This window comes from Pseudochaenichthys georgianus, chromosome 11 (assembly GCF_902827115.2).
Source record: "Pseudochaenichthys georgianus chromosome 11, fPseGeo1.2, whole genome shotgun sequence".
In the NCBI taxonomy this organism is placed as follows: domain Eukaryota; kingdom Metazoa; phylum Chordata; class Actinopteri; order Perciformes; family Channichthyidae; genus Pseudochaenichthys; species Pseudochaenichthys georgianus.
The window spans coordinates 1,036,160-1,159,064 of NC_047513.1; the positions used below are offsets into that span (position 1 = coordinate 1,036,160).

The following is a 122,905-nucleotide window of genomic DNA, read 5'->3' on the forward strand; positions in this document are numbered from 1 at the left end:
AATGCGACACACCGCCCGGCTCATTCAAGTCTGTAGGTTCGCCTCGTTGATTTGGCTTTAATCCAAAATATTCCCACACCGGAGATGTGGTATTGCAACCAATTCCATTTAACTTCAAATTCCCCTCGAGAAAGTCACACGTTGTCTCCTGCTTGTCTCTATATTATTAATTTGGCTGCTACACTGCTGCACGCGGAGTGTCCTGACCTGGCTGTGTCATGGGCTGTGTGTGAGCCCCTCACAGCGCGCAGGGCCGGCAGACACAGTGGCTGGCTAAAATGCTGGTCACATTTTATGTAAACAAACACGCATGTAAACGGCAATTTATCGAGCTCAGAAAAGTTATCGAGTCCATTTTTATTTATCGTACGATAAGTCAATTTATTGATTATCGCGACAGGCCTACCTACAATATATTTTTCAAATATAGCATGATAGGTCCACTCTAACAAAACCATGAATCCAAAGAGTAGGTAACACGAGGTAATCCAAAGAGTAGGTAACACGAGTCAGCAGGACCCCCGACGGTAAAGGAGCTTGAGTCGGCGGGACCCCCGATGAAGAAGGGACTTGAGTCGGTCGGTACGCCGACAGGGCACGGGGGGTTGGCGTCGGCCGGAGAGCCAACAGGAGACAAGGAGCTGGAGTCGGCCGGTACGCCGACAGGACACGGGGAGCTGGCGTCGGCCGAAGAGCCAGTATTGGAGCCGAAACTGGAACCGGGAACCTTGGCTGCTGGGGCCGGTACTGGAGCCGGAACCATAGCTGCGTGTACCGGAACTGGAGCCGGGACCATGGCTGCGTGGGCCTAGTTGTAAAAGTTTGTAGCCACTCAGGAAACAAGCTCCTGAGCCGGGGCTTGCGAGCAACCTCCTGGCGTGCCTCCTTCAAAGCAGCTTCTCTACCCTGTCTAGATGAAGCGACGTACCAAGTGTACAAAATGTACTCCAGAGAGTACCCAAGACGTTCCGCCTGTAGAGCCAACAAAACATAATCTGCTGGGTCCAAATTTGGTTGGTTCATTCTGTTACGATTCGGGAAAAGGTAGGACCCAAATGCAATTTAAAAAGCGAAGCGGGTTTCAAAATGTAACAAAAAGCAAGCTTTATTACAAAAAACAAGCCGTTGACAATGAAAAGAACTTAACAAAACTATGAATCCAAAGAGTAGGTAACACGAGGTAATCCAAAGAGTAGGTAACACGAGGTAGCATCCAGACAAAACTGACCGTGACAACATGAAGGGTGACAGGAAAGACAATGAACCGACATGGAACACAGGGGAAGAGAAGACTAAATACAAATAAGGGTAATCACAGAACAAGACACAGCTGGGCAGGGGAGGCAGACACACAAGGGCAACAGGTGAACACAATCAGACAATAAGACACATGAGGGAAAACACAGGAAGGAAGACAAGACACAGGGAGAACAGAATTTCAACATAAAATCACGACAAGACAGACAACTAAGATTGTGACAGAAAACTAGGATTGTGACACCGCAGGCTTCTGCAGCGTGCTCTGCTGGCTACTAACCGACAGGTTAATAATAATAATAATATATTTTATTTATAAGCGCACTTTTCATTTGCGTAAACAAAACTCAAAGTGCTCAAGGTTAGTGGCGGCCGGCTTAGTTAGCGAGCTCTGCAGTTTATTAACCTGTTGTTTGCTGCTGCAGACGCCTGGAAGGCACACTGGTGCATCCGGTCGGACGACAACCTGGTCCCCGAAGGAAAGCAAGGGACGCCGTGCGGCGACCGTGCTGGATTGCTTCACCCCGAACAATGCCGCCAGGTTCGGCTCCAGGGGAGGCGCGGTCGGAAAACCAACATCCGTCAACCCCCTTACGTATGACGTATGAGGACACGTATGAGGACACCGGAGCCTTCAGGCTCCTAGGGGCCGCCGCCGCTCCCTCCTGGCACTTCCGGATGGCCGGGAAGCGCGGTCAGACCGGGTCACTCCTGACGGTCTGTACCCGGGAGAAACACCCCTGCCACCGGCAAGAGAGGTCTCCTGGGAACGAGGAGACCTCTCCAGGCGGCTGCCTTTTCAATGATCTCCGGCAGTTCCCGCAGGATCCCGCCTCTCGACGGCAGAGCCGTGATGGCGAAAAGAGGGACCGCGGGTCCAGCAGCCGGGCCAGGCCGGCCCCGGGCTCCATCTCTGTCTTTTCCGTCCGGGGGAGAAACGGGATGGGGGAACCACATGGTGATCCGTGGATGGAGGTGGGGTAGTACCCAGTACTCGGATCCAGGAACTCAAGGGCTTGGTCCACGGAGTAGGACTCCTGGACTGGCCAATCATCCTCCTCGGCCACAGTAGCGAGAGCATCCGCTCTTCGCTGTCTGTCGGCCAGAGGGAGACAGGCACAATTAGCACATGACACCTGCTGGGCGAAATCTGCGTGCGCATGCTCCGACCCCAGGCAGGATTCGCATCCTGAGTGCCGGTCATAACTCATTATGAACCCCGTCTGGCATGAGGAGCAAATTCTAACACAACCCTGTGTACACATGTTTAAGGAACTTTTTCGAGGTGGGTCTTAAAAGAACCTTTACTCTTTAGTGCTTCAGTACCGGGGTGCAGAAGAAAAGAGGGAGCAGATTGTCAGGCCTCCTTCCTATTTGTACCGGAAGTGAGGCCGAAGGTGGGGCCCACCTCGCAGATGGGCGTGGACCACAAGTGTTTTCAGTGCTGCGCGGGTGCACAGGGGATTACCCAATAGCAATAGCCTTAAAGGGTGAAGCCTATACGAAATAGAACTCGGAGTCCCGTTGCCCCAATTACGTGTAAGGTGGGAGAAGTACTCAGATCAAGAAGCCTACTTAAGTAAAAGTAGTATACTGCAGGGTAGCTTGTGAATTTACTCAAGGTTCAAGGTTCTTTATTGTCAAACTAACATAGCTACAGAGTAATTATGTCGTTGAAAATCTTAGGTCACAGGCTTCTCCAACAATGCAACACAATAATACAGATAAGCAGACAATATTAAAGCAATATTAAAGTATATTATATTAAAAGTAATACAAAAGAAAAATAGTTCTAAAAAGAAGAAGAAAATAAAGTGGAATAGTGCAATACGAGTCTATAAATACAAGTTATTGGAATTATATATTAGATAATAGATAAATAATTACTAAGTAGCAGATGAATGTTATGAAATTGTTTCCGCAGTTCAGTTGTTTAACCTGTTAAGACCCCGGTACCAGGGCCCTCCCTCAACATCTTGCAGGAAACAGTGTCTGAAGGCATCTTAACATTTAATAAACTATGAATGTTTTATATCCATGTAACGGGAAGAAACTCATCTAACTGATCATTTTAATTTTTCTTTCAAAAAAAACCCCACAATGCTAACGCTGAGCCTCTGAATTAGCAACGAGCAAAAAATGCTGACAGATTACTGCACCGAAACTCACTCATAAAACCTTATTATTTATCCTTTCTGCACATCCAACACATCGATTTGCATCGTGAGGTGACACAGAATCGATGGGTACAGACATTATCACTCCATGATTAGAACTCACGACTTTATAAACAAAAACAGACATCAAAACATGTGGCGTTAGGTAGCTAAAAACGCTAACATGGTTTACCTGTGTCGTTGTCTGGTCAAAAGTGGTCTTCAATGGCATTACAACGATAAAAACACTGCTGAAGTTAATCCATAGGTTAATCCAATGTGTCTGTGTCCCTTTGAAATGATTTCTGATAATCCATAAGCAATAAACCTGCTTTTCCGTTTCCAGATATCAGAGCGAGAGATAGGTTCACTCTGATGCAAACCTGCATGCGCAAAGCCCCCACTTTTTTTTTACCATGTGTGTGTGTGGGGAAATTCTCCTTCGATTCAATTGGCTCTACCGGTTATAAAGAGATTTAATTCGTCAAAATCGACCAAGGGGGGCCAGAGATATGGAAAATCCACCCAAATGACCCCAGAAGTGGGTTTTTTCTCTCTAAAAAGGTCAAATGTCACTTGTTTTGCATCAATCTTCATACAGGGTACTTATTATATGTTGTACTTTGGATTCCATCATCATCATCCATTCACTATAGGTGAAAAAGAATTTTTGGACGGACACTATAATTTACAGTTTTTTACTATGTTCAATCTAAATTTTCTTTAAAATAAAAACATCTATATTGATTCTGACTTTTCTACATCCAACTCACAGGTTTATCATTACTTTGAGAAAAAAGATTATTAATTTAACCCTTTTAGAAGATATGGTCATTTGTTCTGGGAATGTCATTTTCGAGCCTGAGACCTGAAAAACAGGCTCAGGGCTGAACAGGTTAAAGAACCGGATCGATAAGCAGTACTTGTAATTGTTTCAATTAGGCCTCATTATTTCACAGTGGCAAAGTACATCTGCCAATACAAGCACTTTTGTTCATGTTCAATCCATAATAAAATATAAAATTATAGTTGGATCTTTTTGTCTTATTATTAGCAGAGAAAATGTAATGTTTGTACAACTATATACAATTAATTCTACCAATCTCTGTGGGAACCGGATTGGGGGGGCTCGAAAATATTTCCAATTACACAAGGGGGGCCTGACTGAAAAAGGTTGGGAACCACTGAATCATGTTATGTTGATCACATTAAAGCAGACACTTGATGTATCATGTGTTGTCTCACCTGCGCTCTAGAGTCCCGCTCCATGGAGTCCCGCTCCATGGAGTCCCGCTCCATGGAGTCCTCTGAACACCCCCACCTGTTAAGAGAAAACGGCTCATAGATAAAAGTGTTTATCTGACGCTCCTACCTCTGTTTTTCAGGCACTAAGTGTAAAATGCAGCTGTCTGTTGGTCATAATTATCATTATCTGTCCCCAGAGTCAGAACTAAACATGGTAAAGCAGCGTTCAGTTATTATGCTCCAAATATCTGGAACAAACTCCCAGAAACCTGCAGGTCCGCTGCAACTCTGACTACTTTTAAATCCAGGCTGAAGACTTGTCTCTTTGTCGCTGCTTTTAATTGAACTATTCATATCTTAAACTGCACTGTAACTTTTATCCATGTACTTTTTCTTGTAATGTTTAATTGAACTATTCATATTTTAGACTGCACTGTAACTTTTATCCATGTATTTTTCCTTAATGTTTATTTTATTAGCTTTTCTTTTTTAATGCTTAATGTCTTTCATTTTTTTTGTAAAGCACTTTGAATTGCCTTGCGTTGAAAAGTGCTATATAAATAAACTTTCCTTGCCTTGCCTTGCCTTATCTCTGATTCACTATATTCAAATGATGCATAGCTCAAACTAAACCTGTGCTTTACTAAGTCTACTGCTGAATATGGAGAATTAACTCTTTTTGACTCATTTGGATAATACGCTTCAATAAAACGCCACATATATACAAACTGAAGATATTTTTAAAAGTGAAATGACCTTACCAGCATGCATTGTTGCTGCCAAAGACAGCTGAACAATTAAAACAGAAAATCCACAGGGTTCCAGCATGGTTCCTCTGCAGAGCTGAAGGACAGTGTGAAGTCAGCAGGCTCAGCTGCAGCTCTTATCTGCACACATTTGGTTAGATAGGAATGAGAATGACAAAATAACATTCATGCCTGCACAGTTTATCAGTTAAACATAAGCAAAGTGCAGGCTGTGAACCCTTTAGGACTTCACTGTGTGTAGCCTACAGCAATATATTCACATATCCCAGGCCCTTTCTCATTTCTCTAACTCCCCTCCTCGACTCCCCTCCTCGACTCCTATCCTCGATACTTAGTCCCGCCCACAGGAGATGCGAGCGGAGGAGCCGAGGAGGGGAACCGAGGAGAGAGGAGGGGAAGCAGCAGGCGGTTAGAGAAATGAGAACTCCTCTCCTCTGAGCGGTCATTTTAAAGAGACGTCCATTAATGATGACAGAAGGCACACAGCCCTCTGTCTGATGGACACATGTGTTCATGACCACTTCTATATTTACTTTGATTCATTCACAGTGCGGTATAATGAGACAATAACAGGCTACAGATGCGGACACGCACACACACATATGTATATATTTATATAAATATATACAATTTCAGAATCAAACAGAGCACTCTCATAATAACGTAACACTATCAGAGACTGGATATATCCCCCCCCCCTCTCTGGTCGCTACAATGAGGAAAATAAATTACCGGCCAAAAGTTTTATTTACAAGTATTAAAAGTAAGCAGAGGACACCAAACCAAATAAAGAGAGTAGGCCTGTTATACTGAGTGATATATATTATACACACTGCTCTGCTTTCTGCACGGACCTCACAGCTGTTCTCTCTGGAAACATCGCGTCGCGATGAAAGCAGTTAATAAAATAATATCCAGGGGATGCATGCAGAGCTGTCATTGGCTGAGATAAGTCCGGCCGTGCGTCACGACTCTTTGAAACATCTCTGTTGCCGGAAATGCATCCACGAAGGAGCCGTGGAGGACCGTGGAGGACCCATCAGTGTATCCTCGGTTATAGCTCCTCCAGAGAGCCTCCTCGACGCTCGGTCCTCGGTCCTCGAAGTGCATTTAGAGAAATGAGATGTCCTTCAACATGGCGCGCTACAATTCATTCTGGTAAGGCAATGTCCAAATGTGGATTTGGAATTACACTTACCAGTTCTGAAGATTTGTTGGTATCCTGCCGACAACGCCAATTTGTAAGGGAAACCTCTGCAGCAATGGAGACTCAGGAGTCAGAGAGACACGAGGAGAGTTGGAGCTTTGATGTCAACAGTGTTGGGACTAACGCGTTAACGCGTTACTGTAACGCCGTTATTTTTGGCAGTAACTAGTACTCTAACGCATTACTTTTTAAATTCAGTAACTCAGTTACAGTTACTACATGGTGCGTTACTCCGTTACTGCGTTAGTTTTTTTATATAGTCAACAGCCAGGTGAACAGAGATGAGTACTTGAGTAAATGTACTTAGATACTTCCTGTGTCACATGCGGAGACGGGCTGTGGGCGTGTTTGTGTTGTTTACTAACAAGACTATCATGGCGGCGGCGGAGCTCAAGTCTAGTTTCTCCACCTGGAGATATTCTCACTATTTCACTTTTGTCGAGCACAAAGAAAAGAACGTTTTGGTTAAATGTAAGTTGTGTCCTGGCGGGTCAAAGATCCTATCTACTGCCCAAACCAGTCATTCAAATCTCTTAAAACATCTGCAGAAACAACATGCTGGGACGAAGCTAGTAGCTAAGACCACAGAGACTCAGCCGACGCCACTCCACCTGCACCGAAGCCACAGCGGCTGGATTTTAACCAAGGGACTGCTGGCCAGGGAAAAGTCCATAAAGCCATTGCACGGTATGTTGTAGAACACATGCAGGCTATTGCTACAGTGGAGTCACCCGCTTTCAGGGAGCTAGTTAGCATGATAGCATGTCCGGGCGGCACACGGCATATGGGACGGAACACTTTTTCCAACTACCTGGAGAAAGAATATAGAAAAATGTAAAGCCAGCTAATATCGATGCTATCCAGATTGCATATAATGCATGTCAAGTTGATCAACAGATTGTATTATTCTCCAATGCAATAACAGTACTGAAATGAAGGCTATAAGGGCATTAATATAATGGGAGCCCTTTTTTAAGTAACTAAAATGTTACTTTTCACAGTAACGCATTACTTTTTGGTGTAAGTAATCAGTAAAGTAACTGAGTTACTTTTGAAATGAAGTAACTAGTAATGGTAACTAGTTACTGGTCTTCAGTAACTAGCACAACACTGGATGTCAAACACTGATGGTTTATTACAAGTATCGACCGGAGAATTTCACATCACAAGTCACAGCAGCCAGAGGTTCTGACTGCCCGGGTGGGTTGCCACATCAATTCTGACCAGCCTCTCTCTCGATAGACATTTTTAACTAGTTTACAGAGAGTTAATCAACATATTGGGGAGATAATGTAAACATCTGGGAACACTGGAGATAGCCCCAACATCTGGAGACACTGAATCACTTGCCTGACTCTTAGTGTTGACAGAGTCACATGTATAGCAATAAACTGGTCATGACGACGAGGTCTTCTTTAGCCTTAACTGGCGTGGTTTATTTTCATATGTGCATTGCACCACTTGACCTGCTCTCCATGAGAGCTAGAGAGAGAGAGATGGAAGGGGAGGGAACAATCCCTTATACCTGATACCTGACGTCAGCTACAATAGCTGCGCCTCCTTACGACTATAGCGCCCTCTTACTGTGGAACAGTTATAGTGCAGTTACAGGCAGACATATTAATACTTACACTTAACACTCCCACTTATGAATGACGTGTATACTGTACAACTTTTCCAAGAAAAACAACAGTTCAAAACATCAAAAAAACATGGCAGTCAATATTACATAATAGGCAATATTTTACACACCGAACATGACCCCTGCAACATTTTTCAATTTCAGTTTGGACTGGAGACAGGCTTGGTCATAGCGTCTGCAACCATGTCATCTGTAGGACAGTAAACCAGTGTCATCTTGTCTTCTCTGATGACAGATCTAATGAAGTGATATTTTATATCCACATGTTTACACCTCTGTCTGCACACAGGGTTTCTGGCAAGTGCAATGGTTCCCTGGTTGTCTTCATAAACAACAGTTTTCTTATATACATAGGTATCCATTCCTTCGAGCAGTTGTTCCAGATACATACATTCCTGTATTGTCAAGGCGATTCAGGATCTTTTCCACATATCTCTTCTGGGATATTTTTACACAACTGGGAGACTGTTCGAAGTCCATGCCTAGAAAATGTTTTAACCTGCCCAGGTCCTTCATCTTGAATCTGGTGGAGAGCATACCTTTCACCTGCTCTAGGTTTCTAGTGTTGTCTGCTGCGATGATCAAATCATCCACCCAAATCACAATTATCACTTTTCCTGACTCTTTTGACGCCTTTGTGTAAACACAGGGGTCTACTGGGTTCTGTATGAAGTGGTCTTCAATTAGACATGTATGAAGCATCTCGTTCCAATTTCGCCCAGACTGTTTCAGGCCGTAAATGGATTTTTCTAGCTTGCACACTAGCTTCTCTCCTTTCTTCTCGTAACCTTCAGGTTGTTCCATATATGTCCCTATCAATGGGTGCGTGCAGGTAGGCTGTCTTCACATCCATCTGGTGTAAAATCAAGTCGTCTTCGGCTGCCTTCTGCATAACTACCCGTACACTGGTCAGATTAGCTGTAGGGGAGAATGTCTCACCGTAGTCTATTCCTTCCCTCTGACTGTAGCCTTTAGCTACAAACCTGGCCTGATACCTGTCGTGCCCTTCAATACCCTCCTTGATTGAGTACACCCACTTGCCTCCCACTGTCTGTCTACCCTCGGGTAACTTTGTTAGAGTAAAAGTATGATTGTCCTCCAGAGACCTCATCTCCTCATCCATCGCTCTCTCCCATGTTCCTGACTCAGGGGATATCATGGCCTCTTTAAAGGTCTGGTACACCACTCACTACTCTGTAGCAGTAATCTATGCTGGTAAGTGTACTGCCATCCTCGTCACTTTCTCTCTGGGCATAGTCTTTCAGATACTTTGGGGGTTTATGTTCCCGGGGGGGATATCTCCCACTGCATGAGGCACGTGACGTCACCCTAGGGTGCTTCTCGCCATCATCCTCCGGTGGCTGTTGACCGTCTGTCTGCATGTCTGTGCTCAGTACACTAGGCTGTGGCGTCTCTCTTTTCTCACACCCTACTCTGGAGTCCAGCTCTGGCTCCTGTGTCTGTGTCTCGTTCTCACATGTTGTCTTTGTGACAAACTTTACTAACCTGTGCTTTTGCACTTTCCCCTTAATAGACTAGAAAAGCGGGGCTGCCCTTGTCATGCCCTACAAAAAGTCCTTTCTCACACCTGGACTCGAGTTTTCCTCTGTCCTGTTGGTAAGCATAACGCACTGACCCAAACTTGTGCATCCTGGCTAGATCACACCTTGTTCCTGTCAGTGCTGTATATGGGGTTGTGCCCGTGTGCTTGTTAAAACACCGATTTCTGGTGTAAGCTGCTTCTTGGACCGCATAATGCCATAGACTCTTAGGTAAGTTACCGTCTATTAGCTTACACCTAGCCATTTCGAAAAGAGTGCGCCCTTCCCTCTCAGCTATCCCGTTCTGGTACGGGGAGTAAGGACAGGACGTCTCGTGTCTGATCTTGTTCCTTCTCAGCAGTGACTGAAACTCTATTTGTAAACTCTGTTCCGTTGTCGGACCTCAGGCATTGTACGCTGCCATACGGAGCTACATCTGCAAGGATTTCTCTGTGGCCTGAAGTGCGTCACTCTTTGCTTTGAGAAAGTAAACAAACACTGCCCCTGTATACACATCTGTGAAAGACTGCATATATGTAAAGCCACCTATGGACTCATTATTTACTGGACCGGCTAGATCTGTGTTAACTAGCTCAAGTGGTGTCTTTACTTTTTCTGTGGGACCTCTGTTCCTTGTTTGAGTGAACTTTCCCTTTATACACACACATCACATTCTTTGTTAGGTCTATGCTTTTCACCGTTAATGTGCATGCCTACTGTTACCGCCTGCAGCTTCAGTATATCCTCGTAATTACAATGACCCATGATCTCATGCCGTGTCTGAATATCATGACTGACATTACACACATCATTTTCATTACATTCTGTTTGTAGATAATACATTCTCTTGTACACCTCAATGTTACATCTCGTACCGTCAGGCTCCACAAGAACATCGTTACCTTCATTGAAGAACACCTTGGCACTATTTGCAGTAGCAGATTTTACAGAAAATAGTTCTTGGGGGAACGAGGGTATGTAGAGGGCGTTCTTCAACGTCACTGTACACCGGCGCCCCTCACTGTCTATGAGGCATACCTGTGCGTCTCCTCTCCCGTGCGCCAACCCGAAAGTGCTCTTCCCGTCTGCCAGCTCCATGCTGTGTCTCTCCGGCTCGAAGGTGCTGTCAAAGTTCTTGAATCGGTTCCTGTCGTTGATAATGTGGGACGACGCACCTGTGTCCACGATCAGTCCCTTCCTTTGGGCCTGCTGCTGCTGCGCTGACCGGCTGGCGTATGCTGTCTGCGCCCCGAAGGTGAAGTCCTCTCTTCCCGCTGCTCTCCGGGCGTCGCCTCGACTCGCCTCACGTCCACCGCTGCCGCCATCTTGTCCACAGCCGCCATCTTGCACGGCGCTCTGTTCGCGCTTCTTTCTACACACTCTGTCTGCATGTCCCGAAGTTTTACAGAAACTACACCAAACAGTTTTTGTGCAATTATCTTTTCGGTGACCCTTTTCTCCACATCGCCATCTCCGTCGGGGGTCCGGTCTTTTTCTTTGGCGCTGCCCGGGCCTTCATTACCCTTTCTCCCGCCTCCTCTGCGACCGGATCTGAGTCTTCAGAGGCCTCGAAGTTCCGCAACTTGGCCTTGAACTCCCCCAGCGACATGTCCGCTGAACCGTGCATCACCAACAGTGTGAACGGTTTATACATCTCCGGTAGTCCCCTCATAACCATCGCCATCATTAGTCCATCGCTCGGTGCTTCTCCTGCACTTGGAGCGCCGTGAAGATCTGCTCCGCCCTGATGACGTATTCAGTCACAGTCTCTGTGTTAGCTTTCTTCAGCGCGGTCAATGTTATATACAGGGATACAATCCGGGGCCTACCTCTGCCAATGTAGTGTTCTCTTAACACTTTTAGACTCTCTCGGCCTTTGTCCTTTGTGTCCCGGAATATCAGCCCCAAGCTTGTGTTGTCTAGGAGTGGTGCTAGTTCGCAGTATGCGTCGGCGTTCAGCTTAGTATCCAGGGCTGGCGCGGCCTCCGTTATTTCTCCCGTGAGGCCCGTCAACATTGTCTTTTTCAGCCCCACTCCGTGCATACAGCACAACATCCGCTCTTCCCAGAGCTTGTATTCTTCTGCCACTTGCTTCTGCCTCTGGTCGCCATCTTTTGATTGTAGCTTAGCTTAGCTGCCCGTTAGCTTAGCTTTAGCGTCCCGCGGTTTTCCCGCCGCTAAACTAGCCTAAACTTTTCAGCTAACTAGCTATCGTTATTTCGCTCTTCCGTGATCTGGGCCCATAACCTGTTGACAGAGTCACATGTAACCAGGGTTGGGAGGGTTACTTTGTAAATGTAATCAATTACTGATTACTGATTACATGGCTCTGAAAGTAATCCGAATACAGTTACAGTTACGTGTCTTTAAAAAGTAACGTAATCAGATTACTTTTAGATTATTTTCTTTTTCCATCACAGATGGTATGTTTTGTTGAACAGGAGACACACAAAGCAAAAGGAAACTGAACGTGTTTTTACTGTTTTAATGGCTTATCAAGAGCACAACTGAAACATCACATCTGAAACAATGTAACAACATAATACTCTTTTTGGGGATGCAGCTTGGGATGTGAGGAGTGAGGGACACGGCTTAGAACGGGCGTGTCGCCTTCTGTCCTGCCAGTGTTGGCAGGACATTAATTAAAATGTCGAACTCGGACTTCATTTTAAGGATATTTCGGCCAGGGGTGTAGAGCTATAGTTTAAGCACCGGATTGGCAAAACAGGAGAGTGTGTGCACCAGTCTGTCTTGATCTATGTATTCATGTCCTTGACTCTCACAGTATCTGCTGCCCACAGCTGTTTTATAGAAGGAACACCTCCTTCACTTCATGACATCTCTGCAGCACCAGGAGGCAGCGGGAGGCTTAACTCAGCCTCTGAGAAGAGGAGCGCGCAGTGCCTTTCACGCACCGCCTTTCACGCACCGCCTTTCACGCACCACCTTCACTGTGTTTACCTTCAGAAATAATCATTAGTAAGGCTAAAGAGCGACCGCAGGCTGATGTGTTTTAACCACACACACACGATTTAAACGCAGACTTTTGTTCCTCCATGTTTCGTTGTTATTGTTTCACTGAGCGATCAAGCGGACCCGCACATTTTTCAAACGCTTTTTTGGCCCATCTGCGGCAGTAATAGGTTTTGTGCACTGTGATGATTCGGCTATACCTTTAGTAATGAATATTAAATGTTGTGAGGAAATCTTTCCACCAATAATTCCAATAAGTAATCCAAAATGTATTCACTTCAGGTTTACGAAAGTAACTGTAATCAGATTACTCGTTTTTCAAATGTAACGCGAGCTGAATACAGTTACTTGATTTTTGTATTCTGATTACGTAACGCCGTTACATGTATTCCGTTACAACCCAACCCTGCATGTATAGCAATAAACTGGTCATGACGACGAGGTCTTCTTTAGCCTTAACTGGCGTGGTTTATTTTCATATGTGCATTGCACCACTTGACCTGCTCTCCATGAGAGCTAGAGAGAGAGAGATGGAAGGGGAGGGAACAATCCCTTATACCTGATACCTGACGTCAGCTACAATAGCTGCGCCTCCTTACGCATATAGCGCCCTCTTACTGTGGAACAGTTATAGTGCAGTTACATGCAGACATATTAATACTTACACTTAACACTTAGGCTGTGTGACCGAGAGTTGACCGGACACTGAGTTGACACTGAGAATATCCACATATAAGTGCAGCAGCACATTCCTTAAAGGAGATAACAGAGTCAGGGTTGGTTATAAACGATAACATAACAATAAGGTTAAATATCTTAGGAGTAAGGAAGAATTATTCTCTAACAAGTTGGAGTTATGACATCATCGTGTTCCATGACACATGTGTTTATGTTTGAGCTAACGAGGTGTGCAGAGATCACAGGTTTCCATTGTTCTGAATGAGAGATAAACCTCTTACATGTGAACGTTTTGTGGAAGACCCGTAACAGATATCGGTGAAATTTCAAAGCGTGAAGCATGTCAAGGTCAAGGACCTTGAGTATCTGAAGTGTTCTTTTTGTGTACTTTCGGGTTAATAATGTGGCCTTTTTGGCAGATTAACTAAAGGTGTGCGGCTGCTGCTGTGAGGAAATATCAGCCTGAAATTACAATGGGCTTTAATGGAGACATGTTGAAAGTTTTTGTCACTTCATGCCCGCAAGAGGCATTTTGTTTAATTATTTTTGAGTAATTATTTGTCATTTTTCAAGCTACGAGATGTTTTCCTACGTTTGTCATGAACAATTATGTGTCAGGAATGTAGGGTTTGGGAATTATGGAAGTTTTAAAAAAGAATATGAAGGCACATTTCAAGATTTCCTACATTCTAGCTGTGACATCACGCACTCTAGTTAAAATGTGAAGAAAGCCTCTTTACCAAGGTCTGAACAATGTTTAATATCTCTAAAAGTAAGAATCAGATTTAAAAGTTCTGTTACACGAATAATGTCAGAAAGATGTGTAACGTTTTAAAGTTGGAATGAGGTTTCTGAGTGAAAGTATGAAGGAACAGTTTGCAGTTGAAGTCGCATGAAGATTGTTCAAGTCTGAAGATGTTCTCCATTGACTTCAATGGTTAAAATGTGATGTATTATGGGATATATCTCTGGAATTATGAAAGTTATGAATGATAAAAGTAATAGCACTCAATTCCCGACCGAGCTGAACGTTTTGATGTTTTTTGAACGGGCGGAATAAAATTAAAGAATTTCGTGCGTAGAAGAGCAGATAGTGGGAATGCTGTTAACAGCATGCCGTGCCGTACATGTGATGACTTTCAAAGAGAAAAGCAAAAACACTCGGAATAAACTATTATTTTCTTTAAAAAAATAAGTTTTTCGGATTTGATATGGCATGAACTGATGCTACGTCTGTTTCCGGTTATTTTTATTTTGAAATTCAGTTCCTGACGGACGCCAAAAAAGCCCGAGATTATGGAATTAAACAAATAAACAAAAACAAGGATAATTGTGTGTTATTGGTGAGTAAATAACAGTGTGTTATTTAGAAAAGTATAACAAATTAGAAGGAAAAAAATATTTAAAAAAATACAGATTTCAGTATTCTGAGGCTCTGAGCCATTTATTTACAAAAAAAGTCCGACATTATACGATTTAAAATAAAAAACAATAAGTGTGGCTTGATATTGAGTAAGAACATGTTTTTATGAACCACACAGCTTCCGGTCTTCCAAGACCCGAACGGACAAAAAGACGTGCTGCAGGCACGAAACATACTACCAATAGAAATACATTGTTTTTAAAATCATTCTGTGTGACACGGAAAAAAGGGGGAAATGGTGTTGGTGAAGACGAATCAATAGATTAAATGTCGTGACTATAACACGAAATGTCGTGAGACTGGGTTGCAACAACCCCAGAGCCACCACTTGAGCCAGGTAAACAAGGTATGTAAATGTCAGTAAACTTCCAAGTTATGCGAACATGTAAGCAAAGCATAAATTACAGCTACGTTGACGTTACTTTGAATCACGGGGTAAGCTAACCCGTTAGCAAGTAGCTATAGCTAGCCAGATATATTAAATAAACACTTTGTCATACAATCTAAATGTAATGTTTTTTAGCGTTATCTGGTGATTTCAAAGAAATCTCTCAGGGAAATGTTGACTTACTGTTCGACATGAAGCTAGAAGCTGCCTTGCAAGGCAAGGCAAGGCAAGGCAAGTTTATTTATATAACACCTTTCAGCACCAGGCAATTCAAGGTGCTTTACAAAAATGAAAGACATTCAGACAAAGGCATTTAAAAACAGTAAAAGATAATAAAAGAAACATTAAAAGAAAAACAAAAAATGAAAGACATTAAGAAAATGGCATTTAAAATCAGTCATTAAAAAGAAAAGCTAATAAAATAAACATTAAAAGATCAAAGTTACAGTGCAGTCTAAGATATGAATAGTTCAATTATTTCGGTTCTTGATTTTTAATTTATTCACAGAACCTCCCTTTGGAAATCCGAACATTTCCGTCCCGATTGTTAATTTAGACTGATTGTTTTCACTATGTTATGCTCGCATGACATCCACAATCGGACCCTCAGGAGGGTGTACTAGCCCCCTACTCTGCTTTGCGTTACATAACAAAGTCTTACCTGAACACCCCGTGTTACCAAAACACTATTTTTCACCCGTCGGTGATGTGATACTTGTTCCTCAGTACAACTCACCCAAAAACTGATCGTAAACCCTGGCTACGATGGATATCCCAAATATCCTACTGTCGAGCAGTCCCTCTCATAAATGTCATGTAGTTTCAGACGGTTTTCACCATGTTTTGCTCGCATGACATCCACAATCTGACCCTCAGGAGGATGTACTAGACCCCTACTCTGCTTTGCGTTCCATAACAAAGTCTTTAAGCGTTACCTGAACACCCCGTGTTACCAAAACACTATTTTTCACCCGTCGGTGCTGTGATACTTGTTCCTCAGTACAACTCACCTAAAAACTGATCGTAAACCCTGGCTACGATGGATATCCCAAATATCCTACTTTCGAGCAGTCCCTCTCATAAATATCATGGAGAAATTAATTACGTTTAAATTTAAAACATTAAAAGAAAAAATACATGGATAAAAGTTACAGTGCAGTTTAAGATATGAATAGTTCAATTAAAAGCAGCGACAAAAAGAAAAGTCTTCAGCCTGGATTTAAAAGTAGTCAGAGTTGCAGCGGACCTGCAGGTTTCTGGGAGTTTGTTCCAGATGTTTGGAGCATAATAACTGAACGCTGCTTCTCCATGTTTAGTTCTGACTCTGGGGACAGGAAGCTGACCAGTCCCTGAAGACCTGAGAGATCTGGATGGTTCATCATTTAGCAGGAGGTCAGAAATGTATTTTGGGCCTAAACCATTCAGTGCTTTATAAACCAGCAGCAGTATTTTGAAATCTATTCTTTGACACACAGGAAGCCAGTGTGAAGACTTCAGAACAGGAGTGATGTGATCCACTTTCTTAGTGTTAGTGAGGACTCGAGCAGCGGCGTTCTGAATCAGCTGCAGCTTCCTAATAGATGTGTTAGTGAGACCTGTGAAGACACCATTGCAGTAGTCCAGTCTACTGAAGATAAAAGCATGGACACATTTTTCCAAATCCTGCTGTGACATTAGTCTTTTAATCCTAGATATGTTCTTTAGGTGATAGTAGGCTGATTTAGTAACTGTTTTAATGTGACTGTTGAAACTCAGGTCAGAGTCCATGACTACACCTAGATTTCTGGCTTTATCTGTTGTTTTGAACATTGCACACTGAAGCTCAGCGCTCACTTTTATACGTTCTGCCTTGGCTCCAAAAACCATTACCTCAGTTTTATCTTTGTTTAATTGGAGAAAGTTCTGACACATGCAGTCATTGATTTGTTCAATGCACTTACTCAGTGTTTGAATTGGAGCATAGTCTCCTGGTGAAATGGTTACGTACATTTGTGTGTCATCCGCATAGCTATGGTAACTTATTTTGTTGTTTTTCATTATCTGAGCCAGTAGTAGCATGTAGATGTTAAAAAGAAGAGGCCCCAAGTTGGAGCTTTGAGGTACCCCACATGTCATATTTGTCAACTCAGATGTGTATGTACCTACAGAAACAAAGTTGTTTCTGTCCTTTAAGTAGGATTCAAACCAATTTAGAACTGTTTCCGAAAGTCCCACCCAGTTTTCCAGTCGGTCTAGTAATATGCTGTGGTCAACAGTGTCAAACGCAGCACTGAGATCTAATAATACTAACACTGAAGTTCTGCCACTGTCTGTGTTTAAGTGGATGTCGTTAAAGACCTTTACAAGAGCAGTCTCAGTGCTGTGGTTTGGACGAAAGCCTGACTGGAACACATCGAAACAGTTATTTAAATGCAAGAAACTACTCAACTGTTGAAAAACAACTTTTTCAATGATCTTACCTAGAAATGGCAGGTTTGATATGGGCCTGTAATTGTTCATTACTGAAGCATCTAGATTGTTCTTTTTTAAGAGCGGTTTAATGACTGCAGTTTTCAGGGCCTGTGGAAAAACATGCTGCCAGCCCTGCGTATCGACTTAGTTTGGTCTTTGAACTCCAGGAAGGAATCGGTGCCAACCCTCTGTATCTCCTTCATGTGTCTCCAGGAGGGTGGGCGAGGGTGATCCTCAAAGGCGTTGACAGGGGGGGGGGGGGGGCAGTGGAGACTCCTCCATGTGTCTCATAGGTCTCCCATAATCAGAACATTAACGTTATCCAGGTCATCAGAAAGAGATCTCCGGTTCTCGGTCAGCGGAGCGTATCTGTTCTGGATTGGCACACTTGGTGGTTTAGGAGGATTGTTTGTAGTTCTCCCTTTAGCAGCTGTCCACGCCTGTTTCCTAGTGTGAATAGGGGTTGAAGAGGCGCTCTTCCTGGGTGATAACAATGCAGGCCAGCAGTGATAGTTATGTTTCAGTGATAGTTAATGTTTCAGTGATAGTTATGTTTCAGAATAACATTTATTGGAAATTGTTAGAACAATATCACTGGTCCCCGGCTTGAGCTTCAACCTCAGGACCCATGTGTTTCTGATCCTCTCCAGAAGGGAAGGAGTCATCACATACAGAGCATCAACTAGTTCCTGAGCAGTGTCCTTCACATGCTGATATCCAAGAGAGGGAGTCACACAGTCACAAGATGGAGGAACAGAAAGCAGTATTCAATGTTTACTTCAGATTAGCTCCATGTCAGAAATGAGCATGCTTGATGTCTCTCTCCATAGAGGCTGAGTCATCATGTTCACCACATAGCTATCATCTGCCTCAAACAGTCCTGATGCTCTTCTGGGTCATCTCACATCCTGTCATGCTCTCACGTTGGAAGAGGACATTCAGGATTTTGCCAACAGAAATAATAAACTGTGTGTGTGTGTGTGTGTGTGTGTGTGTGTGTGTGTGTGTGTGTGTGTGTGTGTGTGTGTGTGTGTGTGTGTGTGTGTGTGTGTGTGTGTGTGTGTGTGTGTGTGTGTGTGTGTGTGTGTGTGTGTGTGTGTGTGTGTGTGTGTGTGTGTGTGTGTGTGTGTGTGTGTGTGTGTGTGTGTGTGTGTGTGTGTGTGTGTGTGTGTGTGTAAGAAGTGCAGCCTTTACACTGCCTTTACACTGGGTGCACTATGTGGTACCACATAGTGCACCCAGTGCACTCGATCTTAAAATAAACAGAAAAAAGACATGTTAGAATATTGACAAACATTTTACATCACTCGTCCAGAGTAAGCAGTAATGAAGTTGTTTACATTTCATTAAGCAAGCAATGTATAGTTTTAGATCTTAGCTGTTTTCCTTTCTGTTCAGAGTCCATGCTCAGAAGTTTCTTCAACGGCTCCAGTGTCCTCCCAAAGTGCAAAGACATGCACGTTTGGTGAATTAAAGTAAACATTTATAATATCTGTTATAGAGAGTGTTCACCCAGTGATGTAGAGGTAACCAATCCAGGGTGTATCCCAGTCTTCCAGCCAGGAAATAAATACAACTTCTTACCCATTCATTCCCATGCATCAAGGTTATTTTCATGTATGTAATTGTTTTTCCTGCACAGAGTAGAGTCTTGTTGTGATGAGAGGGGTACAGGTATTTCAAAACGTGCTCCCTGGAGAATAGGTAGGCTACAGCATTGATATCACAATTTAATCGGAGCTGATCACAACCTGTCATGAGTGATCCAGTCATCTCGATGAGCGTTCGGGCTGTGAATAAACGACTTGTGTTTTACTTTTAGGCTGTCTGAAGGTATGGACAGCTATCAACGCTACTATACTTTCACATTAGGAACGATGTACAAATGAAAGTCGGACACAAATATATAATTTAAATGATTTATTCAAGTTTGCAATATTTTGAACAGGCATCCACACATTCACCTACTTTGTAATGTTCGATACCTCCCTGTAAGCGTCACGATATCCACCTCTCCCCCACAACCTCACATACAAGTACTGAATGTGCATCAAAGTGATCTTAGGAAGGCAGATATAGCAAAAGATGAACGTAAACGACAAACGAGGCGATCGACATGGTAAGTCAACAATGGGTCCTCAATGTTCACGCCCCGGATTCCTATGACGAAAATAATAGAATGTCGCCAGTTGTCATGCCTCAACTTATACTGCAACACCGGCACGGTAGACTGCTCCTTCTTGCCTGATTTCTGTTGTTTGGAAGCCATATACCAGCACCAGAGTGTTCAGAATGGAATAATTATCCACCTGGCGATGGCCAAAGGCAAAACTATGAGGATTTAAATAGTAAATGCATAAAAGTTACGCGAGCTAGATTCGACACTGCGTGCTCCATCTTGCCCCACCGGAAGTCCGCCGTAATAATGGATTTTGACGGAAATGTTGCGAACCTGTCCGTCAAAATGACGGACAGGTTCGCAACCTCTGGGCCCTTTCTCATTTCTCTAACTCCCCTCCTCGACTCCCCTCCTCGACTCCTATCCTCGAGACTTAGTCCCGCCCACAGGAGATGCGAGCGGAGGACCGAGGAGAGAGGAGAGGAGCCGAGGAGAGAGGAGGGGAAGCAGCAGGCGGTTAGAGAAATGAGAACTCCTCTCCTCTGAGCGGTCATCTTAAAGAGACGTCCATTAATGATGACAGAAGGCACAGCAGCCTCTGTCTGATGGACAGATGTGTTCATGACCACTTCTATATTTACTTTGATTCATTCACCGTGCGGTATAATGAGACAATAACAGGCTACAGACACGCGGACACACACACACACACACACACACACACTTATATATATATATTTATATATCTATATAAATATTTCAGAATATTTCAAGCTGTCGACGCTGTAGTGTGGACGGGCCGTTCAGCCTGCTGCTTCCCCTCCTCTCTCCTCGGTTCCCCTCCTCGGCTCCTCCGCTCGCATCTCCTGCGGGCGGGACTAAGTCTCGAGGATAGGAGTCGAGGAGGGGAGTCGACGAGGGGAGTTAGAGAAATGAGAAAGGGCCATGGAATATACACGGGAATAATAAGAATAAAAGTAAACAATAAAATAAAAATAAGAATAAACATGTATTAACAGTATTAGAAACAACCAAAAAATAATGTGAATCAGTTGAATCAGCTAAATGAAATGTGAGTGACAACAGTGAGCGTCACATGGTGACATCACCTGTGTGCGCAGCCTCATGTTTGACGTTGTGGCTTCAGCCTGTTACCACACGTCTGTTTCCAGGTCACCGCTAATCCCCTCCAATCTTCTTTCCTCCTCATTAGCCATCTTACCTTCTCCTTTCCCTGCTGCGCTCACAATGAAGCCCGTCTATGAATAATTCTGTTCAAATCTAATTTAACACACCGTAGTTTGAACCTTAATTTGTTTCTGGAATTGCAGCTGATCTGTAATGGTGTGTCAAGACAGGTAAAACAGACATTTAGATCAACAGAGGAACTGGAAACTGGGTGGAGAGCGCTTTAAGAAGAGTCAAGAGTGGAGCGTCTGCAAGAGGGGAATCCTGAGTGTGCATAAAGCCTTTGTGTTTGTCGTGGCCTGACTCTGCTGCAGCAGCTTGTTTCATCTCAAGGAGCAGATGAGATAACCTGAAGACTAGAAGACTCTTCAGGAACATACCAAGACGGGAATCAAGAGAAGCAACAGGTACAAACACATATCAGTGGAGATCATATATCCGACTAACTTTATGTCTTTCAAAACACTTTACCTGCCATGTGATACATGTATTGATTTTTTGTGAGTGCATTTTTTTAGATGTGCTGTTCCAATGATATTTGACATGTCTTAAAAATATTGTGATCTTTGAGTTTGTGTCCACTCAAAATGAATGTGTAATACGGACTATTATTGAGACAGTGGTATTGAGGAGAACCACAAGATAAGATGTATAGATCTTTATTAGCTTTACTAATGTATGATTCTTAAAGGACTACTCCTGAAACGTAAAGTGCACTTTGTGGATGTGCAAAAGACATAAAACTGATTTAGTAGTAAAATGGTCAGGATCTGTGCAGACATTGAGGGACTGACAGACCTTTAGTACCTGGTGTGTATACATCTCCAAAACAATGTGCACCCATAATGCAATCAGCATCGGAATCAGAATTGCTATATTCCTATACATTTACATTGTTACAGCAGAAGTAACAGGTATCAGGTAAAAAAGGCAAGAAATAATTGGAAAGCATCTTTGCTTCCCGATGCAGTGAACATGGAGCATGGATTGGAACAGGATGTGAGGGCTGTCGCCTGACGTCAGATCAGTGGGTTAGCCGTTTTCTGTGTCAAAAAGGTGGCTCTTTTAACCTGGCTGGATCTATAACGCCTGCTGCAAACATTCCCTGGTCCGGATTCTGTACTTTAGGATTTAAATGGTCTTAACCCTTGTATGGTATTCGGATCTGTGGGACCCGTTTTCATAATTTAGCTAAAGAAAAATGATATGATCAATTGTTTTTTCAAACCCACACTTAATGGCCTTGGCTCATTTTCTGTGAAGAACATATATCAGGACACATTTTCAAAGACCACCCACTGTACACACTGATAATCCATCAGCAATAAACCTACTTTTACATTTTCAGATTTCAGAGCCTGAGACAGGTTTCGATTTGGGGAAACTGCGTGCACATAGCACCCACTTCACAATGGTAACGTTGGTGTGTATGTGGAAATTCCCCTTTGATTCTATTGGCTCTAACGGTTAAAAAGAGATGTCAATCATCAAAATCGACCAATGGGTTCCAGAGAGACGGCAACAACCCCATTTCCATACAAATGATCCCAGAGGTGGTCTCTAAAAAGGTCAAATGTCACATGTTTTGCATCAATCTTGATACAGGGTACTTATTATATGTTGTACTTTGGATTCCTAAAGCTTTTAGTCTACCTTACCATCATCCAAGGGTAGTTTTCACTATAAGTAAAAAATAATCTTTTGACGGACACTATAATTTACAGTTTTTTACTATGTTCAATCTGAATTTTCTTTAAAATATATTGATTCTGACTTTTCTACATCCAACTCACACGTTTATCATTACTTTGAGAAAAAAGATTATTAATTTAACCCTTTTAGAAGGGAATATATGGTCATTTGTTCTGGGAATGTCATTTTCGAGCCAAAATTAAATAAATAATTAAATAAATACATATATATATATAAATATGCCTATGAAATCAATTCTGAAATAAATAAATGAGGCAATAAATATGTATACATGTACATTTAAATACACATTTATTTATTTCATGGGACTTTTATTTCATAATGACACATTTATTTATTTCAAGAGACTCGTATTTCATAATGACATATTTATTTATTTCAGGTGACTTGTATTTCATGATGAGACATTTCCATTCCTTATATGCAAATGAACGGGGCGTGGTTAGCTCACAGATCCAGACCAAAGCAACAGCACCACAACACTGACTCAATGGCTTTTGTTTCACACTCCAGTACTCTTAAGTGGTTTGCAAACTGCCAATAAACCAAACCGGTTCAAGAACCATTCTTGTGCTTTTCTAGTGCTTAACTGGTTCTTCTCTGGTCTTATCTGGTCCGCCCAATGCTGCTCTTCTGAGAGCAACCGCTCTGACAGCTCTCTCTAGTCTCTACTGGGAAACAGCTAAAAGTCCTTCTGGAGGTAAGCAACGCTACACAATTACACCCAGTCTGAGAGTAAAATATGTCTCGAAGGTTCGTTTTGCTTTCTTACAACGTTAAGTTAATGTTAACGTAACCTTAAGTTTGCTAGGAGGCTATTGTTACGAGCTAGCTGTCTTAGCTAACAGCAGTTAGCAGCTAACGTTTTCTGCAGTTTGTGTTGCCCCTGAAAAACGTGATGTAGTTATTTAAGGGTATGTTAAATTAACGTTATTTTACAAGTTGAGAGTTAAGTTGTGTTTAAAATCGTCAATGTAATGCACGTTAGAGGTTTTTAGTTGGACATGAAGTTAGCTAACGTTAGCTAACTCTACCAGGTTAGCATGTTAAGCTGTACTTTCTGTGGCAGCTAGCTTAATACAAAGAGGGGTTTTGTGCTTCATTGCAAACTTTTCTTTATTAATCTACCTGAAACTGCAGGGACAGTTTGTTTCTACTCAACTATACAGACCATTGTTGAGGAGATGCAAAACATACTGTACATGAGTTGGGTCCAACATATACCTTGAGTAATGTTACTTTGCTGCTAAAAATGAAACATCATTATCAGATGAGGACATCACCAAAGTGTGTGAGCCTGTCAGGGGATTTGATCTGTTCTCTGCATGTCCTAAACACTGCTCTGGTATTACTTATCTTGTAAAATGTAAGTCTCGCTCTTGTCATCGTTCAGGCTTTGCATTTGAACTCCTATGACTGGTTGCGGACTTGAAGGGAACGCCTTCCTGACATCCAGGAACAAGGTGAGATTCTAATACATTTGAATGCCAAAAGCAAGTTATTGTTTTTAACTTTTTTAATATGATTGTTTTGGGGCATTTCAGTTGTATTGGACAGAGGCAGTAGATATCTACTGGAAACAGTGGAGAGGGAGGAGATGATATGCAGCAAAAGGCCCAGCCGGATGGTTGCTGCTCCGTGTGGAACGTGTTCTATCAGGTAAAGCACTTTGGAACCCAGTTTTATGGTATTGAGTTTGAATTTAGCCTTTGGAATGTAATTTCCAACTGTGCATTGTAAAGACTGAAAGATGTAAAGCTTGACATGATTTAGTCTTTTACTTAAGAAGGTGTTTGTCCTCCTGTGTTGTCTTATTTCCTTATCTTTCTTTCAGGTGTAACAACTACTAATGGTTGTACATGACAGAGACCTCCTCCGCCTCTTTGCTGTCTTACTAGTCAATCCTTCTGATCAGGTCCTTTCCTAAATAGTGGTAAGTTTTACAGTTCAGTGTACATTAATTTAGCAACGTAATGCTTTACCGCTGTTGAATAAACCCTATATTGCTAGTCATTTTATTAAAACTACGATTTGTAAACTTTTTGATTCCAATTACAATAATCTTTTTGTTATAATTGTAAAACATATCTTAACATCCATCAGCAATCAATACAACAAATCATCCAACACTAAATAGAAGAAATCTGGACATATGTCTTTTGATACAGCAGCATGTTTTGGGACTGCTCATTGATGTCATCAAGAGCCATCGAGTCTACCTTTTGTAGTCGGCCTCTCAGAATGTTTAGCATTTATTTGTCTCTTAACATTCCTATAATCATTAGTTTTTTTATTTTTGTTGTGAGAATCACTTTGCAATTATTGTGTAAGTGCTATATAAATAGTTATACTAATATTATTGTTGTTACCATCATTACTATTATTAATAATGTCTTCTTTGTTTTCTTTATTCATCGCTGCAGAAAGGATCATGCCAGCCCACATCAACCACCTGATCAAGAGCTTGTGAACCTCACTGCTGCGGATGCCTGTGTGATATTCCACTCTGACTGGAACCCTCAAAATGACCTGCAGGTACGATATATATATCTGCTCTGTCTGTCTAAAGATAGTTCAATAGGGCTACCAAAAGACTGAAGTGCAAACCCAACTCCCACTAGCATGTAAGCCTCCACCACTCGCAGAAAGTTCAGACCGAGCCAAAGCTATTACAAACGGCAAATATCCTTATGTTGCCATGTTAGCAAAGCGCTACCTGGCTGTATCTGCTACTACCTCTGTCCCTAGCGAGAGGGTGTTCTCCAAAGCAGGAGACATTGCTAGTGCCAGCAGATCTGCCCTTTCGGCAAGCAATGTGGACAAGTACATTTTTCTTTAAAAAAACATGAAAATACAAGCAAGTCCTAATGTCAAACTGGCTGCTTAGGTGCTAGCACAGTACAGTTCAAATACAGATTATTTCAGTTAATCGAAATGCTGCACCTTAATGTTTATTTTGTATTTATTTGAGTGAATATATTATTCACAGTTTAATAATAATAAAAAGATATATATATATATGTTTTGTGAAAAAAATTCTGCTGTACCGAAAACGTACCGAACCGAACCGTGACCAAAAAACCGAGGTACGTACTGAACCGAAATGTTTGTGAACCGTTACACCCCTAATATTTTCCCATTTAATGCTTAAAAACGTTGAACAGCAGCTGCACATGATGCTCTTTTGACCCCTCTTTTCATTTTTTATGTCAGGCTCAAGCTCAGTGTCATCATTTTGGCCAGTCTAAGGCGGTGAAGGTGTACCGTCTGATCACTAGAAACTATGAGAGGGAAATGCTGGATAAAGCTAGTCTGAAGCTCGGGCTGGACCGTGCCGCAGAGCGTGAGTGGGAACAAAGAAGGCAACAACAACGGGGTGAGAAAAAGGAAATCTGTCATATTTCTAGATGCCAAGTCATGTTTGGGTCAGTCGCTGTTGCAGTACGCTTAGTTTATTTTCAAAAATAGTTTTCTAAATCCACTTGTGTGAATGTCTCTCTGCGTCGCCTTTAGCCGGTCCAGCAGTTCTCCAAGAAGGAGATCGAGGACCTGCTGAGGAAAGGAGCCTACGCCGCCATCATGGACGAGAACGACGAAGGCAATCGCTTCTGCTAGGAGGACATGGACCAGATCCTGCAGCGAAGAGCCACCATCATCATCATCATCATCATCATCATCATCATCATCATCATCATCATCATCATCATCATCATCACCACCATCACCATCACCAGGTATGATCTTAGCAGCACGAGCCACTTGCTCTTTGTGAGACACCAAGTACTTGGTTATTTGAAATGTAATATTGATGATGTAATAATTAAAACTAGGGATGTGTACCGAGCCCCAGTATTAACGGGCCCCGGGGCTGAATTATTAAAGACCGTGGTACCGTTAAGGTCCAACGTTATCGATCTTTTTATCGGTACTGGAGACATTTAAAAAATAGATGTCATATGTATTATATCTACATAAACATTATATCGCAGTCTTACTGTCGCCAACTCCCTTTCTAATATGCAATAAGACTACAAAGTGCGTCTATGATTTATTTTCGATCTTTCCAATCCAGACGAGAGATCTCTCTCGTGTGTGCGAGGGGGTGGGGCAGTTTACACACAGAACCTGCTACATGCAGCAACACACACACACACACACACACACACACACACACACACACACACACACACACACACACACACACACACACACACACACACACACACACACACACACACACACACACACACACACACACACACACACACACACACACGTGCACACACAAACACATGGCGGAGAGAACTAAGCGCCCCGAGGGTAGTTATGTTACCCGTCTTGAGCATGGATGTATAATAAGAACTGGATACAGCGTCGGAGGAGGGGCCTCGTTCTTTCCTATGAGAGCTGCTCATTGGCGCATGAAGTCAAAATGGCCCAAGAGAGCGAAACGTCACAGATTACCCAGCATACCTGGCTGTCAGAGCAGAAGAACCCGCGCTCACAGAGCATGCGCCCCTTAAGCCCCGCCCCCGAGCACACACTCTCGGCTCACTAGAAAGAATGGAGAGAGAGAATACATCTAGATTCGGCTTTTAGTGCATTTTACAGCTTTAAGGACTTAATGATTCTAGGGCTATACAATAGTTCATACTGGGTAGTTTATTTAGTTTCAAAGAAATTATCCACCGATTTACAGACGTCTCATTCCCCATGTTAGTCAATGGGAAAAAGTATTTCTGGGCCGGTCGACGTGACAGACTGATAAGGAAATTGTAGTACCGCCGTTTGGACACAACGAATATTTTCCTCAGAGTCCGGCATACTTCCTGGGGGCTTGGTCTTGAGGTGGAAAATGCTTGTTGCCAAAAGTGCAATAAGAGTTTAGCATGTAAGGGCGGTAACACGAGCTATTTGTCTAAACATTTAGCAAAAGTGCTCCACATCCAGACGGAGGAATGCACCGGGTTCGACTGTCTTTCTAGTAGCTCTGTAGCCCCATCCACGAGTAACGTTTCCACGTCAGGTGTTATGTATGCTAGCAGCATCACACAGAGTTAACTCAATGATACAAACATGGGTTATGATTAGAGGTAACTGAGTTATTTATTTTGTTAAAGTTACAGCTATTCTGTTTGCAGTTCTATCATCACATAATTGAATATGATTTGTTAAAACATTGTTCTTTCTTATTTTCAGTTTGCTTCAAGCAGTGGCTGTACGAGAAAGACGTGGAGGACCAAGAAATGCTGGCCAGATTGGCAAAGACCGGAAGATACATAACAGAGAAGATAATGGATATTAACAAGAAAAAGAAAAAAAATGTTTATAATTTCTTTTATTTCTTTGTAATATTATTGTATTAAGTATAATTTATTAAATAAAAATACTGTTATGAACACTATACAATGTCTTTATTTTGATAGTTACCAGAATACATTGTATATTTAATACTAACATAACTGGTGATAGATAAATGCTGGTCTGCTGGTCTGCCAGCAGACAAATATTTATAAAGAAAGAAACAGAAGGGAGGAAATGATGATAGCTAGACTCAGAATAAATCACACAGCATTGAATGGTACGCTGCATGTCATGGGGAAAAGTAACAGTGACAAGTGTAGGAACTGTGGAGTTAAAGAAAATGTGGAACATCTATAAAGCTGAAAGAGAAAAACTAAAGGATAACGTTTTAGAGGCAGAGAGGGAATGGAGTGTGGTTGGTATTTTGGGAACAAAAGGAGAGGGAGAAAGAGCTACCAGAAAGGCACTGTTTACCTTTAGCGAAACTGGGCTAGGTAAAATGATCTAACATTAGGTCAGGAAAGATCATAGGTTGTTGTTTTGTTTTATTTATTATGTTTATTATTTATTTATTTTTGGATTAGATCATAGATACGTCCATGAGTTAAGAGATGGAATGATATGATGATTCACACTCATGTACAGTAGGTGGCGGTATGCACCGTAAAGTTGTTTGCAATCCGCCAAAAAACCGAGAGAAGCAGAAGTCAACTGGTTTGCCAACGGACAATTTACACCGAAGAAGAAGAAGCGGGTGACATTTAGAATATCAGATTACATGCGATGTCTGACTCTGAGAATTTAGTAGTTTGCCTTATAGTCCTTCTCCATTTTCTTCCTCTTCTCGAGTAGTCAGTGTGGTGCTGTTGCTTTGGTCTGTGTCTCTGGATCTGTGAGCTAACCACGCCCGTTCATTTGCATATAAGGAATGGAAATGTCTCATCATGAAATACAAGTCACCTGAAATAAATACATGCGTCATTATGAAATACGAGTCTCTTGAAATAAATAAATGTGTCGTTATGAAATACAAGTCTCTTGAAATAAATAAATGTGTCATTATGAAATAAAAGTCTCTTGAAATAAATGAATGCATCATTATGAAATACGAGTCTCTTGAAATAAATAAATGTCTCATCATGAAATACAAGTCACCTGAAATAAATAAATACGTCATTATGAAATACGAGTCTCTTGAAATAAATAAATGTGTCATTATGAAATAAAAGTCCCATGAAATAAATAAATGTGTATTTAAATGTACATGTATACATATTTATTGCCTCATTTATTTATTTCAGAATTGATTTCATAGGCATATTTATATATATATATGTATTTATTTAATTATTTATTTATTTAATTTTGGCTTAAATGGCATTCCATACATTTTACGTTGCTTCAGTTTATAATCGTAACAGATCGAAAAATTCAGATTCATTTTTCAACAAATGATTCCACAAACAACATAATTTTTACATTCAAACAAACTACTTGTAGTAGATCAAGTACATTATTCAAAAGTTTACATTAACTTTGGATAATATAACCTAAGAACATGGGAGAAACGGATCCTCTCTTTTCCCCTCTCCCACTCCCTCTCTCTCCTGACAGCTAGTGATGTGTCGGTCGCGAACGAGCCGGCTCAAAGAGCCGGCTCTTTTAAGTGAAGGACGGGAGCCGGCTCTCGCCCGCGAACGAGCAATTTTTGCGGAGAGATCGGCATGAAGGCACATTATGCAATGTACAATGTGCACATTATCCCGCTTATTACATGGCCACATTCTCAACAAAGTAACGACATGACTCCCAATATTAATGGAAATGCTTTTATGGATTTAGAAAATGATTTTATTGATTAAGAAAAGTAGTCCGTTGTTACTGTTTGAACTAACGTAGCAACGGCAGGAACTGCTTCGATAAGTGTTTTTGAGGAGATTTTTGATTACAGATTTGAAAACATCGTTGCTTGCTTTAAAAGTAGCAAACCTTGGAAAGTATCTAGATATCCCTGCCCTTATGCCAAAGTAACTGGCAACTGAATATGTGTCGCCGTTTGATGTCTATGTCTGGACCGCTGCGTAAAAAGGAGGGTTTCTGCCCCGTTACTTCTCTTCTTACTTCTATAAGAATAAAACACGGAGGACGGAGATCTCTTTTTCTCCCCCTCTTCTGACAGCCCAGCAGCTGATCTCACTCAGAGCATGCTCCCCTCTCCTGCAGGGGGGCGTGGTCAGCTGCAGGGGGGCGTGGTCAGCTGCAGCTCACAGAATCAGCCCCCTGCAAAAACAGCGCTGGAAAGAGCAAATAGAGCGAAATGAGGCATGGCTAAAATGCAGGATCTTTTTGGTATTTTGAAAAAAAAACTATATTTATATACTTTATATAGGTGGATACAGTAGCCACTTTTTTTTAAATAGTTTTTATAAGTGTTGCTATCTGTTTTGTGTGGCGTGGTTCTACAAGCAAGGCAATGCATGCATTGGGTGGTATCAGAGAGTTACACGGGTCTGTAAATGCAATGAAAACAATTGGCCACAGCAAATCATTTATATTAAACATGTAATTTTTACTTTTGAATACTTCAGTACAAAGGTTATATTGAATAATTTAAGTGATATATATGTACACATATAATTAGTCAAAACAGGGTTACATTTGATTTAATTAAAAGGTATAATATGTGGTAAACTGAAGAGCCGTTTGGGAGCCGAAAGAGCCGGCTCTTCTTGGTGAGCCAAATGATCCGGCTCACCAAGAAGAGCCGGAATTCCCATCACTACTGACAGCCCGTCAGTTTCTCATGCAGCTCGCTAAACAGTGGGCGGGACTTCAGTTGATTATGCAGAGCTGCGTGTCTCCGTCAGACTCAGCAGCTGATCTGATCTCTCTCTCGCGTCCGGTTACACTTCACTCGCGTTTATGTCCATATCGATCAGATCCAGCTCTCCTGATCGGCCTTTATAGAGAGCACCGATCAAACTATTAAGAGTGAATATCGGCCGATCGATCGGAACATCCCTAATATTACCGGACATTTTGACTGGCAGGTTTTGAATTGACCGGTTTTTAATACATGTTACCAGCTAAAACCGGTAATTACCGGCTAACGGAAACCCCGGTGTGTGTGTGTGTGTGTGTGTGTGTGTGTGTGTGTGTGTGTGTGTGTGTGTGTGTGTGTGTGTGTGTGTGTGTTTATATTTATTAAGGATCCCTATTAGCTTTTGCTCTTGACAAAAGCTACTCTTCCTGGGGTCCGACACTTAAAACAATACAACAATAACACAACAATAATACAACAACATTCAAGACATAATTCCTGACATCATTAACAACATCACCAATATCGTCAACAATTTCCAACATCATCAACAATCTCATCCACTCATCACATTCCCGCATTATGTCTTGCTGGTTCCAATCTTTATTTTTTTTCACACTCTATCCAAGCTGCAAATAATAAATAAAGCTTCGGCAGTTTGGGTCCTTATCACAACTGATCAAGATGGCCAAAAGATTCTCTGCTCAGAGGGCCTTGCAAATGATTCTGGAAGAGAGAGAACCATTTGATGATGATGTAGAGGAAGAGAAAGAGGTTTCAGAATGTGAGGATCACATTTCTGAGAATTCTGAGTCTGACAGTGACTTTGAAGAAGAGGATGAGATTGAGCATCAGCTAGTTACAAAAAAAAAGACGAGCCACAGGACCAGCCGGTCAGCGGGCACAAAAACGAGTAGCACTTTAATTCATTAATGTGATCTAACAAATGTAAAAGGGCAAATATTAACCATATGCTGCTGTTTATATTGCTTGTAATTGAGATGAAGTAAACATCTGCTGAGTATTTTAACATCAAATAGTTTGATTGTGTTGAATTGAAGCCCAAAAAGGCAGCGACCAGACCCACGAACACTGGCTGAGTAACAAAAATATGAACACAAGGGTTAATTGTGCCTTTCACAAACAATCTCCTTTAAGTCCGCCTATGAGGGACACAAATTCAGAGCAGAGGTAAAACATTTTATTTGCACAGCTGTTGAGCCATAACTTTATATTAATAATGTCACTAAACAAGCCCAGGAGTTAGCACTATGGCTCTGTTGACCAAATACCTCAATGTCTGTATTGCAACATTGTAGGCTTGACTGTTGACGTCTCCGACACAGACTGGTCTAATGATAATCTGTCAGCATCTCAAATGCTACATGCAAAAGTAGCATCTATGGAATTCAAAGTCTTCTGGATTCCAATCCAGTTGATCGGTGACTCAAGGGGGTTTCAAGTCCCTGTTCAGGCAAAAAGTCTATTGTCTAAAGAGACTGAAGTCTTCATTGAAATCCTCACTGCACCAAAGGCTAACGGTGGTCTGCAGGAGATCCACAGTGTCATTCTGGCCTTAATAAACTAGGCATTTGGCGAAGCCTCTTTGTAATTAGACTCCCTGTGAACATCCACATTACTTTAAATGTTATTGAGTCCCCATTAACTCTCTGAGCCACAGATATCTTTGTCACAAACTGGTCAAATTATGTTTTGTCAGTATCACAAATGCTACATGCAAATCAGGGTCTTCCGAACACAGCTATATCCCTCAGCCTTGACTCCCGGTCTGCCCCTTGGTTCACCAATGAACTCCGCACCCTGAAGACTTCTGGTCGTCGGCTAGAGAGACTCCAAAAAAGAACTGGCCTCACCGTCCACCGTGAAGCCTATCAGGACCATGTGAAGTCCTACAAAGAAGCTCTCTCCCGGACTAGGTCTTCATACTACTCCACCCTCGGTTATGTTGGCAACCAACAGTGCCAACCGAGAATGCCGTTCTCCACCATAAAACGGCTTCTGCCCCATCATAGTAGACAAAGTGAACTTGTCAATGTCATCTAGCATAGTCTCCCTGCCTCAAAACTGCCTCAGTCACTCCTATCCTCAAGAAGCCTGGCTTGGACCGGGAGGACCTGAACAACCACCGGCCGATCTCCAACCTTCCTTTCGTCAGCAAAATCCTGGAAAGAGTCGTTGCCGCACAACTCCAACACCACATGTCCAACCATGAGCTCTATGAACCCCTTCAGTCTGGCTTCAGACCCCACCACAGCACAGAGACTGCCCTCATTAAAATCATGAATGACCTCCTCATTGCTTCTGATTCCGGCCTCATCAGCATTCTCATCCTCCTGGACCTTTCTGCAGCCTTCGATACCACATCCCACACTATCCTCTTCAGCCGCCAGCCGACACAGCTCTTGCCTGGTTTGAGTCCTACCTCTCGAACCGGAAACACTTTGTCTGCAGTTCCCCATCAGCCCCAGTCAACCAAAGTGTACCTCAAGGCTCTGTGCTTGGACCCCTCTTCACCATTTACATGCTCCCACTTGGTCAAATCATCCGCCACCATGGTTTCAACTTTTGTTCATATGCTGATGACACACAGCTCTATCTTTGCACAAAACTGTCCACTCAGCTCCCCCCTCAATCTCTTGTCAACTGCCTACAGGACATACAAAACTGGATGTCATCAAACCCGCTCAAACTAAACAGCAATAAAACAGAGCTCATGATTGTGGCTTCCAAGGGGCAGCTCCGGAAGGTTGTGAGGTACTGAGTTTAGGCTAGTTAGCTAGCAGGGTTATTGTTTTGGGTGCAGTCAATTTGCCTCTACTTGCTGTTCAAATAAATGTTGAAAGAAAAAGTGAATCTGGTTTCATATGTTTCATATGGGTGTTCAGAGAAGTATCCATAGATTTAGTCCCTAATTTTGCTCTCAAAATGGACCAGATTGATGCATTTAACTTCAACATTTAAAAAAAAAAAAAATCTTCCCGGGGGAGCATGCCCCCGGACCCCCCTAGAGGAGTTGAGGTCCACCACCTGCCCACACCCCATGTTAAATGGTCTCACCCACATTGAGGATGCTTCCTACGCCCATGTTGTATTCCATGTGTCAAGTCAGGCAAATTGGGTCCAAATGTTATTGCATCAATGATCTGTTAACATTAAAATCACTAAATATATGCTGTAACTATTTTTGCTCTAGGCAACTCAAGGGCTGCTCAGGTAATGTGATTACTATATGAATAATGGTCCAAAATAACATTAAATGCATAGGGTTTTTTGTTCATCGCCAGCCGGCCGATACTTGCCGCGCATTACGTGGGCCTGTCGGTCAATTGATCACCGGGCCACTTTTATTAAGTTATTAATTGGAGGTGGATATCTAAAATACCGAAACTCTTCTGATCAAGAACAAATGTCACCATTGTGTGTCCACATAAAGACGAACTGAAGGCTCTCCTGTGGTGCTGTGTGTCAGGGTGTCAAACTAAATGTAATCTTTTTAAAATCATATGGAATTGTACTGGAACACGCAGGCTGCCATACCTGAACTCACCAGAGGGGGCGCTGGTCCAGGTCTAACGGCTGTGTGTGTGCTCTGGAGCCGCGGAGGGGAGGGGGCTCCGTGGCTTTGTTGTGATAGTAAAGGCTCCACCGGTCAGCGCTTTCTCCGGGGCACGGTGCTGCACGGTGCGGGGACTGAAGCAGAGGAGAGCGGCTGTTCCTCAAGAGACACACCGGACACATGTAAGGTACCTCGGCCACATTTCTTCAGTTGTGTTTGTCTCTCAGGTTTGAACAGCTTCAGTTTACGGCATCCTGTTGCACAGATAAGAGAAAAGAGTCGAACCCCAGCAGGGCGAAGCGACCGGAACGGTACCGCACAGCTCTTAAACATCACACAATGGACGGGAATGTGTTGTGTAAGGGTTGTGTAAGTGTTCTAATGTACACAACCTTTCCTTCAGCAGCAGGATATGGAGCCAACTCACACCACGTGTTTTGATAACTCTCTGATACATTTTAGCTAATTTCTGCTACATGTGTCGTGTGCAGAAACAAGGTAGTCTGAGCACGGGAATGAGCCACAGCTAAAGCTAAGATGTGGAACACACACACACACACACACACACACACACACACACACACACACACACACACACACACACACACACACACACACACACACACACACACACACACACACACACACACAGTGACATGCTGCCTATGAGCATGCATGTGTTGTTTATCCATTTTTCTCTTTTAAATTGACTTAAGGTCAGGATAGCTCATGGGCCTTTTTAAACTATTAGAAATATTATACTTGTTACCTAAGTATGCTTGTACTTCTACCCCACATCAATGTAGATGTAAATGGTGTACTTTTACTCCAAATGTTACTTAAGTAAAGTAGAAAAGTGTTAGCATCAAAATCTACTTCAAGTACCAAACGTAGTGATTGTTTGATTGGTCCATGTCAGAATAATATATATGATATGTTTTATAATGATTGATCATGAAAGTGTTCTCAAAGCTGGTGGAGGTGCAGCTAGTCTGAAGTACTTTGTAGACTGCAGGGTAGCTGGTGAAGGTGCAGCTAGTCTGAAGTACTTTGTAGACTGCAGGGTAGCTGGTGGATTCACAGGTGGAACTAAAGTCTGATTCAACACTTGATTATATTTCACATCATTCATCCACATCTGTGAAGTCACTAGAGGTATTAAATACATGCAGTGGAGGAGAAGTACACACTTTACTTCTGAATTGTTGTGGGGTAGCAACACTTGGACTTTGTCCGCCTCTCATTGATTTGCATGGACAGTTCAGGCCTCTGCAGAATGCTGAGCTTCACACGGATCCCATGAGCAACACAGAGCCGTGGGATCAGGATCAATACATCACAAGAAAAGAAGAAGGAGGAGACATGGATCCCTGAGGGTGGATTCAGTGTTCTCTCTGTTGTTGTGTACACATCAGTGTAGAACATGTTCAGGGCCCAGGAGGGGAACCGGCACCGCTCCAGCTACAGCCCACACTACGTTTATTTTTGGGTCCACAAGGACTTCAGTCAGTGACCGTCAGTGGCCCAAGCCCCTACGGATTAAGCCCCTGCCGCCCCCAAAGCACATGTAGCGCGTACTGTATATCTGTTGCATTGTTTCCAGTCTTTCCGTACACGTTGGCCTGTTGGAAGTGTTCTGCTAGACAGCTACATGACTTCTTATCCCCCGGACTCATTATAGTTTCATCCACATATCCAGTATGTTATGATTAGGATGATTGGATGTCTTTGTTGCGAACACACTTTGAGCCCCTGTGTTCGCCCTCAGATGCAGTGATGGAGTGCTGCAGAAGGCGGAGAACGTCTCCAGCTGCAACACGCCTCTGACCCTCTGGGTGGACATCAGATGTAATACAGCTGACTGCTGATATGGAGAACCGCAGCCTGCTGTCCCTCTCTGTGGCCCTGCTGAGCTTCCTCAGCCCCTGTCTGACGGCCCTGACTCCCAGGGTCTCCTTCCATATGGGTGAGTGATGGTTCCCTTTGAACCGTGCATTGTGTTTTGTGAAGACAATATCGTTATGCTATGTTGGTGTAGCCGTTCCAACACAGCTCAGCAGTTACCGCACCTATGAAGGAAGGATTTGCGGCCAGAAGAGTTTTATGGCCCGTTGCGGGGAATCAGTTCATGTGGGCCGGAGAGAGCTGTGGGCCAATTGTCTATTTTGACAGGGTCCCGGGGCAGAGCAGACTAAAGACAGCATATTGGGACTGAAGGGCTCTCACATCTGGTGGAAAGCCTGACATCAGAAGAGTCTGAGCAGCTGATTAATACTCAAAGTTTAGAAAGACAACAAACATGATGCTGCCATGTTCACATGTCCCAAAGATACACACTGATGAGCCATGCTGCACTCCAGTACTAGGGCTAAATATGGACTTGACCACTTAGTATAATGTTAGAAGATTGTTAGCATACAGATAGCATAGTTCTCTGTTGCCCAACCCTAGTTTACTTTTAAAAAAATCACTTCAAACTTTCAATATTAAAGAAAGGGACCTATAGCTTCTGTTCTAACACAATCCCAACGCCACCATTAAAAAAATCTATCGCACAGATTCAATAGAGTGTGTCAGCCGATGGCAGTTGAGCTAATTAGCGTTGGTTTCCACTGCTCTCCGTGGGACCAGGTCATTATCGTGGGATGGTTTGATGTGTGGGAGGAAAGCTCACTGAACTCTACTACAACCTGTCCTAACTGGTCCACTAATGGGGCTTTCACACCATTCCCGCTAGAGCTCTTCTGGTTCCGAGCCGGCTTTTCTTTTCAGCCCCCAGTTCTTGCTTCTAGACCGACAATTTGTTGGTGCTTGAAACGAACCGGATTCCGGGAATGGCGTTGGTGTGAAAGCCCTATAACTGCCCTGAAGTCTCAGACCTGCCCTTCCTATGGTGCGTCACGTTTCACACAACAGATGTATCTGATGAGCTGTCAGCCATGAAAGGCTGCAGGGGTTGTTTGTGTTGTAGATTTAATAAGGGGTTTTGGTTGGATAAACGTTGTATTGGTCTTTGTTTATATTATTATTTTGTGATCTATTAGGAATGGATCAGTTGGCTCTGATTGAATATTGGGGGCACTCATAGTAAATATAAATACCTGTCCAGCTGTGTGAGGTGTGTGTGGAAGAGAGGGTGAGAGGGTCGCTGTGGACAGCTGGATTACACGGACTGTGCTTGTCCATATCGGAATAAGCCAACCGTTTTCATTAAATTAACATTTTATTCAAACCATTTTCGGATCTCAGCAAATCATTATTCAAAGCGACCAGGCCGACCTCAGCCTCTCAGCGACTTATTGGTTCCTTTTTACATTTACAGTTTACAAAAATACACATCCAGGTGGACAACAACAAGTACCACTTGTAGTATTTCCAATGAGTTTAGCATTTATAAAGTAGTGATAGTATTAAAGGTGAAGTATATATTGCCCCGGTTATTTACAGATGTATTACCGTAGTTGAATTGGCTAGCTAAGAGATAGTTGATAATGATTACTAGCGTGTATGGACAGTAAATGCTTATGTGTTGTATTCAGGGTGTGTTTACATAAATGCTCTTTGCAAATGAGCAGACAGCAACCTGTGAACATCTGGATGCTTCTAATTGTCCGTGGTAAATGTGTGAAGTTTCCTAATCCCAGTGTTACCTACTGTGAACCAACAGGGAGTCCTGGGAGACATGTGACCCGCTTCAGCAGCCCTGAGGTCAGCAACACCAGCACCCTGCTGCTCAGTGAGGACGGAGACATGCTGTATGTGGGGGCGCGGGATGCTGTGCTAGCTCTGGACGTTAGCCACCAGGACGCTATCACACTGAGGAGTCAGGTGAGACGCCACCACTGATAACAGTCACACGACTGCCGTTACTCATCACTTTCCTTATGTTACATTCATGGAGCGAGAGCTCTCAAAGAATATCACAAGTTCATCATATGTTTAATGCCGCTTTTATGTTAGTACGGTGCCAATAATCTGGCTAAACTAAGCATGCGATGAAACTTGGGTTTGACACCCCTGCTCAAAGCCATCCAGGCGCCTAAACAGACGACCCGGTATCTTTCTATGTATTATTGGTACCCACAGTTGACTTTCCTGGCTTCTGGTGATGGCTCAATGCTTTGTGACTCGTGGTTAATCAAGTAAAATAAATGAATTTCTACACGCATTCAAAATTGAAAATAGTCAATGTGTATGGGCTCAGAGCAGTCTCATAACACACACGTGCACACAGAAGGATGCACACTTGTGTTTTTCAATGCACACACAAATGTGTTCCGTTTCATATTCATGTAAATACAATCCAAACACAGAAAAAAGTTTTACAGATGTATTTTTGATCCTCACTTATTTGTTTTCCGTTTAAAACCTGCACCTGCAACACAACCCGCTCTCTGTGCATTCGTGTGTGGGGTTTTTTGAGACTCCCCTGACGGTCACCCGATTTGTACCTGTAATTTCTCTCATCTATAGCCAATCAGATGTCTCCTCCAGTCTAAGCTAATCACATGAGCGCGCCCCCACGAGGGTATGATTTATTGCGTTCATGACGTAGCACTTCATGTACGCATTTTGCACTGTCCGGTCAGCTCGCTAAACAGAGGGCGGAGCATCAGGTGATCATGCAGAGCTGCGTGTCTCCGTCAGACTCAGCAGCTGATCTGATCTCTCTCTCACGTCCGGTTACACTTCACTCGCGTTCATGTCCATATCGATCAGATCCAGCTCTCCTGATCGGCCTTTATAGAGAGCAGAGAGGGGGGGCTCCCCCCCCCCGTTGACAGTTCACCACTGGCTTCGTAGTGCACTGATCGATTAGGCTAAGCTAACGTGTAGCTGCTCCCTCCACACTCACAACAACTTCATACAGACATAAATAAAGCAGCTCTATTCGCCACACAGGAAACACACATTTAAAACGGTTTTGCCTGCCGTTTTTGTGTACACAAGCATTCATCAATGGTTCGGAAAGTTGCGCTGTACCTTAATAATATAAAGGCTTGTATTTGCGTGCATTTCCTGTTCGGAAAGTGGCGCTGTACTGAGAGTGGAGGTGTCCTGAGTTTAGCGCCTGCAGGCAGGCTCCATGGACCTGTCAGCTCCAGACTGCGCAAAATGCGTACATGAAGCGCTACGTCATGAACGCAAGAAATCTACCCTCGTGGAGGCGCGCTCATGTGATTGGCTTAGAATGGAGGAGACATCTGATTGGCTATAGATAGAAAAAAATACAAATACAAATCGGGTGACCGTCAGGGGAGTCTCGAAAAACCCACACACGAATGCCCAGCGATCCGTGCACAGAAAGCGGGTTGTGTTTGCAGGTTCAGGATTTAAACGGAAAACTAATATGTGAGGATCAAAAATACACATGTAAAACTTTTTTCTGTATTTGAATTGTATTCATTCACATGTATATGAAACGGAACACATTTGTGTGCATTGAAAAACACAAGTGTGCATCCTTCTGTGTGCACGTGTGTGTTATGAGACTGTCTGAGCCCATAGGAGTGCAATAGTCTAACAAATCAAAACCAAAAGAGGCACATCTCAAATAAAAGGGTTAGCAAATTAGATTGTCTTTTTTTCTATGACGTAAACTTGTTTATGATTTAAAAGCTGGAAAGCCTCTTCCCCATAGGTTGCCCATATCTGTGCCTCTTAAAGTCTGGCGCTGTAGGAATTGTAGTCTTTTATATATCCTGTCTACAGAGGAGGCCACGAGGAGAACAAACTGTTTCACCTTTCTACACAAAACAAACTGAAGTAACTGGCTCTAACATTTCCAATGACTCTTCTGCTTGTATGACAATCATGTGATCAAGGGATCCTGTCAGTGTTACAAAGATACAACGGGTAGAATTCCTTCAATAGGATTCACCATTTGAAAACATAGATGAACCAAATCAAGACCAGTTACATTAGCTGCTGTTGTCACGTGAATGGACCCCCGAAGATGTGATGAGTGCAATGAGTGTTTCATGGTTATCTGCAGCTCCTCTCCTCTCCTCTCCTCTCCTCTCCTCTCCTCTCCTCTCCTCTCCTCTCCTCTCCTCTCCTCTCCTTGCAGCTGGACTGGAGCCCTTCAGACAAAGACCTGGAGCAGTGTTCCATGAAAGGAAAGGAAATGGCAAGTTTGAGAGTTTGATCACTGTGTTTAGATAAGTAGGAAAATCAAAGTCAATAAAAAATGTCTCCTCCTGACCTTTTTAGTACTAATAAAACAAAACCACTTTTCATAAAATACACCTTTCACATCGGGCTGTTAATGTTAAAGAGCGCCGTGTAGAGTGGTGTGTAGTCTTCAATGAAATGTGAATTGTTAGTTTGAGAGCGTGCTTTGCCAAGATATTAACGTCCCTTAGGAACCAGGAGGCACGCGCTGCTCGCTGTACATCTTGGTGGACTCAAACATCTAACTTTGTCTCTTGTCTTTCTCTAGGCCGACTGTCCTAATTTCATCCGTGTGCTGCAGTTCTTGAACACTACTCACATATACGCCTGCGGAACCTTTGCCTACAGCCCCCGCTGCTCCTACATTGTGAGTTTACACAGACGTTCAACTGATTGGTTGGTTTTTACTTTTTGACGGTTTAAGATGTTCATGGATTCCAAGCAATATAACCATGTTTACTTCAATCAATCAATCAATCAATGTTTATTTATACAGCCCAATATCACAAATGTTACATTTGTCTCAGTGGTCTTCACAGTGTGTACAGAATATCAGTATGACAATACGACACCCTCTGTCCTTAGACCCTCTGTCCTTAGACCCTCTGTCCTTAGACCCTCACATCGTACAAGGAAAAACTTCCAAAGAAAACCCAGTTTAAAGGGAACATGGGAGAAACCTCAGGGAGAGCAGCAGAGGAGGGATCCCTCTCCCAGGACGGACAGACGTGCAATAGATGCCGTGTGTAAATTGAAAAGATAATACATTTGCAACATAGGTAGTCCAAATGTTTGGAAATGCATGTGTGTATAATAGGAAGATGAATCCACGAGGATATCCATCCAGGACCTATGATCCAGGACCACAGCCACGACTCAAGATCCAGCGCTCGCGATCCAGGACACAGGACCGCAGGATCATCCATGACTCCGGATCCCAGCGTATATAGACACCAAAAAGAAAGACATTTGGGGAAGCTGGGTTAATCGGAACATGAGTGTACACGGGTATAGACAGAGAGAAGGAACTTCAACAGCCACATTTGGTTTCTCTGTGGATCTCTATCTAATTCTATATCTTTCTATATTTTCTGTCCAGACCTCTGAGACGTTGATGATGAGCATGAAGCCCGATGAAGGCCGGGGTCGCTGCCCCTACGATCCCTACCAACGCAACACCGCCATCATCGTAGGTCAGTGCGGCCACGATGTGACCACCAATGTTCACTCTATAGCTGTTGGTGGCCCAGCAATCATTTCTAGAGAATCTGTTCCCTCTTTAACAACTTATTAGCTGTGATTCAACACTTCGACATGTTTTAACAGATTATCTATAGACTATATGTGACATTTCTCCAACATACCTACATATAAAGTGGTGCAGGAATAAGTCCTAAACCCAGAAATACGTTTTCATTATTGGCATTTTAGCATTTAGGGCTCCATTGCCTCCAAGTCGACTTTTTTCTTTTACATGTTTGTGGTTCGAAACCTGAAGTAAGGTCTGTGGTTAACACAAACTGAAGATAATTTAATGTTTTGTTATAAACATAAAATATGTCTGTAAATACCCCACTGGTAGGGGTGTAACGGTTCACAGAAGTCACGGTTCGGTTCGTACCTCGGTTTGGGGGTCACGGTTCGGTACGGGTTCGGTACAATAAGAAAAAGCAAAAAAAAGTCCCAAATGCATAATTCCAGGTTTGCTGTTATTTATTTTGAACAGTAGTGCAAGTTTCTGTTTAAAAATAAGGAACTATGACATTTTGAATAATTAACTGTAATAAACAGTTAAAAACAAACCACAAACAGATGGCAGTATTATCTATAATGGCTGATGTCAAACAAAAAGGTTTCATCAAGCTGTAAAACTAAAAAGAATGTCTTGAAAATATTACAAAATAAATAATAAGAAAGTGTGTCCAGAGCGCAAAGTCGTTGAAAAACATATGCCAAAAGCTTCCGTTATTTATTTTGGGCTCTCATGTCTCTTGGCTTCTTAAAAACAGCGGGGATCAGCTGTTGGACAGCTGTTGTATTTTTCCGGGCTCCGGTGATTGGCAAATCTGGGTGATGCCTTCTGATGTGATTTAGCATGTTTGAGTTGTGTTTCCATTAGCATACCGCACCGCTGTCGAACAACGCCGACACACCGTCCTCGTCCGATCCACCACTCGTGCACTTCATCATTATTGTAGTCCACAGGGAACCCGAAATGTTCCCACACAGCTGATTTAAAAGAAGCAGGTGGGTTCTAGCTCCTGTGTGTTATCTGAAATTGCAAAACTAACTTTTCTTCTTCTGGTATTTAGTTCGTTTTGTTGTTGTTTCTTCTTGTTCTTCATTTGTTGTTTAAGGGCGGCTGGCAAACAGCGTTTAGGCGCAATGCCTCCCCCTGGATTATAAATAGTGTAGTGGATACTGCCCTGAATGACAGACTTTTTTCCCACTCGTAAAAAAAAGGCGTATTTGTCGTGTGACTGCATGCGCCGAACCGTAACCGCCGAACCGTGACGGTACGGGACGAATACGGATACCGTTACACCAGTGGCGGTTCTACAGGGTGGCACGGGGTGGCAGCTGCCACCTCAGAAAAAGGCCTTGCCACCCCAGTTGGCAGCTTTGTTTAGAAAAAAGAGTTGTGGCTCATCGGACATTTGAGAGAAAATCTCTAATGTCCGAGTGCAAGTGAATGCAGCACAAGACGTGAGCCTTGTAACCCCTCCCCCGGCCCTGGAACGAGCGTGGAAATATGATTGGTGGCGATTTCATTTGAACGGGGGACAGCGCAAAACGAGAAGCATTTCGGATCCAAGTAGACGGAAGGAATGAGGTATTTGCGGTCAGTGGCGGCGCCAGGGTATGGCTGGGGTAGGCTACAGCCATACCAAGAAATGGCTTAGGCCCACCATGAACAATGATGTTAAGGTAAGCAAAATAAAGTCCGCCAACTCGCGCGGAGTAAATTGCACAGACAGCAGTTAGTAAGATTGATTTCGGTAGCCACTTGCCTGGAAATACCGAAGACCAGAAACGGTTTTGAAAACTTTTGTCACGTAGTGATCGTCTTCTCAATAGAACATGTGGGGAAGTTGCAGGATTGGCTCCAGGTCACCCTTTTTATTTACTACAAGACAAATGTGCCTTTTTTATTTCATACAGCTCAATTTGGATTGAGACAGGGGAATAATCTAAACCTCACGCGTGGCGTTTCACTGTCAAGGGGAGCGTGTATGTAATCACATTGCAAATACTGACTTCACCCCACCACTGTAGGGTTAGCCCTACCAGAGATTACCCAACACAAACACTCTGGAGCCGCCACCGTTTGTGGTCTACAATGACAGAGAAGAGCCTGTCAAGTTTGGCTGTACTTGAATCAAAACGCACCATAGCTTTAAATCTTAATCAGTTTGTGAGGCGTTTTGCTGAACAAGATGGTAATCGCCACGTTCAGCTGTTATAGGCAACTTGATGCTCTGCTCACGGATGAGTCGATGAGAACAATAAACTGTTAAGATGATGACCTTACGTGTGTATAATATTGTTCTTCTTTGTGGGGTCTGCCCCCAAAAAACAGTTTGAAGTCCTGAGAAAGTCAAATCAGACGGTGTGTAAAACTACACTGCCCAGCCAACAGAAAGTAACCTCTTTGATTTAACTAGGCCAGCAGGTAAGGACTCTCCACTGGATCATAGCTGCAGCGATGTTTGTGTTTTAGCTGAATACACGTTTTCTAACCCTAACTGATGCAGTTAGTCACTTCTTTAATGTTTGTTCTTTCTGATGTAAAGTCCAGGTTGTAACTGTTTGCAATGAAGTTGTGGGGCGCTGAACTGTTCTTTTGATTCTTTTGATTTATGATAGTAATTACTTGTCTTTCAAATTTGAAGGAGGGTGAGCAAGCATCTTGAGGAACGTTCATCATTAACTCCTCCAAAAATATAGTTTATTTAATAATAACACTGAATATGTGAATCATAACAGTGATTGGCAGCTGATAGGAATAAAATGATTGTTAATATTATCATATTCATACAGACAAACATCGATGAGACAGTTAATGAATGTACTTATTGCAGCAGTCTGCATAGATTTGGTTCCCCTGCTGGTCTAAGAGTGAGACAAACTCATTCAGTTATTGTTCAGTTAAAATTCATTAAATGATGTCTGCCACCTTATATATTTATATTTAAGGCTTTACTGATGTGCCACAATAATGTCACTGTTACGTTCCCACTTGGCTAGGGTACAAACGGGAAACGACACGACCAGATTGGGTTTGGTATATTTGTTACCGGTGGTTTTATTGTTACTGAAACCAAGTAAAATGATGGACACACAGATTGGCCCCACAACGGGTCAATCTGTCACTATAACACAACACAAAGGGTCTCCAAAAGAGAGTTGCCCTGCTATACAAAGAAAAGAAAATCTCACTACTAAAGTGGAAACAAACAATAAACAAAACGGGACTGTGGAAACACACACAGCTGGTGCGGGTCTACAGGTGCTAATCAACCTGGCTCTAAGCAGTATACACACACACAAAACCCTATGCTAACACAGAACCCTACTAAAGACACTGCTAATCAGTGGAGCTAATACTAAATACACACTGCTAGTCAGTCTACAGAATCCTCAGAAGTCACAGAAGGAAGGCGTTGTCACAAGGAGTGGTTTGAGGCGTCTGTCACAAAATACAGACCCTCCAGAGTGTTGTCCGTGCTCAGCCTTTATACTCCTCCCCCGGATGACGTGGCAGACGGGAGCAGGGATTGGATGACGTCTGGCCAATGACAGCAGGGGAACTGCACAGCTCATTTACATACCCAACCATACTTAAGGACACAAGGTAGCAGCGGCTGTAACAACCCCCCCCCCTTAAAACACAAACCCCACAGGGTTTTTGTGAACCATAACACCTCACAACACACAGGGCATCTGCGAACACATTTTCTGAACCTTTCTTGTGGCAGATTTGCAGGTTGTAGTCCTGGACGATCAGAGCCCACCGCATGAGACACTGATTGTGGTTGTACATGCGGGACAAAAAGACAATGGGGTTATGATCGGTAAACACTGCAACCGGCAAAGAACTAGACCCGACATAAACCTCAAAGTGCTGGAGAGCTAACAACAAAGCAAGGGTCTCCTTTTCAATGGTAGAGTAGCGTACCTGATGTTTGTTGAACTTACGGGAGAAATAGCAGACAGGATGATCAACTCCATCCGCATCCTCCTGCAGTAAAACAGCACCGGCCCCCACTGCACTAGCATCCACCTCGAGTTTAAAGGGCTTCACAAGATCGGGAGCAGCGAGCACAGGAGCGTGACTCAAAAGTGTCTTTATACACTCAAAGGCATGCTGGCACTCAGGGGTCCAAACATAATCCACCTTGGGACTTATCAACCTAGTGAGGGGTTGGGCTACAGTGAAGAAGTTGCGGCAGAAACTGCGGTAGTAGCCTGCCATGCCGAGGAAACGGCGGAGATCACTCCTGGTGCCGGGCACCGCACATTCAGCCACCGCAGTAACCTTAGCCTCCACTGGTCTGACTTGGCCTTGCCCAACCTGCTTTCCTAAATATGTGACAGTAGCTTTACCAAATTCACATTTGGCCAGATTCAAAGTAAGAGACGCCTGTGCGAGCCGGGTGAATACCTGCCCCAGGATCTTCATGTGCATCTCCCAGGTGGGCGTGTACACAATGAGATCATCCAAATATGCGTTACAATTGCTTATTCCGGAGAGGACAGTATTCACCAATCTTTGAAATGTAGCGGGAGCGTTACACATCCCAAACGCCATGACTGTATATTGCAGAAAACAGTCAGGCGTAGCGAAAGCGGAAATGTGTGAGGCACGGTCCGTTAAAGGTACCTGCCAGTAACCTTTAAGTAGGTCCAATTTACTGACAAATTTAGCGGAACCTAAATTGTCGATGCAATCCTCCATTCTCGGCAATGGGTAGCAATCTGTCACCGTAACAGCGTTCACCTTACGGTAGTCCGTAATAAAGCGCGGGGAACCATCAGATTTCGCCTCTACCAGACACGGCGAACACCATGGGCTAGAGCTCTGTGTCGCCAGGCCATTTGCTACAAGATAGTCAGCCTCCTGTTTCATAGGTGCGCGTTTGGTCGGGTTGGCACGGTATGGATGCTGTTTAATCGGCCTCGCGCCCTTTACATCGATGTCATGCGTTATCACATTAGTTTGTGTTGGGACATCATGGAAAAGGCTCGGGAATCGATCCACCAACTGGGTTATGTCATGCTGCTGGGCCTCCTGCAGATGACCTAACACAGTGGGCAATGTCTTTACCATCTCCGAGTTGCACAACCGAGCACCCGGCTGGTGATGTGAGCGCATTACCAAACCGTCGTCAGACGGGCCGGAACTATCTACCACTATTAACGCCAAAACAGCTACTCTTTGATTCTCCGAGCCGGCAGGCTGGCTATCAGCAGCGGCGCGGGAATGGTAGCGTTTCAACATATTAATATAACAGACGCGCGTTTTGCGCCGTCTCTCCGGAGTACGAATAACATAATCCGTGTCACTAAGACAATCGTGGATTTCATATGGACCGAGGAATTTGGCTGAGAGCGCAGAGCCGGGGATAGGTAATAGTGCGAGGACCTTGTCACCTATTTCAAAGTGCCTAGGGACAGCGGCACGGTCATAATTACGCTTCATGACAGCTTGTGAAGCGGAGAGCGACTCTCTAGGGAGTGAATTTGCTCGGTGCAAACGCTCACGGAACTGACTAACGTAATCTAATACGTTTTTATCAGGAGGACTATCAGCCGAAAGAAACTCATCGTGTAGGATTTTAAGTGGACCGCGGGGCGTATGGCCGAAGACGAGCTCCGCGGGACTGAATCCTAATGACTCCTGAACAGCTTCACGGGCTGCGAACAAAACGAAAGGAATTCCCTCATCCCAATTTTTTTCTGTCTCCATACAGTACTTTCGCAGCATGCTTTTTAAGGTCTGATGCCACCGTTCTAATGCCCCCTGCGACTCGGGATGATACGCACTAGATATCACATGTTTAACCTGCAGTGTTTGGAGGACCTGTTTGAACAATTTAGATTTACAATTTGTCCCTTGGTCACTCTGGATTGCTCGCGGAATTCCAAATGTAGAAAAGAACTTCGTCAAGGCCTTAACTACAGATGTTGAAGTAATGCTACGCAGCGGAATCGCTTCCGGAAAACGAGTCGACGTACACATTATCGTGAGTAAATACTGTTGACCTGTTTTCGTACGTGGTAAAGGACCAACACAGTCTATCAACACCCGGTCAAAGGGCTCACCTATAGCAGGTATGGGATGTAAGGGAGCCTGCGGAATTTTTTTATTAGGCTTACCGACAACCTGGCACACATGACATTAGCGGCAGAAGCTAGAGACATCCTTCTTCAAACCTGGCCAAAAGAAATGCTTCAGGATTATTTGGTAGGTTTTTGTCACGCCCAAGTGTCCCGACCATTGACTTTCATGCGCTACAGATAGCACATGTTGACGGTATGGCACCGGCACGACTACTTGATGCACTACACCCCAGTCAGCTTCAGCAGTAGCAGTGAGGGACCATTGGCGCACTAGTATCTCCTTATCCAACACATAAGCCACCTTCTCACCCCTTGCCTTGTCGTTACTCACCACCTGCTCGAAACACTTCGCAAGCGTCGGATCCGCCCTCTGCGCGGCGAGTAACCGCTCTCGGGTTACCGCTCTCGGGTTACCGGGAGTGTGGAACCGTCAACGGCTGGGCTGGCAGGTTGCGCTGACGCAGCGGTCATGGCAGGGAGAACGGAATTCGCCACTACTGGCTTTTCCTCCGGCATTTTTTCATCTGTAAACAGGGTCCCAAACATAGTATCATTTAGCGACACCTCCGAGTCACTCTTACGCGCCTGCGCGCGGGTGACAGCACAAATGGGGAAAATGTGAGCATTTGTGGCCTCAGACAACACAGTCTGAGGAGAATCCAATATTTCAAGTGCAGGAGTTACCTTACCTCCTGCGATGTCGTTTCCCATTAAAAGGACTATACCCCGTATGGGTAATGCTGGGCACACAGCAACAGGGAAAAATCCAGTAATTAATTTTGACTGTATGTGTACATTGTGTACGGGACGGGGCACGTAACCCATTTCAATGCCACATAATAGTGATCCATACCCACACGCTGACTTGTCTGAGAATGGCAGAGCCGAGGCAACAATCACTGACTGTGAGCCTCCAGTGTCTCGTAGAATGCGGACGGGTCTCTGATCGTCTGACTCACCTGTTAGTGATATCAATCCCTCGAACACAAAAGGCTTAAAACAGGGATCTATTTCTTCCTCAGTGTCAGGTGTGGAAGTACTGAGTGAGCTGGTATTGATTAAGCCGATGCCTTTCGGCCTAGTCATGTTTGGTGGCTGCTCCTTCCGCTTCAGAAGCATACAATTACCAATTAGATGCCCAGGCTGATGACAATAGTGACATTCTCTCTCCTCTCTATTCCTCGTGAATACTCTCGCTGGCTGACCAACAGGTGCACCCGGCATGCGGCGAGAGTTCTCAGCAATAGCCGGAGAAAACACCGTTTTATGCATTAGCACATATTCGTCCGCCAGTACAGCAGCTGCGGAGAGAGATTGCACTTTCTGATCATTTATATGCCCCACAATACGGTCAGGCAATCCTCTCTTGAATTCCTCCATCAGGATTAATTCTTTAAAGGCAGAATACTCTGCAGCTTCACATGAATCAATCCATTTATGGAGCAACATCCCCTTCTCCCTGGCATACTCGACATGTGTTTGATTCGCCCCCTTTCTGTGATTCCTGAACTTCTGCCGATAAGCCTCGGGAACTAACTCGTACACCCTAAGTATGGCACGCTTGACCAGGTCATAATTTAGGCTGTCCTCTATTGAAAGCGCAGCAACCGCCTCCTGAGCTCTTCCGTGGAGTTCACACTGGATTAACAGAGCCCAGGCATCCTCCGGCCATTGTAACGCTGCTGCAATGCGCTCAAACGCACCGAAATATGCATCCACTTCATTCTCCCGGAAAATCGGCAACAGCAAAATGTTTGTCCCTACATTGAAGGCAGGTGGGTGAGAATTACCTGGAGAGCTTTCTCTGGCACGGCCAAAAGCACCGGATGCGCGCAGCTCGGAGTCTAGCTCCAGCTGACGCATCCGCACTTCCTTGTCAATTTCTAATTTACGGACTTCCTTGTCCATTTCCAACTTGCGTAACTCCAGCTGTAACTGCCTGGCTTTCTCCCTGTCGTTAGCTTCCCACTGACGCTGCCTGTCCTTGGCTTCCAACTGGAGCCGGGCGAGACGGACCTTGAGTTTAGCCCCCTCCCGGGAATCCGTACTACCAACAGGAGAGGGTGGACATCTGCGAGGCGGCGTGAGCGGTGCCTCACACGGCTCGCCCCCCCCGCTGTCACTACCCCTTCCTTCAGCAAACGTAAACTCTGCATCAGTCCCCGGACGCAACAGGCCCTCAGTGGGAACATCGGACACTGGTACAGCCGGTACAAGTACCTCTCTTCGCACCATCTCATCCACCACCAATGCCTTCAACTCTTTCTTTAAAGGAATGGTCCACTCATTAGATAATTAATCAAAACTTCAGTATTTAGTGAAACGTTATGTTTAAACCATACCCTGAAGAAATCAGCGATATTCCCCGGTAAATAATGATTTTATAGCTCTTTTTTATCAAAACCTGTATATTCCGTCTGGCCGCCGCCATTTTTGCCATTTTCAGTAGTCACGTGATGGTCGTGACGTCATCCATGCGTTCACTTTGTCAACACACGGAAACATGGCGGGGTATTTGAGTTCGGACTCGTCAGCAGAGGAACAAGTTTTGACCAATGTGAAGAGATTGGATGGGGGAATTCATCCATACATATCAGTATGACAATACGACACCCTCTGTCCGTAGACCCTCACATCGTACAAGGAAAACCTTCCGAAGAAAACCCCCAGTTTAAAGGGAACATGGGAGAAACCTCAGGGAGAGCAGCAGAGGAGGGATCCCTCTCCCAGGACGGACAGACGTGCAATAGATGCCGTGTGTAAATTGAAGAGATAATACATTTGCAACATAGGTAGTCCAAATGTTTGGAAATGCATGTGTGTATAATGGGAAGATGATATAAGATACTATATGTATGCATGTAGTACCACCCTTGCTAGCGATTCCCTCTCTAGTTTAGCATACTCAGCTTCGTTGTCCCTGCCATAGAATCACGATTTTATGGGGCCGGAAAAACTGGGGGGAAATACACACTAGCCGGTACTACGCTATATGGAAAGGCCACCAAAAACTGTCCTGGCCTGGACGTTAAAACGGGGCTAGCCGCTGCAATGGAAATGCGCTATAACATACCTTATTCTTACTCCGAGCACTACTTCTGCTCCTCCGTCGCTTCACACTTGCAGAGGGCGATTTCTCAACTGGCCGAACTGGTGTCCTGGTCGGTGATGACACCAGAAAGACCGATGGTACTGCATCTCCATTGAGTAATGGTTGTTCTTTAAATCCCATGTTATGTTTGATCATACTCTCAGAGTAGTCGTCCGGAAATGTGAAATGTTCGCTGCATACATGAGCCTGTGAATCTCTCGGTTCGGGCCGGCCACATTTCGCTAGCCACTGCCTCCGAATGTACTTCTTATGCTTACCTTTTGGCAACAGATGGAACCGAGCATTCCGTGGATTGTTCCTATCCGAATTGTGGCAATATTTCGCAGTACAGTGAGGCATATTTGAAGAGAGAAACTACAGTAAATAACATGGAGATCAACGTGTCTTCGAAAACCAAACGCATGGATTACGTCACGTCCGGGAAATGGCGGCGCCCACAGGGTTGATGTTATTTCGGTATATAATCAGTTTAAAATCACTGATAATGTCATCGGATTAAAAAAAAAAAGAGAGAAACTGGCAGAGACTGGTCTGTTTTATCGGATGATAATTTTTAAAAAATGAGTGTCATGAGCATACCATTCCTTTAACATTTGCCGACTTACCACAAGACTGAAGTGCCGCGCTATCTCCAGTAAGTCGTCCTTTTTACACCGGTCTAGCTCCTCATAGGACGGCCAAACCAAGAACTCTTCCAAAGTGAAGGATGCCATTTTCGGGTGTACCTCCCACACGTTTTACCAAGTTTTTAGCCACAACACAACCACCTATAGGAATTGATTTAAAGATCCCGGACGAGAGCCCCCACGTGTTACGTTCCCACTTGGCTAGGGTACAAACGGGAAACGACACGACCAGATTGGGTTTGGTATATTTGTTACCGGTGGTTTTATTGTTACTGAAACCAAGTAAAATGATGGACACACAGATTGGCCCCACAACGGGTCAATCTGTCACTATAACACAACACAAAGGGTCTCCAAAAGAGAGTTGCCCTGCTATACAAAGAAAAGAAAATCTCACTTCTAAAGTGGAAACAAACAATAAACAAAACGGGACTGTGGAAACACACACAGCTGGTGCGGGTCTACAGGTGCTAATCAACCTGGCTCTAAGCAGTATACACACACACAAAACCCTATGCTAACACAGAACCCTACTAAAGACACTGCTAATCAGTGGAGCTAATACTAAATACACACTGCTAGTCAGTCTACAGAATCCTCAGAAGTCACAGAAGGAAGGCGTTGTCACAAGGAGTGGTTTGAGGCGTCTGTCACAAAATACAGACCCTCCAGAGTGTTGTCCGTGCTCAGCCTTTATACTCCTCCCCCGGATGACGTGGCAGACGGGAGCAGGGATTGGATGACGTCTGGCCAATGACAGCAGGGGAACTGCACAGCTCATTTACATACCCAACCATACTTAAGGACACAAGGTAGCAGCGGCTGTAACACCCCCCCCCCCTTAAAACACAAACCCCACAGGGTTTTTGTGAACCATAACACCTCACAACACACAGGGCATCTGCGAACACATTTTCTGAACCTTTCTTGTGGCAGATTTGCAGGTTGTAGTCCTGGACGATCAGAGCCCACCGCATGAGACACTGATTGTGGTTGTACATGCGGGACAAAAAGACAATGGGGTTATGATCGGTAAACACTGCAACCGGCAAAGAACTAGACCCGACATAAACCTCAAAGTGCTGGAGAGCTAACAACAAAGCAAGGGTCTCCTTTTCAATGGTAGAGTAGCGTACCTGATGTTTGTTGAACTTACGGGAGAAATAGCAGACAGGATGATCAACTCCATCCGCATCCTCCTGCAGTAAAACAGCACCGGCCCCCACTGCACTAGCATCCACCTCGAGTTTAAAGGGCTTCACAAGATCGGGAGCAGCGAGCACAGGAGCGTGACTCAAAAGTGTCTTTATACACTCAAAGGCATGCTGGCACTCAGGGGTCCAAACATAATCCACCTTGGGACTTATCAACCTAGTGAGGGGTTGGGCTACAGTGAAGAAGTTGCGGCAGAAACTGCGGTAGTAGCCTGCCATGCCGAGGAAACGGCGGAGATCACTCCTGGTGCCGGGCACCGCACATTCAGCCACCGCAGTAACCTTAGCCTCCACTGGTCTGACTTGGCCTTGCCCAACCTGCTTTCCTAAATATGTGACAGTAGCTTTACCAAATTCACATTTGGCCAGATTCAAAGTAAGAGACGCCTGTGCGAGCCGGGTGAATACCTGCCCCAGGATCTTCATGTGCATCTCCCAGGTGGGCGTGTACACAATGAGATCATCCAAATATGCGTTACAATTGCTTATTCCGGAGAGGACAGTATTCACCAATCTTTGAAATGTAGCGGGAGCGTTACACATCCCAAACGCCATGACTGTATATTGCAGAAAACAGTCAGGCGTAGCGAAAGCGGAAATGTGTGAGGCACGGTCCGTTAAAGGTACCTGCCAGTAACCTTTAAGTAGGTCCAATTTACTGACAAATTTAGCGGAACCTAAATTGTCGATGCAATCCTCCATTCTCGGCAATGGGTAGCAATCTGTCACCGTAACAGCGTTCACCTTACGGTAGTCCGTAATAAAGCGCGGGGAACCATCAGATTTCGCCTCTACCAGACACGGCGAACACCATGGGCTAGAGCTCTGTGTCGCCAGGCCATTTGCTACAAGATAGTCAGCCTCCTGTTTCATAGGTGCGCGTTTGGTCGGGTTGGCACGGTATGGATGCTGTTTAATCGGCCTCGCGCCCTTTACATCGATGTCATGCGTTATCACATTAGTTTGTGTTGGGACATCATGGAAAAGGCTCGGGAATCGATCCACCAACTGGGTTATGTCATGCTGCTGGGCCTCCTGCAGATGACCTAACACAGTGGGCAATGTCTTTACCATCTCCGAGTTGCACAACCGAGCACCCGGCTGGTGATGTGAGCGCATTACCAAACCGTCGTCAGACGGGCCGGAACTATCTACCACTATTAACGCCAAAACAGCTACTCTTTGATTCTCCGAGCCGGCAGGCTGGCTATCAGCGGCGGCGCGGGAATGGTAGCGTTTCAACATATTAATATAACAGACGCGCGTTTTGCGCCGTCTCTCCGGAGTACGAATAACATAATCCGTGTCACTAAGACAATCGTGGATTTCATATGGACCGAGGAATTTGGCTGAGAGCGCAGAGCCGGGGATAGGTAATAGTGCGAGGACCTTGTCACCTATTTCAAAGTGCCTAGGGACAGCGGCACGGTCATAATTACGCTTCATGACAGCTTGTGAAGCGGAGAGCGACTCTCTAGGGAGTGAATTTGCTCGGTGCAAACGCTCACGGAACTGACTAACGTAATCTAATACGTTTTTATCAGGAGGACTATCAGCCGAAAGAAACTCATCGTGTAGGATTTTAAGTGGACCGCGGGGCGTATGGCCGAAGACGAGCTCCGCGGGACTGAATCCTAATGACTCCTGAACAGCTTCACGGGCTGCGAACAAAACGAAAGGAATTCCCTCATCCCAATTTTTTTCTGTCTCCATACAGTACTTTCGCAGCATGCTTTTTAAGGTCTGATGCCACCGTTCTAATGCCCCCTGCGACTCGGGATGATACGCACTAGATATCACATGTTTAACCTGCAGTGTTTGGAGGACCTGTTTGAACAATTTAGATTTACAATTTGTCCCTTGGTCACTCTGGATTGCTCGCGGAATTCCAAATGTAGAAAAGAACTTCGTCAAGGCCTTAACTACAGATGTTGAAGTAATGCTACGCAGCGGAATCGCTTCCGGAAAACGAGTCGACGTACACATTATCGTGAGTAAATACTGTTGACCTGTTTTCGTACGTGGTAAAGGACCAACACAGTCTATCAACACCCGGTCAAAGGGCTCACCTATAGCAGGTATGGGATGTAAGGGAGCCTGCGGAATTTTTTTATTAGGCTTACCGACAACCTGGCACACATGACATTAGCGGCAGAAGCTAGAGACATCCTTCTTCAAACCTGGCCAAAAGAAATGCTTCAGGATTATTTGGTAGGTTTTTGTCACGCCCAAGTGTCCCGACCATTGACTTTCATGCGCTACAGATAGCACATGTTGACGGTATGGCACCGGCACGACTACTTGATGCACTACACCCCAGTCAGCTTCAGCAGTAGCAGTGAGGGACCATTGGCGCACTAGTATCTCCTTATCCAACACATAAGCCACCTTCTCACCCCTTGCCTTGTCGTTACTCACCACCTGCTCGAAACACTTCGCAAGCGTCGGATCCGCCCTCTGCGCGGCGAGTAACCGCTCTCGGGTTACCGCTCTCGGGTTACCGCTCTCGGGTTACCGGGAGTGTGGAACCGTCAACGGCTGGGCTGGCAGGTTGCGCTGACGCAGCGGTCATGGCAGGGAGAACGGAATTCGCCACTACTGGCTTTTCCTCCGGCATTTTTTCATCTGTAAACAGGGTCCCAAACATAGTATCATTTAGCGACACCTCCGAGTCACTCTTACGCGCCTGCGCGCGGGTGACAGCACAAATGGGGAAAATGTGAGCATTTGTGGCCTCAGACAACACAGTCTGAGGAGAATCCAATATTTCAAGTGCAGGAGTTACCTTACCTCCTGCGATGTCGTTTCCCATTAAAAGGACTATACCCCGTATGGGTAATGCTGGGCACACAGCAACAGGGAAAAATCCAGTAATTAATTTTGACTGTATGTGTACATTGTGTACGGGACGGGGCACGTAACCCATTTCAATGCCACATAATAGTGATCCATACCCACACGCTGACTTGTCTGAGAATGGCAGAGCCGAGGCAACAATCACTGACTGTGAGCCTCCAGTGTCTCGTAGAATGCGGACGGGTCTCTGATCGTCTGACTCACCTGTTAGTGATATCAATCCCTCGAACACAAAAGGCTTAAAACAGGGATCTATTTCTTCCTCAGTGTCAGGTGTGGAAGTACTGAGTGAGCTGGTATTGATTAAGCCGATGCCTTTCGGCCTAGTCATGTTTGGTGGCTGCTCCTTCCGCTTCAGAAGCATACAATTACCAATTAGATGCCCAGGCTGATGACAATAGTGACATTCTCTCTCCTCTCTATTCCTCGTGAATACTCTCGCTGGCTGACCAACAGGTGCACCCGGCATGCGGCGAGAGTTCTCAGCAATAGCCGGAGAAAACACCGTTTTATGCATTAGCACATATTCGTCCGCCAGTACAGCAGCTGCGGAGAGAGATTGCACTTTCTGATCATTTATATGCCCCACAATACGGTCAGGCAATCCTCTCTTGAATTCCTCCATCAGGATTAATTCTTTAAAGGCAGAATACTCTGCAGCTTCACATGAATCAATCCATTTATGGAGCAACATCCCCTTCTCCCTGGCATACTCGACATGTGTTTGATTCGCCCCCTTTCTGTGATTCCTGAACTTCTGCCGATAAGCCTCGGGAACTAACTCGTACACCCTAAGTATGGCACGCTTGACCAGGTCATAATTTAGGCTGTCCTCTATTGAAAGCGCAGCAACCGCCTCCTGAGCTCTTCCGTGGAGTTCACACTGGATTAACAGAGCCCAGGCATCCTCCGGCCATTGTAACGCTGCTGCAATGCGCTCAAACGCACCGAAATATGCATCCACTTCATTCTCCCGGAAAATCGGCAACAGCAAAATGTTTGTCCCTACATTGAAGGCAGGTGGGTGAGAATTACCTGGAGAGCTTTCTCTGGCACGGCCAAAAGCACCGGATGCGCGCAGCTCGGAGTCTAGCTCCAGCTGACGCATCCGCACTTCCTTGTCAATTTCTAATTTACGGACTTCCTTGTCCATTTCCAACTTGCGTAACTCCAGCTGTAACTGCCTGGCTTTCTCCCTGTCGTTAGCTTCCCACTGACGCTGCCTGTCCTTGGCTTCCAACTGGAGCCGGGCGAGACGGACCTTGAGTTTAGCCCCCTCCCGGGAATCCGTACTACCAACAGGAGAGGGTGGACATCTGCGAGGCGGCGTGAGCGGTGCCTCACACGGCTCGCCCCCCCCGCTGTCACTACCCCTTCCTTCAGCAAACGTAAACTCTGCATCAGTCCCCGGACGCAACAGGCCCTCAGTGGGAACATCGGACACTGGTACAGCCGGTACAAGTACCTCTCTTCGCACCATCTCATCCACCACCAATGCCTTCAACTCTTTCTTTAAAGGAATGGTCCACTCATTAGATAATTAATCAAAACTTCAGTATTTAGTGAAACGTTATGTTTAAACCATACCCTGAAGAAATCAGCGATATTCCCCGGTAAATAATGATTTTATAGCTCTTTTTTATCAAAACCTGTATATTCCGTCTGGCCGCCGCCATTTTTGCCATTTTCAGTAGTCACGTGATGGTCGTGACGTCATCCATGCGTTCACTTTGTCAACACACGGAAACATGGCGGGGTATTTGAGTTCGGACTCGTCAGCAGAGGAACAAGTTTTGACCAATGTGAAGAGATTGGATGGGGGAATTCATCCATACATATCAGTATGACAATACGACACCCTCTGTCCGTAGACCCTCACATCGTACAAGGAAAACCTTCCGAAGAAAACCCCCAGTTTAAAGGGAACATGGGAGAAACCTCAGGGAGAGCAGCAGAGGAGGGATCCCTCTCCCAGGACGGACAGACGTGCAATAGATGCCGTGTGTAAATTGAAGAGATAATACATTTGCAACATAGGTAGTCCAAATGTTTGGAAATGCATGTGTGTATAATGGGAAGATGATATAAGATACTATATGTATGCATGTAGTACCACCCTTGCTAGCGATTCCCTCTCTAGTTTAGCATACTCAGCTTCGTTGTCCCTGCCATAGAATCACGATTTTATGGGGCCGGAAAAACTGGGGGGAAATACACACTAGCCGGTACTACGCTATATGGAAAGGCCACCAAAAACTGTCCTGGCCTGGACGCTAAAGGACGTTAAAACGGGGCTAGCCGCTGCAATGGAAATGCGCTATAACATACCTTATTCTTACTCCGAGCACTACTTCTGCTCCTCCGTCGCTTCACACTTGCAGAGGGCGATTTCTCTACTGGCCGAACTGGTGTCCTGGTCGGTGATGACACCAGAAAGACCGATGGTACTGCATCTCCATTGAGTAATGGTTGTTCTTTAAATCCCATGTTATGTTTGATCATACTCTCAGAGTAGTCGTCCGGAAATGTGAAATGTTCGCTGCATACATGAGCCTGTGAATCTCTCGGTTCGGGCCGGCCACATTTCGCTAGCCACTGCCTCCGAATGTACTTCTTATGCTTACCTTTTGGCAACAGATGGAACCGAGCATTCCGTGGATTGTTCCTATCCGAATTGTGGCAATATTTCGCAGTACAGTGAGGCATATTTGAAGAGAGAAACTACAGTAAATAACATGGAGATCAACGTGTCTTCGAAAACCAAACGCATGGATTACGTCACGTCCGGGAAATGGCGGCGCCCACAGTGTTGATGTTATTTCGGTATATAATCAGTTTAAAATCACTGATAATGTCATCGGATTAAAAAAAAAAAGAGAGAAACTGGCAGAGACTGGTCTGTTTTATCGGATGATAATTTTTAAAAAATGAGTGTCATGAGCATACCATTCCTTTAACATTTGCCGACTTACCACAAGACTGAAGTGCCGCGCTATCTCCAGTAAGTCGTCCTTTTTACACCGGTCTAGCTCCTCATAGGACGGCCAAACCAAGAACTCTTCCAAAGTGAAGGATGCCATTTTCGGGTGTACCTCCCACACGTTTTACCAAGTTTTTAGCCACAACACAACCACCTATAGGAATTGATTTAAAGATCCCGGACGAGAGCCCCCACGTGTTACGTTCCCACTTGGCTAGGGTACAAACGGGAAACGACACGACCAGATTGGGTTTGGTATATTTGTTACCGGTGGTTTTATTGTTACTGAAACCAAGTAAAATGATGGACACACAGATTGGCCCCACAACGGGTCAATCTGTCACTATAACACAACACAAAGGGTCTCCAAAAGAGAGTTGCCCTGCTATACAAAGAAAAGAAAATCTCACTTCTAAAGTGGAAACAAACAATAAACAAAACGGGACTGTGGAAACACACACAGCTGGTGCGGGTCTACAGGTGCTAATCAACCTGGCTCTAAGCAGTATACACACACACAAAACCCTATGCTAACACAGAACCCTACTAAAGACACTGCTAATCAGTGGAGCTAATACTAAATACACACTGCTAGTCAGTCTACAGAATCCTCAGAAGTCACAGAAGGAAGGCGTTGTCACAAGGAGTGGTTTGAGGCGTCTGTCACAAAATACAGACCCTCCAGAGTGTTGTCCGTGCTCAGCCTTTATACTCCTCCCCCGGATGACGTGGCAGACGCGAGCAGGGATTGGATGACGTCTGGCCAATGACAGCAGGGGAACTGCACAGCTCATTTACATACCCAACCATACTTAAGGACACAAGGTAGCAGCGGCTGTAACAGTCACTAAATGTTATTGAGTTAAAATATCAATATTGTGGCTTTCCAAGTTAACATTGATATTAACATATGACTGCGATTAAATCAGCATATACTTCTGCCAGGGGATGCCACCCCTGAAATTCTCCTGCCACCCCATGAATATTTTTCTAGATCCGCCCCTGCGTTACACCCCTACCCACTGGTGAACGTCTAAAACTTCAATGTATCAGAAAAACAACGGTTGCTAACAAGTGACTAAATCACACTGCTAACCGTCTTCACTCCTAAGCCTCCTTTAGCTTAGCCGTGTTGAGATGGAGTGGTGTTAATATGCGGAGATGATCCTTCTGAACAAAAGCACAACAGTTCTAAATGGACTGCGTTCATATAGAGTGCTGTTGTTCTGCGTCCACTCGGAGCACTTTAAAGTGCATTACAACAAAGACCGTGTTAACTGTGGTTTCTGCGCGCACATGACTGGGTCCTTGAGAGCTGCAAATGAGACCTGGACCCCACAGGCTTTCAGTTTCTTTATTTACACCATATATTCACTCTAATTTCAGGCACCATGTCAGTAAGCTGGAAAACAAAAGGTTGTCTCTCAATAACTAATATTTCTGATTATCAAATGTGATTTGAGGAACACAGGATAATTATCAGGCAACAACTTCCTTCCTTTAACCTAAGGTTTGTCTGCAAAGAACACTATATTAAATATGTATTATTATATACCTATATTAAAGTGCCTGGCAGGGTGATAAAGCTGTCCAAATGTAATATACAGACAAGGTAATGCTGAACTAAATGGTAACACAAAAACATGAAGCAAACTGATTGTTCAGAGTATTAGGGGAACGTCCTGTGTAGCAGTAGCTAACATTTGAGTTTAGTACACTTCAGAGGTCCTTTGATGATGATGTCATACTGCGGTGTTGAAACAGTGCTCAGTTTGAAGGCTCCTCAGGATTGTGCTGTGCCCCTCAGACGGAGAGCTGTACACCGGCACCGTGGCAGACTACAGGGGGAACCGGCCCCTCATCTCCAGACACCTGAGTGAGGGCCGGAGGGTGGACCTGAAGCTGGACGACACGCTGGGCTGGCTGGAGGGTGAGGGTCACCTGAAACATCAACTCAAATACTTCCGTGTACTCATACTAGTTAAAGTACAGGTACTTTAAAATGGTACTTAAGTACCATACTTGAGGATATGTGAACTACTAAAACTAAAAAGAGAACAACAACAAACAGAGACGATGTTGACATACCCCCACAAACGTTGCCCTCTGTTGTAGACCCGACCTTCATCAGCTCCAGCTTCATCCCTGAAGAGGAGAAGATCTACTTCTTCTTCAGCGAGGTGGGCAGAGAGTACGACTTCATCGACAAGTTCATCGTTTCTCGCGTGTCTCAGATCTGCACGGTAAGAACCAGCAATCTGATGTTATTTTCACTCTTGCACACATTTTTATAATCATTCACATCCACTCCATTCACACACTCACACGTGTGTGTTCTCACATACTGGCCATGCATTCTGTGAATACATTTCATATTTAATGAGCAATAACCACGGTGTCTCCTTTATTGGGTACACCTTTACAAACTAAAGTCATCGTGGAAAACGATGATGATGCCTGTCGTGTTCAGGAGTTGATATGTTCTAGCGTGGAGCTCATTGTTAGTTTATTTCATGACTCTTTTGGTGGGTGTTTCCAATATGCTGCCAGGGAACACACCGGAAACACTTCTATACTAATGTAGGGCAGTGCCACTGTGACCGCATCACACACAGCACTACATTCCCAGCGTCATTATGGGCAACGATGTGATGGCAGCGCTCCTCTAACAGGACCGCTGGAGTCTGCTCTCTGATTTGCAACAGCCACTTGAGCTCACCGTTGTGGAAGTCTTTATGCTCACGAACAGCCTCATGCAGATAAGGTCAATAGCTCTTCAGGCTCTTGGCCCACTTTTTAACAAGAACGCTTAAATAAACAATGTCTGAAATGTTGTAAAGGACTAAAGTCTGTCTCAAACAACAGTCATGTTTCCATGTTCTGCGAGCTGCAATGTTCAGACTGGCCATTAAAGAGGCCCGTGTGTGTGTGTGTGTGTGTGTGTGTGTGTGTGTGTGTGTGTGTGTGTGTGTGTGTGTGTGTGTGTGTGTGTGTGTGTGTGTGTGTGTGTGTGTGTGTGTGTGTGTGTGTGTGTGTGTGTGTGTGTGTGTGTGTGTGTGTGTGTGTGTGTGTGTGTGTGTGTGTGTGTGTGTGTGTGTGTGTGTGTGTGTGTGTGTGTGTGTGTGTGTGTGTGTGTGTGTGTGTGTGTGTGTGTGTGTGTGTGTGTGTGTGTGTGTGTGTGTGTGTGGTTGGCTTTCCCATAGTGTGTTATATATTGGTTTTGGTGCATGTAAATGGTCTGCAGAGGCTAAAATCTATTGGACAACTTTGTTTACTTTTGTTACATAAGGACATCGCGATGTAACCCTAAACTACTATTGGCTAGTGCTCCAACATATTGTACGTGATAGGCTAAGAAGCAGGACATCTCTAAGTGGTTGACCAATCACAACATCGCCGGCCAGCTAACCAATCGGAGCAGACTGGGCTCTGGTTTCAGACAGAGGGTGAAAAGAGGTGCTGCAGCACATGAGAAAAATAAAGAGCTTTTTTAACATTAAAGCATGAAGACATGTCCCAGTAGAGATACTACATACCAGAGGTGGGACCAAGTCATTGTTTTGCAAGTCCGAGTCAAGTCTCAAGTCTTTGCGCTCAAGTCCGAGTCAGGTCTCAAGTCAGGTTGGGCAAGTTCAAGTCAAGTCAAGTCCTAAACTTTGACAAAACGAGTCTTAAACAAGTCATTATGTGCTTTTCACCAAATGTAATGACATCGATCAACAGAATAATACTATTTTAATAATAATAGTAATATTTTGTTTCTGGTGTCCTTTGACAGCTCTCTGGTCTTGGCCATAGTGGAGTTTGGAGTGTGACTGTTTGAGGTTGTGGACAGGTGTCTTTTATACTGATAACGAGTTCAAACAGGTGCCATTAATACAGTTAACGAGTGGAGGACAGAGGAGGCTCTTAAAGAAGAAGTTACAGGTCTGTGAGAGCCAGACATCTCGTTTGTTTGTAGGTGACCAAATACTTATTTTACCGAGGAATTTACCAATTCATTCATTAAGAATCCTACAATGTGATTTCCTGGATTCTTTCCCCCCATTCTGTCTCTCATAGTTGAGGTGTACCTAGGATGAACATTACAGGCCTCTCATCTTTATAAGTGGGAGAACTTGCACAATTGGTGGCTGACTAAATACTGTTTTGCCCTACTGTATTATATACTTTTACTTGTAACATTTTGAATGCATGACTTTTTATTGTAACCGAGTATTCCTACACTCTGGTACTTTTACTCAAGTACAAGATCTGAACTTCTCCCACCTCTGATAATAAATCCTGAGTGGTTACCAAAAAAAAGGGTTATTTTCATTTTACAAATCCTGCACTCAGCTTTGCTTTCTCCAATATCATTGAAATGCAGCCAGATGCCGCGTCTTTTTACGGTTTACGCACATTTCTTGACTTTTTCGGACGCGCTTGCATTTAAATCCAGCTCCCTGTCGCTCTGTGTAGCTGGCCTGTACCACTACACCTGCTGTGTTTGGAGCGTCTGCCCCCCACCCTTCTTGGGGTGGAGACCTCTGAATTAAATGATCAAGTCAGAAGGCTCAAGTCTAAGTCAAGTCCCGAGTCATTGGTGTTCAAGTCCAAGTCGAGTCGCAAGTGTTTTGTGATTTTGTCAAGTAGAGTCCAAAGTCATCAAATTGGTGATTCGAGTCCAAGTCATGTGACTCGAGTCCACACCTCTGCTACATACAGATATACACCTGAACATCAGCAGGAGAGGACTCTTTAAAGTAGAGACACTACATACTGATATACACCTGAACATCAGCTGGAGAGGACTCTTTAAAGTAGAGACACTACATGCTGATATACACCTGAACATCAGCAGGAGAGGACTCTTTAAAGTAGAGACACTACATGCTGATATACACCTGAACATCAGCAGGAGAGGACTCTTTAAAGTAGAGACACTACATACTGATATACACCTGAACATCAGCTGGAGAGGACTCTTTAAAGTAGAGACACTACATACTGATATACACCTGAACATCAGCAGGAGATGACTCTTTAAAGTAGAGACACTACATACTGATATACACCTGAACATCAGCAGGAGAGGACTCTTTAAAGTAGAGACGCTACATACTGATATACACCTGAACATCAGCAGGAAAGGACTCTTTAAAGTAGAGACACTACATACTGATATACACCTGAACATCAGCTGGAGAGGACTCTTTAAAGTAGAGACACTACATACTGATATACACCTGAACATCAGCTGGAGAGGACTCTTTAAAGTAGAGACACTACATACTGATATACACCTGAACATCAGCAGGAGAGGACTCTTTAAAGTAGAGACACTACATACTGATATACACCTGAACATCAGCAGGAGAGGACTCTTTAAAGTAGAGACACTACATACTGATATACACCTGAACATCAGCAGGAGAGGACTCTTTAAAGTAGAGACACTACATACTGATATACACCTGAACGTCAGCAGGAGAGGACTCTTTAAAGTAGAGACACTACATACTGATATACACCTGAACATCAGCATGAGAGGACTCTTTAAAGTAGAGACGCTACATACTGATATACACCTGAACATCAGCAGGAGAGGACTCTTTAAAGTAGAGACACTACATACTGATATACACCTGAACATCAGCAGGAGAGGACTCTTTAAAGTAGAGACTATAGCGGCCAAAATCATATATAACTAAAACAGATAACTTAACAGCCGCTGAGGCACTAGTTAGCGGATCTTACGCAGGGCAATGATCCAGGTCCAGACAAGATTCTCCGTTGTGCATTTATTATGATCCAATATCATTGACAATGAACAGGTTTCCTATGGTTGGTTCCTTTAAGCCTTTCCTATGACTTTCCTTTCTTGTGGTTGGAAAAACCCTGGTAAAAAACCGTTTGCCTACTAGTGCTCTCCCTCCCACAACCCACCTGTCTCCAATATATACAATTGCACCAGGTGCTCTAATCACCCAGTGCCCAAAACATGCCTTCAAAATAAAAGCATAGAAACTACTTTAACTTATGACGCTAATCAAGAATACATATAAATGATAATAATAAACACTATAAACAGCAAGAAAATAAATGTTAAAACTATTAAATAATATAAAGAGATATATAGCTCCAACAGAGACACTACATACTGATATACACCTGAACATCAGCAGGAGAGGACTCTTTAAAGTAGAGACACTACATACTGATATACACCTGAACATCAGCAGGAGAGGACCCTTTAAAGTAGAGACACTACATACTGATATACACCTGAACATCAGCAGGAGAGGACTCTTTAAAGTCGAGACACTACATACTGATATGCACCTGAACATCAGCAGGAGAGGACTCTTTAAAGTAGAGACACCACATACTGATATACACCTGAACATCAGCAGGAGAGGACTCTTTAAAGTAGAGACACTACATACTGATATACACCTGAACATCAGCAGGAGAGGACTCTATAAAGTAGAGACACTACATACTGATATGCACCTGAACATCAGCAGGAGAGGACTCTTTAAAGTAGAGACACCACATACTGATATACACCTGAACATCAGCAGGAGAGGACTCTTTAAAGTAGAGACACTACATGCTGATATACACCTGAACATCAGCAGGAGAGGACTCTTTAAAGTAGAGACACTACACACTGATATACACCTGGACATCAACAGGAGAGGACTCTTTAAAGTAGAGACACTACATACTGATATACACCTGAACATCAGCAGGAGAGGACTTTTTAAAGTAGAGACACTACATACTGATATACACCTGAACATCAGCAGGAGAGGACTCTTTAAAGTAGAGACACTACATACTGATATACACCTGAACATCAGCAGGAGAGGACTCTTTAAAGTAGAGACACTACATACTGATATACACCTGAACATCAGCAGGAGAGGACTCTTTAAAGTAGAGACACTACATACTGATATACACCTGAACATCAGCAGGAGAGGACCCTTTAAAGTAGAGACACTACATACTGATATACACCTGAACATCAGCAGGAGAGGACTCTTTAAAGTAGAGACACTACATACTGATATGCACCTGAACATCAGCAGGAGAGGACTCTTTAAAGTAGAGACACCACATACTGATATACACCTGAACATCAGCAGGAGAGGACTCTTTAAAGTAGAGACACTACATACTGATATACACCTGAACATCAGCAGGAGAGGACTCTTTAAAGTAGAGACACTACATACTGATATACACCTGAACATCAGCAGGAGAGGACTCTTTAAAGTAGAGACACTACATACTGATATACACCTGAACATCAGCAGGAGAGGACTCTTTAAAGTAGAGACACCACATACTGATATACACCTGAACATCAGCAGGAGAGGACTCTTTAAAGTAGAGACACTACATACTGATATACACCTGAACATCAGCAGGAGAGGACTCTTTAAAGTAGAGACACTACATACTGATATACACCTGAACATCAGCAGGAGAGGACTCTTTAAAGTAGAGACACTACATACTGATATACACCTGAACATCAGCAGAAAAGGCCCCTTCTATTCAGAGTTGTTCTTGTAGGGGGGGGGGGCTCTGTCTGTATCTGTGTCTGAATCAGTGTGGTGGTGATTAGTGCTGTGTTCCCCTCCCCCTGGCAGAGTGATGTGGGGGGTCAGCGGACCCTGCAGAGACGCTGGACCACGTTTGCCAAAGCTCAGCTGCTGTGCCAGGCTGACAACGAGCTGCCCTACAACGTGCTCCAGGACATAGACAGCCTCCCCCCAGCAGAGGGCGCTCCGGCAGACGACACTCTGTTTTACGGCATCTTCACCTCCCAGTGGTCAGTGGGCTGGACATCCATACAGTCCTTTCACATGTTCATAACCTGACTTTTCCTTCCATAATCTACATTAGGGACATTTGTATTAGGGCTGCTCGATTATGGCAAAAATCATAATCTCGATTATTTGAGTCAATAATTGATATCACGATTATTAAAAAATGTGAACAGTATGTTTTTAACAGTTGATTACCCTGAACTTTAAGTATAATTCAACTGAAAAACCAATACAAAAAATAATCGTTTTATTTCGATTTAGTTGTTTTCATAATAAGACAAAATCGAAAATACGATTAATTGAGCAGCCCTAATTTGTATCATGCATTCTTCAACATGTCAAAGATGAAAAATAAACAATGAAATCTGCCCCGTCAGACCCCCAGGTAGTTAGGGTTGGGGAGGGGGGGGCACTTTGGCAACCTAGTAGGGATCTTGCACCCCTCCAGGGTTGTGATCTAATATACCTTTTTGCTTATCTCAAAATGATGCTTGATGCTTATATCACCCAGGACTTGCTTTTTATAACGGAACCCTGGATGTCTGTGGGTGAGTCTGCTGCTTTTACAGAGCTATTGCCTCCGGACTGCAGTTTCATTAATCCCCCCCGGACCACGGGTCGTGGAGGAGGTATAGCGACGTCTATAGGAGCAGTGTATACTGCAAACCCACGCCGTCTATCTCATTCTCCTCCTTTGAACTGAGCCTGTTTGAGCTGGGACGGATTCATCCTGTCTACCGACCACCCAAGTACAACAAAGATTTTCTAAAGGAGTTCTCTGAACTATTGGCCGGTATCGTGACAAACTATGACAGCGTTTTAATTGTCGGGGATTTTAACGTGCGTGTCTGTTGTATCTCTAAACCACTAGCTAAAGACTTTCTTGATGTTGTCGATGCTTTTAACTTCATACATGTCTCTGGCCCCACGCAATAGCTTGGGCACACATTAGACCTAGTCTTATCGCATGGTCTGCCCATTTCAAATGTCAATGTGTGTGATCAGATCACCTGCCCGTGTTATTTGATTTTATTCTGCCCTGTCGTAGTCTTAAATCAGGCGCTCCTGTCCGTCACGGTCGTATGATGAAACCTTCCACTGCTGCTAGTTTCTCCCACACATTTGTAAACCTATCCCAGTCTGATACGATGTCCTCTGACTCCCTGGACACTGAGCTATTAACCTCAGCCTTTCTCTCTTCCTGCACTGGAGCTCTTGACATTGTTGCTCCCCTGAAACTCATGCGCCCCAGAGCTAAATCTGAACCCTGGCTCCATGACGTCACTCGTGCTGTTAGATTCCACACCCAGTTCACCAGATCAAATGCTTTTTCTGCATCAATGCTTACGAGTACAGTACTTTGTTTAGTCTTTTGTGCATGGTCCACTATATGTAAGGTTCTTCTAATATTATCTTGTGCTTGACGTCGGCTTACGAATCCTGTCTGGTCTTCTTCTATCATTTCTGATATAAAAGTGTTCAGTCGTTTAGAAATAATTGTTGTGTATATTGTATAGTCCACGCTCACTATTGAGATGGGTCTATAGTTTCCAGTGTTCTTTATCCCTTCCTGGTTTAGATATGACTGCAATTATTGCCTCAGTCCATCTTGTTATTTTGAATTGTCCAATTAAAAGAGGATAGTAGAAGCGGTGCCAGCTCTTCTCCAAACATCTTGTACCACTCCGCAGGGTATCCATCACTACCTGGAGATTTATTATCTTTTAATGTACTTATTGCGTTATTCACCTCCTCTGTTGTGATGTCCGCTGTAAGAACATCACAACATGTTGCCAATTGATGGTAAGTCTAGTGAGTTTAAAAAAGCTCTCATTTCCTCTTTATCTGCGGATGTTGGTTGTGTATATAATTGCCTGTAGTAATCCTGAAAAATTATTTCTATATTCTCCGGTGCATACGTTAGCACGTTTGTATCTGGGTCCCTCATTTTATTTATAGTGTTGATGACTTGTTGTTTTCGTAAACGTTTTGCTAATAGTTTAGTGGCTCTGGGTCCAGCATCATAATAGTTTTGTTTCACAAACTTGTTCCTCTTTTCAATTTCATCAAGTAGTAAATCATTTATCTTTGTTCTCAAATGTTTGATTTCTTGTTCTGTTTCTGATTCTTTTGTATTCTGAAATTCCCTTTCCAATTCTCTTAATCTTTTTGAATATTTTCTATATGCCTCTAATTTAATATTTTTTGCATTTGCAGTTTGAGCTATCAATTTCCCTCTGATGACCGCTTTCATGGCATCCCATGGGAGTGTAGGGTCTACTGCTCCATTGTCATTCTCCTCTATGTATTTTGTAATATCTGCTTTAATTCTCTCCTTTCTTTGTTCACTATTTAATATTCCAGTGTTGAGTCTCCTCCAGACAGTGTGTCGTGTCCTGTCATTTAAACATATTTGTAAGAAGACTGGATTGTGGTCCGACACATCTGCCCCTCCTCTCCTACATACAGGGTAAAGACCCTGTGAATATCATTTACATTTAGGAGAAAATAATCTATCCTTGAGTGGACCTTATGGGTAAAGTCTTTTTCCAAAGGATGTAGGGTTCTCCATACCTCTATCATCCCGATTTCTTCCAGCGATATATTTACGACTTTTGATAATTGGCGTTTGGATCTTTTGTGACTAGTTGTATCCTTAATATGGTTCATAACAACATTCAAATCTCCACCGCAAATTAAGATTCCCTTTGTTTCTACAGCAATTACATCGAACAGAGATTTTAAAAAGTTTGTATCGCTTTCTGGAGGTGCATATATATTTATCAGTGTTATTGGTTATTTTCTAATCTTCCTTTAACTATGTCTTATGTCTTTATTAGGATCCACACTAGCATGAGCATTGGCTATTCTTCCTGGGGTCCTCACACACTCAAAACATACATAAACATACATACAACAAAATTAAAACAAAACAAAACAGCTCATCATTTCATGCAATTTACAGTGCTGTATGAAGTGAAAACTAAAATGGTCATCCAATTATCGCCATCCTAAGGCCAAACAAAAGTGAATACAAATAAGTGTACATAATAATACAGTGGGGCAAAAAAGTATTTAGTCAGCCACCAATTGTGCAAGTTCTCCCACTTAAAAAGATGAGAGGCCTGTAATGTTCATCCTGGTACACTTCAACTATGAGAGACAGAATGGGGGAAAGAATCCAGGAAATCACATTGTAGGATTTTTAATGAATGAATTGGTAAATTCCTCAGTAAAATTTGGTCACCTACAAACTCCACTATGGCCAAGACCAAAGAGCTGTCAAAGGACACCAGAAACAAAATGGTAGACCTGCACCAGGCTGGGAAGACTGAATCTGCAATAGGTAAGCAGCTTGGTGTGAAGAAATCAACTGTGGGAGCAATTATTAGAAAATGGAAGACATACAAGACCACTATATTGGTACTGTTAGACATCCTTACGTTTTACTGCTTCCTCAATATGTGCTCCCAAAACCACTCTGCAATATGTAAACATGTACATTATGAACAAAACACAAACCAGAAATAAAAAGGTCTTCCAAATATATGGGAATCTTCCATCACAGTGCGTGGGGAAAGTCCTCTTCTTCAAAGAGGGCCCCTCCTTGGACCTCAAACTAGACCCAAAAAAGGGGGTTCCATAAAGTCCAATCATGTCCAACATAACTAACTCAACATCTCTAGGCCGTCTCCAGTGATGTACCTGAACGCGTTCAATGAACGATCGTTCATGAACGCGTTCATATTTTGGGCGAACGTGAACTGAACGTACTGTATTTCCGCTAGATGAACGTAATTGAGAACGCGTTCATTATCAGCACTGTATAACGGCGTTCAAAAGTGCGTTCATTCTCAGCACTGTATTATAACGGCGTTCAAAAGTGTGCCAGATTTCAAATGCCTTTCAGCCGAAAACCCAGTTAAAACACACCGTAAACAGGCTTCAAAATAATGCGGAAAACCACCCAATCTGGCAACAGCAAGCTGCCTGTGACGCGTACGCGCCTATCACCCCTGGCTGTCGCACTAAAATATAAATATACTAAATATATCAGACTCCTCACAAGAAACAATGTGGAACCGCGGAACCGGCGAGCATTGAATGAAGTATGGACGAAGCCGAGAGCAGCTGCAGCAGCACTCGCTCAGAGTGAGACTCTACGGCAGGGGTGGGGAACCTCCGGCCTCCGGGCCGTAAACGGCCCGCGAGACAATTTGGTACGGCTCTCGAGGTAATTTATAAACACACGCAAAAAATAAAAAATGAAAGAAATCTAGACCGCAAACAAATTAAACAAGCGAGTGCCTGTTTTTCCTGGCCAAGGTTAGGGTCCTTGAACACAACACGAGCCGAACGTGTTATCACGTGGTATATGTCTCGACTGACAGGGGTGCAGTTCTGACGGAGAGCACCAGAACGCCACTCCAGCACTTCAGAAATTGCAGTACCGATAAATCCATACACATGCCGCAGTTTCTGCGTGTCTGTGTCTTTAGTTGAAAGCCCAGTGGCGATCTGCTCATCTGTCATACTGATCAGACAGTCAATAACTGTGTTGTTATCATTAGCATCTGGTTAGCTAGCTATGCTAACGAATATAAGAAGCTTTTTCTACAACCAGTGAGGCAAAGGCACATCTTTATATGATCATTATAGTTATCAAAAAAATAAGAGAATAAAGTAAACAGGTATAAAATACTATATGACAGTTATTAATAAAGAAGAATACAGTTTGAAAGGGGAGTGATTTGTCAAATATCCATAAATTAAAAGAAAATCTGTTTACAGTTGTGTTTGGGTGTTGAGCGATGTGTCCATAGATCTCCTAATGTTGCTCTCAAAGTGCACCAGATTGATGCTTTTAACTTCAACATTTAAAAAAAAATCTTCCCAGGGGAGCATGCCCTCCGGACCCCCCTAGAGGAGGTTAGGTCCCCCCCCCACTTAAATCATGTTCACATGGATAGGAAACTAAATACATTTGCACACATCTTGTGTCCATATCTTTCTGTTTTGGTGGTCACGCCACACCGTGCACGTGCATCCATACGTGAGTCATGGTGAGATATCTGGATTCAGAGGTTGCTTTTTCTTTGCACAGAATGAAATGAATGAGTTCTGATTTTAGTTTTTTTTATCCCCCTCTGAGGATATTGTAAACATTGAAATGGCCCATTAACATCGTACAGGAGACAAATAATAGCTCGCAGCAACTTATTGAAAAAAGAACTATGAACTATAAATTAGTTCATTTTTGAAACCATGAACTTTAGTTCAACATTTTGAATTATGAACTATGAACTGAACTAGTTCATTTTAAAATGTGTGAACTGTGAACTGAACTAGTTCATGTAGAAAGTGAACTTTCCCAACACTGGCCGTCTCATATTGTATTCACTTAAATAAGCCTTGAGTGGCTTTAACAGTTTAACTTTATAGCCATACCTGCTTTTGTATTCAGATGTCTAACCTCTGTCCTTTAGTAAAGAGTCCTAAGCTCTCATCTGGTAGGCTTGTAGCTTTTCTCTCGCCCGGTGCGCTGCCTCCTTTCTCGGCTTTGCCCCCTTCACTAGCTGCCACTCCGTCCCTCCTCGCAGTCTCCCCTCCGCTGTTGATTCATTGTCGCCTTCGGGAGTTTCCACCGAGTATCCTCTTTCTTTCATATCTTGTGCAGCCTCTCTGGCGCTTCCATACGTCTTTACTCCGTTGTTCCAATGTATGCGTATTTTTGCCAAAGGTGTCTGAAAGCGAATTCACTTTTCCTTTAAGATAGTTTTAATACCAGAGTATGCCTTCCTTTTCTGCACGATCTCTGTCGCATAATCATGATCAAAGAAGATTTGCCTGTCTCCTACTTTAATCCTCTTCTGCCATGCTTTCTTTAGAATCATGTCCTTAGTCTCGTACGTTTGAAAGTTCACTATCATTGATTTTGGAGGTGCACTAGGGGGGGCGGCTTTTGACCGAGGGCTCGGTGGGCACGTTGGATTTGGAGAGGGGGTCCGTCGGAGAGTTCGAGTTCAGTGCTGAGGAGTCGTTCCAGGTATTTACCGGCGGAGCTCCTCTCTGTATCCTCCGGTATGCCAAAGATCCTGATGTTGTTTCTTCTTGTTCTTCCCTCCAGGTCCGTTAATTTGTCTTTCATCTGCCGTGTATGATCCGACATTCCCAACAGTGCACCGTTAGCCACTAACTGCCACTCTTCTAACTCAGCTATGCGTGTCTGGGCTTCGCTAACACACATTTTCTGTGTCTGTAGTTCGTTTGGATTTTCTGTGAGCTTACTATATAATTCTTGCCGGAGGTTATTGATTTCTTCTTTCACTTCCTTCTTCAGTTCATCTTTAAATGTGGATAGCTGGTGTCGTAGATCCTGCTTGAGCTCTCGGATATCATTACTAATAGCTGCCAGCCCGGCACGTAGCATATCTGCGGTATCCCGTGGCTCCGGTGTCTCTGTTAGATCTTCCTCGTGTTCGCTAGCTTCGGCGGATTCGTCCATTTCGTGTTGTTCGCCAACTTTGTCTTGCTAGGATTTTCGCGGACCACCTCATATGCAAACCGTAAAAAATAAATACATGATATATAAACGTAGTGTTAAAACGCCGATATTTTTTTATAATTAACATCAAAAGTAAATTGATTGATCTGATATTTTTGTGACCGGTGTCTGTCTGCGTTGTGTATATATATTGTATATTGTATACAATATATTGTATACAACAATATATGTTGTATATGTTGTATACAACAATATATTGTATACAACATGCCAGCTAAGGTCAGAAGAGCTTTATTTAACAGCTGGTCTTATGTTTGTGACCCCTTCTATTGTTAATTGATAAGCCTGAAACATGCACTTGTCAAGGTTCAGAGGCAAATTTAGCAAATATGGCAGTAGCCATCGATCATCTTAAAATAAGATATGATTTAATGATCCAAAGTTGGAAACATTTGCATTACATCAGCATGTGTAACAGTTGTAAATATGCAGTGGTGTTTATTTGTAAATCATTTAGTATAATCACACAAATTCTGTGTTTTATATTTAATAAGTCTGTTCTTTATTTATTGATTGTTCAAGGCCGGAGATGAAATATCTACATACATCTTATAAGAGTATAATACATATGTATAATATCAGTTAAAATCAATCAATCAATCAATGTTTATTTATATAGCCCAATATCACAAATGTTACATTTGTCTCAGTGGTCTTCACAGTGTGTACAGAATATCAGTATGACAATACGACACCCTCTGTCCTTAGACCCTCTGTCCTGAGACCCTCACATCGTACAAGGAAAAACTTCCGGAGAAACCCCACAGTTTAAAGGGAACATGGGAGAAACCCCAGGGAGAGCAACAGAGGAGGGATCCCTCTCCCAGGACGGACAGACGTGCAATAGATGCCGTGTGTAAATTGAAAAGATAATACATTTGCAACATAGGTAGTCCATGTTTGGAAATGCATGTGTGTATAATAGGAAGATGAATCCACGAGGATATCCATCCAGGACCGATGATCCAGGACCACAGCCACGACTCGCGATCCAGGGCTCGCGATCCAGGACACAGGACCGCAGGATCATCCATGACTCCGGATCCCGGCGTATATAGACACCAAAAAGAAAGAAATTTGGGGAAGCTGGGTTAATCGGAACATGAGAAGACACAGGTATAGACAGAGAGAAGGAAGAAGTAAGATGTCCCCCGACAAACTAAGCCTATATCAGCAAAACTAGGGGCTGAATCTAATCAGCCCTAACTATAAGCTTTATCAAAAAGGAAGGTCTTAAGCGCACTCTTAAAAACGGATAGGGTGTCTGCCGCCCGAACACAAACTGGAAGCTGATTCCACAAATGTGGAGCTTGATAAGAAAAGGCTCTGGCTCCCATTGTACTTTTAGAGACTCTAGGAACAACCAACAACCCTGCATTCTTGGAACGTAATGCCCTAGTAGGACAGTAGGGTATAATGAGTTCTTTAAGGTAAGATGGCGCCTGCCCATTAAGGGCTTTGTAGGCGAGAAGAAGAATTTTAAATGTTATCCTGTGTTCTATAGGGAGCCAGTGTAAGGCAGCCAGAACAGGAGTAATGTGGTCCCTTTTCCTAACTCTGGTTAGTACACGAGCTGCAGCATTTTGAATCAGCTGAAGCGACTTGACTGACTTCTTGGTACTGCCTGATAATAAAGAGTTACAATAATCCAGCCTAGAAGTAACAAATGCATGGACTAGTTTCTCTGCATTGTTTTGAGGCAAGATATGCCTGATTTTTGCAATGTTACGTAGATGGAAGTAGGCGGTCCTTGAAATTGATTTTATGTGGGCGTTAAAGGATAAATCCTGATCAAATATAACACCAAGATTCCTTACAGTCTCACTGGAGGCCAAATTAATGCCATCCATAGTTAGTATATCATTAGATAATTTGTTTCGTAGATTCTTCGGGCCAAGTACAATAACTTCAGTTTCGGTCGTCTTTAACATCAAAAAGTTTAAGGTCATCCACGTTTTTAAGTCCTTAAGCCAGTCTTGAATTGTATTTAGATGATTCATTTCATCAGGCTTGATTGATAAATATAGTTGAGTATCATCCGCATAACAATGAAAGTTTACAGAATGATTCCTTATAATATTGCCTAACGGAAGCATATATAATGTGAACAAAATAAGTCCGAGCACTGAGCCCTGTGGCACTCCATGGCTAACTTTGGTTTGCGTGGAAGATTCATCGTTAACACGTACAAACTGAGAGCGTTCAGATAGATAGGACCTAAACCAGCCTAAAGCAGTTCCCTGTATGCCAACTAAGTGCTCTAGTCTTTGCAATAGGATATCATGGTCGATAGTATCAAATGCAGCACTGAGATCGAGCAAAACAAGAATAGAGACAAGTCCCTTGTCTGAGGCTATTAGAATATCATTTGTGACTTTAACCAGAGCTGTCTCTGTGCTATGATGTGTTCTAAAGCCAGACTGAACATCTTCAAATAAATCATTGTTTTTTAAGTAATCACACAGCTGTTTTGCGACCGCTTTCTCAAGAATGTTTGAGAGGAACGGAAGATTAGAAATAGGTCTATAGTTGGCTAAAACCTCTGGATCGAGGTTGTGCTTTTTAAGAAGCGGTTTTATCACTGCTACTTTGAATGATTGTGGAACATAGCCTGATAATAAAGACATATTCATAATATTTAATAAAGAAGTGCTAATTAATGGAAAAACTTGCTTCAACAGCTTAGTTGGAATTGGGTCTAACATGCACGTTGATGGTTTAGAAGAGAGAATCATTGAATGTAATTGTTCAAGGTTAATGGCTGAAAAGCATTCTAGTTTACTATCTAGTGTAATATTAGAACTTACGTTTCCGGGAGCTGTTGATAACACTATACTGGTCAAAGGCAAGAGGTCATTAATTTTGTTTCTAAGAGTAACAATTTTATCGTTAAAAAAGCACATAAAATCATTACTACTGAGCGCTATGGGAATAGAAGGCTCAATCGAGCTGTGGCTCTCTGTCAGCCTGGCTACAGTGCTGAAAAGACATCTTGCATTATTCTTATTCTCATCTATTAATGAAGAGTAGTAGGCTGCTCTCGCTTTACGCAGTGCTTTCTTATATTCATTGAGAGTAATATGCCAAATTAAACGAGATTCTTCAAGTTTAGTGGAACGCCATATCCTTTCAAGTTGTCTAGACTTTTGCTTTATTTTGCGGGTTTCGGCATTATGCCATGGAGCTAATCTATGTGGTTTTATTTTCTTCTTTTTCAAAGGAGCAACAGAGTCTCATTTTATTCGCAGCGCATCTGTAGCACCATCAACAACATGATCAATTTGGGGTGGTGTACATTTTGTATAAGTTTCCTCCCCTACATGCAGACATGCTATCGAGTTAAGTATTGGTGGAATCTCTTCCTTAAATGTGGCTATAGCATTAACAGATAGGTTTCTGCTGCAGGAGCTTTTGACTAATGCTTAGTAGTCTCGTAACAGTACTTCAAAAGTTACTAAGAAATGGTCGGATAAAGCAGGATTATGCGGTTCGACTAATAGTTGCTCAATTTTAATATCATAAGTCAGAACAAGGTCGAGAGTGTGATTATAGCAGTGGGTTGGTTTATTTACACTCTGACAGAAACCAACATAATCTAATATAGAGTTAAATGCAACAGTAAGGCTATTTTTATCATCGTCAACATGAATATTAAAGTCACCTACGATAATTACTTTGTCTGTTTTAAGAACCAAAGTTGATAAAAACTCAGAGAATTCTGATAAGAATTCTGAATAAGGACCTGGTGCACGATACACTGTAACAAATAAGATTGGCTGCAAAGTTTTCCAGGTCGGATGCGTAAGACTAAAAACGAGGCTTTCAAAGGAGGTATAATTTAATTTTGGTTTAGTATTGATAAGTAAACTTGAGTCAAAGATTGCTGCAACTCCACCTCCTCGGCCCGTGCCTCGAGCAATATGAGTGTTGATATGGCTGGGTGGAGTGGCCTCATTTATGCTGACATATTCTTCATGTCTCAACCAAGTTTCAGTGAGACAGCATATATCAATATTATAATCTGATACTAAATCATTTACCAATATTGCTTTAGATGCTAGAGATCTTATGTTTAAGAGACCAGATTTAATCTTCCTGTTTTGTTGCACTGTAGTAGTTGTTACATTTACTTTTATTAGGTTATTATGTATGACACCTCTATTAGGTTTTACCTTAAATTGTCCTTGGGCAGACACACACACACCGCTAATATTGGGTATTTTATTGGGTTCGGGATTCCTATGGATGACTGCCTAGGAGAGAGCGCAGAGAAGCGTGTAAGACTGCGACTCTGCCTCCTGGTCTCAACTCCAGTTTGTCATGGATTAAGTCCACAAAGCCCTGAAATGTTTGCCGAAATGAGATCTGCACCTTCCAAAGTAGGATGAATGCCGTCTCTCTTAATCAGACCAGGTTTTCCCCAGAAGGCTGTCCAATTATTTACGAAGCCCACATTGTTTGCTGGGCACCACCAAGACAACCAGCGCTGAAATGATGACATGCGGCTATACATGTCATCATTGATCAGATTGGGGAGGGGACCAGAGAAGATTACGGTGTCCGACATTGTTTTAGCATAACTACACACCGACTCCACGTTAAGTTTGGTGCATTCTGATTGGCGTAAACGAACATCATTACCACCGACGTGAATAACAATCCTACTGTATTTACGTTTATTTTTAGCCTGCAGTTTAAGATGCGCCTCAACTTCGCCCGCTCTGGCCCCCGGAATGCATGTGACTGTGGAGGCTTCGGTCTCTAAATTCACGTGTCTCATAATAGAGCTACCAATAACCAGAGTTGGCTTCTCAGCGGGTGTCTCGCTGAGTGGGGAATATCTGTTAGATACGTGAACGGGTTGGTGGGGACCTGCGGGTTTCGCGTTATGCCCCTTCTGGACAGCCACCCAGTCTCCCTGCTGCTCGGGAGTTGCCGGGGGACGGCTAAGAGGAGCTACCTTTTGCCGGTCCGCACTGGCTAACATGGGCTTTACTGTAGCTGAATTACTTTCTAAGATGCGGAGCCGGGCTTCTATGGCTATGATTCCCGCCTCCAACCTAACAACTATACTACATTTAACACATGTATCCTTACCAGTAAAGGAGGTACAGAAGTAACCAAACATGAGACAGGAAGAGCAGGAAATAACACCTGAGGGTGGGGAAAGAGCCATGGCTAGCTATCAAGCTAAAGTAGCTACCGTTAGCAAACCCGAAAAGAGTGTAGGCAACTGTGGAGTTACAGTCGCTAAGAGAAGGAGAGTTGTGAGTGCTTAAGCTGTAGTAACGTGTGATTACAAAAAAATGCTTGTGCTTCAACATAGTTAACATTGCTGGAGGTACACACATATTGATAGATGTCTTGTAATGCACTATTGAGGAACCGGCGACCCAAGTTTTTTCATTCATTGCATAACTACACCGTTTGTGAATATGATATGTCAATAAACCTTAGAAAATCTTGAAATCTTGAAAGGGATGTGCAAAATAGTCATTATATACAGTCTTTAATTAACTATTAGTAGAGAATAACGAGTAATGAATATACTTTATAGGGATCCTATTAATATCTAATAATAAAAATAATGAAATTCAATAACATGCTTTAACCACTAGGTTAAATCAGCTGTGCACCTTTATGGTGTAAATACAGCCCATCTACCAATTGGATCAAATATAAAAGTCAGCCGAATTAGTGTTGATACTGCAAGGAGACGTATTGTGTGAAAAGAAATGTAAGATGTTGTTTAATGGCTGATATATTTATGATCCACGTCACGTTTTCAGTTCCTCATGTTTGTCTAGAAGTCTTCTCATCAGGGCTCTATAAATACAGAAGATATGTAATATGTAATGCAGCCGAACCGTGTATTACAATGCCGTTATGTGATGACTTTCAAAGAGAAAAGCAAGCACACTCGGAATAAAGTATTATTTTATTTTTTAAAGGTTTTCGGTCTGTTTCCGGTATTTGTTAATGACGATGTGCTGTGAGATGTGAGACTGGAATTGCACAGGGGAAAATAACGTAGGCTATCTTTAGATGCGGATTTTGTTAAACTAATATGTTTGCGCTGTGGACCAACACTATACATTGACGGGGAAGGGGGTAGCAATAAAGATAACACCATTAAACAGTTACACAACATAACAGAAATAATATCGATAGCAGCGTCCCTAGCAACCACCTTGGTAACAATGAAAACGTTCTATGGACGCAATTTCCTGAAGTAATCTTCGTAATAAATAGCAAACTAAAGATCATGTACATCCACTGCACACATAATCTGAAATAACAACTCATATTTCTCGCATCAAATGACATCAAAATGCATTTTAATGGCCAAACTAACTTTAAAATAGGCATTTTCCACCGAGAATAAAACGAAGTTCGGCCATGTTTTTTTTTTCTGCAGGGAGAAATTTGAAGATCCCGTGACATAGACGCCAGCCATTGGAATGAATGGTGAAAAAAAACGGGATTTGTCAAACAGAGCACATGGTGTAGTCCTAAACGATAGCTGGGGATTCTGGGTAGTGTAGTGTCTTCTGCCATCCTTTACTCCGAAAAAATATTTGTTTTTCCGAATCGAAGGGGAAAAATACAAAAGCATTGCACACAATTTAAACCAATCAATGTTGTGTAATTAACAAGGATAATCTGGTGTGTTTTAGTCGATGAGTAGTGCAGATATCACTGTAAAATCAATCGACAGTAAGGGGAATACTTACTTCCGGGTGTACAATTCTCCGTTATCCAATGGGAATGGACGCTCACATTGCCTTTAAGGGCAGCCGACACAAACGAATGCCGTGCTTCCATGAGCGTCAAATCCCGCCACAGATGGGAATACATTGCAATCAGTTGAAAGCTATTTGCGTCCCTTTATGACACTGAAGGCGCCTAGGAGCGTCACAATTGGACGCCACGGACACTGACCAAACGTCGCTCCTGGACGATTATGGAGTGAGAGTGTGTTGCAAACACAGACCTTATTTGGAGCTATTTTCCAAAATCCTATGGAGAAATTGCATTGCTTTTTATCGAAGGAACCAGACGTGGTAAAAATGCTAACTTACTTCCGGGTTTTAGGACGCGTCACTGCGGTTCTCTATAGAGGTGTAGGCTACTACAGCAAAAGTATTCTCCGTCGGGACTTCCTGCAACAACACCACGCCGTTATCTTGATTCTGATAGGCCAGAAGACATTATCAAAGATGTTCTATTGAGAAGACGATCACTACGTGACAAAAGTTTTCAAAACCGTTTCTAGTCTTCGGTATTTCCAGACAAGTGGCTACCGAAATCAATCTTACTAACTGCTGTCTGTGCAATTTACTCCGCGAGTTGGCAGACTTTATTTTGCTTACTTTAACATAATTTTTCATGGTGGGGCTAAGCCATTTCTTGGTATGGCTATAGCCTACCCCAGCCATACCCTGGCCCTGCCACTGGTGGGATGTATGGGGCGGGCCATTCTGCGCATGCGTTAAATGCGTTAAATATTACGCCTCGGCTGCTTACAGGAACACGCAAGCATGAGCACATCACACCTATTCTGCCTTCCCTCCACTGGCTTCTTGTCCATTTTAGAGTTCATTTTAAGATTGTATTGCTTGTTTTTAAGTCGCTTAATGGGCTGGCCTCTCAGTACATCTCCGACCTCCTAAAGGTGTAAAGGTGCTCCTAAAGGGCTTTGAGGTCAGCTGATCAGCTGCTGCTGGTAGTCCCTAAAACCAAGAAAAAGACCAGGGGAGACCGAGCCTTCTCAGCGGTAGCCCCCAAGCTCTGGAACGACCTGCCCCCCCATGTCAAATTGTCGCCCATCCTCCAAACCTTTAAGTCCCGCCTAAAGACCCACCTCTTTTCCCTCGCTTTCGAGTCAGTCTGAGCTATGTTTTATCGATTGTTATGCTTTTATTGTCTGTCCATAGCCTTTATGTACCGTGTATTAATTATTATGTGTGTATTCCCGGTTACTAAGACACTGAGAAATAACACTGACTAAAATGTCAACTTTATTTTAAGGCTTATCACTACATACACAAACAATATCAATTATTTGAAACTAAAATAGAAACAATATAGATACTCAATATGCAATTTAGGACAACATGATTTAGACAATTCTTCATGAAAACATTTAAATGAGTGTGATTAGATAAATCCCCTGTCCATCTAAAGTGGTTGTAAAGCAAGGCTAAGCAAATCAAAGTTTAGACCCGCCCCGTGTCTGCCCGTCTACCAGGAAGTGAGATGCGCTGTTTATCTTTTGGGGACGATGACTCAGTAGCATTAGCACTGTAGATTTTGATTGTAGTTATTTGGACAACTTTTGATGTAGATTGACCGACTTTGCTACTTTTCCCCAAGAGCATTGCCTCTTATAGGCAGGGGTGCACATCAGGGTGCACATCACTTTGTTGCCCTAGTTCTCAAAGGAGCACCTGGAGATGTTGCTTGGTGCTCATCCTTAAAATGAAATAAACCGTAACTTTTGAGGGGGTCTTGACTTTATTTGCCAGACACACGGCACTGAACACACGTGCAGAGGTGAACACAGAACACACGTGCAGAGGTGAACACAGAACACACGTGCAGAGGTGAACACAGAACACACGTGCAGAGGTGAACACAGAACACACGTGCAGAGGTGAACACTGAACACACGTGCAGAGGTGAACACAGAACACACACGCAGAGGTGAACACTGAACACACACGCAGAGGTGAACACTGAACACACGTGCAGAGGTGAACACAGAACACACGTGCAGAGGTGAACACAGAACACACGTGCAGAGGTGAACACTGAACACACGTGCAGAGGTGAACACACGTGCAGAGGTGAACACAGAACACACGTGCAGAGGTGAACACAGAACACACGTGCAGAGGTGAACACAGAACACACGTGCAGAGGTGAACACTGAACACACGTGCAGAGGTGAACACACGTGCAGAGGTGAACACTGAACACACGTGCAGAGGTGAACACACGTGCAGAGGTGAACACTGAACACACGTGCAGAGGTGAACACACGTGAACACAGAACACACGTGCAGAGGTGAACACAGAACACACGTGCAGAGGTGAACACTGAACACACGTGCAGAGGTGAACACAGAACACACGTGCAGAGGTGAACACTGAACACACACGCAGAGGTGAACACAAGACAACATTAGCACGACCAGTAATCCTACAAGCTGCCATCACTACCCTCCTGACTGTTCTCCTCTCTGTCTTCCTCTCTGTCAGACATGGTAGCTGATGATGTAGGCCTACTACTTCCTCTCTGGTTGAGTCTGCGATTAGCTGCCGGTTTTGGGTCGAAAGTCTCTGTTGTCATCTTAGACAAGTGGATGTAATCAAATAAGTATGTGAACATAACCAATAACCACCATAGCCAATAACAAATTAATGTAACTTGTTTTATTTTTGTTGTTCATATCTTATTTTACCTTAACATTTATTTATTTATGCATATTTTTGTGTCTCTCCAGTTTAAAACGATATGTCTGGTTTACTGTCCTATAGTTTACATTGGAATGATTTAAAACCTGTTTTATCCCAATCATTATAAAGGAGAGCCTTGGAAATATGTGTTTACATAAATTGTGATCAAACCGTTTGAGACCCACTGAGATAACTTAGACTAAAGTGAACTATTTAAACCCTCAGAGTCCTTTACCTCACTGAGCTGTAGTTATCAGCCTCAGTCTGACTGGAGAGGACTCTACCTCCACATCATTGTAGAAACATCTTCTTCTTCCGTTAGAGCAGCTAGCACCAGATGCTAATAACAACACACGCACTTTGGCTGTGAGCTGCGGGCGCCAGATAAGCCAACATCCCCCATTTTCATCACTTGCAGCGCCCATCGTACAGGGCGAATGAAACGTGTAGCCGGGATGAAAAGGGTGTTACATTTACTTAATTATGAATGTTGTTACATCAAGGCCGAAAATTAGGATGAGCACCAACGGTCAAAAACATTTGTTTTCCCTCCCAGAGCTGCCTCCCCAGGGGCCTCATGTATAACGCTGTGCGTAGGATTCACGTGGGAAGGTTGCTTACGTAGTAGAAATCCGAAAAATAGATACAGACATTTTCCGATTCACCGAAGATTGCGTACCGGCGAGGAAAGCGCGTGCGACACATCCTACGCCGGTTTCCCTTTATAAATCACAACCGACTCGAAATGCGGTGCAGCTTTTGGGCTTCACGTAACGCCCATATGTGCCTATAAATAGTCAAAGAAACGCCCATTCATTCATTCATTCATTCTGACTGACTTTATGAAGAAGATCAGGAAATGACGACAGAACAGCTACAAAAGACGTCTCACACCGTGTCAGATTCTGGTTCTTTTGGGGAGGTGGAGATAAATCACATTGTTTGGTGGATGCAGTTTGAACAGAGTAGCAGCAGGAGGTCGGATCGTCACCAGAATAAATAAATAAGTGGTCCGAAAAAGGTTCATGACAAAAACATACACATAGCCCTCCTCAGTCAGTGTGTTTGCACCGGGGACAGGAGACCCCCCCCTTGATGAGAGACTGTAAGAAGTGATCGGGGAATCCCTCCGGAGTGGAGTCATGACGACTGGATCTGAATTATTGTTTTTGTATTTGGTGGTTTGTGTCCCAGCTGTCGATCAGCAACTATATATCCATAATCCACCAGTTAAAGGAAATACAACTAATGTGTTGTGTTATATTAGCTGTACAATTGACCACATATGGTGTTCTTAGCTTCCATACCTCCTGTGTTTTACGAGCGACTTATCAAGTCTTAGCAAACGGCATAAAACACGATTAAACGTGATAGTATATAAAACCATGCTCGTACAACCTATAGAAATGCAAAACCGCAACATTTATGAGAAAACATTTCTTAACATTAACACAACATATTCGAGGTGGTTTTAAATAACATATCCGTATTTATTTATTTCTCCAAGTTATGTTTTTGTGTGCACTGAGGAGTCTCAAACAGGCGTTTGTTTAATCATTTTAAGATTGGCTTTAATCAATGTTTAAAATGAATTCTTCATATATGATAAATGAGAGGTAACATTTTGTTTATGGTATTATTTCCACATATTTCTCTCCATTCTTCCTTCTGCCAACGGTGTCGCAGTTTCCCGTCTCTCCCGTTGTTGTGCTTAGTGCGTACGCATGGGTTAGAGTTTGCGTGGAGGACCGCACGTTTTCCCGTCAAGTTAGTATTTTATAAATCGCAAACATTGCGTAGAAACTGGCGTACGCCATCTTTTGAGCGTATATCCCTTTATAAAGGAGGCCCAAGATCTGGCACCCTAGGCGAACATCTATAACGCCAGTGCTACGGGCCGGCCCCGAGTTCATATGCAACTCGCAAATATCTGTCTCTCTCTCCTCTCTTCTCTCTCCTCTCTTCTCCCTTCTCTCTCTCTCCCTATCTCCTCTCTCTCTCTCTCTCAATGTTGGTAATGGTACGCAAATGCGCCTTCAAATGACCGGGTGCTCTTTTTTTGGCGCACCAGTTATGTGCAGCCCTGCTTATATGATACCCTTGGTGAGTTGCATGAAAAAATACGGATGTTACACATTTAATGAAATTATCGATGCTAAATTAGCCGCGGCTAATCGTTGCTAACGCGTTAGCCTAGTGTGTATCTATGTTGCTTTAAAGGGAAATGGAAACACTTTTCAAACTGCTTTCCATGCGACAATATTCCCATTAGGAAATGTATTTATCTAGTCTATTTCCAATGTAAACGATCGAGATACGCGCATTTATTTTTTGAAATACGTGCCTAATGACCATGGGCGCTTCCATTGCTCCGGGACTTTTCCAGTGACGTCACTGAGTGGGTACGGCTTCCTGGGCCAAAGCTCAATAACAAACAACATGGCGTGCAATGCACCAGTAGTTTACATTACAAGAAAACGGTCGTCGTCAGGAGTTTATTGTATTGCCCCAGGCTGCACAAATGGATTTTATACGAAGAAGGAAGAAGTACATTTCCATAGGCTGCCACTAAAGGATGAGAAGCTGCTCAAAGTCCAGTCTGGATGCCTGGTTCAATACAAAACATCGGATTTGAAGCCAGGATCTGTTCCCACAATATTCGATTTCTCAACGTATGCAGTCGGGAACACCGACCGTCCCAGCACGTCGGCCGCGCAAGACAATGACAGTGTCAACAAACGTGAAGTTCGAGCCACCAAACGAGTTGCTTCAGCTGCTGAGAGAGAGGTAAATATTGCAGCACTACCAGATTACTAGCTCACACATGTATTTACTGACACAGTGTGACCTTATTAATTAACGCAATCGCGTCCAAACTATTTGGTAGCTATTATTATGACGTACAATGGAGAATTGGGGGTGTTCTATAGCTCAACTAATTAAACTGGCATACACACGCTCATCTGTCGAAAACAGCCCTAAAAAGGCTAGTATTGCTGGACTAGGTGTTCAATGGATGGTATTGCAGGACCCAGAGCGCACGGAGCACAGAGCGGACAGCAGATAACGGAATTGCAGTTGTATTGCTTATAGATTATCAGAACATTTCAAAGGGGACACAGCCCCATTGGATATTAACCTATGGATTAACTACATCATCGTTTTTATCGTTGTAATGCCATTGAAGACCAGTTTAGACCAGACAATGAGGAAGGTAAGCCGTTAGCCTAGCGCATGTTAGTACCTAGTGCCACGTGTTTTGATAACCTCGCGAGTTTGTATCTTTCAGTGTTGAGGTGAGATTCTGTGTCTTTACGATCATAAACAATGTATGGATGTGCAGCGAGGATAAGTAATAAGGGAGCTAGGAGTGATTTTCGGTGCAGTAATAGGTTAGCATTTTTCGCTCGGGGCTAATTCAGAGGCTCACTGTTAGCATTGTGTGTTTTTTTTGAAAAAATAAATGAAAAAGATCAGTTAAATTAGTTTTTTCCCGTTATATGGATATAAAATATTCATAGTTTATTAAATATTAAGGTTCCTTAGACGTTGTTTCTTGCAAATGACGCGATTTCGGTTCCGTGGGGCCTAAGAGGATAACAGAGTATGTTTTTATTTTTATTTATTTTTTTGACATTTTCCGATGGCATCACCACACAATTGTTACATGTACACCAATCTGTGTTGTCCATTCGTCCCGGGTTTTGAGCAACATCTTCTTCCTCTGAGACCGAGTCGGTACTGGAACTGGTGGTCCCACTCAGCGAGTTCAGAACCGTCGGTACTTTCGGCGGATTCCGGATCGTATGTCACTCTATTCGACCGAATCGGTTCATAAGCATAGTCCATGGGATGCCTGGTAACTGTAGATGCTTCCACATCAATGTCATCTCCCGACGAATAGTCAAATTCATCGTTCAAAACGTCCATCTCATTGCAAAATTCCTCCATCGCTGCCATATCTGCCACGTTGAGTTGACTTCCGGTATGGATACCCGGAGCGAAGACCCATCCAGTGACGTCACCATTTGGGACTCCCCTAATGGCGGCGGCCTGGTCCCGGAATTCCCCACCCGGCCGGCGGATAATTAATTTTCTTTTGGCGAGTAATATCATATACAATAAATATTACGATCAATATCCATTTTAAAATGAATAAACTACCGGAATATTATAGCTGTAATTGGTGTTTCCTTTCCCCTTTAATGTGTGTGGAGCGGAGGGAGGTAAAGTCACTGCACCACTCCATTGTTGTCTGTGGTGTTGGCGGTGGTCTTCACGTTGCTTTGCCGCCTGTTGTGGCACATTGAAGGGGCATTGACCACAGCTATTTGTGGTGGAATATGAGCAAAGTGGAGCTAACTGTGGCTGGTTATAGGTTGGCCGAAAATGAGTTTAGTAGACTTTGTTAAAATAATAACATGTGTTAAATAAGCTGACTGATAATTGTTGTATTTAAATTTGTTTGTTTAATTGGATTTTAGGAACATGTTCAGTGTATTTTGTTGATCTGATTAAGATACAGAGAAGTGCTGTTTCAATTAGCATTTAAACCATTGGATAAGCGTTCATTTGACTCTTGGCCTTGTTGCCAGGTCGGGTCTTTTTTGTGTGATTATCTGGATTCTTTGACTGGAACGCTGTCCTCATCTCTGCTGGTGTACTGTGGCGAATTTCAGTCTGGCGAGCTACCCATCGACCTATCTAAAGGAAGAGAACTATTACAGTTACCCACAACGGTGGTAGGACAAGAAGTTGTCCTACCACCTCCTGGCTGATTTTAAATGCCATTTTCTTAATGTCTTTCATTTTTTGTAAAGCACTTTGAATTGCCTTGTGTTGAAAAGTGCTATATAAATAAACTTGCCTTGCCTTCACAAGTTGAGAGCCAAGAACTGATTGAACTGAATATATATGTATATCAAATGTTTATCTGAAAGAAAGAGAATAAATATTATAGCTTTCTGTACCTTTTCCAAACAACGTCTGCTTTGTGTCTTTTCACCTTTGTTGCACAGTATCCATTTTCTCCTGAGTGACCTAGACTTCTGATGGTCCACACACTGACATGTCTACATTTATATTAGAGAGGTTTGATCGAAACTGATTCCTATAAATAATTCTGTGCTCAGCATTCACTTTTGGTGCATGTGTTACATGTGCCTTTTATCTATTATTGGAATATTATATTTTATTATAATGTTATGTTTGATGTGAAGCACTTTGGTAAACCCTCTGTTTTTATTATGTGCTATACAAATAAAGTGGATTTGATTGGATGAAGCACAACTGATCCATGACAGATGTTCTGCACTCGTTCTTTAGGTGGGGTGCAGAGTGAGTGTTTCTTGCAGTGTCACAGCAGTGTGAGACAGCAGAGTCACCCTGGAGGACAGATAGCAGCAGGAGATGGTTCTCCAGTAGCACATGCCCTGATAACGTTCACAGCGGCTCTCTGGGACAGTGGCTTTGGCAATGCTAGCTAGTGCTGAGCAGTTAACGTAAAGATTCCTTTCTTAATCCCAATCACACCTCCTGAGATGGAACTTTTTCAAATGTGATCCATCGCATGCATTTAAATATGTCTACGGTCGTTTTAGATTTAGCTGCTACACGGAATTATGGGATGGCATTATCTTTGATAGATACGAAAGGAAGTAGCTTTCCTCAGCATAAAAGACCATTCCACCACAGTCCTGGTCATAGATACAGACAGTCTCCAATGATTTGTGCTTTGTGAGTGCACGGTGAGGTGTCATTTAAATGGGTCGTACAGAATCTTACATGTTGTAGAAACACTGGGAAATTCATGCATTTAGCAACATGTGTATTCCAAAGCTTGAGGCAGAGCTAGACACCTAAGGGAACGCCAAGTGTTGTATTACATCTAACTAAGTCAGTGTATAGAGAGAGAAACCAGGCGTGTTGAAAGAAGCATTGAAGATGATATAAAGTGTATGTCACGTTTTGCTGTTGACTGGTGCTTTCGGTCACAGTTATCTAACGGAGTCTTTAATGTTTTTCCCTCCATTACCTAGGTCTGTGAACTCCGGACGCTCAGCAGTGTGCTCATTCCGCCTGGCTGACATCAAATCAGTGTTCTCTGGGAACTACAAAGTCCTGAACAGGGACACGCTACAGTGGAGCACACGGGTTCAAGAGAAGGTTGCCAATCCAGGAGAGGTAAACACTCATATGAATGGAACAAGGATAGAAACTCGCTCATGCAGAGGAACATTATAACTGAAACAGTTGTGCAGCAGCTTCAATACAGAGCTGGAAAGAGTCAAATGATAAGGAGTGCAAATCAAAGTAATGTGATTGTGCTGTAGTTTGTGAACAGCCTTAAATTGGCTTTTTATTCTGGAGATTACATTTAGGCTGCGGCCACACGAGGACGAAAACGGTCGTTTGCGTTACTGTTTAGTGTCATATAGACCGTTCGGCCACACGAGGACGACAGAATACGGCACTAAACGACGGAGGAAACGATAACGGGTCCCAAGGTGGATAGAACGGCATACGCAACGCTCTGGGGGGTCCAACGGCTCCGTGTGTACGCCCTATCCGAACATTTTCTGATAATGATGAGGCAATAGCCCCGCCTCTCCCCACCTCTGCTGCTCACCCCCGCGTCAAAGTAAACTGCACACTGAATTCAGATTATTTATCTTTCTCTCGATATGGACATAAACGCGAGTGAAGTCTAATCTGACAGGACGGAGACACGCAGCTCTGCTCACCTGCAGCTCCTCCCGCTGCAGCAAAACACACACTTCAAGTCAGATCATCACCCTTAGCTATTTTAATGACCTCTCAAACTCCCTAAACTAGTTATAAATATGTTTATTTTTACTGTCGTCCGGGCCACTCACTGGATCAGCTGCTGCGTGAGACAGACACTGACGCTGTCCGAAGAGAGGGAGGAAAAAGAGAGGCTCCGTGTATTTTATTATTATAATATATAGAGTCGTTATTCATTTGTTTTAAAGCTCAATAAAAAACAAAGAAGACCTTTGACCGGCACTTTTAGAATTTTGTCCGGAAGATTTAAACTTTAATACACGCTGACTGGCGAAAAACTCTGCCCGGTTCCCTCGGCCCCCACCGCGGAGAATAAACAGAAGGGCAACCATGACAACCATGCTTCTTCTCTGCTTTTGTGGAGGAAGTTACAGCGCCACCTACAGGCTCCTGCATATGTACTGCAGCTTCTCCAGCGGTTGGAGCTAAACGGAGCGGTCTCGTGTGGACAGACACTATCCGGATAACTATTGCGTGTGGACGGAAGCTTGTTTGCGATTGTGTTTGCGTTAATCCTATGCGTTTAGCCGTTTTCGTCCTCGTGTGGCCGCAGCCTAAGGCTCCAAAAATCATGAAGGGGTGTTAATATGTGGAGATTATCCTGCTGAACAAAATGTGTAAGTATAAACATCAGATTGCCTTATTTTGCCATATTTTCTTCAAAATGATCAAATCCAACAGAAAAATCCTACTGCTTTCTGTCGTCGGAGCCCTTGCCATGCTGTCTTCTGAGTTCAATCCAAAATAATCTCAATTAGTTTTTCTATTTCAAATCGTGCATCCCTTAAAAACCATTTCACAATGATAAGATCCAAGTTGTGTTAAATTGGATTAAGCAGTTGAATTGACCTGCATGTAGGATATTAATTTCATATTATAAGTAGATTTTACCCAGTGTGTATCTGTATTTCTCTCTCCCTGCCTGTGTCAGTGTGGCCTGCACAACGCCTCGGACAACGCGCTGCGCTTCGTCAAAGAGAACTTCCTGGCAGACGACAGCGTGCGGCCGGTGGGGAGGAGTGTGACGGTGGTGTCCGCTGAGCACAGCTACACACACCTGAGGGTGCAGAGGGTGCAGGGCGCCGGCAGCCGGAGCTACACCGTGCTGTTCCTGCTCACAGGTCAGCCCCCCCAGCACCACCCTGTCATTATAATGTTTGATTTTTCTGAGAGAAGTCAACTCCAGTCTCCTTCCATTAAAATCTGCCCTCACCCAGGTGTGCTGAATGATGTATCCACTTTATTATTAGCATAGGTAAACACAATATAAGGGCTGCCACCAAAGAAAAAGCTAAAGGAGGAAGAAGTTTAGCAGTTGAGAAATGGAGGTACTGATATGATAAGTTTAACGAAGTAAACTGGTTATTATCGAGAACATCAGTGATTATCATTACAGGAGAGTATTGATGGTGAGTTTGTTTTCCAGTCCAGAAGAGTGTAACTTTAAAGAAGCGCTTCACTGACCCTAAAATAGGAAGTTTTCTTCTTCTATTCTCTGTCGCTCTTTCAAAAATATATATATTTTTGTAGAAAACCCTACATACAAATGAACATATACTTGTAAAAAGCGACTTAAAGTAAAATCATAAAAAACCACTCAAAAAGATGCTGATGGTAGGAGATTAACCGCATTTGAACAGTGTGATAATAATAATACATTATATTTATATAGCGCTTTTCTACAACTCAAAGACGCTTTACAGTATGAGGGAGGGTAGACACACAAAAAACAGAAAAGGCAGTCAAGAGGAAGTTCAGTGAGAGGGGGGCTTATGGGTAGACAGAGTTGAAGAGATTGGTTTTGAGGCGGGACTGAAAGACTGTGAGGGACTCAGAGTCACGGAGATCTTGGGGGAGGGAATACCAGAGCCTAGGAGCTGCCACTGAGAAGGCTCTGTCCCCAAAGCTGCAGAGTGTGGATGTGGGAGTGGATAGGAGTCCGGCTGCGGTGGATCTGAGGGACCGTGGGGGTTGGTAAGGAGTGAAAAGGTTTGTGAGATAAGGGGGGGGGGGGGCAGATGGTGGAGTGCTTTGTAGGTGAGGACCAGAACTTTGTAGTTGATGCGATGGGAGACAGGAAGCCAGTGGAGGTCTTTGAGGACTGGGGTGATGTGATGCCATGATTTGGTATGCGTGAGGAGACGTGCAGCTGCATTTTGAACCCGTTGGAGTCTGTTGAGGGATGTAGTGCTGATGCCGTAAAGAATTGAGTTGCAGAAGTCGAGGCGGGAGGAAATGAAGGCATGGATTAGTCGTTCGGCTGCGGGGCGGGTGAGAGAGGGTCGGATTTTTGCAATATTGCGGAGGTGGAAAAATGAGATTTTGACTGTTTGGCGGATGTGAGGTTCGAGGTGGTGAGTGTTATGATGGTGACCTTGCTGAGGGTGGATTTGGAGCCGATTAGGAGGAGTTTTGTTGCTGTTCAGTTTGAGGAAGTTGTGTTGCATCCAAGTTTTTATAGCTGTCAGACAGGAGTCGATGTGGGTAAGGGGTGGGTTATGGAGGGATTTGGTGCTGAGGTAGATCTGAGTGTCATCAGCATAGCAGTGGAAGTCCAGGTTGAAGTGGCGGAGTATCTGACCGAGGGGGAGGATGTAAATGATGAAGAGGAGGAGGCCAAGTACTGATCCTTGAGGAACGCCTTGGGTGACTGAGGCTGTGGCAGAGGAGTGGTTGGGGAGGGAGATGAAGTGGGATCGTTCAGTGAGGTAGGACTGGAGCCATCTGAGTGCAGTACCTTCAATACCAATGTCCCTGAGTCGGGTGAGCAGGATGTTGTGGCTCACGGTATCGAAGGCTGCACTCAGGTCGAGGAGGATGAGAATATTGAGGGAACCAGTGTCAGCAGAGGTGAGGAGGTCGTTGAGGACTTAGACGAGTGCAGTTTCTGTAGGAGTTGAAAAGGTTAGCAAGACGGGGAGGCAGGACTTCAGGAGAAGAGAGGGTCAAGGGAGCAGGTTGTTGGATTTGAGGAACCGATCAGGTGGAGTATTTCAAGTGGGGTAACCAGGTTGAACTGGGAGAGGCGGCGCTGGGGAGGAGGAGTCAGGAGATCAAGGGAGATGGGGGGGGGGGAGAAGTGGTGGCGGTTAGGGGAGATGCTTGTATGTCAGATGGAGCTGAGAAGGAGTGGTTAATGGTGTTAATTTTGAGGAATGAGCTGCAAGTAGCGGAAGTAGAAGTAGGGAGGTTATCAGCACGGGGTTTGAAGAGCTTGTTAACTGTGGAGAAGAGGGTCCTGGGGTTACGGGAGGGGTCAGTGAAGATGTTGGAGAGGTAGGCAGATTTAGCGGCAATAAGAGCATCTTTGTATGCATTGAGATGGAGTTTGTAGCTTATGTAATGGACTGTGAGGGAGGATTTCTTTGAAAGACGTTCAAGTTGGCGGCCTCGCTGCTTCATTTTACGGAGTGCGGGTGTGAACCAGGGTGAGGAGGTCTTGAAAGTGACAGTTTTATTTTTGAGGGGGGCTAGGGTGTTGAGGGAGGTGAGTAGGGTGGAGTTGAGGTGGTTGAGCAGATCATCAGGTGAGCTGAGAGTTGCGTCCAGGGGGAGATTAGACGATAGCAGTTCAGAGAGATGGTTATGGAAGGTGATGTTTCTGGGTGGGTGGGGGGGGCAATGGTGAATTGTATGAGTTTGTGGTCGGAGAGGGAAAATGGGCAAGGGTGGAGGTCAATCACTGGGAGGTTGGTAGAGCAGACGAGATCAAGGATGTGTCCTTTGTCATGGGTGGGGAAGGTGACATGTTGGGTGATAGTGAAATTGTCCAGTAGGGTTGTGAATTCGGATGCCAGCTTGCAGGCGGGTGAGTCAATGTGAATGTTGAGGTCACCAAGTAGTAACAGACGTTGAGAGAGGGATGAGGCAAGTGTGAGGAATTCAGTGAAATCAGAGAGGGATGAGGTTTAGGAGGCCGGTAGATGAGGATGACTGTCAGTGAGGGAGGGGCTTTGAAGGCAATTAATTCAAAGGATTATACTGAGGGGAGGGTGAGTTCTGTGATCTGGATGTTCTGGTTGTGGATTACAGCAAGGCCACCACCACGGCTGGAGGGGCGGGGTTTAGTGATGTATTTAAGTTTTATGTTTGTGTGATGACCTCTGTAAGCATGAATTCAGTGGGGGAAGTGTCGACTTGTATATGTATGACAGTGGCGAGCCGTGACTTTTATACCTAGGCCCTCTGACCCCCCTGCCCTCGAAAACAAAGAAGAGATATTACGTCTCAACGTATACTTCAGCGGAATATCAAAACAGCGGCCCGGGGTGCAAAACGCATCAATGACAGCGACCCTCTACCACACAAAACAACACCATTTATATAAACGCCTATCATGACAGGGCACCCACAGCCAAGTAGCAATTAAACATGAATTAAGTCGGCACGGCGGCCCGCATTGAACATGACTTAGGCTACCTTTGATGATAAATCACTGAAACACAAAGTCCATCCTCCTGTCCTTTTGGATGAAGCACTTGCGGGTCATTCAGCTGATCCTTTGCCACTCCAGTTTATCATTGGAACGCAATCTTGAAAATGACTCAGTGAGGACATCGTTGCAAAATTATTAACTATCACTGAAGTGAGCCATCATGAACGAACTTATGCTAATCATAAATCTATCGATCATAAATCTATCGATTAGATTTATGAATCAATAAAAGTAGGGTAGACATGTGGATATTATCCGGCTGAACACAACGTGCATTTATCTAACAGGTTCGTTTTCCACAGACCTTATTTCCAGCTATTTTCCAAAACCCTATGGAGAAATCCCATTGCTTTCTGTCGAGGGAATCCGAGCGAAGCTTACTCCCGGGTTTTAGGACGCGTCACTGCACCCCTTGCATAGACCTCACAGCGGGCGGAACCTGTCATAAAGTCCGCTGTCATTTGAAATTACTCTCTCGTTGAGTTCCTATAGCGGGCCCTCTGTGAATGTAGAGAGGGACCAACAAGCTCTCCCGTCTTCACAGTAACTCGCAGAGACAGCATTTAACCCTTCACATTCCAACAGAAACTGAACAGGCAGATTCGAAGGATTTATTTCTTTGGAAATAAGGCCTAGAGGGCCTAGAGGGCCCTGACGGCTCGCCACTGATGTATGATATAACATGTATGTATAATGTATAAATGTGTCCACTAACACTGTTTCAGAGTCGGGATACCTTCACAAAGCGGTGCTGCTGCAGGGCGGGGCCCACGTCATAGAGGAGGTGCAGGTGTTTGAGCAGCCTCAGCCAATCAAGAGCCTGAAGCTGTCCACAGCCAAGGTACACACTGAGGCACACACTGAGGGACACTCTGAGAGACACACTGAGGGACACACTAGGCTTGTTTGAGATGAGCGGCGGCTCGTCTCGAAAGTAGACGAGAATAGCCGATTGCAGCCGGGGGAGGTCTCAAAAAGCTCGCCTGAAGTCGGACAGCTCGGAGTGGGCTTGACTCAGTTTGCGATGGCAGAAATTGTGTTGGCGTTCTTCGTTGCAGATTAAATGGATGCAATAGAAATCCCACAATTATTATATCACTACAAATGAATGACTCAAGTGTCTGTTAATTATAAAACAAATCAATACAAGGGGGGTTGAATCCTACATGTAAAAGACAGAACCACTTATTACTTTTCAAAACCACTTCCGTCAGTGGTCTTGACCAATTTGTTTAATCGTTAATGTCAGATATGTACTGAGTAAATACATTTGTTCCTGCTCAAGATTAGATTCAACTTTATTGTTATTGCACATATTACAGGTACTGAGACAACGAAATGCAGTTTAGCTTCTAACCAGGTGCAACACGCAGTGAAGTGGAAAGTAATGTACACAATCTACAGAATAACATATAGAATGAATTGAATGATGAATAAACAGTGAGGGGTATGAATACACTAGATATCAGCCTGTGAGCAGTATGAACAGTGTGTATGAATACACTAGATATCAGCCTGTGAGCAGTATGAACAGTGTGTATGAATACATTAGATCAGTGGTTCCCAAACTGTTTGTGCCCAAGGCACCAAAGGACAAGTACAAATCTCAAGGCACACCTATTGTGCAAAATAGCCCTTATAACACGTGTTATCACTCATATCATGTAAAATATCTGTACATGTGTATAATTATGTACTAATGCCAAATAAAATGTGACAAAGACAACTATATTACTCATGAAATATTTATTAACGAAATATTTCAGAAATTAATTTTAAACGTTATCAAATTAGGCTTCATCAAAGCAGCAACACACTCATTTAAACCAGACAGGTCACACATTAAAAATGAGACAAACTCAGCACAGAGAACTGTCAATGCAAGGAAGCTGCATTGTCCATGGTCCTGAACTACAAATTATAAATGTAACATTTCAGCAGAGATGGGGTCGTTACTAAAAAAAAGTAATATATTACATATTACTTTTTAAAAAAGTAATATATTACATATTACTTTTTAAAAAAGTAATATATTACACTACTTCGTTACTCTCTACATAAAGTAATTCGTTACTTTACTCGCAGGGCCGTCCTGCCCCTCCTTGCAGGCAGATCACGCAGACTGCTAAAGTTTCAAATGTTCTCTTTAGTTCAGTTTCCATTGTCGCATACGACTGATCCAGATCCTGAATGTTTTCCTATCTGACCGTGGCTGTCCTCTGTCTCCTGCTATCTGACCGTGGCTGTCCTCCGTCTCCTGCTATCTGACCGTGGCTGTCCTCCGTCTCCTGCTATCTGACCGTGGCTGTCCTCTGTCTCCTGCTATCTGACCGTGGCTGTCCTCTGTCTCCTGCTATCTGACCGTGGCTGTCCTCTGTCTCCTGCTATCTGTATATTTGGCGCAGTCTATCTCTGCTCACGCTGTTGCGTCGGCGTGTTCTCCTGCGTGTTGGCCATGTGTTGCACTGGAGCCAGACACCGCAAAGACTTCAGCCGAGCACGTACGAACTGCGCATGCGTGAGTGGCAATAACTCTCCTTACCAGCAGGCGGCGGTAGTGTGTATTCGTCATTCAAAACAGGCAACAACCGGAAGACAGAGAAGAACAACAGACAACAAATGGCGTGTGCGGTAGCTCCACCTTAGCAAGTGTTCTTTGCAGGTGCTTGTTGAGGTTTGACGTGGTGTTCCCAGCAGTGGATAACAGCTTCTGGCCTGGACACAGTTTGCACCTCACCGTCACATTCCTGTCTATTCTTCGGACAAACTCAAAATAATGGGCATACCTCCACCCCTCGAGAGTTATCGCTGACTCAGCCATGTGTATGCAGCACTGCACGTGGAGATGTGGACGCGCAAGTCGCGCAGATTACGTATATATAAACCTACAAAGTACTGATATAGTAAATTAAAAAATAATTATTTGTATATTGCAATAATAACGTATGGTTGTCACAAAATCCCACGGCACACCCGGACTTGCCTCACGGCACACCAGTGTGCCGCGGCACACCGTTTGGGAACCACTGCACTAGATAAAGATATACACAGCAGCCTGTGAGCAGTATGAACAGTGTGTATGAATATGCTAAGATATATAAAGTATGAAAACGGTAAGCAGTGCAAGTATAGTATACAATATATAGATATTCATTTCATGATGATAAACATTGTGGAACAATGATGAAAAATGTGAATGGAAGTGGCGACGTAAAACTGACACAAAACAACAACAAACTTTTGCCAGCCAATTGGAGAGTTTCATCAGCAGCACGTGGTAAAAAGCACCAATGAGCGCTCAGCTCGAGATACCAGCGAGTCGTTTCCCATCAAGCATTTCGCTTCTGCAGCTCGTGGAGAGGAACTGCGCCGCCTCGCTCTCAAGGCTGCCGGCGTCTTTGTCCCGCAAGATTTCAACGTCTCATGGAGTCGAGCCTCCAGAGCAAGTCGGACAAAATGACTAACCATCATGCAACGCACGAGCAAGACGGCGGTCGCAATTGTGTTGGTCTGCAAGCCCCCAGGAAGTGCGCCAGACTCAGATAAAAATATTCGCGGTGGCCAAACGGCGGTACTACACTTCCGTTTGGTTGCCAGAGTGAAAGAGTGGTCTGTAAATCGTTGGATACTTTTTTTTAAACTAAATAAACTACCCAGTATGAACACTTGTATAGCCCTTATTAAAAACATTCGTTCCTCAAGTTGTAAAAAAAATTAATAACGTTATTCTGAGAGTTATTTCCCTCTGCATTATGAACGCGCATCCAACCCACGGGACCGCGCCGCCCGGCACGTTCATGTTACGTGTCCCGACCAATCGGAGAACACTGTGCTCACAGGGATGGTGGGGGCTGGAGCTATTGGAGCTACAACGAGCCGTTAAAGGCAGAGAGTGAAATTCAGTGAATACACGTAGTTTACAGAGATGCTGTTTGAGAAACCAATGTGAGTTGCGTTTATCTTTACCCATAGATGCACAATAACAACGGACCCACATCGCCTTACTGCCATCCCACGGAGCTGCAATAATGGATATATTGCACATGTTTGCTGTAATTCATTATTATACTACATGGGCAGTATGATTAAATCTTGTACCGTAAATGTTGTATTAAATAAAGTTAATATTACCGACGTTATTAACGTCCCTGTAGCTTCGTATTACACACAGTGCAATAATTCTTTCATGCTAAATGAAGCTGTTGGATATCACTAGATCCTGTTGCAGCGTAATATAAGTACATAACGATTGATGTGTACATTAGCATAATTACTAGCTAGCCGCTAGCTGCTAACTGCCGCCTCGTTAATATCAAATCCATCATAATAACAACCCATTACCATGCTGTCATGAACGCACGGTGCTGTTACGTGTACGCAAATTGACGTGCTTGATGTGAACGAGCATTTTGGTTAAAGTTGCGCATGCGCTATGAGCGCACATACGGGTACTTCTCAGGCATGCCGGGTAATCTGTGACGTTTCACTCTCTCAAAAGTTGGGCCATTTTATCATCATGCGCTAATGAGCAACTCTCATAGGAATGAATGAGGCCCCGCCTCCCACGCTGTATCCAGTTCTTATTATACATCCATGACTGAGGGACACTCTGAGGGACACACTGAGGGACACTCTGAGAGACACACTGAGGGACACACTCTGAGGGACACACTGAGGGACACACCGAGGGACACACCGAGGGACACACTGAGGGACACTCTGAGAGACACACTGAGGGACACACTGAGGGACACACTGAGGGACACTCTGAGGGACACTCTGAGAGACGCACTGAGGAACACACTGAGGGACACTCTGAGGGACACACTCTGAGGGACACACTGACAGACACACTGAGGGACACACTGAGGGGCACACTGAGGGACACTCTGAGGGACACACAGAGAGACACACCGAGGGACACACCGAGGAACACACTGAGGGACACTCTGAGAGACACACTGAGGGACACACTGAGGGACACTCTGAGAGACACACTCTGAGGGACACACCGAGGAACACACTGAGGGACACTCTGAGAGACACACTCTGAGGGACACACCGAGGAACACACTGAGGGACACTCTGAGAGACACACTGAGGGACACACTGAGGGACACTCTGAGAGACACACTCTGAGGGACACACCGAGAGACACACCGAGGAACACTCTGAGGGACACACCGAGGAACACTCTGAGGGCCACACTGAGGGACACTCTGAGGGACACACCGAGGGACACTCATTATTAGACATGCTGCCTTCAAGATACCATCGGAATCTAGATGTGCCACAACGATGTATTAACGATAGTGAATTGTCTCATCATAAGCCTGTCCTCCTGCTGAGGTTAAAGCACACACAGTAATGCTGGTTAGAATATGTTGAACATTTGAACACTGGACAACGCTTCATTACGTTGCTCGTGTTACCCCCTTTACAAGCAACTCATTGAGTCAGAGATGGGGACTCGAGTCTGCGACTCGGACTCGAGTCGCACTTAAGTCGCACACACAGAGACTTCAGACTTGACTTGGACTCGTGACCAAAAGACTTCAGACTCGACTTGGACTCGTGTGTTGGGACTCGTGAACAATCATTGTGTTTTCTATGTTTGGCGTATTAAAGGTGGGGTAGGTACATTTGAGAGAAACCGGCTCGAGATCGCTAGAATTTGAAAATACACAACCGGAGATAATCTGCTAGAGGCTGCTACTTCCTTATAGAGCCGCCTCCTCCAACACACACGAACGCGCACATGACCAATGAGGGCACGAGATAAGTGTGTGCCCAGATGGAAGGCTGACAGGCAGGTAGGCCATCCAGTTATTTTAGCCGGGCTCGAATTTCATCAGGCACTTGGAAAGTCACCCGGAGAGGTCAGTCACATTAACGCATGAACGGTTAGCAAACATGTTTAGCTCAGCATCAGCTGTGTAATGTTCACTTAGCTTGCTACTAGCTTTGTAACTGAATATTTGAAAAGATTAGTGAATTGCTTGTCACACTTGTTTGCGTTGAGTGGCGTTGACATCCAGCTCTTGACATGACATAAAAAAGGTCGGTAACGTTAATCATATTGCATTGCAATAGCCTGTTTAAAGTGATCATATAACAAACAACTAGTCAGTACTGATACTGTATGCTAATAGATATAGGAGTGATAATAACACAGTAAATGCTTTGAATGTCTTAGATATAGCCGTGCAGTATTCTCAACAGACTGGAGAGCAGCAGACAATAGAAGGCTTATTACAACCAGAAGAGACATGAGACTTTTATTTTTTTAGAGACTTGAGACTTGACTTGGACTCGTGACCAAAGACTTGAGACTTGACTTGGACTTGCAAAAAAAGACTTGTGAACATCTCTGCATTGAGTACATAGATTGCACCTTGCACTATCGCCACTACATTTTTTAAAGTGCACCCAGACCTTCGATCACTTCGCTCTGTCCGCCATGCCTGCAGGAGTCTCTCAACAATAATAAGAGCGCTGTTGAGTGAGATGACGAGTGGCATTTACAGTGGCCAATCAGAGGGGTCTCAAACCGGATACATCACACGGGATGAGGGTTCCCAACCAACCAGAATGGTTTCAAGTTAAACTAAGGAAGTAGACGTAACACATATACCGATAGCAGCACCGTTTGTCCAGCGGCTTAACGGTATACCGATACCGTCCAATCAGGTACCGGTATTGACTTAGACTTACCGGTTCTCGATACCCATCCCTAGTGTTTACTAAAAGAAAATGTATGCAATTTAATTATTTTAACCTTCTTTATTTGGGGGGTGGACCTCACATCCTTTAGGGGGGTCCATGCATCAATCTGGTGCACTTTGAGCACAAAATGAATGTATGGATACAGCTCTCAACACTCAGATGAAAGGGAGCTGTATCCTCTTCAATAATCCAATCATCTTTGGAATATGATTAAAACCAATAACAAATCATTTAAACTTGTTTATTCTTATCTTATGTTACCTAGTTAGCATTCTTTCTTTTTATTTATGCATATTTTACTAATCACTCCCCTTTCAAACTCTTTTTAATTTTTGTTACTGTCTTATAGTACACATTGGAATGACTTCTTACTTTATTTTTTACAACTATATGAAATAGATAAAGGTGTGCTCTCTCTAATGGGTCCAACTAGAATGACAAATAGCGTTGGTTCCAACTATTCCATCAGCCAAGAAATCGTTTAATCATAAAAAAAGACAGGGGGGTCTAAAGGCAGTGTTAGGGGGGCACTGCCCCCCCCCCCCCTAGAACCGCCCCTGCAGGCGTGCATACATTAAAAAATGTTGATTCATTCGTTCTTAAAATACAGAAACACAAGCTCATCATTACAGCCTAACTGCCGGCTAGGACTAATAAATCATCTGTTTACACTCTTAAACTCTGATGCTAGTCTTACTGGCCCCCCAGCCCATCTCAGGATGAGTGTTCTGTTGTAACGGCTTGACTCTCTTCTCTCTGCAGGGTATGATCTATGTTGGCTCCTCAGAGGGGGTGGTGAGGGTTCCAACAGCAAACTGCTCCTTCTACTGGACCTGTCCTCAGTGTGTCCTGGCCCGGGACCCCTTCTGTGGCTGGGACCCGGCCAGCAGGGCCTGTGTGGGGGCCTCCAACAGCCAGGCCAGTCTGTGAGTGCCAAGATACTTTCACTGTCATGTTGGAAGGCGGGGATTATGATGATATATGATACTGCTTTTTAATAAAGAACGTCTTAAGGCCAGGGTTGCCAACTTTGGGTACCTGGCTGGAGTGAGATTTTGATATCATGGGTTTTTACATTTTACATTACACATATGCGCACAAAATGACTGCTATCGTGTCAGCAGCGGGACCTTAGCATATATACAATATATACAAATACACAATATTGGACACAGACTATAAAGGACACACAGTTTCATTCACTATTGAAAGTCAAACACATGTTTGTTTCCACTGTTTTATTGTGTGCCTGTCGCAATAAGCAATTCATTGACTTATCGTACGATAAATAAAAATGAACTCGATAACTTTCCATTTACATGAGGATGTGACTAGCAGTTTGAAAGGATGTACTTGAATTATTATTATATATTATCATTATGTCAGTGCTCTAAAATGATCTAACGGAGCCAAAAATAATTTCCGGGAAAATGTATCCAACCAAATTAATTATCGTGAGAGGCCTATACATGAAACACACACACAAACACACACTCACACACACACACAAACAAATCTACAGACTTATTCCAAACTGCCAAACATATTAATTAACACACTCTATTTTGGCCTAGTAGAACAATAAGCAGCAGGCTTTTACTTTTTTATCATTTCTACTGGATCTGGATTGTTGGGTAATCTCTGGTAGGGCTAACCCTACAGCGGTGGGGCTCAAGTCAGTATTTGCAATGTGATTACATACACGCTCCCCTTGAGAGCGAAACGCCACGCGTGAGGTCTAGATTATTTCCCTGTCTCAATCCAAATGGAACTGTATGAAATAAAAAGGCACATTTGTCTTGTAGTAAATAAAAAGGGCGACCTGGAGCCAATCCTGCAACTTCCCCACAGGTGAAAGAGTGACATGCTGAAAGCCCAACCCCTATAGGGGGGTCTGGGGGGATTCTCCCCCAGGAGATCTTTTGAAATACTAACATAAAATACACATTCTGGTCCTCTCTTGAGAAGAACAATAAATAAATCTATTACTACACGACATATTTAAAAAAATGAATGCCATTTCAGTTTTGTGTTACTTTGTTCTGAAAGCTGAACCTGCTGCTCCTCACAGAGAGAAGAGGGAAGAGGCTGTGAATGACTTTACATTGTGGATAAGGGAGGATAGCCCCCATTGTTCTGTGTGTCAACATGAAAGACAGCCCACACACCTATCAATCATCAAACCGTGGGCTCTTATTTCATAGAAATCAACACGTAATGTTGTATCGATGTATATAGAGATGTACTACAGCAAAAGTATTCTCCGTCGGGACTTCCTGCAACAACACCACGCCGTTATCTTGATTCTGATTGGCCAGGAGACATTATCAAAGATATTCTATTGAGAGGACGATCACTACGTGACAAAAGTTTCAAAACCGTTTCTAGTCTTCGGTATTCTTGTTTTTGGCGTGAGAATAGTTTGGGCAGCGTGAGGGCGTGAGATTGAGAGTGAAAGCGTGTGTCACACGCCAGATGCGTGAGAGTTGGCAACCCTGCTTAAGGCTACATATTGCATTGAATGTCATTGTATTGCATTAAATGTCATTGTACACTTGTACACACTAGTAACAACAATATGTTTAAATCAGTCTCTGTCCCACTATGACCATGTGACTGTTCTCCATCCTCAGAGGCCAGGATGTAGACAGAGGGAATGTTGAAGAGGCGTGCAACAGTGTTTCATTCTCTCACAGAGCCCGGTTCAGTCCAAACAAACTGCCTGCAGGTGAGTCACTTGTTTCAGGCTGTGGCCGGTTACACACTATACTAAACATTATTCATAGAACATCTACATTTCCCATTAGATGATTCTGATTATCCCACGAAGGCTGGCAGTGTATTGATATCTGGTGACGCTGTGAAGAGAGGGTCTTGGTGTTTTGTGGGATCAAGGAAAGGGCCCTAAAGCTATTTTTTGTCGTGGCCAAACGGCGATACTACAACTTCCGTGTCAGTTTGTGACGTCACATGGCCAACAAACAAACAAAGAGTTTCCCATTGACTTACATTGGGAAAGAGACAACATTTTATTTAGGAACATCTAATTCAATGCCTGAACACTGTTATAGCCCTTATTCAAATAAATTGGACTTAAAAGTTCTAAAACGCTGGCGGTTATGTGGGAACAGAGAGGAATGTGATCAATGTGCATGCTGCTATCAGACACATTCTGGGTTATTCAATACCCAAGGACTGCAACATGTTGTTCCTTTTGAATTACAAATGATTGTGTGTTTGATAATGCAAGCAAGAAAGCAATAGCAAGAAACTGGTCTAAGGCTGAGCGCCCTACCAAACAGCATGGATATTATAAGCTAGGTCTCCCCCGTCCTCAGGTGAGCTGGTGTCGGTGTCTCTGAACGAGGTGGTGCGTCTGCAGTGTCCCGCAGCGTCCCTGCTGTCCCAGCAGCTGTGGGAGCGTCCCAACAGCCGGCTGACCCCAGACCTGTACCTGCTCCTGGGGGACGGCAGCCTGAGCTTTGTGGCCACCCCCGCCACGCTGGGCCCCTACCTCTGCCTGTCCACGGAGAACGGCTACCAGCAGACTGTGGCCATCTACCACGTCAAGCAGGGGAGCGGCCCTGTGGCTCAGACCCCCAGCAGCCACAGCTGGCCCCAGAACCCCCCCATCCCCACCACAGAGGCAGGGGCCCGGCTGCGTCCCTCTGCGGGGCCCGAGGGAACAGAAACAAGTCGAATAGAGACTGAGCCGACACCCACCAGCAGGGACGCTCCGCGGGGGGGGAACGTGTCCCTGTGGGCGGAGGGGCCTAAAGAAACGGAGCTCTGGGACAGGGGCCCCCTGCAGGCGGCGCGGGGCTCCTGCTACCTGAAGGAGCTGGTGGTGGTGTCTGTGCTGCTGGTGCTGAGCCTCAGTCTGCTCATCACCACGCTGCTGTACGTCTTCAGACAGCGCTGCCGGAGCCGGACAGCCCCCCAGACGGGGCCCCCCAGCAGAGACTCCGACAGAAGGACCCCTGTGGAGCAGGAGGGCCTCCAGGGGGGCCAGGTTCTGAGCAAACGCAACGGACAGGGCGGTGGCTTTGCTTGTAACGGGGCCCTCACAGGATCTAACGGACATTTGCCCAACACTCCCATCTGAACAGTGTTACATCAGAGGTGGGGGGGGCGTCGGGTACCAGATCTGTTTGCACAGCCAATGACACGGTACAAATACTGCTGACTCATCCTGATGGTTGGATCTGGGCCAATAGGATGACAGAAACTCTGTGGTACTTCAGACTGTCGCACAGAAAGGTGCTGCTGGCCCTTTACACGTTTTAGGGACCACTCAGTGTTTGATGCAAGGAAAGTGACCACGACGGATACGAATGTTTCTTATGGGCTTATTGCATCTTCAAGAATAAATTCAAAACACACATGAACAGAATATTAGGACATGCTTCTCAGCTGATTTGCTTTGCCAAACACATGTTGGAGCCTGGGTTAGCTCCAGGGAGTCAGTACTGTTTCATCGCTACGTGGTCTATATACTCTTTTTATGTGTCGTGTAGAACAGAGGTCAGGCCTGTAGTGTGTGTGTGTGTGTGTGTGTGTGTGTGTGTGTGTGTGTGTGTGTGTGTGTGTGTGTGTGTGTGTGTGTGTGTGTGTGTGTGTGTGTGTGTGTGTGTGTGTGTGTGTGTGTGTGTGTGTGTCTGTGTCTGTGTCTGTGTCTGTGTCTGTGTCTGTGTCTGTGTCAGCGTCAGCGAGGAGAGTCAAGAAGAGTCGGTCCCTGAAGGCCCCACAGCCTTTTTCTAGAACAAATACAAAAATAAACAAACGTTCCTTTCTCCAACCCTTTTGCTGAAGCCATGAACCCCTCCTTCGCACTTTAGCATCACATTAGACATGGGGTGATTCTATCCAATCTACTCTAGTTTGTAAAAGTTCATTACGGTAAATGACTTCTTACTTACAATACGAAATTCTTCCGTGATGGCAGGGCCAGTAAAAAAATCATTTGAAATATGTTCTCATTTATTCAAATATTGTGTGTAACAAATCTCTTGATTATCGGAACATCTATAATCAAGTGTTCTGGCATACTAAAGCCCAATGACGTGTCCGGAGGTCCAGCGACAGCCAACCTCGCCTTTATGTTCTGAAGCATAAAGGACTTCCATCGGGGAGCCAAGAAACAACATGAAGTCAGAATGCTGAGAAAATAGTCTAAATCATTTGTTCTCAGATTTCCAACATTTATTAGGAAGTGTTTTAATAATGTATTATTTGTTGGCAAACAATTCAAGATCTTTAAGACTCCTTAAGTCCTTCCCATTTCAGACATGTGAAAGCAGATAAACAGAGGGGAAAGACAGCCACTTGCTGTGTTCTTTTGTTGTTCACTGTATGTGTCCTTGTGTCCTGCATCGAGGACACACCTGCAGGACTGTACCACGAGGGACACTTGTGAGACATAGGAATCCTGGCTCTCTAGGCAGGGTACCAGGATGTGAAAACAAATAGTCACCAAACACCCCCCTACTCATCCGACAGGCAGCTGCTGAAAACGGGAGGAAGGAGAAACCTAAGAAGAAATGTGTGATCTGTCCAGCAGTCCTTAAAGAGACTAAGACAACATGAGGAGCAGAGAAGTGCTGCATGTTCAGACTGATCCGTTACAGAGATGTAATCATGTCCCCCGGCCGGAGGACCGGGTGCTGCATAGCTTCACTAAAGGAGGACATGAGGTAACCACTAGACATGATGTGTGGTGTTCAGGAGCACTGCTTCCACATACACATAATGAAGCTGTGTCCACTCAGTGTGCGAGACACTGAGCGACCTTCTCGTGTCCTCAGGTCACCTCCTAACAGGGCTTGGAGGGTTACTCTCAGAATGTAATCTCTTACAATAACCAGTTACACTCTTACAAATGTTATCATTCACCTTATCAGAGTAACAACATATCAAAGTCACCGGATTGATTTCCGTTACTTTGCAAACAAGGTCATATAAATAACGCCTAACTCTATGTAACAATGTAACCTTAGAAAAGAAGAAACCAATATATTTCATATATAAAAATGTAGTAACAGTATTAGTTTACAAATGCTGTTCACGCTTAATACATTCATCAAAAGCATAGACTACTTTACAATTTCCAGAAAACCCAAAATTGTAAATGACTGAATGAGGACTAAAAAGGAGCAATACATAAACAGAGCTTTCTACTGTACGGTGCCACTATACCAGAATATCAAATAACAATACGTTATAGCTAACTAGTTAGCAAGGTGCAGCTTAGTGACTTAGCACATGTCATAGCTCCCATGTTAGCATTAGGATGCTTGTGCAGGAAAAGAATATTCCCCACATTAACCAACTGTATCAGCAGCTTTCAAAGTGAGCTGCACAGGCTTTGGCAGGAGAACAGAACACAGGACACACGTGCAGAAAATGAAATGAACTCAAAACCAGCAACCAAGCAAGTAGTAAATCACAGAGATCAGAGCAGACCAGAAGAATGAAACATAAATCACATGAAATGAATTGACGTATGGTTTTAGTTAAAGAGTTTGCAGTCAAAAAGTCAAACATATTCTGCTGCTTTCCCAAGCCTTTTTACTTTCTCATCTCAATACACATTCATTCACGACTACTCACATCTGATATGTAACTCCTTCAGCCTGTTTGCAGCTGCAGAACCCATTCAACTATTACATTATTTTAAAACATTTTCTTTTGAATATTAAGCTTCTTCACCATTTGATCAAATCATTTCCCTGTTCTGCATCTCTCCTCTGAGTTCAGCTCAGACTCGGTCTCTGCATCTCTCCTCTGAGTTCAGCTCTGACTCGGTCTCTGCATCTCTCCTCTGAGTTCAGCTCTGACTCGGTCTCTGCATCTCTCCTCTGAGTTCAGCTCAGACTCGGTCTCTGCATCTCTCCTCTGAGTTCAGCTCAGACTCGGTCTCTGCATCTCTCCTCTGAGTTCAGCTCAGACTCGGTCTCTGCATCTCTCCTCTGAGTTCAGCTCTGACTCGGTCTCTGCATCTCTCCTCTGAGTTCAGCTCAGACTCGGTCTCTGCATCTCTCCTCTGAGTTCAGCTCTGACTCGGTCTCTGCATCTCTCCTCTGAGTTCAGCTCTGACTCGGTCTCTGCATCTCTCCTCTGAGTTCAGCTCTGACTCGGTCTCTGCATCTCTCCTCTGAGTTCAGCTCTGACTCGGTCTCTGCATCTCTCCTCTGAGTTCAGCTCTGACTCGGTCTCTGCATCTCTCCTCTGAGTTCAGCTCTGACTCGGTCTCTGCATCTCTCCTCTGAGTTCAGCTCTGACTCGGTCTCTGCATCTCTCCTCTGAGTTCAGCTCAGACTCGGTCTCTGCATCTCTCCTCTGAGTTCAGCTCAGACTCGGTCTCTGCATCTCTCCTCTGAGTTCAGCTTCAGTAGAGTTGTTCTTAGTTGTGAAGTTCAAAGTTTCTCTTTTCAAGATGAGAGTATGGATGTGTTAAGGTTCACATGTTCTATGTGAGGTCGGTGGGAGAAGTTGTTCTGTCTCTCCACACTCCCTGCAGTTTAACCACAGAACACCTGCCGGTGTTTTGGCGCCACCTCGTGGACGCGTGATCTCATCTTAATACCAACCAGCTGGGGTATGTAATCAGCACCCTCACATCTTACCATTGGAAGATTCTGGGAAGAATGTTTTGGGGTATTGTCACGTTGGTAATCTGCAGAGGTGGGAGAAGTACTCAGGACTTGTACTTCAGTAAAAGTAGAAGTACTCAGGACTTGTACTTCAGTAAAAGTAGAAGTACTCAGGACTTGTACTTCAGTAAAAGTAGAAGTACTCAGATCTTGTACTTGAGTAAAAGTAGTACTCTGTTACAGTAAAAGTACTGCATTCAAAATGTTCCTCAAGTAAAAGTAGAAAAGTATTCTCATCAAAATATAGTGAAAGTAGCGACAGTAAAAGTAGTCGTTGTGCAGATTGGTCCATTTCAGAATAATAGTAATCATGAGTGTTCTCAGAGCTGGTGAAGGTGCAGCTAGTCTGAAGTACTTTGTAGACTGCAGGGTAGCTGGTGGATTTACTCCAGGTGGAACTAAAGTCTGATTCAACACTGATTCAACAAGTAACCAAAGGTATTAAATACATGTAGTGGAGTAGAAGTACACCATTTACCTCTGAATTGTATTGGAGTAGAAGCACAAAGTAGCACAAAAATGGGAGTACTCTAAATTGTACATGTACATACATGTACAATTTAGAGTACTCCCAGAGGGGTCGGAACACAATGGATTCTATATTGTGCTTCAAGGAAGTAGTGATTGCAGTCTTCTTTGATATTGAAAAGGCATATAATTGGGTTATGAATGTTTTACTGGACAGAAAAATACAAGTAAGAGTAGGTGCAGAATATTCAAGTGTTTATGCTGTGGAGAATGGTACTCCGCAAGGCAGTGTGTGCAGTCCGTTGCTATTCAATATAATGATACATGACATTTTTCCTCAAGTTCATCCAAGTGTGGGGAAATCTTTGTCTGCAGATGATGGGGCTTTGGCAAGAGGCCGCAATGTAGCACATGTTGGAAAGACAATACAAGCTGCAAGAGTTGAAGTGGAGAAATGGACAAATAAATGGGGATTCAAACTGTCAGTAGCTAAGACGCAGGTCATTTGTTTTACAAAACGGCATAACATTGCTCCTATATCGTTAAAATGGTATGAGCAGCCTCTTGAACAGGTTAATACAATAAGATTCCCTGGTGTTTGGTTTGACGGAAAGCTAACATGGAGCAGTCATATAGGAAAGGTTCAAAATAAATGTAAAAAGGTCAACAATGTACTTCGGTGTTTGGCGGGACAGGAGTGGGGAGCGAGTAGGTCATCACTTCTGAATATATATTGGGCACTCGTGAGACCTGTATTCGATGATGGGTGTGTAGCGTTCATGGCAGCAGCAGAATCTAACCTTAAAAAGCTGGATGTCCTACAAGCTCAGGCCCTGAGGATATGCAGTGGAGCTTTTAAAACATCTCCAGTATCAGCAATGCAGGTGGAAATGGGAGACATGCCTTTAAGGATAAGAAGAGTGAAGTTAATGTTGGCATACTGGGTAAACCTTCAGGGGCACAGTGATCGTCATCCTGAGAAAAGTATCTTGAAAGACTGCTGGGAGCACAATGAGTCACATTTAACACGTGTTGGATGGATTGGCGATGTTAAAGCAGCAAGTATAGCTTTGAATCAAATGCAGTATTGCCCCACAGCTCCAATCTCGTCCATTCCACCCTGGTTGTTCCCATTGCCAAGTGCAGACCTCAATATACGAGAGGAGTTCAAGGAAAGAAAGAACTACCAGTATGGATCATAGTCCAGAATCACTTTGCAAGATATCACTCAGACTCAACAATCATATTCACAGATGGCTCCAAAGATCCAGAGACAGGGCGTGCAGGGGCAGCAGCTTATATCCCAGTGAGTAATACACATATAAAGAAAAGGGTTACAGACCATGTGTTAGTATACACCACCGAGTTCAATCAATCAATCAATGTTTATTTATATAGCCCAATATCACAAATGTTACATTTGTCTCAGTGGACTTCACAGTGTGTACAGAATATCAGTATGACAATACGACACCCTCTGTCCTTAGACCCTCTGTCCTGAGACCCTCTGTCCTCAGACCCTCATATCGTACAAGGAGATCTTCCGGAGAAAACCCACAGTTTAAAGGGAAAGATGGGAGAAACCTCGGGGAGAGCAACAGAGGAGGGATCTACACGGACCACTATTGCGGTAAGCATGTTGTAACTTCCGGTTGTTGTCATCTCCGGGTATCCCGTGTGCCTGTTCTGTTGCTGATAGCTTATTAACTGAACTTAATCGATCGTTTTAAAATCACGACAACTGCCTGACGTTGTAATCACACGTTACTACAGCTTAAGCACTCACAACTCTCCTTCTCTTAGCGACTGTAACTCCACAGTTGCCTACACTCTTTTCGGGTTTGCTCACGGTAGCTACTTTAGCTTGATAGCTAGCCATGGCTCTTTCCCCGCCCTCGGGTGCTATTTCCTGCTCTACCTGTCTCATGTTTGGTTACTTCCCGGCCTCCTTTACTGGTACCGATACATGTGTTAAATGTAGCTCCTCTTAGCCATCCCCCGGCAACTCCCGAGCAGCAGGGAGACTGGGTGTTCAGAAGGGGCATAATGCGAAACCCGCAGGTCCCCACCAACCCGCTCACGTATCTAACAGATATTCCCCACTCAGCGAGACACCCGCTGAGAAGCCAACTCTGGTTATTGGTAGCTCTGTTATGAGACACGTGAATTTAGGAGAGGGGTCTGCCTGCAGACCTCCACTCTCAGGACAGTTCCGGTGCAGACCTCCACTCTCAGGACACCTCCACTGTCAGTACAGGAAGTGCACGCTAAGAATTCCAAAATAAAATCACCACTATCAGTACAGTGCCACTTTCCAAACAGGAAATGCACGCAAATACAAAATAAAATCGGATCGTGACACTTAATATATACATATGTATATATCTATATATATATATTGTATTGTAGTTACTATCAGTACAGCCGCAGCGCCACTTTCAGAACAGGAAATGCACGCAAATACAAAATAAAATACTGACACTTATTATATACATAAAGTATATATAGATATATATAAAAATAGGGACACCTTGTATTGTTTACTCTCCGTACAGCACCACTTTCCGAACAGGAAATGCACGCTAATACAACATAAAATAGCACTGACACTTATTATCTATATATCTATATAGATATAGATATATATATATATATATGTATTTATATATATAAATACGACAACTTGTATTTTAGTTACACCCGCTAGACAACAGTGGAAGGTTCGAGAAACAACCGTGTTTGCCGGGTGTACCGCGGCGGAGGTGGAGAGGTTCCAGCTGGGAACCTCCACCCCGCTGCGGGGCCCGTGGGAGGCCCTCCGACAGTGGGTGGCGTTTGCCATTCGATCACTGAGAGGAGAGGAGAAAAATGCAACAAAAATTGTCAAAATCCGTTAATATATGGATGAGTGTGGGGCCCCGCCCAGTAGAAACCGGGTGAAATAACCTACAAAATAATAAAACCGGGGAAAAGTGAAAAAAAGTGTCCGAAAATAGGCACTCGTGAGGCGGGCAGAGTCCCCTGTCAACTCCCGTTACATATCTCCATGGTGTCATTTGAGCGAAAAACTTTTACGAGAACCAGACTGGGGGGGTCAAAAGGGCTTGACCAAGGCCGACCCAAAGTGCACGGTGGTCGGACTCATCACCTCCGTGATGAGTCTCCATTGTGATTTGAAAACTTCCATCAAACGAGTCCTTCGGTGGGCGGGAAAAAACGCGTCAGAATCGTCACTTCCTGTACTGACAGTGGAGGTGTCCTGAGAGTGGAGGTCTGCACCGGAACTGTCCTGAGAGTGGAGGTCTGCAGGCAGTCTCCCATGGAATTTAGAGACCGAAACCTCCACAGTCACATGCATTCCGGGGGCCAGAGCGGGCGACGTTGAGGCGCATCTTAAACTGCTGGCTAAAAATAAACCTAAAAACAGTAGGATTGTTATTCACGTCGGTGGCAGGGTGCGAACTGGAGGGGAGCAGGGGGAGCTATGGCTCCCCTAGTGGTGACATGAGCTCCCCTGGGAACATGGTTTGTGACATTTGGGGGGAGCTCTCTAAAATACTGATATGATGACCAAATAAAAATAAAATAAATTGTTTCAAAGGTGTAAAATAAGTGAAATACAATTATATTTAGAGTTTATGATTCATGAAAAAAGTGTCGCCTGCTTGCACGCTGCCCGCAGCTCCACCCACTACCCACTCACTCGTTTAGTTAGCACTGCATGTTTACCAGGCATTGTTGCTGCTGCTGACATGTCGAAAAGAAAAAAACAACGTACCTTGGGCAATTTCTTTAAAAAGACGGCCAAACAACCTGATCAAGAAGACCAACCGAATGTAGCTGGTGGTAGCACATCCGTTGTGACTGCTGCTACAACAGAACCGAGAGAGGAGGGAGCTAACGTCAGTGCTAGTGCTAACTTGACAGCTAACGTTAACTTGGGGGCTGAAGAGACACAAGAAGACGAGCCGTTGTGTAGTGTGTGTGGCGTCGCGTCTCTCCAGGCAGTGAGAGGGTTGTGTTGTGCTATAGCTGTATTATTAATATTAATATTGTTCATGGTTGGTGCCGCTGGCTGCTCTTATCGCGTGTGTTCGGCTCTGTGTAGGCTACAGCCATAATAGGCTATAGCCCATGTGAAACAATGTAGCCTGTTTTTGAGTCATTTTAAATGTATTTAATTAAACAGTCAAACGTTACATTGGTGGTTCGTGGATTATTTATTATCAAGTTGATTGAAGTTTGCGTAGCCCATACATGCTCGGGAAATCTGGTGACATGAACATGATCCATCAGGACGTTTCATGTAAATGTAGACCTGTGGCACCACCCCGTGTGCAACAGATTTTCTCTTTATAATAGGCCTATGTCTGTGCTGTTGCTATTAATGCACGGATCAGCATTTACCCCCCCCCCCCCCCGGCAAAAAAAAAACAAAAATCCCGGCTCCCCCGGAGACCGTGGTATAGTTCGCACACTGGTCGGTGGTAATGATGTTCGTTTACGCCAGGGGTCGGCAACAGGCGATCCGGACTCAGACGCCGACCTATACGGACCCGGAGCTATAATCAATACATTAATAGGGGATTTTTCGGCTCCTCCCGCTTTTTTAACGCTGATTTGGGTGACTTGTGTAATTCGTGGAGAACTGAAGAGTTTTCGTTTGGGGGGGGGGGGGGGGGTCCGTCCGTCCGTCCGTCCGTCAGTCAACTTCTCACTTCAAAAAAGAAGAAGAAATCTAGACCGCAAAAATAATTAAACAAGCGAGTACCTGTTTTTCCTGGCCAAGGACAGGTTCCTTGAACACAACACGAGCGTAACGTGGTATATGTCTCGTCTGAAAGGAGTGCTGAGCACCGGAACGCCGCTCCAGCCCTTAAAATATTGCAATACCCATAAGGAGCCATATACATGCCGCAGTGTTTGCGTGGCTGTGTCTTTAGTTGTAAGCACAGTGGCGATCTGTTGTTATTAGCATCTGGTTAGCTAGCTATGCTAACGAATTTAAAGCGCTTTTCTACAACCAGGTGGAAGAGAGCTATCTCCTGAGAGGCTCAAATAGCCTCAGCTCAGTGAGGTTAAGGCACACCTTGATATGATCAATAGAGTTATTAATGAGACTAAATGAAAAACAGGTATAAAATACTATGACAGTAACAAAAAAGTTGTTAAAAATAACAAGAATAGAGTTTAAAATGGGAGTGATTTGTAAAATATCCAAAAAAAAAAATGCTTACAGTTCTGTTTTATATGGGTGTTGAGAGATGTATCCATAGATCTCTTAATGTTGCTCTCAAAGTGCACCAGATTGATGCTTTTAACTTCAATATTTTTAAAAGAAAAATCTTCCCGGGGGAGCATGCCCCCGGACCCCCCTAGAGGAGGTTAGGTCCCCCCCCACTTAAATCATGTTCACATGGATAGGATACTAAATACATTTGCACACATCTTGTGTCCATATCTTTCTGTGTTGGTGGTCATGCCACACCGTGCACATGCATGCATGCGCGAGTCATGGTGAGATATCTGGAATAAGAGGTTGCTTTTTCTTTGCACAGCATGCAAGAAAGGCCAAATTAATGGGCTGTGATTTTAGTTTTTTTAAGCAGAGGTTGAGTTCAATAATTTGTACGACCCTCGGAGGATGTTGTACAAATTGAAAGAAAAAGGCTCTTTGAAACCTGATGTTCTTATATGATTCTGTTTTCCTCAAGGTTGTGTCTTCCTGGTCGAATGTACTTATTGTAAGTCGCTTTGGATAAAAGCGTCAGCTAAATGCAATGTAATGTAATGTAAAAAAAGGTTCCCCACCCCTGCTGTAAATAATAATAAAAACCCTTGATTTTTAACTTAACATCTCTGTCTCCTATTGATCAGAGCATATTGGTAATAATGAGTCTACACTCAAGGAAGGCTGCGGGGCCTGACGGCCTCAGCCCCAGTCTGCTGAAAGGATGTGCTACTCAGCTGTGTGCAGTTTTTCGGCACATTTTCAACCTGAGCCTGGACATGATGGCCGTCCCTGCCCTGTGGAAGACAACATGCCTTGTTCCTGTGCCGAAGAAGATACATCCACGCACACACAGTGACTACAGACCGGTGGCTTTGACATCACATGCCATGAAGTCGCTGGAGAGGCTGGTCCTTAAACACCTCCGTACAGTGGTCGCACCATCACTAGACCCCCTGCAGTTTGCATATCAGCCTCGTATTGGAGTGGAGGACGCCATCATCTTCCTGCTGCACAGGGTACACACACACCTTGAGAAGGCAGGCAGCACTGTGAGAGTAATGTTTTTTGACTTTTCCAGTGCTTTCAATACCATCAGACCTGCCCTGCTCAGCAGGAAGCTACTGGACATGCAGGAAGATGCTCCACTGGTGAGCTGGATAACCAACTATCTCACAGCTCGGCCACAGTACGTGAAGCTACAGAATAACAACTCTGACATTATATTGAGCAGCCCGGCGCTCCTCAGGGCACGGTCCTCTCTCCCTTCCTGTTCACAGTCTATACATCAGACTTCAGACGCTGCTCACAGTCCTGCCATCTGCAGAAGTTCTCAGATGACTCTGTCATTGTGGGCTGTGTCATCGGAGACCAGGAAGCTGAGGACAGGAGTGTGGTGGACAGCGATGTGGAGCGGTGCGGTCAGAACCATCTGCAGGTCAACGTCACAAGAACCAAGGAGCTAGTGGTTGACTTCAGGAAGCGGAGTACCGCCCCAAGCCCAGTTACCATCGTGGGCATGGATGTGGACATTGTGGACAGCTACAAGTTCCTGGGTGTCCACAGACAATACACTGGACTGGAGTAAAAACACTGACGCCCTATATAAGAAAGGCCAGAGTCGCCTGTATTTCCTCAGGAGACTCAGGTCCTTTAACGTCTGCAGCACTATGTTGCAGATGTTTTATGACTCGGTGGTCTCCAGTGTGATCTTCTTTGCTGTGGTGTGTTGGGGCAGCGGGGTGAAGACAGCTGATGCCAACAGACTCAACAAGCTCATCAGGAGAGCAGGCTCTGTCCTGGGAGTGGATCAGGAGTCGTTGGCAGTGGTGTCGGAGGGGAGAATGCTGAGGAAACTCCTCGGCATTCTGGACAACGGGTCTCACCCCCTGCATGCCACACTGGTTTCCTACCAGAGCACTTTCAGCCACAGACTGAGACCACCGAAGACCACCACACAGCGCCACAGGAGGTCTTTCCTCCCAGTGGCCATCAAACTCTTTAACTCTTCACCCCTAAGTAAAGGGCACTGAGAACTTCCACACAAACACTATGTGCAATATATCTATATAATTAACATCCTCGCAATTACACTCACAGCTATATATAACTATGTGCAATATTATATTATATTATTATTAGTATTATTATTAATAATGCTATGATAATGTGCAATTACGTAACTGCCACTACGTTTTAATGTTTGCACTACTAACTACTGAAAACTACTGAATACTGCTAATAATGATTGCATTGATTGTGTGACCATCTATGTTTCTATGTTTCATGTTTCATGTTGTCGGTGGATGTTTGATTGCTCTTTTTCTGCTGTGTTTATTGTGTTTGTTGTATTTTGTTACTGTTACTCTGGCACAACAATTTCCTTCGGGATGAATAAAGTCTTATCTTATCTTATTATAAAGAATAGCAGTTAATTGAAGCATTATAGCACAGGCCTTTGTCAGATGGTATATTATTACGCTGTTTTTTTTTCTGCTTCTAATAGTTCTCTCTTTTGTCACCATACCTGTGTTTGCATCCCTGTAACCAATGAGCACCTGCATGTGTGTGAGAATGGCCCTGACACCATGTCAGCCCAAAAGCTATTTTATTTATTTTCTCTATTTTATTTGTAAATGCAGCCCGAGAGGAACATTACACATATCCACAGTATTTAATGTTAATTGACAATAAATAGTTGTTTTTGAATTGTACTTTATTTGATTGGCAGTCAGTTGTTGATTACATGCAGACGTTGATAAAGCTACAGGCTACTTCAATATATATCACACTAATTCATGAAGCAAGTTAGACATTTTGATGTTCCGGACCTTTGCATGGGGACATTTTCTCTAACTGGACCTCGTTGAATTTTAGTTGAAGACCCCTGGTTTACGCCAATCAGAATGCACAAAACTTAATGTGGAGTCGGTGTGTAGTTATGCTAAAACAATGTCGGACACCGTAATCTTCTCTGGTCCCCTCCCCAATCTGATCAATGATGACATGTATAGCCGCATGTCATCATTTCAGCGCTGGTTGTCTTGGTGGTGCCCAGCAAACAATGTGGGCTTCGTAAATAATTGGACAGCCTTCTGGGGAAAACCTGGTCTGATTAAGAGAGACGGCATTCATCCTACTTTGGAAGGTGCAGATCTCATTTCGGCAAACATTTCAGGGCTTTGTGGACGTAATCCATGACAAACTGGAGTTGAGACCAGGAGGCAGAGTCGCAGTCTTACACGCTTCTCTGCGCTCTCTCCTAGGCAGTCACCCATAGGAATCCAGAACCCAATAAAATACCCAATATTAGCGGTGTGTGTGTGTCTGCCCAAGGACAATTTAAGGTAAAACCTAATAGAGGTGTCATACATAATAACCTATAAAAGTAAATGTAACAACTACTACAGTGCAACAAAACAGGAAGATTAAATGTGGTCTCTTAAACATAAGATCTCTAGCATCTAAAGCAATATTGGTAAATGATTTAATATCAGATTATAATATTGATATATGCTGTCTCACTGAAACTTGGTTGAGACATGAAGAATATGTCAGCATAAATGAGGCCACTCCACCCAGCCATATCCACACTCATATTGCCCGAGGCATGGGCCGAGGAGGTGGAGTTGCAGCAATCTTTGACTCAAGTTTACTTATCAATACTAAACCAAAATTAAGTTATACCTCCTTTGAAAGCCTCGTTTTTAGTCTTACGCATCCGACCTGGAAAACTTTGCAGCCAATCTTATTTGTTACAGTGTATCGTGCACCAGGTCCTTATTCAGAATTCTTATCAGAATTCTCTGAGTTTTTATCAACTTTGGTTCTTAAAACAGACAAAGTAATTATCGTAGGTGACTTTAATATTCATGTTGACGATGATAAAAATAGCCTTACTGTTGCATTTAACTCTATATTAGATTCTGTTGGTTTCTGTCAGAGTGTAAATAAACCAACCCACTGCTATAATCACACTCTCGACCTTGTTCTGACTTATGGTATTGAAATTGAGCAACTATTAGTCGAATCGCATAATCCTGCTTTATCCGACCATTTCTTAGTAACTTCTGAAGTACTGTTACGAGACTACAAAGCATTAGTCAAATGCTCTTGCAGCAGAAACCTATCTGTTAGTGCTATAGCCACATTTAAGGAAGAGATTCCACCAATACTTAACTCGATAGCATGTCTGCATGTAGGGGAGGAAACTTATACAAAATGTACACCACCCCAAATTGATCATGTTGTTGGTAGTGCTACAGATGCGCTGCGAATAAAATGAGACTCTGTTGCTCCTTTGAAAAAGAAGAAAATAAAACAACATAGATTAGCTCCATGGCATAATGCCGAAACCCGCAAAATAAAGCAAAAGTCGAGACAACTTAAAAGGATATGACGTTCCACTAAACTTGAAGAATCTCGTTTAATTTGGCATATTACTCTCAATGAATATAAGAAAGCACTGCGTAAAGCGAGAGCAGCCTACTACTCTTCATTAATAGATGAGAATAAGAATAATGCAAGATTTCTTTTCAGCACTGTAGCCAGGCTGACAGAGAGCCACAGCTCGATTGAGCCTTCTATTCCCATAGCACTCAGTAGTAATGATTTTATGTGCTTTTTTAACGATAACATTGTTACTCTTAGAAACAAACTTAATGACCTCTTGCCTTTGACCAGTATAGTGTTATCAACAGCTCCCGGAATCGTAAGTTCTAATATTACACTAGATAGTAAACTAGAATGCTTTTCCGCCATAAACTTTGAACAATTACATTCAATGATTCTCTCTTCTAAACCATCAACGTGCATGTTAGACCCAATTCCAACTAAGCTGTTGATGGAAGTTTTTCCATTAATTAGCACTTCTTTATTAAATATTATGAATATGTCTTTATTATCAGGCTATGTTCCACAATCATTCAAAGTAGCAGTGATAACACCGCTTCTTAATAAGCACAACCTCGATCCAGAGGTTTTAGCCAACTATAGACCTATTTCTAATCTTCCGTTCCTCTCAAAAATTCTTGAGGAAGCGGTCGCAAAACAGTTGTGTGATTACTTAAAAAACAATTATTTATTTGAAGATTTTCAGTCTGGCTTTAGAACACATCATAGCACAGAGACAGCTCTGGTTAAAGTCACAAATGACATTCTAATAGCCTCAGACAAGGGACTTGTCTCTATTCTTGTTTTGCTCGATCTCAGTGCTGCATTTGATACTATCGACCATGATATCCTATTGCAAAGACTAGAGTACTTAGTTGGCACACAGGGAACTGCTTTAGGCTGCTTTAGGTCCTATCTATCTAAACGCTCTCAGTTTGTACGTGTTAACGATGAATCTTCCACACAAACCAAAGTTAGCCATGGAGTGCCACAGGGCTCAGTGCTCGGACCTATTTTGTTCACATTATATATGCTTCCGTTAGGCAATATTATAAGGAATCATTCTGTAAACTTTCATTGTTATGCGGATGATACTCAACTATATCTATCAATCAAGCCTGATGAAATTAATCATCTAAATAAAATTCAAGACTGCCTTAAGGACTTAAAAACGTGGATGACCTTAAACTTTTTGATGTTAAACACGACCAAAACTGAAGTTATTGTACTTGGCCCGAAGAATCTACGAAACAAATTATCTAAAGATATACTAACTATGGATGGCATTAATTTGGCCTCCAGTGAGACTGTAAGGAATCTTGGTGTTATATTTGATCAGGATTTATCCTTTAACGCCCACATAAAATCAATTTCAAGGACCGCCTACTTCCATCTACGTAACATTGCAAAAATCAGGCATATCTTGCCTCAAAACGATGCAGAGAAACTAGTCCATGCATTTGTTACTTCTAGGCTGGATTATTGTAACTCTTTATTATCAGGGAGTACCAAGAAGTCAGTCAAAATGCTGCAGCTCGTGTACTAACCAGAGTTAGGAAAAGGGACCACATTACCCCTGTTCTGGCTGCCTTACACTGGCTCCCTATAGAACACAGGATATAATTTAAAATTCTTCTTCTCGCCTACAAAGCCCTTAATGGGCAGGCGCCATCTTACCTTAAAGAACTCATTATACCCTACTGTCCTACTAGGGCATTACGTTCCAAGAATGCAGGGTTGTTGGTTGTTCCTAGAGTCTCTAAAAGTACAATGGGAGCCAGAGCCTTTTCTTATCAAGCTCCACATTTGTGGAATCAGCTTCCAGTTTGTGTTCGGGCGGCAGACACCCTATCCGTTTTTAAGAGTGCGCTTAAGACCTTCCTTTTTGATAAAGCTTATAGTTAGGGCTGATTAGATTCAGCCCCTAGTTTTGCTGATATAGGCTTAGTTTGTCGGGGGACATCTTACTTCTTCCTTCTCTCTGTCTATACCTGTGTACTCTCATGTTCCGATTAACCCAGCTTCCCCACATTTCTTTCTTTTTGGTGTCTATATACCAGCGGTGTAGCTGTGGGTGGGCCCGGGTGGGCCACATGCACGTCTGGCCCACCCACAGCCAATCAGTGCTTCATAGCGCAGAGCCGGGAAGCCCAGAAGGAAGTGCCATAAACTGCAGTTCATCTAGTGGCCGACAGGGGATGGATGCAAAAAGGAGCAATTCCCATAGACCCCATGTTAAAATGCCCAACTTTACAGCAGAAATAAACATGTTTCTAGCCTGGATCCAATAAAACTTATTCTGGATATAGTTAGATTCCACCTTCATGACAATGAAGGGAGTGCATTTTTTTACCGTGAGTTTTTATAGTAAGTTAATTAACTTTTGCCGTGAGTGAATGAAAGTATTATTTCTTCTTGAGGTCTGCAGTTTAGCGTGTACACATTTGCTGAATATGAAAACACCCAGTGTGTGCCCACTGTGCGACTGTCAAGGATAAACTACCTGTGCCCCCGATATATGTTGTATGTATTATTGCTACACAAATATTACATTGCAGTTTAAGTGTCGCCAACTCCGTTTAAGAGATCTATCCCCCGCCTGTGTGCGAGGGGGCGAGGCAGTTTACACACACGCAGCTGCTACATGCAGCAACACACACACACACGGAGGAGATGGCAGAGAGAACGCGCTCCGAGGTGTGGTTAAACTATAGCCGTGTCGATGTGGACAATACTCGTTACCAAAAGTGGAATAAGAGTTTAGCATGTAAGGGCGGTAACACGAGCAATTTGTCTAAACGTTTAGCAAAAGTGCTCCACATCCAGACGGAGGAATGCACCGGGTTCGACTGTCTTTCTAGTAGCTCTGTAGCCCCGTCCACGAGTAACGTTTCCACGTCAGGTGTTCTGTGTGCTAGCAGCAACACACCGAGTTAACTACATTATACAAACATGGGTTAATGATTAGAGGTATCTGAGTTATTTAGTTTGTTAAAGTTTCAGCTATTCTGTTTACAATTCTGTCATCACCTATTTGTTAAAACATTGTTGTTTCTTTTGATGTGAAATATTATGTATTTAATTTAAATAAAAAGCAATGTTAGTTTTGTTCACAATTTGTTTAGTTAGTTGACCTTATTTTTGTCTCCAAAAGAACCGATAAAAGTAATGTTAAAGGACCGGATCGATAAGACATAGACATAGACATACTTTATTGTCATTTCAACAAGACACGGAGTGTACTATTAAAACGAAATGTCGTTGTCCTGGCTTACAGCAACAGGACAATATAAAAACTTGCTAAAATTGTACATATAAATAAATAATAGTGACGTGGTGCTGATAAAATTAAAGATAAAGTGTGCGTTTAAAATATAAAGACTTACAATACATATAAATAAGATAGACATACTATATAACATGTGCTCTTTACACAGCGTAATGTAATCTTTATGTTACTGGTCTACTTGCTGATCAGCAGTCTGATGGCTTGGGGGAAAAAGCTATTGCAGAATCTGGCTGTTCTGCTCTTAATGCTGCGGAACCTCTTGCCGGAGGGCAGCAGGGAGAACAGAGTATGGTGAGAATGAGTGGGGTCTTTACAAATGTTCTGGGCTTTTGTCAGTGAGCGTTTCGGTGTCTCTGATGGAGGGAGAGAAACTCTGATGATCTTCTCTGCTGTCCTGACCACTCTCTGCAGAGACTTCCGGTCTTTGGCGTTGCAGTCTCTCGACCAGATGGAGATGGTCAGCACGCTCTCTATGGTTCCTCTGTAGAACGTGGTGAGGATGGGAGGGGGGAGCTGTGCAGGAAGTGTAGGCGCTGCTGTGCCTTCTTAAATAGTGATGTAGTGTGAGTGGACCAGGTCAGACTGCTTGTGATATGCACCCCAGGAACTTGGTGCTGGCTGTAGTCTTCACTGCTGTGCCGTTGATGTGGAGTGGTGGGTGACAGTGCTTTTTGTTCCTGAAGTCGACAATGATCTCTTTTGTTTTATCGACATTCAGGATCAGGTTGTTGGTGTTACACCAGTCTGTCAGATGTTTCACCTCCTCCCTGTAGGCCTGTTCCTTGGTGTCCCTGATGAGTCCCAACACTGTTGTATCGTCCGCATACTTTATGATGTGGTTGGTACTGAACCTGGAGCATAAGCATAAGCGCTATCGATAAAAGTAGCTGTTTTATAACTTTGCGTTTTAAAAAGTGGGTGTTGAGATCTCCATAACAGGTTGAATACTTAAAACGAAAGTTAGTTATAATACAATATAATCAATTATATTCTTGTATAACCCACAATGAAAATGCTTCATATTATATGCTTTTCTATATTTACAGTATAAACCAAGTGGTTTGTTAAATTGAGTGTAAGACTTATAATGATTTATGGGTGTCACTGATAAGAGAGTAGGCAGTTTCTTCCCTCTCCTCTCACAGCAGGGAGGGGGGCCCCGGACTTAAGGAGAAACACATTGAGGCCTCAAAAAGGTGGTTATGTCATAGTCATAGAATATGTCTAGTCATGTTTTGTTTTACACAAACTTGGGAAGGTGTGTCTTATGCCAGAGCCAATAGAATATGTTGGTTGAGTA

The 122,905-nt window shown here is 43.7% G+C and overlaps 1 protein-coding gene and 1 long non-coding RNA gene across 4 annotated transcripts; both read left to right on the plus strand.

Annotated features, from left to right (window-relative positions):
• Nucleotides 1-23,220: 23,220 nt before the first annotated feature.
• On the plus strand, nt 23,221-28,052 carry LOC117455557 (uncharacterized). The gene is made up of 8 exons (XR_011644036.1): nt 23,221-23,448; nt 24,142-24,211; nt 24,293-24,407; nt 24,583-24,681; nt 25,172-25,283; nt 25,962-26,124; nt 26,262-26,482; nt 27,948-28,052. It is a non-coding gene; the product is annotated as an uncharacterized lncRNA (long non-coding RNA).
• Nucleotides 28,053-34,488: 6,436 nt separating this feature from the next.
• Nucleotides 34,489-116,951, plus strand: sema4ab (sema domain, immunoglobulin domain (Ig), transmembrane domain (TM) and short cytoplasmic domain, (semaphorin) 4Ab). Of its 3 annotated transcripts, none has more exons than XR_011644112.1 (17): nt 34,489-34,637; nt 36,219-36,416; nt 38,118-38,278; nt 40,521-40,580; nt 40,893-40,991; nt 41,724-41,817; nt 60,564-60,686; nt 60,872-60,999; nt 66,403-66,584; nt 88,648-88,792; nt 90,345-90,534; nt 94,574-94,689; nt 101,337-101,500; nt 103,208-103,302; nt 103,913-106,267; nt 110,182-110,324; nt 114,572-116,951. XR_011644112.1 is itself a non-coding variant. In XM_034095138.2 (15 exons), exons 2-15 carry the CDS (start codon nt 36,320-36,322, stop codon nt 104,677-104,679), a joined length of 2,421 nt encoding a protein of 806 aa, XP_033951029.1. In that variant the 5' UTR covers nt 34,489-34,632; nt 36,219-36,319; the 3' UTR covers nt 104,680-107,933. The 3 variants fall into 3 exon arrangements, 1 of the variants encoding a protein (XP_033951029.1); XR_011644111.1 differs by having other exon boundaries at nt 34,489-34,632; XM_034095138.2 differs by lacking the exons at nt 110,182-110,324; nt 114,572-116,951 and having other exon boundaries at nt 34,489-34,632; nt 103,913-107,933.
• The last annotated feature ends 5,954 nt before the right edge of the window (nt 116,952-122,905 follow it).

What these genes read in the sequence shown, in the direction of transcription:
- sema4ab (XM_034095138.2), top strand. Translation starts at nt 36,320, where the DNA reads ATGGAGAACCGCAGCCTGCTGTCCCTCTCTGTGGCCCTGCTGAGCTTC. An exon ending in CTATCACACTGAGGAGTCAG is followed by an intron (nt 38,279 to 40,520) that starts GTGAGACGCCAC and finishes CTCTCCTTGCAG; the next exon opens with CTGGACTGGAGCCCTTCAGA. An exon ending in CGTGCTGTTCCTGCTCACAG is followed by an intron (nt 90,535 to 94,573) that starts GTCAGCCCCCCC and finishes ACACTGTTTCAG; the next exon opens with AGTCGGGATACCTTCACAAA.